This window comes from Bombus huntii, chromosome 3 (genome assembly GCF_024542735.1).
Source record: "Bombus huntii isolate Logan2020A chromosome 3, iyBomHunt1.1, whole genome shotgun sequence".
Classification (NCBI taxonomy): domain Eukaryota; kingdom Metazoa; phylum Arthropoda; class Insecta; order Hymenoptera; family Apidae; genus Bombus; species Bombus huntii.
In genome coordinates, this window is record NC_066240.1 from 19091294 (window position 1) to 19211058 (window position 119765).

Here is a 119765-nt window from a genome sequence, read left to right on the forward strand (position 1 = left end):
AGGGTACGCCGTACGGAAGAGCGGACATCCGGTGTCCGTCTGGCCCGCGGTGTGTGACCTGGGCCAGGCAGAGAGTCGCCCGGCGTAACAGAATCGAAGTGAAAGAGATAGCAAGTAAAATGGAGAAATATTTTCATTTCAAAAAGATCTAATTTATATAGATATGCGTATATGGATAATTCGTAATTTAAGATTCAATTTTTAAGATTCAAAAATTGCAAGATGGTAAAAATTGATTTCATGGAGATGTTACTGTGTTATTATAATAAGTCGCGTAAATTCTATAGAATTCCACAATTCTATGGAATTTGTTTCACCGAAATATTAAAAAATTTAATCCACCGTACGATCCGTACGAAATAAAACACGAAACTTCTTTTATAAATCGTATTAAAATCGTAAGAAAAAGCGATACGAAGAGAATAAACGAGCAGACTTGCCGGTGACGAGTTTTCAAAGTTTAAAAAGCACTTTTATCATTTGCAAGCATGTCATTAAGAAATACAAGCTGAGTAAATATGTAGCAGGCAAATACTGCAACGTCAGAACACCAATTTAATTTGTACCTTTTCTAATTAGCAGCTTGTTTGTAGAATTTACCCTCGTTTCTTGAGATTAAACGTTAAATTGTCATTTTGTCCCCATTGCGAACTGTGATTTAAACAAAGAACGAATTTGTTTCTTAACCGTGTCGTAAGGAACTTGAAAGATATGCCTCTGCCACGAACAAGTATCCCTTGATTTACTAAAACAAGAGAAAATTATGCATTTCAGTACGTTCGTCTTTTGTTCGTATCCTTTATCGTTCATTTATTTTTTAAATAATACAGAACGGAATTTTTATTATCGAAAAATAGCTTCGTTCGTGGCATTATTTCGAACGTTCTTCCAATCAATAAAAAGCGAAATATATTCCAAATATCCAAAGTTTTGCCTATCACAGTTTCAATACGATTCCATAAAAGAAACTCGAGGAAAGTAGAAACAGCGGATGTTTTGACATGATTTCCCAAATTTGTATTCTATTCACCTACAGTTTAGAAGATTCCAAGTTCCAACGTTAAAGTTTCAAGTGACCTTATCGTTGGTCACAACGCGTACATTCTTTTGGGACAACTTTCGCATAAACAAATAAAAATTTACAAAGCTTCTTCGTTTCATTTCCGTAATGCAAAAAGATGCTTGAATCGATACTTTTAAAAATAACGAAAGTATAATTCTCTTAGAATGATCGATAATCAAATGATCATGCGGAAATATTTTTATGCTTTTTAGCATAATTATTCTCATCCAGCGATGAATGAAATAACTCTGCAAAATTTCTTCGTCGCTTAGTAGCTCCGTTACGACAATGTTCTTTTTTTTTATACGTGGGGAAATCCTCATCGACACCCCTCGCTCTTCTGGCAAGCGGCGGGATAGTGTTGTCACATCCCGCGCTGCACACGCGCCGTAACGTAGACTAAAACTACCAAAAGCGCGAGTGAGCGTTCCAATTTGAAATTTAAATAAATTTTAACAATTTGTATAGAAAGCAAATTCGAGCCTGACAACCCCCACGGAATAACCCGTCACACGACGATCCCTCCACGGAAGACCTAAATATAAATAAGCGTAGCGACATAGAAGAAAGAAGAAATAATTCCTTAGTTCGGAGTAGTTAATTCCTCAGTTTTGTGTGATTAGTTCGTCAGTTCTTGGTGATTAATTCCTTGGTTCTTGGCGATCAGTTCTCCAATTCTTAGCAAGTAATTTCCTTGTTCATAGCGATTAATTCTCAATTCCTTTAGCTCTTAATTTCTCAATTCCTTTGCCTTTCGATTCTTTCGTTCCTTATCTTTTCAGCTCTTAGTTCCTTTAGCTCTTAGTTTTTGCTCTCAGTTCTTAAGTTCTTCAGTCCTTTAGTTCTTTAGCTTTTAGTTTTTTGTTTCATTAGTTTCCAGTTCTTGTTAGTCTTATTAATCGACGTGTTTGTATTTGTCAATTTGTAAATTATTTGTGAAATTTGAAAATCTATCAAATTAATTTATGAGACGGAAAACGTATTACGAACGATTGTAACTTCGAGTATTCGAAATTTCAACGACAATTCTGTCAATATCCAATTAGAATACGAATAAACATTTTTTTTTTGTGAAGAATATTTGTCTAATAATATAATAGGATTAAGCGAACATTTATTTTCACCAACTTTAATCCTCTCCCGTGCCAGTACTCCTGCGCGTAGCAGGCGCGTAGCAGAGTTCAATTGCCAATCGCATTAAACAACAGACAACGCTACAATTTAACCTGAATTCAAAAATTAACGGCAACACAACCAAAACGAGCCAAACAAAACGTAACAGTGTCAGACTTTACCGACTAAAACCCCACGGTGGACCGCCTGATGCTCGGCTGAGATGCCCCGGCACCTCTTTCGAATTACTGCCGGAGCACTCCTGCGTCTTCTCCTGTCCGAGGGGGCATTCCTTGGATAGCGCAGGGTCGTCCTTGCGAGGAACCCTGCAAGGGTAAGACGCTCTCACGCTCTCGCGCTCTGTTCGTTCCTTTACGAGCATTACGTCTTCGCGATATAAACGGACTGCGAGCAACTCTTGTTGCCCCCTCAACATCGCTTTCGCAACTGACGAGGGGTCTAATCCGTTGCCAATCGCTAGCCGTAGAATACGACGTGGGGCCTCCCACGCTGGACAAAATCGCAACGTGTGCTGGGCCGTGTCCTTGCCCTCACCGCAGTGGTGACATGTGTTCGTCGCCTCTCTTCCGATTTTCTGCAGGTATTCCGTGTCCTGCGAGCACCGCGTCATCCGGAAGGACAGCGGAAGCCCTCCGCGGTCCCTCCAAGGCTCCCAATTATTACGACATTATACTCGCGCGTTGATTAATCGAGTGGTTGTTCCATTGTTCGTGGTAAATTTGCAACTGTTTCCGTTCGCTCGATTCGTTACGACACATCCAGGACATTTACGCGTTTAAATATGAATATTATCTAAGCTGCTTTGCGATATCGAGCGTTATCGATCGAAATACAATTGGAATTGTCAAAAGTCATAAATATATCTTTTTCGACAAAACGTTATCGAAGGAATTACAGCAAAAATCAATAAAGAAAATTTCCTCCGTGTATCTTTTGCTAAAAAGTGCTGTTGATAAAATAAAATTACAAAAGCAGAATTTACGATAGATCGTATAAAAGAATCGTATTTATTATTATTATTATACGTATTATCTCATCGTTGAAGAAATAAAGGGGGAATGAAGAAAATTAACTGGCATCAAAAGAACCATCTTTTTTTTGCCTTTATTATCGAAATTCTTTATTTTCTGTGTCTTGTAGCTCTATGTGTAGGTGTGCATGTGTATGGAGTAGGAGGAGGAGAGAGAAAGAGACAAAGTATAATCTTCGTTTATGCTAGAAATATCGAAATATTCGCTTAACGAGATATACATTACGTGACGGCTAATCTTTACTTTTCTTTTGTTCCTAAGACGCGTAAGACCACCTTAAGATCATAGATAGCGAGCCGATTTCACTTTGTTTTATTCATCGATTAACTCATTAATTGAATAGGCAGATACAGTGGATAGGGAAAGTCGTGTGTAATGATTGTTCTTTGTCTTTTTTCTTCATTTATTCTACGTATTCTATCTTTGTCGGTTTTTGTAAAAAGACACTGTTTGGCTAGACAGAAATTTGGCTGAAAATGATAGTCTGCTCCCCGTCCCTAATGGGGAAAAAAGACGAGTAAAAGAATTAAACCATCAAGAACCGGGCAGTGAAACAATGTGCAAGATTGGAGAAAGTAACTTGCAACGTTGATTTGTCCTTTGTCAGGCTAAATATATATCGGAACACTACGCATATTGGCAACGCCGGTGTTCAATGCAAAATTCTTTATAGCGCCACGAATAATTAAATTTGAATTTTATAAAGTTGTAGGATCTAAATGGAAAAAGAAATAGCGAGCAAAAAAATATTACATAAATGCTTACAAATCCTTTTTATAATCATAATGTTAAAAGACAGAATTCAAATACAAGTAAACCGACCGCAAATAAATTGCAAATGGAATGTTGGCCTTTAATGGATTAAGAAAAGCTACTTTTTAGAAAAATTTCTAGAAAAGCACGGTGTCGGGAAAGCAAGGGAGAACTTGAGACCCTCTAATAACAAATTCACTATTTTTGCCACAAATACATTCGAAAACTAGGCACATTTATATTCGCAAATCTTTCTTCCGATCTGTTTAACCGGAAACACCAGTATCGTCCTATATTTTACACGAAATCAAATACATAAAAAATAGAGCTTTCATTACGATACAGGCCGATCGTTTAGCGTTCGGTTACTCGCCCATAGCAATTAGAGAATAGAACGTCGTGATAACGCACAAATCTTAAGAGTGGAAAAAGGAACGCAAGAAGTGTTTTCATTTCTTTTTTAAACCAGTCTTCAAATCGACAGTTCATTGTAAAATCATCGTGAAAAATTCAAAGTTTCGTTCAAGCATATCGCAAATATACAAACTACTCTCGTTATTTAAGAAGCGAATCCGTAAAAAATCATTTACTTTTACTTACTACGCTTTTGTTTCAACGCGCTATTCTTCACCGTTTTCTTTGTAATTACAACCAAAGGGAAATTCGATCTACTTTGATCAAAGAAACACAGTATATTTCCTTTTTGTAAATTATATTATAATTTCGATGCAAAAGTAAGGAGAAATTTTGCTTGATATCTTTTTCCATCCATTTCCATCGTTGGTAAACTCGTCGTAAGATATCTTTTTAATAAATTGTAACAAATAACAAAAGAGCCAGGACTTCGATTTGCAAATTCGTGCATATTCGAATTTGTATTCGTGTATTTCATCGAATATTAGTAACGATCAAATAAAAAATACACGCTTCGTGTGCTTTTTTTTTTTTTTACAAAACTTCTCATTACTTCTGCATCTGCGAAGGAGTTCGTCTCGTTTAACAGCTAAGAAAAATGAGCATGGATTTACGGATAATTGATATAAACCATTAAATATAATTCGCTTTTAATCGATCTTATTACGTCAGTATTTCATCAGCTCTTTTAGTTTCTCTAAGAACTTCGAATGAGTTATATGAAAGAAAAAAGAGAGAGATAATAGTAATTACTTTTATAATAATAAGAAGAAACGTAAGAACGTTTAATTTTTAAAAACGGGTACTACCAACGATATTTGTAGCAAAAATATACAGGCCACGTGGCTGCTTACAATATACGCTCCGCAAATTCTTAAAAGGAAAGAAAAACTTAACAAACGCGAAAGAAATGAAAAGTTATTTTTCTTCTTTTTTGTTTTTTTTTTTTTTCTTCTTTTGACAAAGAACATAACGGTTAACGACGTCAAAACAACCATCACTCAGTGTCAGTCAGGTGCGGCTGTACAAATCATTGATACCCACTGACAATGAGCTCATCGATTGTACACCTATACTTAAGAATCTAGATTTTATTACGAAACTGCTCGCACGAATTTCACAAACGATTTCTTATTTTCTTTTTGCTTTACTTTTTTCTTCTTTTTCCTTTAATTACACCACGAAAAAGAAACTATTGACCCATGCTACTTCGCTCGATTATTCCAATAATTATATTTACGGATGCATCGTACATGCGTTATTGCCAATAACATATGTACCGCTTCATCTTCGTACCGTTGTTTGTTGAACAACCTCACAGACATAAACTGAGATACGTATTATATTTTCCCGTGCAATTCGGTGTGTCGAACATTCAAAAAAATTAGTTACAATTATTTAAATTACACGATGAAAATATTATATTATTCGTTGAAATTCACGTACCTATCAAATCCATATTTTTTTTCCAATTTATAAATACAATAGCGCAGTGATCGTCGACTAATTGATACAAATTTGCATATGTACAACGTACGAAGATGAAACACAAGGAACGGAATATGTATATTTATATACACGAATCGGAGCATGTGTTATGAATGCATAATATGCACGCATGTAAATGTATATCTCTGTATAATATGACGTGTGTAGAGTGTGTGTGTGTGTGTGTGTATGTGTTTGCGCGCGCGCTCATGTGCGTGCGTGCGTGCATGCGTGCGTGCGTGCATGTGTGTCTGTATGTGTATGTATCCTTGTAAAATGTACGTCGCGTTTCATGTACGTATGTATGTATGTACGAAACATTTCGCATAGACGTTCTGGGAGTGGAATCAAGATATATCGAGTATATGAAAAGCAATCGTTTTTAAAAATGTAGAAATTCGCTTGTTAATAAACGTATACGCAATAGTTTGGCCATCGGTCTTTGCCATACAAGGATAATAATTTTTATCGACTACTATCGTTAACTAGGGATGAAGTCATCGTGAAAAAAGAACCGGAAGTCCATAATTGTTTGTTTCTTTTATAGACAAGGGAACGATACCCGTTCAGTTAGAAGAAAATGTTTTCACGAAGAAAAACGCACGAGGATAGCATAGTCTCGTAAATTTCAAATACATGTGCAATAATACATGTGTATATAATTTTTTTTTTTTTCTTAAGAAGCGGTAATTCGTTTTTCGCGATCCTAATGGTGCCTTTAATGTACGCGTGTTCGCTTGTTATGCCTTATCGTTTCCTTTAACTGGCCAGTGTAAACTCTACTGTGGCACAAAGAAATTTCGACAATTACTCGCGTAATTTCACGTTCGATACGTCGTGTAAATAGAGCTTCAATTGCAAATAAATTGTCACGATATATATTTATGTGTATATATATGTATATAGAATACCACTAAAAATTCGCTTGAGCGTACGCCCAACATACAGACCAAACCTTCATATCAATCTCAAGCACACATCAACCGCTTTGTAAACGATATAACAAAAGTAGCTTGACAAACGAAGCACACAACCAAATGGTGAATCCTACATTGTTTTGCATACTTTTAGTTTTAGATTCAAGAAAAAATAATATGGACTTCGAAGAACATTAGTTTCGAGAAATTAACACACGAACGTGTATCTGTACATCTATACAACCCTTAACTATATAGTAGTCAATTATGTTAAGGAAATACATACTACCTAGTATTGCTATACGATTTCTTTATTTATAAGAATGTTTGACAATTAAAACGTAAATTATAAAATATTTTGCAGAATGCAACCTCAAATAAAGATTAGTTAAAGATTAAATATGAATAATTAGAAAGCTGACAACGTAAAGCATTAGAAATATATACGTTTATTATTTTAATATCTAACAAAATAAAAATGTAAAAAGTTTCTACTTGATAAAAGAAAATATATAATTTCATTAGTCTGTCAAATTGAATCATTCGTGAATTTTCATCTTTTGCATAATATGTAGAATTACAAGTAATACTATATCCTCTAAAGCCTCATTGTATGTGATGTTAATTTTCTTAAAATCATATACTATCTCGAAATACTCTAGAACTGTGATGATTTAGTTGTGTGCTCGTTCACATTATCGAATCATGTTGATCAATGAATGAAAGCATCGAGTAAATACAAAAGGTAATAGCAAAATTCGCTTTACCCCCAGAAACATCGCTATTCTCATATCAGATTCGTTTACTGTCTACTTTTAACAAATGTATATGTCCAAACAAACTTACTTATGAATTGCACGATGAAAAAATTAAGATATAATAAGATAGAATGGAACGAATGAAAGCTCACAATGATAAAAAAACACTTAGAAAAATTGTCAATATAACTATCTAAGTTGATAATCGTCGTGTTCCCTCTGTTGAAAGAAAGGAAGCACGGATTGCGCAAACGCATTTTCACAGAGAATGTTTACACTGTTTCGTACGTACGTACAACATGTGTACTCACGAAAAAAGAACTAAGATTAATGTTATTTGGAATAATTATGATCCTTAGTAATTCCAAACGTAAGAATCAATTCCAGATAAAAATGATTACATCTCACATTCACAAATGCGATTGGCGATTTAATCACTAATTACTGAAAAATCTATGCATACATAATCAAACACTTCACTGTTTGCGCGGCAGCCTTTTCAGCTATAAATGGAATTATGCATTAGATTAATTCAGTATCTTAAATTACCTAGTTAATGTTGTGTTTTGTGTATCAAATCATTATCGTAACAATTATTTGTTGGGCACACACCGAATTAAAGTCTCAGCCATAAGCACGCGTCAAACTTTTCTTTCTTCGTGATTCATGTTCATTAGCCATCCTCTTTTGGAGGGGTAAACCAACCTATAGGAATATATAACAACATAATACCATGTATATAGATATTTCAGAAACAAGTATTTCAGAAAGAGATGGAAAAACATACGTCAAAAGTAAAAGATTAAGAGCCATGTGATACAAAGACTTACTAACATAACAGAATCTTATAGGATTGCATCGTTAAACCTCAAGTTTGGAATGCAAATAGTAATATAACGTATAAATATCGACGTTATATTAAAAAAAAAAGGAAAGGAAAAAAAAGCAGCATATGTTTCTAAAATTATCCTTCCCAAATTATTTAAGTCAATATTGTTAAAGAAACGCGCATTAAAAAACATATTATATAATAACGATAATGAAAAATTCATCGTCTAAATAGCCCTAGACATTAAACTCATCATCTTCTCATCAGATATTCTTCGTATTGCAAAAATTTAACATACATGATGAAATGAGAAATAAAATGACCGTCTTACCATTTTTTTCATGTATTTGTACAAGAGACTTGAATGACTGTTGTGCACGGGCTAGACTATATTGACCCTGACCACACACTTTGCTAGCACTACCTGGTCCTTGAAATTGTATGCGTGCTTTTCCCTTCACTAGTGTTGCTGAAATCTGCATGATGACTGCTTCCACTGTATAGGCTGAACTCCAACCTTGTTTCGTTAAGAGTTCCATGCAAATTGCACCTCCTATAAGGACGTAACCACCAGAGATCATGGGATGCACAACTCTGACAAATGGGGGTTCGAATGGGTAAGTTTCCTGCAATCACAAGAATAAAGAATTTTTTCTTAATTTTACAAAATCAATAACTTAAATATCAATATCATGCGAATTAACAAAATTTCTAAAGTATTTACCAAACTACATTGATATCATACGTAATTAAAACATCAAGATATAATAAACAGATTCTTAAAAGTGATGATGTATTACTTATTATCTAAAACACAACTAGAATCAATAATTTTGATTTACACAAAATTCATACAATAAAAACACTTGCAAGTTAATGACATACCTTAAAAAGCATGTTGAGGAGAATACTGTCTTTGCCTTCCTTTTCTTTTAGAAGTATGAGATCGCTGTGTAAAGGTGAATCAGGATCAACACACATCAGCCTGACATTCCATTCATACAAACTGTCATTTACTAATTCTATGCTGTACATTCCTACAACAAATTTAAGTAAATACTTGAATATGTCAATAAATCTGCATTTTCCTTTTATAATATGATTATTAAGCTGTCTTAATACAACCATAGAATGAAAAACATGTGACTACCTTTTTTGAAACTGTCACTCCGATAAATGTCGCGCAATTCTTTCATAAGTCTGTCTGTGGCTTGCACACTGCCACAGACAGATCCTTTTAAGTAATCTTGTCTTTGATTTTGTCTCAACCTTTCTAACGTTGCAAGATGTTCCAATTCTATTTCTTCACCCTTAAAAATTCAATTTGTATCAGTATAAAACAGTACAAGTATAATCTACATATTAAAACAATTGTTTTATTTAATGTTACTTTATTTACCTTACTCTTTGCATTGGCATCCCCTTCGTCCATATCTAAATGTAGGTCTTCCTCCGCATCGCTTTCTTCATCATCATCAATATCTTCTACATCCTCAGCTTCCATCCTTTGTGCCGCTGCTTCGTTCGATCCTCCTAAACGTAATGGATCCAAAGCTGTCCTTAACCGTTCAACATCGGGTGGTTCGGGTAATGAGTGCAGTCTACATAATTCTTTCAAGAGAATCCCAACTTGATTAATGACATGGTTGTCACGGCCTGTAGTAGTACTTAAAATTTGTACCGCATTTGTAACACTTGTTTCCTCTGATTCCGCAAACCAAACTGGTGGTGTAGAAGGATAGGTTTCCTATGACATTCATTAGAGTTCATATAATCACTTTATAAAGCAAAACCGCAATAATCATAATTTAATTTTTATAATATGTAATATATGTAATGATATATTACTTTACATAATATTGAATAACAATAATGAATATTTATATAACATATTTCGATAAACTTGATAGTTCTCAATATTGCAATTAACTACTTTATTCAAAAAATGCTATAATTTCCCTCAACATAGTTCATTTGTTATTTCAACTAAGACAGAAAATTGTCTAAATATAAAATGAACTACTACCACTTTAAAGTATGTGTACAATAATAAAATCTTCTAACAAATTAAAAGATATGTTTACCAATTGTTATGCATATAAAAATTACTGATAAAAATTAGTTACCTAATTGGGTGTTTAAAGCTGACTCATAAAGTAGAAAATATTTTAAGATTCTAAAAAAAAAACTGTAGTAAAAAAGATAATGGACATGAAAATTCTTAAATTGTAAAATAGTTGTGTTCGACGATAATTCGTGAAATAAAAGATTACATTAAAAATCAACTATAATACACGGCGAATGTTTATCACGGTCGTATACAGGATATTTAAATATGGATTTATCGGCAATTGCAGTTAGCTCAGCGTCGGTGCACGTCCATGCATGTGCGTAACAGAAATCACATATTATTAATTAGCAATACCAGACCATATTTTCTCAATGAAACAAATGAACAAAAATTGTCAATTTTGTAACAAACGAATAGATAAAACGAGAACAATAATGCGTTTCACTAATATCTATTTGAATCAAATTTTTAAGTCCAACATTTGTTTTGATACACGCAAGATGAAAAGATAGTTTTGAATACGCTCGAATTGTTAAAACGCTAAATAATTTTATTCACAATTGACCTTTAATGAAAGAAAAGACAACTATTGTAAATTTCGAATTGCATTCGGAGCTCCATAACAAAAGAAACATAGAGCTTAAATTTTTTTTAAACGCACGCGATTATACGCGATGACTTATTGTTTACACACGCTGATAATAAACTTTCTGCATGGATCCGAATCTAAAATTAATCGCTACAAATTAATAAACTCAACTCTAAACAACATAAACAGCTATAAGAATAAACAATTATTTACTTTTAGCATTAATATGTTAACTATTATAATTTCGGAGTAGTCAAATGAAAATTGAAAGTAATTTCATAACAAAAAAGCGAACGATGATGGCAACGATGGTAAGAGGAACGTACATACATGGATATGCTCATTGTTATCTAATTTATCTATAAATATTATCTGGCGTACACAAAATTAGTAAGTAGTTTGGTAATCGTGATATAACTGTCTAAATGGCACCGATTCTAAACGAACTTGTTTGTTGCAAATTGCAAACACAAAAATGGACAGAGAGAACAGATACCATTACGAGGGGCTTACCCTCTATTTGTGACATACATTGACCTCTAGCGCAATATTAATTCGTCTGAAAATCTCCACGGAAACTAGCTGATTGAGGTGAGAAAGGATCGATCGTAACTACAACAAAACGTACAGAACAATAAGAAACTATGGAGAGGACAATGCGTACATAATAGACACGGTATACGTGCTCCAGAGCATGGCTCTTGTCAAAAGCCTCAAATAACAACACGACTGTTATTGTTTCTTTGTCCGATCGGTCGTAGACAGCGACGAAACTTAACACGCTATCCATATAAAAATGAAAATACTGTCGATTGTTCCGAATCGATTTACTGTCTCAAATCGCATCCATGCTTGGTACACTTACTGTAATATTGGCGTGTATTTCGTATTTCTTCCCATTTTTACCGACGAACCTGCAGCTGAGTTCGTCCACACTCGCAGACATTATCTGAAATCTCTCATGGCTCTTAGGGAAGACGGACTCAAGAGTTTTAATCTCCTGCTTAAGGGTGTTCAAACAAGCCATTTGGGGGAGCGAACGAACGTGCCGGACCCCAAATTTTTCGGCGGTGCTTGTTCCAAAAAGTACAGCAACCCGAAAGAAACACGACGTACCCGATGACTGCCCGACAAAATGGCGACCGCAACTGACCAATTCGGCTAGTCTCGTACAATTTCGTCCTCTTTCGTCACAGATGGCAGCACTGAAACATTCAAACACTCGTGACGTCTTTCCGGTACAGCTGAGTGCCGCTCAACGTGTTGTGGCATTTAAAACGAAATCCGGATAATATACAATTGCTCACGAAAGTATTCGTACGTTTATAAAAATGTGTTATCAATATTTATTTATTGAAATTTCGTTACAACGGTAATGAACACGACTATCAGAAATATATTAATAAAGTTCAAAATAAATCTAAAAATTTGTAAAAATATAATCACATATTCTTTATATTTAAAAACCAATGATTAAGTATCTTATTAGTTGTAGAGCTCCGAAAATAATATTGTATTTGTACTTGAGATTACTTAAAATATACTATACGTACTTAAAATATTAAAAATTCGATTGCTAATTAATCTCGATCTAAACACTTAAATATTGTATTAATAAACTCTACCGATTATACTATATTAATAAATACCAGTAAATCAGAAGTTAAAATAATCAACTTCACTTTTTATCAATTCCACAATTTCATTACATGAATACATGATTAACATTCAATTTTCAAGAAACAAATAATTTATTTCCGTAAGTTCATTCATTGCAAAGAAAATGACATAAACGATACTAAATTCTAAAATAAGTTTAAAAAATAGTATTTGTAACATCGTTACCTTCTTCTGTTTTTCATTTTATGGAGTAGATTAATGCAACTTCTGATTGACTCAAATGTAAATCTTCCTTTTAGTCAATATAATGTATTTAATTTTAACATAAAATAACCAACACTCGTTAATTATATCATGAATTTATTTGAAATGTCTAATATGTCTAGTTCTTATGATCTATATGTACAGATGATAGTGTGATAAAGTATAATACACGCATGTTAACATGTTAACAAATAAATGCTCTAATCTAATATACTAAAAATAATTAAGTTCTAATTTTTCGACTGGGCCCACAAATTTCTTCTTTTTTTTTCTTTTAATTTCAGGATATAGTGCATACATTCTATGTACTTCATGGGATAACATGAAGCAATTATTAAAATAATTCAAGAAATTCTTCCAACTTAGATATTTATTTACCAGTTTGTATTCGTATTCTCTTCAGTGGCATACATCTTTTTGTAATAATATTTTTGTTCTCACGTAGTTATATACATACATAAGAAATAATTAATATTTATTTATAACAGCGCTCAATATAACACGAACATATTAGTACAAGAAACATTGTTCATATTGTACTTAATTTATTAAATAAAGGATCCATGATGCATGCGCTTAAAATTAAAATGAGCTAAAATGATACTAATTGCAATTATATTTCCTTTTCTCTTTCTAACAATAAGTTTTTTTTTACGAAAATACAAAAATCAAAACCCGACATGTTATAAAACGTAAATAATAAATGTATTATTTTACATATTGTACAGACGTTTTTCACTGCATGCTTTTCGTGTATGAATTTCTTGGGTTATTTTTTTATCATCTTTCTCGTTAACATTGGAAAAGAGTAGACACCAGTCCGTGGTACATAGTCTTTTTAATGGCAATAGAATCTTTGAATTCGTGATATGACTAAGTGTAATTTATAAATAACAAAATATACCATTTCCACCGTAACAGGATGCCTAAGCCTTTTTTATTATATGAAAATCCATAGTGGTCAACATTAATTTATCACTAGAATTATTTTCATACATATACATATATATACACACGTTTCTTTCTTTGCATATACATAGCTTTTTCTGTTTCATGTAATAGTAAAAGCGAATGTGAAAGTTAATCAGTCAATAATATTAATTTAAGCCTCTATTTTTCAAAGTCAGGATCAGCAGAAATAGCGTACTTACACTCCAATTCATTTTTCTTAGTTACCTTCCATTTAATTAAACGAATTAAAAACATGCACGTAAACGGAAATTATATTACATAATTATTTCAAATAATTTTACTTCCGTACCTACATTATTTTTAAAGCGGAAGACCATCTCAGGTGGCTTTATACGTTTAACAATTTTTAAGTTTTCTAAACTTTTTTTCTGCGATACTTGTTTTCATATAAATAAATGTTTTATATACATATACATATATAAAATATATTATATATATAATTATTTATATATATATATATATATATAGTATTTAATTAATTTAATTAATATATATATACATATATATATATATATATTAATAATTTATGTTCGCTTTATGAAATATGTTTTAATAAATAATAATCATGAAATTTGCTAATACAAAAAATAAGACAATTTATGCTTTACGTAATATAAATTTGTATTTTTTTTACATAACTTTCTACATAATTAATAATTACTTTGTTCATTTTATAAAAAATAAAAGAAGCCAATTACATCCTTTAAATGATTGTATTCACATTTGAAATAGTTATGAAGCCTTCACAAACATTGGTAGTAGATATCTCACCAACTGTTAATATGTGTCATATTTTTAATGATATTCTAAATTGCATTTCTTTTTATTGACTTAGATATTTACACAGACAATACTTGAACAAAATTATTTGCATCACTGTGTACGGTGTCTCTGATAAGTGAACTTTAGAAAATAGAGTTTTCCAAGATTCAAAACTTAGAATACTTTTTCTCTAGTAAGATTCAGTAAACTTACGTCACAATTTATGTTAAACCATTGTTGTGAATTAGTAACAGTTTTAAATTATTTTTCAGCAATTATCATGATACATATTAGTAATAACTAGGAACTTGAAGAAGCATTACCTCCGTCTCTTTAAATATACAAATGCCAAATCTTTTTGATATCCGTTCAACGTGCAATATAAGCAAGTTCAAACAACCACCTTCTTGCATTTCGCATCTGTTAATGAGTTATCGCATGGCGGCACTTTCTTTCTCCGAATCACATTAATATTAAAACTTTCATTTTATTTATAAAGAAATACTATACGTAAGATACTTTATAGTAGAGGTAGAAAAATAAAATGAGGACAAACAAAGAAGAAAGGAATGGTCTTGTGTGTGTGTGATAGTCACAGTATTTATATTGTTCGTTCGACAACCTCCAGTTGTAAACGAAAAATCTTAAAGAAAAGTATTAATAATCTTAATATATAAAAGCATATCTAAACTGCCAACTGTGCAACACTAGTTTTATACATCTCAGTTTTATTTACAAGTATTCTTTCGTCGATAGATACACTTTGGAGAAAGAAGTAGCTCACAGTATGTCACAGATTCCTTGTATTATAAAAGGTAATCTTCATTTGCGTGCACTCTTTCTGGCACATGACGTCAATACAGAATAATCTGGTTTACGTTTTTTCAGGGCATATAATAATGCTGATTTGTTACATTAGAGTAAAGGAAACGGCTTTTTTTAAAATGCCGAATGATAGTAATCATAAGTAGGCCAGTAAGGCTGTAGCCAGTCCTAGCTGGTGCGTTGACGTTTTTTGGCAGGGTGTTCCTCAGAAGAATGTGCAGGTGCAGGCATTACCATCTCACCACCTCTATTAAACATATATTTCAATTGAGGCATGTATTTCATAATACTTTTTACTTGTATTAATGGTAGTTCTTCGTTTAAAGATGAACACTTCCCTGCTTCCATTAACATTTTCATTTGTAGCCTTTAAAAGAAAGTATCTTAAATTAAAAGTTATTTACATCAGTCATAATGTGAGGTAAATGTACATTCCTATAAAATATTTTAAGGTAAACAAAAAGGGATATACTTGCAAAATTCTTACTATTGACAAAGTTAAGAGCATTGTGTACAGACATATGCAAAAAATAATACTTTTTTACCTATTTCCTTGATATAAGTCTATATGCAAGACATCTGTTAGGACTTGCCGACAGCTATTAATGTCACAGATAGGAAAATACTGAGCGACGAAGTCAGGAAGCGTCATCAGTAATTCAGAATATATATATGGCTTGAAATTAATACAAGGTACCATTTTGTCTTCTACAAGCGCTTTCTGAATTTGATAAGGTTGAACTTGACAGGTTGATATATGTGTTTCTGATATTGGGATCAATGGCTTTCTGCCTCTTGAATCCCTAGAAATAAATACTTCAATACAATAATAAAGTATTTATTTATTCCTTTTAAAGTAGTTTAGTTTCTATTAAAAATTTAAATATAACAATATGATAATATAATAAAGCAAACAATGTCATACCTGGAACTATTATTACTACCATTAACTGGTATTAATGGTGGTGGATATTTCGCATGAGATGTGTTATGCACGGATGGTGTATGCCTTTGTGGGTGTAATAGCGTAGATACCTGAGTAGGTGACGGCATCAGAGCTTGTACTTGTTCGCTTAAACCTAGCATTTGAGGGTATGTACTTGCTGTAACAGCATTTGGGACACCTAAAGTAGGCGTAGTATATGTTGATGTAACCCTAAAATGGAAACATTCTATGATAAATCTTAAGGAACATACAAATTAGGAAATATATATGATCAACTATAATTATGTAATTTACACGAACTACAGTACTTAATAAAGTTACAAAATGTTTATGTAAGATACAATATTGTACAGAAAATCTACACATTGTTGAATAGTTTGGGAAACTTAAAAGTGTATACTAGTTTAAAAGAATATAAATAGAGAAATATGTACATGAGATATTAATCATTGTAATCAGATTCCCTACAAAATGTATATATTGATTTACTATATTTATGCTTAAATGTATAATAGCATCAAGAGTATTTTATGTATTATATAAATTTCAATATTTCATTAACTAACATTTTAAACAACAAATAAATAACTAAAATAAAAAATTAACATAGTTTATTATTTAAAATAATAAACAAAGAAAGTGTAGAAATCAGTCATATATGTATATAAATAATAATAATAACAAATACAAATTATTCACATTTTTCACATATATCAATATCTCATTTAATAGCATTTCTATGAAAAAAGGTCGATAATAATATGATCTACAAAAAAACGAAACTAAAAGTATATCTAGGAAATATAAAGTAGATATATGTGTATAGTAAATAAAAGAAATAAAAACATTAGAAAGAATATAAGTACTGTTTGAAGAGGCAACACAGGCAATATATAGTTATCGCAGATTTATATAAATCAAAAATTTGTTAATTATAATGTTCTTGTGCATGCTATCTTACTTTTGTGTAGTAATCATGACTATAGTACATTTTACAGGGACTCACCAGTCATCCTTCCCATAGGTTGGATAACTATACAAAAAAATCATACGTTGTATGTACAAATGCAAGAAGCTATAGTGCAGGTTTTCCAGATAATAAATAATAACATTTTTGCAAATAGTATAATTATATATTTCAAATAAATAAGTGGTTCCCTAAAATTCGACACTGCATGCTCATTTTATTCTAGTATACATCATATTAAGATCACTTTTCAAATAAAGCTATTATGAACTTTTAATATGCATTGATAAACTATATACAGTGTGAGTAATAAATATAATAAACATTTTTACACTAATGTAACTACTACACGAATGAAGTTGCGTTGAATTAATGATTAATTTCACCTTGAATTTGAGCAACACATCAAGAAAGATAAATTGTAATTAATTGTCAAAAGGGAAACGATATTTAACATGTGTATATGATTTGTTATTTAAATAGATTTGAGCAAAATATTCCATAACGTGCTTTTTAACAATAAAAACTCACATCTAATATATAATTTACTGTTTTCAATCACTAAATTGGAAGCAAGCATAAAATATTGATAATGCTGTGTAAGAAGAGAGAATGCTTAATATTAAAAATGAAAAGTTGCTCTGAATATTCTAAAGCTTCATTTTAAAAAAACATATACATAGATATTGTATATTAAGAAACAAAGAAGAATAAAGAAGACTTTTAAGAAAACTTTTCATTGCTTACCCGAGATTAGGTTGATTGGAGTGAACTGTTGCTCTGACAAGAGGGGGTGGTTGGGCCTGAACAACATTCTGCATAGTTGTAACTGGATAAACTCCAGGGTACTGAGCTGCTGCACTACCTCCACCCCCTCTACTCCTACTAGATTGTTGGGAATAATTTTTTGGTGCTGTAGATATTTGCTATAATAAAAGATCTTGAACTATTATCAATGAAAAACTCATTAGTATATTATTTCAATTTGTCTTTGTTTATTAAAATATAATTTTATATATATAAATATAATTATATTTTGATATTTATAATATATAATATATATGTCGGAGAAGAGTCAGGAACAGGGTTGTGGGCGTTTGATAGACCTCCCTTGGAGTTGGCCATCGTTGTGTGATAACGAAGACACGGCCTGATGCTACGAGTATGGACACTACCGATTCGACAATCAGCAGCGGTGATTAGGCACTTGCGATGTTAGCGACGTTGGTCTTAGGTTCGATGACGAATCCACGGTCAACGGGATGAAAGAGATACTTGCTCTAACTCAATCTCACGGATCGTCAGGCGCTGCTCCCTTCGTCGGTGGGATCTCAAGAAAGAAGAATCTTCGTCCCAATGATGCCACAGAGGAAAACTATGATGGGGTGTATCTAAGGACACGAGATCATCGGATTCGTCGGATATAGCCCTCGTTCCGAAAGTAAGGGAAATTGGCGTCGCTGTCAATTGATCCGTTTGGGACAAAGACCGTCTGTCCGTTTGGAAGACCTTAATTGCCGGAAAAACCCAGGTTTTATAGCGGGTCCTCGGGCTAACTGGACTTGTGCTGTGTATGTGCCTCAACATCAGGTATTCATCGTCCGAAGGAACCGTTGGAATGTTTTACTGTCATGTACCCCTATTGGTATTTCTTTTAACGAGGGTCATACTATAATTCCACACCTTTGCTAGGCGAAGCGCCCGTCTCGTTGACCGCGGTTACGTTCGGCGACTGATGGTCGCTTTGAGCAAATTGTTTAATTACGACTGTAAACTTTAATTGCAATTTTACGGATTATCCCGAAGTTCCAGAGGGACGGCTCCGGTGTCCTTTCATCTCCGACATATAATATATATATATATATATATATTATACTAACACAACATTGACCCTTACTGGGGGTTCAACATCTTCAAAAAGAAATAGAAAAAATAGCTAATTATAATGATGTATTTAAAAAATATTCTTACATATTCTAACTTTAATAAAATTTTAATAATATTACAACAAAAATATATAATAATATAAATATATTTTTAAACAACTGGACACTTTTTATTGAATTACACAAAAGCGGAAATATAGTAGAGAGCGACTTACATTGTGCATGTTTAGGGACGAAGGCATTCGCACAATAGAACTAGGTTGAGAAACAAGCGCCGCCGTTTGAAAGGTGGGTTGACCACCGACGAGGCCTGTCCAGCCATTAACACTTTGCACTGTGTTCAACATCGGCTGTGTGACGATATTCGACCTGCCTGAGGATAGTGCTGTTGGCGAAGAATGTGCTGGATGGGTGGTCGCAACGGGTCTAGGTTGGCTGACTCGTTGCTGCACTTGCGATGTGTTTGCGACAGATCCACGTGGTAGCATGTTATGCATAGGGGCAGCACGTGCGTTAACAGTCGCTTTATTCGCACTATTTTGCACGGGAACTGGTTTGGTCGCTGGCGGTGTGGGTTGTTTGGTCCAGCCGCCACCGCTACCACCACCTTTGCTATTCACTAACAACTGAGAGTCCATCACTTTCGTCGGCCAATAATCTTCGAACCCCGTGCCCGGCGGGAAATAACTTTTAATGTCATTCAAACTAATCACTGAACATGTTTCACTGGCAAACAGTTCGTTACGAATACCCTGTACTTTGCAACAAAACTTTAAATACGATAAGTCCCAACCCTCGAGCTTTTCCGCTTTCAACTTGAGATTCTCGGTCTCGCCCTCGAAGTAAAAGAGAGGGACGTATTGAAGGCCGTCCTTCACCGTGTAAGGAACAACGGATTCCTTATTTATCCGAATGAATCCACATTTATCAGCTTTTTGCCCATTTGACACGTTTGGATTCGTCCCGGCCGTTAATTTCGTGTAACACACGTCCAAAAACGTATAAAACTCCTTTGCGTCCGAAAGTCGAACCACTAAGTCTTTACACGTGAATGGATCTCTTCCAAACTGATTCTCGCAGTGTTTAACGTTTATATCGGTGAACAGCTTACTCTCCGCTTCCGTTATATAGTAACTCCTTATACACGTACAACTGTAGATATCCGAGTGCAGGTAACTCAGGTACTTGTTCAGCAACTTAGATTCTAAAATTCGTACAGCACAATACTTTTCGCCAGAGCGAAATATATAAGGTATGTGACAATCGTCGAAACTGGTCCATCCGAATCGGCCTCTTTGGCTTTCATCGTCAGGCGGTACTTTGCCTTCCGTCGTAGGAGGCTTCGTTGATACGGCAGTTGACGAATCCGCTGGTCGTTTATTCAAGTATCCCAGGATACCAGGAAGATTTGATTGTGGAAGGAGACATTGTGGGGGCCTTTGTTGTGGTGGGGCCCCTGGTACTCCTGTAACCATTTTCGCCTTGTTTGCTTCCACCATTTTGGCAGCCAGTTCTCGGATCTCCGCCTCATCGGGAAGTTCTTGCTTAACTACTACTTTATCAAAAGCTGGAAAATATACAATATACTTCTATTATTTTTGATAATTACAAAATAGAGAATATGATATATACATTTATGTGGTATAAATTTTTTAAGGAATATTGAACTCTAGATAAAATTATTTTGCTTAAATTGTTTGTTATTTAACGGTTAAATGGTACCCATAGGTAACCATAGTAGTCTAAGTTAGATTACTTAATTCCAATATTTAATTTGTATGTGTATTCTACATTTATTAATAATTTTCATCACGAAAAATGCTTACAGAATACAAACTAAAATGAAATACTTTAAAATTAAACAGCTTAATCCAAATTACTGAACAATACCAATCGAGAATTAATTAAAATTATATTTTAACCTTATATGTATAATTCTTTTCTTTAACACATTATTTACAATAACAAAGCCCATTTAATTATTACAATAACTTATATTCGTTATAAATACTAGACTATAACTGAAATACATAATGTCAGTATATTATCAACTTTTAGTGAATTAAATAACAATAAATAACCATTATGAATTCTATTTATTTCTCAACAAAATTAAAACATATTAACAAAATCTATAGAAATCAAAATAATGAAAAAATTAATTATTTTTTATTGTTTTAGATGATTGTGTATAAAAATTACAGACGACGATCGATGGAGAAGAGCGCGGGAAAATACATTTATCGTATGCCACACATGAATTCAAGCAATTATCTTTGATTATTCTGCGAAACGAACTCCCACAAAAATAATAACCCACTAAATTGTCAATTTTATCCATCTTAAACAAGACTTATAAAGTTCGTTTCTACATAAAAAAATATTTCGTATTATACGAAATTTGGCGCTGTTAATTTGTACGAAAGCATACACGTGTTCAAGACCTATGCGCAAGACACGCACTATCCAATCGAAGTTATTTTTGCACTGTAATCATCGATATTTAATTTAAGTTTATGAATATGAATGACAACTATTCATTTTTCTTATACAAATTTTAATTATTTTTCCTTTCATACAAAACATAGACAAAGAAAATAAGCATCGAAACATTTTCGTAATAGTTCATTTTCAATTAAACATTACAATTCAACTAAATTGCAAAAGACGAATATAATAACACAACACAAGATTGGTACCGGCAATTTGCATGATATATATACATATCTAAGATTTGTAATGTACACAGGACTGCAAAATTGTCTAATGTCGGATTAGGAACCATATTTTCCGAGAATTCACAAATTCGAAACTGTAGTTGCGCACTCGCAGTTTTGTAAAACGTCAGACACTTCAAAACACTGTACACTGTACACGTGACATGTGTTAATTGATTATTCATTGTTTAATCGATTTGAATCCCCTGTCATCTACATCGACATTTAAATAAAACAACCATAAATTACGTTCTGTAAAAAATTAAAACGTTCCTTTTCTTTGAAATCGATGGAAAAAATACTCTCGCGCTCTTTTCAACCGACATCGATTATCAAACGAAAACAAGGGGCTAATCAAGAGTACGCGCACGTGTACATTAAGATACGAGAAAAATTCACCACACTAGGATTTACAAAGACACAACGCATCTTTCATTAATGATAGAAAGATGCATTTGAAAACGTACTGAGTGACACTTGATCGGGTGCCGTCTGCAACGGACTCCTTTTCTCGAGCCATATGGCGTCCGTGCTGCTATCAGCGTTCACCGTATGCATGTCTGTAATATCGTTCCTCATCCTTGACGATCAACGATGCTTTCTAGCCGAGTCGAAATCACATATCGGTTGGATGAGTTGTAAACCAGCGAAGAGGTTATACGCGGTGCGTCTACTGATGTGCACTGTCGATGGGACGACACACGACCATGTTACACGACGAGACGAGAAACAGGCTCAGACAGAGGAAAAGTTCTATCCTCCTCCTCTGTTTCGACTCTCTCGGCTTCGAAGTTTTCACGCTTTCCCTCGACGACGTTTTCACTTTGCCTCTGTCGATTGCAATTATTATAGCAGGTGGCGCGAAAGAGTTTCCGACTCGACTCTCGAGGGATACATTTCGAGGGTAGATAAACGTACGTAGACGGTGGTATCGTTCACACTGACTATGTACATGCTGTTCGTAACACGGGCGTACCTCTGGACCCCGGCGAAGCTTTGCCGTTGATTAAGGAGCTCTCGATCGAGGGTAGCGCCATTTTACGCGGACTTCGCCTCTGTAAAACTGCGATTTCAGGCCGCCCAGTAGGCCATGCCGTAGCATCGAGCTGTCTGCCTGCAGTTGCACGGGACACTAGGCATTCCGCGGTCTAGCCGACCGCCAATCCTTACGGACTAGAGAGGCACGCTTAGTTTTCCACGCTGACTGTACTCCGTTAGGTATGTGCCAGTATCGTCCTCCGCGACGTATCACCACCCGTTGGCTTTAACTTTCCATTTTTAGGAATCTGACGTTACTGTTGCACTCCCTAATGTCCATCGATAATTCTTTCAGATACCCCAATTTTATATCACTGCGGGGTATTTTTAAACGACAACTTCGTAAATCTGTATTGCATTTTACTGCGCGAAATGTGCAAGTACAAAATACAATGAATGTTATCGAGTATTCGATAAAACACTGAGTTGTATATGTACATTACTTGAAAAAATGTATACAAAAATATATAACATACTTGAAAGTATATGTATTACTTGAAAAACAAATGACAATAATTTCTTTAAAAAGGTTCTTAAAACAAAAACACAATTCAGATTATTAACCTATTATAATATAATTTGTCTATATTTTGTATTTAATAAATTGACAATTTGAATTAAAATTGTATACAGTATACAAAGATTTCTATTGCTCTGGGTAAAAGGGGATCGGTAGTCTTCCCAATAACTGTCGCCATCTATCCGTCGCGCTCAATATTATTAATTATGTTGAATTTTATTTCCAGACATAAAATACATACATGTTGCGCATGCGCCGATAATTTAAATAAACATAACGGTAAATATAAATAACTTAAAAATTAATAATATTGCAACAAAATCCTTAAATTACATTTAATTCTAATAATAATTCATTCGTTACGAAGAAATGTCCATTAACTTACAAGAAATGAATGCTTTATAAGATGGAAGGTAGGTTCTGTTTATATACTAATTACTATACTTTGGTGTTCGATACGAGAGCTATATAAGACCGTTGCCTGGCAGCAGTCTTTAGTCGAAGCCGATCAGTGACAAGTGAAGGATGTACTCAACTTTCTCTCCCAAAGATAATAAAATTTCGAAGACGGTAGAAATTATTCCAGTATTTACGGTTTTTTAAATCGTGATTATACAATTTACACATAAGGTATAATTTTGTGCTATATAAATAAGAAGCATAAATAAAATGCGCAAGATCATTTCAGTTTTCAAATTTCGTAGTAAATAAGTATTTAAATACCGGAAATTGGAAAATAAAATTAAAAAATCTTTATACGCTGTGTTAATACGCATGCTTGTCACGTGTTACATTCATCACTCATACTTCCAACTAGGAAATATTTATTGTTCCCTCTATATTATCGCGTTTTATAAATTGAGATTTTAATTAAATTTCGGCAATAATACATATAACAAATATATATTATTAATATGTAAAACTGCACAACGGTTATAATGAAATATACATACAGCAAAATTGGATTTCTTAGATGTTTACAAACAAATAGGTCATTCAAACTTCTTATTTTCATTATAACCATAGCAATATCACGTAGTATTTAATTAAACTTTAGTCTATAAATCCATATGTATTTCGTTAATTCAAAATTCTTTTCTGCATAACTCTCAGAAATCATCGAAATCGTGATCAACATTTTCAACTGCTTTTAATCTCCAGTGTAATATCACGTACTTCTCACTTCACTTATTTCAAGAGATTCAGGAAATTATGAAATTTTATGCTAGATACGTCACTGAATCTTATAAATAGGTGAACCATATCCTCAATCGGATTTCGCATCGTGTGTCAGGGATCGGCTGCAGCAGCTAGGTACATACCGCTCAAAGAGTGGCCAGGGCCAGCGCGTAAGATCGCGCAGACGATGTGACAACGTTGCACGGTCGATATGCTCTTTCAGGCAAAGTGCCAAGATTGGTAAACGCACGCGGCGGTATATAGTCGTGGTTTCAGGTGCCCTTCCCTCCTCTAACGCCCGCGTTTCACCCCCACCGCCATTCCTGGAACTTACCCGTGGGATTCTGCGTGATGGTGGGGGTTAAATAACAAAGGTGGGGGAATTGAAGCTGCGCAGAACGTTGCCAGACATACGTCGCTGTTTGTGCCTCTGCGCAGCCTTACATACATATACTCGACAGCCTCCTATATACTACATATGTATTATACTTATTATTTTAATCATGATTTACGGCTGCAACGTTGCCGGTTCTCGCTGCAGGCACGCCCACTCGGTCTCCCTTTTTTCACTTTTCAGTCGTACATACTAATACATAGATGTATGCGGGGAAAAGCAACGTCGCTTGATCGATACTTAAAGAAACATATAAAAACAAAAAGATGTACAAAGTTGTATTTATCAGCATCGTATGAGCATGTTTACGAATAAAGATACGTCTTTATTAAGATACAAAATAAAAAATCGCTAGCTTTCGTGCATAGATTGAGCAACTAGAACTAAAATAAAGAATATTTAAAAAATCGTAACTATATACGTTGTAATTAAAATGTTTATATGTTTGTTACTCTTTTATTTCGATTGTGTTTTTCTATAAATAATTATATATATAACAGGAATAACAAAGATGTTAATCTATATGACCGTGCAACGTTGCCATTACAAAATGGCCGTCGCGGCCTTGATTGGCCCGATTTCTTCTATGGCATACGCTGGGCCAGTCGTTTTGGCAACACTGGAAGGTCATAACAATCTATTTATAGCAGCCCTCTATTGCTGCTGTTGCTATGCCAAGTGAAGGCACAGTTCGCGGGGAGGGGAGGCAGTGGAAATGGAGGGGGAAGAGATTACTGAAGAACAATATGGCGTTGAACAGGATGTGCCCTGTACCGATCTACCCATTCTCTTTGCCATAACTACATTGTCCTTTCTTTCTAACGTTCACAATCTTTCTCTTACAATTTCCTTCTTCTTCCTAATATCAACGTATATCATTCATTTCGTTCAATTATGAAATCAAAAGAGCAAACATTACATAACGCGATGAAATATAGTACAGAGAGACACAATTAAATACGATAGCCTTAATCGTGATAAGACGTATGGGACGAGGTTACCATCGCTTTAGTGTTCTGTGACGAGAAAAACAAGGATGATTCGAAGAGTGGGGAGAACGAATATTCGGTATATTCAGAATAATGAAAGAGGACCATCTAAATATGCTCTATCATTTTTCTAAATGTAATTTTTTGCGCAACTCAGTAGAATTGCATATGGCGGCGTGCACTTGCAGCAGCTGACAAGCATCGTGGTGTGCGTTTTCATGGTACACAAGCACGCATGCGACTTGCACGAAGTCGCGCCGCTTCGGGAATGCTCGGCAAACTTCGTGAAACTGCCTCTTTGTTACATCATTCTTTAGCTCTTATGTAGTACATAGAGGCGGATACATTATATACTGCGTCTGCACATATTTCCCTCCCAGCTCTCGCTCTCGTATGTACAGTGTATATAGCTGCCTTTGCATATATGTGCCGGCGAAGCAAACGGGCGGACGGTCGGAGGAGTGAGATCAGCTCCATGTTACACGAGGCGCACAAATGTAAATCAACTAGAACGGACACTAGAGTATGTAATATGTATATGCGTTTTATCATCTATAATTTTACCAATTATAATAAAGAAAATTCTTAATAATCTTATTCCATATTAAACTATTACAACTTCACTAGATCTAAATAAATCGTAACTTTAAATAAATTATTATTTGTTTTCACTGTAATATACAATAGTGCTTTCTGCATTTTAAAATTTTTGATTATTCCATTACTCAGAAAATATATATATATAAAACTTTTCGCATACATATTAAACTTTTATTAAAAAAATATATTTTGCCAAAGTACTCAAAATTACGGAATAAAGATGAACCAAAATTACTTTGAAAGAACAAAATCCAGGGGCCTCTTGCATAATATAATATAACGTAATATATAGTAATATAATAGTAATATTACTAATATAGTAATATAAAGTAATAGTAAGTAATATAAACGTCTCCTTTACGATTTCACAATTTCTTATCAAATAGGATAATCATATAACGCGATTTTTTCTTAATTTAATTGTGAAATTTGTTACTATTATGCAAGGACATTTATTAATATTGATAATTTGTAAAATTTCACTAATGACAGTAGTTCAATTGCAAAAGTGTAAATGGAAGTTTATATGTATCATTTTCAAAAACTAATGAAAAAGCATTATTGAAAAAATGTTTTTAGTGATAGATAGATCTATCTTGCAACTAATAACTGACATCAATAATGTTTATTTTTCATCACGCTTTGTGGCGCCAAAAAACTTTTGGAATACTTCACATATAAAAAGGACATAATCTATAATAATCTCAAAGACAATTCCCCATCTTTTTATTTCAGTTATTTCTTTACTTAATAATAACGGAATTACACATCGATACTGCTAGTAATATATATTATGTCATATTCATATGTAATATTATGGTACGGTAAACCTAACCATAAATCATTAAAAAGATTATAGTTACTTATAGGAAAATAGTTGTAAAACAGGAAGCACAAATTCTTATGAGCGTTTTCAATAATGAATGACTATACTTACTTTATCATTGTACTGATAGAAAACAGGCTATATATTATTTTTATATAATAAAATAACTATGCACATAATGTATGTCATACAATATAATAGTATGTTATTTTATTATCCTAACCTTAATTTATTCGCGATGCACACAAAACTCAAAAAATAAGCTATCTATGAATAAATGTAGACTTGTTATTATCTGACCGTAATTAAATTTTCATAATCTAAATATAATCTTTCATTAATATAAAAAAGTTTTTAATAAAAGATGACACGCTTTAAGCTTCTCGTAATATTTTTTGTTTATGGAAGTTATACGGTACTGTAATTTAAGTATTCATTACACACTTTCTTCCCAAAAAAATATCTACGATATTGCCAGGATCATCTTACCGTTTACTTTAAATAAACCGTGACGTCATCTTCTGCAAGCACACGCGGATAAAATGAAATGTGAATTAACATCCTTTTATTGATCATACATCGAAACGTATTGCAAATAATTCTTGTTATTAACGATTTATCGTTCGTGTAAATATTAAATAGTAATAATCAATACAATGTATGTATATTTAACAGGATATAGACATATTTTTGCAAACATTGAGCACCGTACATATGTCACTAATAATGTTTCCTATGTGTATTCTTTACTTTTATATGTACAGTCACATAACGTAAATACAATAATCGTTAAACATAAACAATCTTAATGAGTTCTTTCCCAGCATTTGCAATCGATGTTTGTATGTATGTCATTCAAATACAATAATACACGCTGATATTCAAACTCAATTAGGATTACGCTGGTATGTGTTTTAAAAGTCAATTTACAACAAACATGTATCCACGTGCACATAAACGAACCTTAGTATTATATTGAAATTAATAGACATTAGATGTTTTATATAACTGTGAATTTACATGTGCCCAAACAGAGTAACTATGGTACATATAATATTTATAAATGACTGAAGAAAAATCTTTAAAAAAGAAAGAAAAATGAAATAGTTTCAATCGTTGCGTTGTATGGAACAAGAAAAGGAATGCAATAGAAGGTAAAAAGTATACGTCAAATTTTAAGAGAACAAGACGTGTATTTAGATTCAATGTGTCGTTGTTGCAACGGTATATTGTCAACACGTGAGATGCAGATGTTGACAGGTAGTCGCATCGGGGAACCACGTTTCGCCGGGTCTGCACGAGGCGCAGCTCATAGAAAACAGAAAACACGACGTGTACCTTCTAGGCACTGGGCGCTGCTACAACCCGTGTAACAGAGCGAGAGGGTACCGAGGTTGGACGTGGTAGAAAATCAAGCGAGGAGTACACAGGAGTACCAAGAAAAGTAAAAAAGGATAGAAGATGAGAATCTAAACGAGAAAGGAATACAGATGTATAGGAAGAGAAAAAGAGATGGGGAATATCGGGAGAAAGAGAGGGGGAAACGATACGCGCGAGTCTGTTGTCGCCGCCACCGCGACCACCGCCGCCACCCATAACCTCAAAGCTTACCTCTGTTGATTCGGGCTTCGACGATTTGTACGTCTTCGTCGACGCTCCTGTCGTTCATCTTCTTCTTCTTCTCGTTAACCTGAATGTCCATGCACATAATTCCACAGAACAAAACAACACTTCCGCCACACGAATACGCAACCCTTACGTTCCCGTGACATTTACATGAAACTGTGTGTGCGCGCGCGCGAAATATAATATACCACAGTTACAGCGGGGAAAGCGAATGGGTCGTCGCACGAGGGCGCCGCGAAATGCGCCTCTGTGAGTTGCGAATCTATTTTGTGGTTGTTGTACTTGACAATGGAGGAGAGATAGACATAGAGACACGACCGATAAGCACGAGGAAGGAAAACGAGAAGAATCTTAAACAGTTTAGTCGGTTGCCTCGTTCGTTATACACGTACACGCAATTCTCTCGCGGCCCGCGTTTTCTGCTGTTTTGTGCGGAGGTGAACCGAGAGGCCGACCGGGTTCCGTCCAGATTTGAATGTGGTACACGTTGCCAGTTCTTTCTCATACCCCCCTTCGTCCCCCTCCCATTCGTCCTTATGTACTTAACGGTTGCGACGTTGCCGCACATCCGGTACCATTGGGTAAGTGGTGGGGGAAGAGAATTTTGCAAAAGAGTGGGGGATGTACATAAGTACCTGACAACGACATAGTGGGGACTGCGAAAGGGTGGGGGAGAGCAGGGGGTATGTACATAGGGAAGGGGAGAGGGTTGTTGCTCGGGAATAGGAATTTTCCATGACGCCTCGGGGCAACAGCGACCGTTAGCTAGATCACGTGGCTTCACCGGAAGTTGTAAGGGCGACGCGCCATGATGCGCGCGCCCTCCTTTTCCGCTTTCAAATCTTTTTTTCGAAATTTTTTTCCTTTAAAATATTTAATTATATTTTACGATACTTTTTTTCTTTTTCGTGCTTGTTATCATTTATTGTACGAGTCGTCCGAAAGTCACATTAGTCAATTTCATAAATTGAAAATAGAGGAAAATTTGTATGTTTGTGTGAATATACAGTATTATTATTATTATTATTGTTGAATCGCAAAAAGGTGATACTCTCAAATGTGCCTTTCCAATTTTGCCAAATAATACAAATAGTTTTAACATTTTTTTTTTTTTTTTTTTTTGTATATATACATATATTTGTGACAAGTAGTCTTATAGAAATAAATCATCTGTTTTTTGAAAATTGGATATTAAACAAAAGATGTCATTGTGAATATTTGACGAAAACTCTAGTTGATCAATTTTATCAGTGTTTGTAAGTAAATTTCAAAATTATGTTTTCTTCAAAATGTCAAGGACGAGTTAAGGTGACATCAAGTCTAAGTATGCATACTTCACATTAAAAGTAATGTAAGCAAAGTATAACAAAGATAGTATAAACAGTTTATGTAATTTTACTTCAGTTGAAACTACGTACAATATAGATAACTTATAAATAAAGCAGAAATTGTGTGTGTCTTAAATATTGGTGTTCCGAAAATAAATGTAAATAGGTTTGCAGCGCTCTAAGTGAATTTATGTAATTTGATAGAATGAAATAAATAAATAAAATGTCACACACATATGTGCACATATATTGTTATAAAAAATAAGTATGTATACGAGAATTAATTTATTAAAATTGAAAATTAATTAAGCATGATATGTTTCCCTTTCACTGCTCTTTCTTATCTTAATGGAAAACTAGTTACTCTATGCACTATCTTTTCGTGCGCCGTTTTAGAGGAGGAGGTTTTAATAAGTAAAGAAGCAATGACATATTGCTGCTTTTACGTGCTGTATGACGTTGCGGGTAACATATTACCGAGGTATACCATTTGCATTGAAAAATGAAATATAAAATTATTTATTTTTTTCCATAAATAAATGGAAACATTCTATATATATATAGATACATTATAATACAAGTGACACAGTAAGTACTCATATTTGTCTCGGAAAAAATTTCAGAACGTGCTACCAGTACAAATAATACTTTATATTAAATGGAAATTTTGAATTACTGCAGTATGCATTGCTCGTACGTATCAGAGGCATGTTGTGCGGACTCCTCGATATCTTTAGTAGCTAAAAGCCCTTTGGTACTTTCGGCTCCTTTCATCCAGTATTGTACCTGTCAATTAGCATAACATTATAAAATGAAAAAAAGAATTGTGCATTACACATATATGTATACATATTCATAAACGTAATTACTAAAAGCGCGCAATAAATGTTGCGGGTAATCATAAAATTTAATTACGACGTTGTATCGAATTATTTGTCTCACAATATTGAAATCGTTCGATCGTTAAAATCGTTAGTTATTGCACAAAATAACGTGAAAAATGGTATGGTAAATTTGCAATATAAAGAAAGAGTTTCAATACATATGTATGTATACATATTTTTTAATAGTTGTAAATTGTAGGAATTATCTATGTAACCAGATATCTATTAGAAACCAGAGGTACTGAAACGGACACCATAATTAATTACAATAGCCCATCTTGATATGTTATAAGATATTAAATCAATGGTCATCTGTCATTTAATAGATGTTATATATGGTCGTTGGAAATTATTTATTTGAATTGGTATACGTGAAACCTCAGAGATGATGCATAATATATGAATGGCATAATAATTAAGATAACCACATGTAATTTGCTTGTAACACCGTTATTAACATGCAGTTCTATGATTATAATATAACGTTCACTAAATAATGACGAAAGTACGTTTATAAATTATATTAATTGCAGCGAAAATTATTCTGATATTTATAAAAGGATCAAATAAATTAAATACAAACAATTAACAACGAAGGGTATCGAAGGAAGTTAAATGAAAATGATTTTTGTTCGAATAAATAAATACATGTTTAAATAGTCGCCGTGCAAACTGGTAATTAGAAAAGTACACAAATATTCCACGACTTTGTATTTAAAAAACTAAGTACAATAATTAAAAATTAAAAATTTATCACTGTTAACAATCTGTCCTACTTAAACATTGTAAACCAACGAAACAAATTTGTGTAAATATAAGTATAAAAAGATCGACCACATTATGTAAAAAAACGATGCAATAAATATTATAAAGAGGGTTCAATGGAATTTAGGATTTAGGATATCTTCTATGTTTTATATAAAAAGAATTTTTAAGTTAATCAATTTTTCCCGTTATTTTTATAATATACTCCAGACTCTGTAGAATTAAATTGAAAATGATTAAAAACATTTACCGAATTAATTAAAAAGTAGACGCCAATGGAAATTTCGTCCCAGTTGGCGTAATTAAATATTAAAATCAAATAATTTTAAAGGAGGACAGATTATTAGATAAATAAAAATTTTGATTCTACATCCGGTTAATCCGACTTCGAGTTGCCGCATTTATGGCTGAAACGTTAAAAACGCACTATTGTAAGTAAGCCATTAGAGTAGTCGAATTTTCCTCTATTTAGCTGTCCCACTTTCGAGCTATGTAGGTATATTTTATATCATAATTTTATACTCCGCAAAACAGACCATCAAATAAAAGAAATGCTTTTACATGCTTCCACTTATCCTCAATTTTTTATTCCAACAGCTAACGCGAAAACCAGATTAATACCAGAAAGTGGTAATGAGGTTAAAGGAGGTCGCAACGAAAACAACCCTTTTCCATGATAGAGTCTAGAACATTTAATGTATGTTCTACATATTTGTTACCTAAGTTCTATTTCTTGAATCGCGTTTAGAAAAATATGAAATTGCATAAACATCCACATTCACTATTAATTATGAGAATTAATCACCTGTTTATGTAACAAATCTCTTCTTCGACCTGGAGGTTCTTTTCGCAAAAGAGGTACCAATATTCCTAGACAAGATTGAAATTTTTCTAACGCAAGCGCATAATTTCCTTCCGCAAGATACAGTTCGGCGATTGCTCCTATTTCAAGCCCATCCGCCATACTGGTTGTACTTTTGCTAAGCGTTCCTATCGATAAATAACCACGATAATTATCCATAATATAATAAAATATACACACGTAATCTTGCAGTAAATAAGAAACAAATCTTTATTAATATACCTAAATTTTATAAATTTGCTAGTAAGAAAATATAAAAAATTAACGTTTAGTAAAAAATAATCATAAAATAATATCTCTTGGTGACGAGACCGATTGTTGAATCAGGAGTTGCTATCAATTGCAGGTTATTCTAGATGGATAAAAAAGTTTTCCGTTGAAACAAAGCACACACCCCGTTTCATCTCAACAGGTGTAATACTTTTAAAGCCATATTGCTTTTTCTTATTTTATTGGAATTTCATAAGGATATTTTATTACATTTTTTTAACGATGAATAACGAATCAATTGTAAACTAATAGAAACTTCCTCGTACCTAATTAGAATTATACAATGGCGTGCAACTACTTCGTATAGATATTTTTAATTTTAACGAACTTTATGTGTTATAGTACCTATATGAAACATTCTAATCATAAATTCAATTTAAACTGAATTAAAAATCTTATCTGTCTTTGTATTTTATATTTTATGATTCAATGTAATTATTAAATAATAACAAACTATCTCAATTAATGTAATGTAATTTCTGCAACAGAAGAAATATTATTCTATGAATTCTTCTATATAAATTAACAATTAATTTGAGTAAATTATATTATTTTCACATTTTATTGGAAAGGTCGTATTGTAAAAATTTTGATACAAACGTAGTTCGTGATACACAAATGACGCCTCATTTAAAGATGATATCCTCTGAATAGAATATTCTTTATGCTCCACAGGAACACATTTATCTGTATCATTACTATTATCTATACAGGATGCTTTCAATACCTCTGCTCTTTTAATATAATCATTTATGCGTGATCTTAAACTTTCTTTCCTCTTTAAATCAGTCTCACCTAATAAATTCATAATTTAGTTAAAATATGAATGTAATTAATTAACAGTGAACAACATCAAATTTGTGTCATTTGTATTACTCTTTCTTACTTGTTACAATAGGAATAAAATATCTAAGAGCTTCACAATATAAATGTAAAGCTTCTTTCGAATTCTTTTCTGCATCCATTTTCACAGCATTTTGAATTAACTCTACCGCCTTGTCGTAATTTTCCTTTGTTGGCGCATGAGCCAAATCCAGGAAATCATGGGCGAAAAATTCATCAAACGTTATCCTCTCGTCAGGGTTGTGTCTCAACAAGGACATCAATAAGTCCTTGCACTCCGATGAGACATGCGAGCCTTTCGGTAACTGTGATTTCATCACATCGACAAATACAGGAATAAATAATTTTCAACAATAAAGAACAAAAGAACAAAGAACAAATAATTTTCAAACGATAAAGAAATAAAAGAGATTCTTTATGTTCAGTAATATTCCGTATATTTTGTACAGATCTTGTACATTTTATGTTTCTTGAATTAAATTAAAAGATTTATAGAAACACACAGAAACGTCATATAAATTATTTGTAAATATTTGCATAAAAGATACTAAAGAAAAATATCTGAATATTTCTGATATTTTTAAAGGTAAACTAAAAGTTATGCAGATAATTTTTAAAAGCAGCAAGAATTTCATTAATGTTGTCGTTACTGTAAAAATCACTTTTTCAAAGATATTTAGTTTTCTGGTCTTTTGCTTTTAGTAGAGCATAATATCTTTTGATAGTTTATTTAAAGCTCTTCATATATCGTTTTATTTATATTTTCAAGCCATAATTCTTATCATGGAAAATTCTTTACAACTATTTATGTATTCTCAATTGAAAGAATGTTGTTTAAATAACTCAGATCGTTCTTTCCAAATGTCGGCAAACGTCAACAGTCGACTGCAATAGTTGTCTACCTAAAATCTCGGGTACTTGCCTTTATTAACTAAAGATGTCTCTTGAAATAAAATTGATTGATTACTTGATTGCAGGATTTTCTACGTTTATTTTCTAGATGTTATGGTTTCAAAATTAGAAACAGTACTGCTATTCATTTGCATTATCTTTATCCTTGTAATTACATAATAAGCGATTTAAATCACATTATCATTGCTTTTCTTAGCTGCATGTACATTGCATACATGCATTATAGTACATTGTAACAAAAAAGAAATATGTTATACAATACTAAAAAAAACTCATCATACTTTCAACGTATACAAACGTCCAAAGTCAACATTTTTCTTAAACACACAATTAAGAAATAACATATCACCGTTGCACTTAGAACAAGTTTATACTTATGCACATATTTACTTCAATTCACATGTTCAATTCACAATCACACACTGTTCGGACAATTATAATTTTCGAATAATCAAATAACTTTCTTTTCGCATAAGGAAAGACTATTTATTTTGAATCATTTCATACAAATATAATAACATAATATTTTAATGAGAACAAAAACTTTCCAGTAAAAAATTCCACGATGTTTTCTATTGTTATCCTCGCTTTACAATTTCTTATAAGAGACCGTTTCTTCGTTAATCAATGTCGCGTTACTGTAACACTTAATTTCCAATTTTCAAATGTTCAAATATTCGAATCTTCAGATTTTCAAATTCTCGAATTTATTGTTGTTAGACCGCGGATATTTAAGCATTTACAAGGAATTGAAAAATCTCAAAATGTATAGGATGCTCATAATATACGAGAATATATGAAATATCCAGAATAAAGTATTCACTATACTATTTAACGAGTAAAACAAATTTCTATCTATGTTAAGTCACGTTCCTAAAAATATGAAATTGCATAAAAATGCTCAACCTAGTTATCGTGCAATAATGTTGCAATTACGTATCTTTTATGCATTATTTATGCGTTATTTCGCAGCTTATTAATTCTCAATAAACTGATCGTTGCTCGAATAATCAAAGTTCTACTATCCTTAATATCTTCTTCATAAGATTTGCCTAATCTTGGAACTTCTTTGAGTACAAAATATACCAAATAATTTAAGCATGCAAGGAGATAGTTCGAGCCAAAACACATAATTTATTCAGAAACTAAAAGTGACGAAAAATACAAGACAAATAAGAATACAGAGACAAATACAGTAACGAAGCAGTGCATTTTAATTATTCGATAATACTAATTATTCATTATATGTACACATAAAACAGATTAACAACGTAATCACCTTAATAGGTCGGCAGTCCTTGATCTTCTCAGCTAGCTCCTGGAAGCTGTTGCTAGAATACGGAGCTTCGCCAAAAAGGCATTCGTACATGATCACACCGACGCTCCACAAATCAACACGAGCATCATACTTGTTCTTCAATAAAATTTCTGGCGCCATGTAAAGTGGAGAACCACAAATCGCAAATTTTGTTTGCGAATTCGAAAGAAATCGAGCGAAACCGAAATCTAAAACGAACGTAGACTAAATGTCGTCGAATTCGAATTGAAGAAATTGATATATAAAGAGGCAGCTCCACTTTACAGGAATTTGAGTATATAACTAAAAAATCAATTGAAAATCATCCGTCGGGTTAATCAAAAGGTTTCTAGCGTTTTTAATAGTCTATCTATTTTACTATACAGGGTGGTTGGTAACTGGTGGTACAAGCGGAAAGGGGGTGGTGATTCTACGCGAAAAAAGAAGTCGAAAATATAGAATAACAATTTTTCGTTTCAGGCTTTGTTTTCGAGAAAATCGACTATGAATTTTCGCTCGGTACGCGTGCACTTTATTTAGTCACGTTCAAACGGATCCCACTGTAGATCGTTGTCTGGATGGAAAAATTTTAAAAAAAAAGGAAAAAAGAAAAAATAAAAAAAAATTTGTATTCTATATTTTCGACTTCTTTTTTCGCGTAGAATCACCCCCTTTCCGCTTGTACCACCAGTTACCAACCACCCTGTATATTCGATGAAGCTAACAAAATTGTTTCACAATTTCCGAATTATATTTAAGAAATAATTTTCCTGATCTTTATTTAAGTAAATGATATCTAATATCAGGAAAATTCTATTATTGGATAATCTTTAAATTTTTTTTAATTTCGCTACAAATTTTTTATCAAACAATATTTTTCCAAATGTGCTGAAAATTCATAATCAATCAATATTCCTAGTAATAAACTTTTGTACCTTTAAACATAAAACCTACATCTTTCTTTCTCTTCCAAAAGATACAATTTGAATATTGGAGCTGTCTCCCTATTACTGGAAACTTCAATTGTATGAAACTAGAAAAAGAAGTAAGAATTCAGAATGTAGAACGGACCTCCAACTTTTAATGTTAATTGTGGCCTTCTGATTAGCAATAAATTTTGGGGTTTCAAATCCATATGACAAACATTATTATTACGTAGATATTTTAGAGCGAGTGCAAGTTGTTGCAAAAATCGACGACAAATTTGCTCGGGTAACTTGTGCCTCTTCTTTATAAAACTCGATAGATCGCCACCATCACAGTATTCCATTACGATGTATATGTGCCTGTATTATCCTGAACGATAGATATACTTTTCTGCGTTGTTCAGATTAATTAGAGGATTATACCGCTCTTGAAAACGCTTTACAAAAGTATTTCGTATATATAATTTAGATATTAATGATTTTACATTAATTAAAAATTAAATTAATGTCTTTATAAATATAAATCCCCTAATTATTCTAAATAATGATTTCGAATAAATTTTAAATATAAAATGACCAGTAATAAAAAAGAACTGTGTCGCCACCACTTGGAAATCTAATCCATCAATTAAGATCCTAAACAATAATATATATTAGAGTATAATAAATTATTAATACTTTAAACAATATTAATAGAATATTGATGACGTATTTCGTTTATTATCCTCCATTTCGGAAATAAAACTGTAAATAAATCTTAACTCCGTATATTGCATACACGTATGTTCATATACATATAAATATACATGTACATATGTATATATGTACGTGATATTTTTTATGGCGTTCATAGTCTTTTTTTACTCTGAATGTTGGATGTTCAACGAACTAACCCTTCGTCCCAAAAAAAATCCCTCATTTCGACGATATTCTCGTGGCGCAGTATTTTTAGGAGATAGATCTCCGTGACGATATTATCGATAGCCGACTTGGAGAGTGATGATTTGTCTACACACTTGATTGCGACTACCTCTCGGCATCCATCCTATAAAACGACCAACAATAGCATAGGGTTAGCCTCGCCTTGAGATAACGCTACTTTCAAACATCTTTTTCTGGCCGCCTCTCAATTCTGCGCTAACAATCGACACAGTTCAATGTTCAGTCAGAAATACATTAAAACAAGTTGAATTTGAATGGATGACCTGTTACATTTTCTTACTGTGTTTATCAATGCCGGGGAAAAAATAGTGTAAAGGTTAGTATAATCTCGTAAACGATCGACGACGGAAACATCGGAAATATGTGCAGTACGTTTTTAAAATTATTTACACGATACTAATGCTGTGGATTGTCATTCTTGCTTAAATCAGTTAATATTAATTTATTAATTTTTTTGATAATAAAAACGTACTTCCTTTAATAAAAATCTTACTTACTTAAACTTTTTATTAATATATTATAAAAAGTGTCAATTTGTTTATTGTATGCAAAGATATATTTCGTATTTTAAAATTACGACTAAACAATGATATTTTATTTTTCATAAGAGGACCATTAATTAAAAAGTTAAAACATGTGTACTATGTTTCTCCGTACTGTATGCCACAGTTTTAAGTGTATTATATGCAGCACGCTTAAAATTCACAATAGTCGTAGTGCGTACAAAATGCATTAATCTTTCATTAAATTCAAATTAATTCAAAACTGTCAGAATCAGAATTCTGTTAAAGTCATTTATTTACCGAATTATATGACATACATATATGCATATCTCATGAACCTCCATTATTGGAAACACAATACACAAATATTGCAAATACGTACATCCAAAAAGTAATAATATTAATACATATAATAATCTAGTAAGTTTTACTGTTATATAATAAAATCACTAGAAATATAACTAAACACATCATATAACGTTAAGCAACTTTTTATCTTAAAGCAATAATTTATTAACACAGTATTAATTTTCTGTCGTACAGTTCAGATATATCTAAACCTAAATAACATAAAAATTTACTATTATGATTTCATGCATATTAAAGGAAAGCTGTGAAATAGAAATTATACATATTTTATGTTACAATGAATCACATGTGCAATTGTGACGCCTGTTAACCTAGTTACAACAATGCCATCATATGATTTGTATATGTACGTATCAAATCTCAAAATATACATACCTTCTTAAAGGCTTTGTAAACAGTCGCGTAACTCCCCGCACCGATTTTTTCTAATAAAGAATAATCACTTACGCTGGGTAAACTCATTTTACCCTGTAACTCTTATTCAATTCACTTCGACATTTGTCCCGAATATTACTACACTATGAGGTTAACGTAACTTGACAGAACGCCGCGCCGTGAGCTTCTGCTTCTTCACTTATCGTTCGTACACACATTGGCGTAATATTCCGAAATTTCAAACGATTGTTTAAACTTTAATTTCTCACTCCTCTCGTATAATGTATATAACACATATACAGGGTGTATACCACGCAATCGTGTCTAGTTATAACTTCGTCACTAGCACAGTTAGAGAAAAATGTGAAAGGAGAAAGATGAATGGTTCAAAGAATACTATACCCATAGGGTCATGTTTGTTATAGAAGAGTAATGGTGTACGTGTAATCAACAATTCTATTACTTTTTTTAATGGAATTGGTTACTTCTTTTTTTACATAAAGACATCCTACGTAAAAGAGTATTGAAGTACAATGATAAAAGACTTATTAGTTATCGAGATATTTTTAAAAAATATCTTTTGTTCATTGCACACATGTACCATTGCACTCCTAAAAAGCACATGATCCTACGGATGTAGTTTTCTTTGAACCATTCATCTTTCGCCTTTCACATTTTTCTATAACTGTACTGGTAACGGAGTTATAACCTGAAACAATTGCATGGACCACCCTATATGCATATATTATATATAATTAATTGTATATAATCGTCCTTTATATACTCAATTTGGAAAATAAGAATTAACATATTTTTATGCCTCTATATAAAACTGAAGTTTGTATTATGAAATAACTTAAACATTCATAGTTTATGTAGAATGTGGAACAATATTATTACTTCTACAGATTATAAGAACTGCAACTTTATGGTTGTAATCATTAATTTATTAAGAAAATTGACATCTTGACATCTATTTCCCTATGCAAAATAAGTAAGAGAATTGAAGTTTGTACAACATTCGTAACTTAAAACCTCGATCGAAAGTTAAAAGGTTCGTAATTTATTTATAATTAGTAACTTATTTAGAAACTATTACTCTGAAAGGTTATAAAATTGCGACTTTATTGTAATAATTATTAATTTTCTAAAAAAAATCAACGTATTGTTATTATCATATTATAATAATAATTTGAAAATTATTTTCAAAACATTTTTGTGTAAAGACGCCCATGTGTGTCAGTTGTACGTCGCGTAAGAAGCTAACTTCAGATAGTTGACTAAAGTCAGTAAAAACGGTACTTGGTGACGAGACATTTCGTTGTCGCGTCCCTCTTAGATTCTCAATTCCTCGGATAGTATCACGTGAAATTTAGTGTCTATTGTCGTCCATCGATCAACTCAAATCTTACATTTTCGAGAGCGAGCGCAAAAAAAAATAACGTATTTGACTCGATAGAAGAAAAAAGTCATCGCACATACTGCTATGGACGTGACAGTAGTGTTCGAGCTATAAGCTCGTCTCTTTCTTCATGGCAAACGGTGCATTCTAGATTAATTTATGGTTTTACTCGATTAGCCTACTGATTTGGTGATTTGTCCAGTGCAATGGCTAAAAAGATTATCGTGCATGGTAATATATCTGTGATGTGTTTCAACATCGATATATATTTAGCATAAAGTGTATCTGGTGTTCATTAAAATCCTTAATCGAACTTCAATTTCATCTTACTAGTCTTCTTACACTCAGAACGATATCAAAGTGAATTTTTCTTAGTTATCTTTCTACTATTCGTGGAAAATTGTTGTGATTGTTATATTCGTCAAGTATATAATAATATTTATATATTCAGTTTATCGTTTTCATTAATTATACTGTACTCCATAAAATAACAAGATATTTTTATTTATTTATATATTTTCATAAACATTACCAATTACTTAAAATGATTGAAGCGTTTGGGAGCAAAAAATAGTTAAGCCTCAATTCAGTCTCAACACTAAAGGTGTTAGTATATTTTCTTTTCCCAATCTAATATATGCATAATGTTTCTTTCAATATAAGATATAGTTTAACAAATTATGTTAAACCAATTTTTTTACGTCGAGGTATAATTATCCGTAATTATGTAAATCAGTTGATCACAATATAAAATCTAAAATTGTGTAAAATGAATGGACTTTAAAGCAAAAAATTAATAGTAAGAAAAGGACAATATAAAATATCAATTCAATAAACAGAGGATGTCATTGGGTAGTATGTATACAGAGGTGTTCTGATTGGCTAACAACACGATGGCTCATTCATCCTTACTCCGTGAAAATAGCTTTCAGTGTATCAGCTGCCGGAGTTCAACTCGGATGTTTTGGCAGCTGATTTTATTCTTGCTTGCGTTGATGGCAAAAATATTTTGAAGTTTTAACTGTTCATATTATTTTGAGAATCGTTTAGTATCGTGATTGTAAATTTCGTTAGTTACTATCGACAGTAAGTTAAGGTAAACTCATGACGAAGTTTCTTGCTTTATTCGAGAAGTAGTGAACGATGACGTCATGTGTTGAACATAAGCTGTTTTCACCTTGTTCCGCTACAATAGTATTTCGCGGGTGCAGGTGTGATAGCTTTTCGAACCAAAATTGTGTCGAAATTCATCAAGTGTAATACCAAACCAGTTGCAAATACATTCATGTTCACACTATTATTTTTTGCATAATTTCGTGGCCATTTAAGTTGGGGTACAAATTGAAATAAAAATGTGTTAGTGTACTGTTTTTATTTAACTATCATATACGTACACCAGATAGTTTAATTGTTTTCAATTACAATGTAGTGGAACAAATGAGTCAAGTGAACGTTCACAAGATTTCGTTTATAGGTCAAAATACTGGATATAATATAAATTGTATTTATTTCTTTATACAGGTACAAAATATATAAAGTAAGTGGATATATTAGTATTTCAATTATTTAATAAATCAGAAGATTCACAATGGATTCTGAAGAAGAAACATACGATGATGTTGATTCTGGTAATGAGTCTAGTGGAGATGATGTTGATTTTGCAATGGAAATAGAGGCTGGAAATCTAAGAGAACGGGCTACGGATGTTGACGATTATCCATTTGAAGTCTTATCAACAGAGGAAATAGTGCAACACATGGTTGATTCTATTAAGGAAGTTAACACAGTTGTAGAAGTATGTTTTATTCACAAGATTAAAAAAAACTTTTAATTTTTGTTATTACAGTTGAAATATTTTATTGTTTGATTATAGATACCAGCCACAACTACACGTATATTATTAAATCATTTTAAATGGGATAAAGAAAAATTAATGGAGCGTTTTTATGATGGTGATCAGGAAAAGTTGTTTGCAGAAGCACGAGTCGTTAATCCATTTAGAAAGGGTCCATTAATAAATAGAACTCAATCTTCTCAAAGTTCACTAGTACATAAAATTCTATACTATTCACTATGTATAAAATCAAATGTGTGTGTGTATGTGTATGTGCGTATAATTGCATTAACAATATATTTAAAATTTTTAGGCCAGAAGAACTTCAACAAATGGTACAGAAGAATGTGGAATTTGTTTTACTGTTCAACCATCTGCAGTATGTATATGAATACCTACAAAATACTAATTTGTGTTAAAATCTGAAATCGATGCTTGTATGCATTAAATATATCCAAAACAAATTTAGATGATGACTGGACTCGAATGTGGACATCGCTTTTGTACTGGCTGTTGGGGAGAGTATCTCACAACCAAAATTATGGAAGAAGGAGTTGGCCAAACGATTGCATGTGCAGCACATGCTTGTGACATTTTAGTTGATGATGCCAGTGTTATGCGTCTTATAAAAGACTCTAAAGTGAAATTGAAATATCAACATTTAATAACAAATAGTTTTGTTGAAGTACATATTTTTTAATCTTTCATTTTATTGAAAAATTATGTGACAACAATACTATTTAATATTTTTTTTTTATAGTGCAATAGGTTATTAAGGTGGTGTCCATCTCCAGACTGTAATAATGCAATAAAAGTGCAGTATGTAGAAGCAAGACCAGTAACCTGTAAATGTGGACATACATTCTGTTTTCATTGTGGTGAAAATTGGCATGATCCAGTAAAATGCCATTTGTTGCGCAAATGGATAAAGAAGTGTGACGATGATTCTGAAACGTCAAATTGGATTGCAGCAAACACAAAAGAATGCCCAAAATGTAACGTCACTATCGAAAAAGATGGTGGCTGTAATCATATGGTGTGCAAAAATCAAAATTGTAAAACTGACTTTTGTTGGGTGTGTCTTGGACCATGGGAACCACATGGTTCAAGCTGGTATAATTGTAACCGTTATGATGAGGAAGAAGCTAAAGCAGCACGAGATGCTCAAGAAAAATCGCGATCTGCATTACAAAGATATCTATTCTATTGTAATAGATACATAAATCACATGCAATCATTGAAATTTGAAAGTAAACTATATGCAAGTGTAAAAGAAAAAATGGAAGAAATGCAGCAACATAACATGTCATGGATTGAGGTAAAATTACTTATAACTAAATCGAATGTAGTTTAATGAAACGAAAAGCAGCATTTTATAAAAGAGTCATTTTCAGGTACAATTTTTAAAGAAAGCAGTAGACATTTTGTGTTCCTGTAGACAGACTCTTATGTATACTTATGTTTTTGCTTATTATGTGCGAAAAAATAACCAATCTGTGATTTTTGAAGACAACCAAAAGGATCTAGAGGGCACTACAGAACGCCTCTCTGAATATCTTGAACGAGATATTACAAGTGAAAATCTTGCTGATATTAAACAAAAGGTTCAAGACAAATATAGGTAGGTCATTAATTAGTAAACATATTTTTTCCTTCTTTTATCATTATAACACAATTCTATTAAATCAAGAACTAAATTGTTTAAGATATAGAGCATATATACATGTGTGTATTATTTTTATTTTAAGATATTGCGATAGCCGGAGGAAAGTGCTTTTGGAACATGTACATGAAGGTTATGAAAAAGATTGGTGGGACTATGTCGAATAGAAACCTGAACCAACTTTGTTTTTTGGGCATACGAGACAAGATTTCACTGTTGACACTTTTGCCCCAGCTGTGATAAATCAAGAAAGCTGACAGAAAACAAAAATAGAGCATGTCATCAAGTGATTTACATGTTACATATACTTTAAACGTAATATGATCTGTGGCAACACATATATCGTTATGAATTTTTGAATTTATTAAAATTGAATCCTATTACCATCAGGCTAATTGTAAAATACTTTCGCATTAATTAACGATGCTAATTTGCGCTTGCTGTGTGCTGTTTATCGTTACATATTTCAATCCCTCATAAACATGCCTTGCAATAATATTTTCAAGTCTCAAATGAATTTTATATATTAAATATGTCGAATGATAAACGATGATATAAAAGAAATCGAAGTGTGTTGCTGTATTGAAAAAAAAAAGGATTATCGAAAAATTTGCTTAATATATTTTAATGCCATAGTATAATACATTGTGTATCCCTTTTCATACTACTATAAGATTCTCCGGAAAAGTGTTATTTGATCTATGGTTAAAAACTTTTCGAGAATGCTTTGAATAGTACATGAAAAGGCTAATATAGAACTAGACTACATTGATCTGTCTTTTATTGTCAATCCTGTGCACTCGATTTATAAAGGGATAATTGGATATAACAGGATACTGGTGCAGATAAGATTCATAAAATGTCTTACCATTTTTGCTCTGTTTTGGACAGTAATACGTCCAGGCTATAACTGCCAATCTTTATGAGAAACTGAACTAAAGTGATCATGTCGTCAGTATTGTGTGCAATCTCTAGATAAAATTATATTTCTTTACCTTTTATTCTGTTTTTGTTTACATAATCTCCACGAAATTATACTCTTAAAACGAATATTTTTTGTATTTGTAAAAATAAAAGATTGAAAATTGTTTCATAAGTAAAAAATAAAGATACTTAAATTATTAGTAAACTATAATATTTTCTTGCTTTAAGCAAATTATTAAAACAGGGTCCAACATTCGTAGGGATTAATAATTCACATTATTCAGCATTAATATTCCGAATAGGAAATTGAATATTATTTATACCCAAACCACTCAGTTTTAAAGGTATGGAAATATCAAATATTTTCGTTTATTTTTTTATTTAAAATCAAGAAGAAATTAAACATTTTCCTTTTACTTAATATATGATCGTTGCTTCTTTAAAATTTATTTCATGTTTGGTGAGAGATATTCTTAATACTGACGATATGTTTCATATATCATTAATCAAGTAATTGATGGTTAATGATTGTGGTACGTTGGTCACTTATTGTTATATAAGTGGGGAACGAAATGAGTTCCGTTTGTATAGTTATATAGTTATATATTCACACGTAAATGCATAATACATACTTATACATAGTTGTAATATCGATATTAGCAACCTTAAAGTAGAAACATTTGAAGGTTTATTAAAAAGAATTGTTGATTCTTACTATTATCCTCGTTAGGATATAACAATTAAAAGAAAATAAAAAAAGCAATTGTGTTCTGTACAGTCACAAGATCTGAGTAGAAATAAGAAAAACTGTTAGATATATTCACAGCAAATTATTCTCAAGTTTATGATTTTGTATTGTATGTTCATGTAATGCATAAAGTTATAAACTATAATCAAGGAATTATTTCTTTTTTTATATTCAAACGTTAAAAAGTATTTAAAGAAATTTAACAAATTTTGTGTAATTTATACATACATCGATCATTCGATTATTATTATTAAGACCTGTGCGATAAATTTCAGTAGTTGGTTTTAGATTTGAATTGTTAAACATATCTCGAAAAACATAATACATTCAAACAATGCTGAGATTTTTGGATAGCAACAAGAATTTCATAAAAGTAATGGTATTATTCGAAGAAACAAATACCCGGTTTACAAATTTTTTAATAGTTTTCAATAACTGGTGATATGTGTACAGAAATCGCGTAAAGTATTTTATTAGTAAAGTATGTCATTAGTAAAAGTATGTGTTTAATTTTCCAATAATCTAAAAGATTATCTTAATCTAAAGATTAAACACATCGATACTTTACGCTGGTACCGTATTAAACGGAAGGTAAAAGGATACAGGACATATTATAGATACTCTCATTACTAATTATTCTGTATTTTAGAAATTTTTGTGGTTTGAAATCTTTGCATTCTGGTATCAAATAATAAATCAATATATTTTGAGTAGTACGTAGATTGTATTTACGTTTGAATAAGTATGCTATTTTAAATAAAACTATATCAATATCTACTAAATATATTTTTAATAATTCTACCGCGAAAACATTAATTCTTTTTTAAGATAATACCTTTTTTAAAATTGAATTTTTTTGGTAATAATACGACTTTCATACAAATCAGTTTCTGCAAAGTATTATAATACATATAAGCAAGTATATTTAAGAGTAATCGTTTTTGAAATTAACAGTGACCTTATTTAATACATAATTATTTTTCATTCTTTTTAAATGTATTAAGGTTTTATATTTTTCGTGATATATTTTATATATGACATCGATAACATTTAGAATGTATTATCAAGTAATACTATAGTCAATAGTCGTTAAGTGTACAATAAGACATTAAAATCTTCGATTAGATCCAATGAATGAACATTTGTTATAAAAATCAGCTACTTGGATTTAATTATCTAGCCTCCTTTGCATTTGCTAAAGTTTTATATTTTAAAAGTTGGAAATATATCACCTAAATATTTCATTCATGCAAAATATAGTACCAAGTATGTATATATACTTATATATATAATATATAATATTATATATATAATATGTAATATATATATATAATATTAAGCCTATCACATTATTTTGTAAATGATTTTTCTTGTTACAGGTTTAAAAATAACTGATACAACTAACAGAACTGAGGTTTTGTGGAAATATTTATTCCGAATACTCGTATAAAAATTTTTGCAATATCATTAGAAACTATCACGTATAATATTCATTGCTGTTTAAGAGAATGTTGCTGTATATTCAGTGAGCATTGTTATTTTAACTGCTTTTTTTATAAGTTCCAAGCATTTATTATGATGGTCTTTGATTGACAAGGAAATTTATTAATATATTTTCTACCTAGAATAAATTATAAATAAATACATTTAGATTGATTCTACCTAAATTCGACAGAATTTTGAGATTCCTGTTTGGTATAAATACCTAAAACGTCAATTTTGAGTATTATATGAAATTACTTTGATAAAATATCTAGATTAATATTAAATAAAATTTGTTTTCTCGCTAATTTAACTAGTCCATCGAGCTGCAGTTGTTATAAAATATGAATATAATAGGAAACTTGTATCGTTATCGTTCACTTATGTTACATATTTGTTGGAGTTATATAAAATGTAGGATGATTCTAAGTTGAGTGACATTGATACGATAATTGTGCAGGCTGCAAGGTTGAAACTTAATTTATATCCTGTACTTATTCTTTAAGATACCTTTTGGATCACACAATTTCACTTTCTGTGCCAATATAGAAACTTATGTAAGCTTCCAGAAATCATTTCTCGACATATTTTGGTAAAAAATAAGTACACTGGAAGATCTCACACGAAACGTACCCTGTAGACATTAATTTCTAAGAGTATATCAGGAGGTCACTGTTAAGATCGTTGCAACCAAACCAAGTGTAGCACCTGTCATTATAAGACTTCTCCAAATTGCTCCACTTATTTCTTCTGCCACAGGGTATTCTATACAAAGTTGCTCCTAAGGAAATACAATATGTGCATATGTCAATGTAACAAAAACTTGTATGTCCAAACTACAACAATTTCTATGTATTTGTATCCTAATTTTGGAAACACAGCACTTACCCATCCACCGTATCCTTTGATGAAATGTGCAACTTTCTCACCAATAAATCTGGAGACGTAAAGAGGTAATTTTTTCTTTAGAGTGTGCATTCGTCTATCCCGTGCCCACAGAGCGAGTCTACCCATGAATGCATATAGACAAACGATTCTCGCCCATGTAACTCCACCGTGTAAGAACAATTCGTCCGCAACTCCCATGAACGCTTCGTATGCCGTATCTGGCACAACGTTTAGACGATTTACCATACTTGCGAAGAGAATACTATGTTTATTCAACATTTGATACACGTTGTGTCTCATACTACGGGAAACTGGGTCTTGAGATATCAGATATATATCTTCCTTCAGTAAATACCGTATCACATCGTTGGCTAAACACTCTGCTGTTCGCTCTATGGAATCTTCGCAGAGAGTATACCGCGAAGACGAAATCAGCTGCGGAAAAAAGTTTTGCAATCGGATCTGAAAGAGATCATTGCTTCGTTATTTTAACAAATTAGTCACACTCAATTTTTTGAAGTAAATACACATATGTGTGAGAAAGCGGAATAGTAACTAGACGATTAACGGTGCTTCGCTCTCATTACTTAGAACATCGAATAGTTTAGTGTTTTCGTATATTAAATCTTAACATATCATCAGGGAGTCAACAATCTAGGATTAGATTATTTAATTTGGGAATTTTTAATCTGTATTACGGCGAATGTAAAATACGAAATAGAATTAAATATCCTAAATTTCAGCAATTTGACGAAAATCATCAAAGTCAGTTATTAAGAAGACAGTTATTAGTAAATAAGTTACAAAAATAAACAACAGAGCGAGAGGTTTAATTTTGAAATCCGACTTTATTGACCTTCCCCGAAAACGCGGCAAGAGCTACGCGCGAGTTAGAAGAAGAAAGAAACAGGCGCGAAAGAGAGGAAATTCGAGGATATAGCTTATTGACAACGGAGTCGAGTTAAATGAAAGTTTAGTTCGGTGACTTAATACCTAAGTTAACTAAAGCGAAAGTATCGATATGTGTGTGGTTACCTGACAAACTTCGATAAAAGACATAGCGGTATGTGCAGTGCCGATAGCATATCGGCACAGAGCGCCGTTATCACCGGCAATCGGTGTTCCACCGCCTCCGTTACGATCCTGTGGAATCACAGTATCAGCGCTTCCGCCGGCGTAGTCGTTGTCGTTAGAGACTCGCTGGCTCGACGAATTCTTGTTACCGGGGGGATCGCATTCCAGGATGCCGCCCACTCTGGAATGCGGTTCCCCCCGCACTGACGCACCCTGCCCCTCTCCATCCGTGAGGATCTCATTGTCCGGTGGTGCACCGTCGTCGCCGGCCATCCTCGTGTACGCACTCTCTGATCTCTTTGAGACACCGGTGTGTGTGTCAGAAGTTGGAACCACTCTCACCACAGAGAGGGACCAGATTAGTCGTAGGCACTAATCGCGATTCTTAAAAATCGAACCTCCTTTCTCGGGATTTTAAAACATGGTTGTCTGTTGAAGAGTGAGCTGCTGAACTAACGCTCGAAGCGCCGGGTTAACGAGCGCTCTACACGAAAAACTTCGGCTCGCCTGCCAGACGACGTAACGCTCTCTACTTTCCCGCGGCCATTTCCGAAGCCGAACCTTTAACCGCTCCTCACTCCTCCGTCTGCTTATCCCCACTCCGAGTTTTACGTTTCCCACCAGACTCCACTACTAGTCCATTCCCTTCCATCTATACATCGCACGTTGTATAGGACGTTGCAAAATACAGTGGCTCGCGAAGGTGTTTGGATTCTTATCGTACAAAATTTTGACGAACATGTTATGTGTATTATGTGAAATTTTTGAAATTTCATTACCATTGCAGTTCTAACAATAATCGTGCAAAGTCGCTAATAATTCTGATATTTTACATAGTTCAAAGTTCTCTAACGATAAGAAAGTTGGAAAGTTCGACTATATGTAATTCGTGAAATACCTGATTATTAATAGTCCAAAACAATGCCAATTTTAAAATTTCGCGGCTCTAAAAAGGTTAATTCAAAGTCGAAAAGTCCAAATATTTCTTGTTTGATTCTGTACATTCTATATATAAGAATTTTATTACTTTTATTTTGCTCGTACATTGTTGTCACAATAATGAAGTTTCATACTTTCGTTATAAATCTTCTTAACATTGGACATCCGTGATATAAATTTCTTTTTCTTTGACACGCTTGATAATTAACGATAGGGCATGATTGAACGGATGGTATTGACACGCCATATTCAAATTTCGAAGAAACGATATTTCACATTTCTCACTCTGATATAGTGGTCAAAATTTTATCAGCATGGCTTCTGAGAGACTGAAATATGCGCTACATATTTTGTAACCCTCTGTATACTAACACAGGTTACTTGAATGGTGCACACAACGGTACAGGCTTCTATGGATCATTCACGATTTCTCCCCACCATTGACCATTGGTGTATTCCGGCACGCGGTTCACACTGTTATCCACTGCTCCATACAAACTCACTGTACATGTACGTTTGAATGTAACGTGCATGTTGTAAATGTGTAAGTGACTCAACTATCTCTTCTATATTTCCTCTCTCGTCCCTACCCTCTGTTCACCTTTCTCTCTTTACTCTCCTTCTCAGCGAGGCGCCGTCGATAACCTCCTTCCCCTCGAAAGAGTGCTCTCGCGCACGTGCACGGTCACAAGCGCGAATACCTGTGTGCGCCCTGGGAATCGAACGAACGGAATTTTCGATGGAACGCGGAGTTCGCCTGCTATCGGCCACCGTTCTTAGCCGTATTCTCGCCGCTGTATTATTCACGGAGAATGTTTCTTCAGAGATTAAGCCACTATAATCGGATATACGATACAGTGAGGTTTTGTTTGGAATTAATTTCTTATTGTTCGTTTATCGAATTCGCTTTGTATACATACGTGATAACAAGTATATTATTATAGTTGATACTAAGTATTGAAGGTTAATTGTTATAGTTGCTACAGTGGTTGGTGCAATCATGACAACGAGGTGTGACAATGTATCGATCTTGAAAATTTGATATAGTATTTATTCTTTTCTTTTTGCCAGCATTTGAATCATTGTAGCAATTCAAATTCCATAGAGAAGTAACGCAAAGGAACGATATCTATTACCATTTAACAAACTATTTGCCATAGAAGTTACCTTTAGATTTATCGATCCTGTTATGGGAGATATAGTGACCAACGCTAACGAAATTAATTAGAATACTTGAATAAAAAGGACAGTCACAAATATATTCTTTCCTCGTAAAAAATTTGTAATAATTTTAATATTGAAATAACAGTATAAAATTACTTAATGCACCAGGAAGTGCTCACAAAATGAAGCGTGTACTCAATTTAAAATTACCCGACAGTCAACGTGTTATGCAATAAATGATTTGCTACTATTTTTGTGAAATATAAAATATGTTAATTTGAGAGTAACGATAAAGATATAACTTTATCGAGCAATAAGATTATATTAATCAAAATTGTATATGGATTTCAAGAAATTGCAACACTTATTCCAATGCCGCTGGCGCGCTTGGTGAAAGCCAGCCACGTCACAGTTGCTAACCTAAAGGTGACGTAGAGATCGTTGGGGATGACGATAGTATTCCAGTCATTGGTAGTTTCCCATTTCATTGATGCCGTGCTCCCTGTTATTATAACTTCCTGCTGTGCAGTCGCATGGGTCCACCATTCATGTTGTTTGTCTTCCATTGAATTGTCGGTAGATAGCTTTCTTTTTAAGAGAAACTTCTTTTAATGAGAAACATATTTCAAAAGAATTATTTCAAATGATCCATGAATGTTAAGGAAGTTAATAAGTTTTAAAATTATTCACTAATTTTAAGTAAAGTTACCTATTAATTTTAAAGAACTAGAACTCTATTAATCTCTACCCAAATATATTTTTTTATATATTATATTTGCTTGTTAAAATGAAATCAGTAATACACTTGAATCTAATTACTTAGTATGTAAAGTTTACAATAAATAAAACGGTGTGCCAAATACTTTCTACAGTCGTTGTAAAGTTTTCTAGATTCTACGTCGTCATATTAGAATCTTTATTAGTAAGTAATTATAAATACGTTCACCCTCCATCGTTATACAATTAAGGTTCATAACCTTAAAATTTCCTACTCGTACTAAATCGTATCATTGAGAAATTCCTTATATTACCAAAAATATTATGTCCAATCTAAAAAAAGAAACATAATTTTGCTTTCGTATAAAATTTGTTTTTACCATAGTAGTAAGATTTCTACGGTTACATAACCACGTAATTGTTTGGACGATATTTCTCGATAGGACAAAAAGAGGGACAAAAACGTCTGGGAAGAAGACGATCGTCACAAAGTGTTGGCGCGTCGATTCACATATAACGAATACGATTGGTATTCGCGATGGTGCAGAATGTAGTGGTATTTGTATTGTAGTGGTGGTCACGGCGTATTTCCAAGAAGGAATTATTATGTTGAAACTGGTCGGCGCGGCGCGGCGTGCACGCCGACTGACTCTGATCGGCGGCGCGCGACCGTGCCCGCTCTTTTCTGCCTGTGCAACCTTCAAAGGCCACAGAATGCGTCGATGAATGAAGTAGGAAAGTTGCAGAGTACCGAGCCGACCGGATGTGTATACTAGGTGGTCAAGAAAATGAGAGCTACTACGTCATTCAGCAACTAGCTAGTTTTGCGCCCCCTCTCAGTGGTTAGAGTCACTGCTAGACGCTCTAACGACAATTATCAATCACTTTATTTTTACATTGTCTCGATATTAAACCATCTTTAATCGCTCTTTGTCTTTTACTTGTCACTTAGCGTATAGACTTCTTTTTTTTTAATTCTTCGCACGATATATTAAAGATGTAGAAAAGAAGTTTAAGGTAAAATAGTTAGTGCAAAATAGATTAAAAAGGATGGAATGTGTTAAAAGTTGAATAAAATAATGATATATGTTTATGTAATATGAATAGCGGAAGTTCAACTGCTTCTGATGAAGGTTGTTTAAGACTTATTTGCTCCATCTTCTCCAATGTACAGTGAACGCAAAAAGTAGGTTTATATTTTTCTCTTCCTGACACGAATACGGTGAAGCTTGGTTTATACATATAGATTTCTCAACGGACGATCGATAATTTTATCTCAGTGTGACGGTTTTGAAATAGGACGAAGTACGACAATTTTTTATAAGCTTCTTCATATTGCACATAACTTGGTACTACAAATATCTACGCTTATTATCAACAACAATCTTTCCAACTTCCGTCTTCGTCCTTGCCTCTTGCCTCTTTGGTTTTCTGCAACTAGTTTATTCTCCTTCCTAAATTATTCAAAGGATAAGTAGTTCATAGATTCTTCCTGCTATTTATGATTTCTCGTTTCTAGGATAGGAGTTTATTTCAGAATAATCGCGTACCAAATAAAGCTTCAAATAGCGTTCAAATAAATGAAATTCATGTAAACGGATTTCTATCGAGTATTTAATTTATTTCAAAAAGAAAATATTTGTTAAACTACCGACTTATTAAATACCACCGTTTTGTGTCCCTTATATACTTAAACACTATAAAAACATTTACTCAAACATTATACTGTAGTACTCAAACACAGATTCTTTTTAAAGACATGTATCTTTAAAGGATCAAGCTTGATCTATGAATTTCAGTCTTTCTCATCGCGAATGATAATTATCTATGAGATTAGAAATATTTGCTGATGGAAGGTCTTGTAAGCCGTACGATAAACGATTTCTCTTAACCAAAGCTCGCAGGTGTCTATCGACTTTGTCTATGCGTTATTCGAGGCGGTTTACCTTTCTATACCAAATGTGGATAATCACACACGTAAGGCATTAATGCTTGGCAGCCGGACATGGATAAATTGGCAATATGAGTCACGTATAAATGACATCTAATTGGGTCATTATCTCACAGTTGCTTCTTAAAGTGGCAAGAGACGCAATAAGAAGCTTTGTGGATTGGCAACGTTTCGCACGACGAATTCCTTAGGAAAAATTTAAATGTATCTCATTCTCGCACTTCGCATAAAATACTATTTAAATCCCACTTTTGATTTAACTGGCCAAAAATATAACGTACAGTGCAGTTATATTTTACATTCTTTAAAGTATTTGAACATTTATAATAGAATATTTTTATTAATCTAATCGAACTTTTCGAGAAGTTGTATTCAGACAATCTTTTTCCGTTTGTCAACGTAAAGAATCGTTTTTAGATGATGAGCTTCTTAACTTCCGCTACGAATTTTCCAAACATAACCTAATATTATTAGCGAATTACGAGTGTATTATTTGCCTTGTTGGGTACTATTTCTATATTGCTTTTCGAAAACCACTCTATTACTTCTCATGGTTTAGGGTGGCTTTCGTTAGTCTTTTATTGCATTTGCTGACAACGTTATTTTAATAAAGAATTAAATAAACCAAAATGTTTTGTCCATATTATATTATAAAATTTTTTTGTGTTTATAATTCGCAATGGTTAAGCTTCTACATACTGAAGTGCTTCTTATACTTGTTTCATTTCTTTGTTGTTTCGCGATAGGAGATTGCACGCGTATCGTTTGTCTCTCTCGATAACCCATCCGTTCTCGAATTACCTTAGATTGGTAACAATTGTGCTTTATCCTTCTCTGGCCCATTAAAATGTCAGCCAGTCGCTGACAAACATATCAACTACCGCGACATCCGTCAAGTCGGACCACGTGTCTTGATAGTGGTCTGCAGCTACGATTGAAAATATCGTTTCACTTTGTTTTCTCGCCGCGAAGTGGACCGTGGGAATACAAGTGAGTGAGCGGCACACAGTATTTCAGGGGAACTCGTGGCAACCGGCTCTCGGTAGCTTTTCTTACCATCATTCATGATACTATGGTACGGCAATAGGATGATTGCCTGACGGCCGATGCCTAAAGTGGATAAAGTCTTCTATAGTAATTTAACTCGAACAGGGCACAGGGGTGTGTTAGATAACCAGCCTTTTACATTTTACTATCACTGAGTTGGCCTAACGACCAGCCGTGTTTGACCTCTACGTCCAAAAGCATGTTGTTCGTCATTTGGATAGTTGTCCCTTTGAGGTTTCGATATTAGTCGAAGCTTGAATTTGCGATGTTATTGGCTAAGAATGAAGGTTATGTTTATTCATCTGGAACTCGGTAGTTTTGTAAGCGTCAAAAAATCTGGTCAACTTGTTATTCAATATTATATTGTATGTTTAAAACTATCCTGTATAATTTGTTAATAAACATTCATATTCATTGAATAATCTGACGTATCTATCGATCCACGTGGAATAATCTAAGTCAATAAATTTGTTATTTAGTCCTTTGGGCAGTTTCACAAAAATTGATATATTTGAATATAAATGACGAATGATAATAAATTATATCACATGTACTACTTTTCGAATATATGTATTAACCCTATTCCTGGCGGATGGCGAATCCATTCGGATCTAGACGTACGTCGCTCCTAAGTTGCAATTATTTTAATGTATATTCTATATTTGCAGAAACGTTGAAGGCAACACGAACTCTTTGCACGTTGCTAAGATCATCCGCTGTTCGAGGGTTAATCAAGATCCGTGAATTATTTCTCTAAATTAGATTTTAGGAGTGACAGATTTCTATTAGATTTCCGTAAATCTTCATAACTATATGGGAATTATGTCTGAAGAGTATCACTCGTGTCAAGTGAATGAAAGTAATTTTAAGTCAACTAAATAATCTATGGATTTTACTACAATGGAAAAATTATTTCATAAATCAGCTATTCAGATAGTTGGTTTATTATTTATTTTTAATTCGTTCTCATAGATTAGTATGACTTAACAAATTTTGGCTAAATACAAAATTCAAACAATGGTAATACCTTTTGAGAAGATTTGGTTTCCTGTTGGAATTATGATAAAAAATCTTTTTAAATCCAGACATATATCTACCATATCTCACTATTCACAGACAAGTGGTGCACTCGTGAGCTACCATTTAAGTAATAAAGGCTACCTTAAGCGCTATATTAAACCGAATCAAACAGGCTGGAGCCAGTATATACAATTTGAATATTTAGTTATGATAAGGAACCTTATTCGGCCATTTTTATTCAGTATCCTTCATACATCGCCAAAAATGTAGAAATATAAAAAACGTAGGCTAAAATAAACAGTTAGGTTTTAATTATTGATTGCATATTTTTAGTATTATAGTGTGCAATTTTAATTAATTGTTAATTTCATTAAATGCTAATGAGAATACTATGAATGCTAATAAATCCTATTAATAAATTTTCCATTTTTTATCTGTACATTTTACATTTTTCTATTACTATAGATAAGCTGTTCCAATGATAGGTCCTACTTGAAATCTATGTTAGTTAGAGATCGATGACTGTTTCGTCAAATTTGTGACATCCATTAATCACTAAATATATTATTTACTAGATTATTAGATTTACTAGATATAGTATTACTAGATTACTAGATAACAATCAAGTTCATTTTTTCTTATTTATACTGTTTACGAGATACTTCTATATCTTTATAGTATCATTTCGTAAAAATTTTGTTGCGATAAATATTCACTAAAAATTCATTAAAATGCATTGTATACGCGTCTATTGAAGTAATTGGTGCATGTTTGTAAACCTGATTGGAACAAGTGCATAGGTTGAGTCGTTCGGTGACCTCTTTCTTTCGCATAGTTACTTTTCTGTCGTGTATGCATACAACGTTGAATAATCACGACAATATAGCAGCCTCGAGTAATTAAGGAGTTATACGCTTAGGAAAATTGAATCAACGTTACGATCGTTTCGCGTAACGTTTCGCTAATTGGATCCTCGGATGTAATTTCATTCGTTTGTTTCATTGGACTCCATCAAGAAGACAATGTTCTATAAAAAGTTAAGGTAATTATTATTACCATGTGTGAAACGAATATTACACTCAACAAATCGATAAAATTATTAAGTTTATGTAAATTAAGGTAATGTTTACGCAAACTATTGCTACAAAATTCTAGAAGAATACTTTTAATAACTTACGAGAACGCCAAAGATATTTCAATATGGCAACTTAAATTGAATTTTAATAAAAATTAATCACGACTTCTCATTTTCAATTGCCAATGGTTACTTTACTAGTTGTTAATCTTCTATGTTACAGATAATGATAATATGCAACGAAGAGTTTGGAAGAAAAGTTGTGTTAGTAATAAAATCTTTTGTTTGAAAAATCTATGGACGAAATTAAATTCTAATGGAGGAAACATCGAAAAACATTACGTATGAGATATGTCGACACTTCGATGCGCGTTATATTCTTCATTTGCTGCCACATATAGAAATGTTACATATTAAAGAAATTGGTAATTAGATTTTGTACATAAATAATACGAATGTACATAACACAAATCTCATATCATTTTCTATACTTTTTCTTTTTCAAAAAAGAATTTACTTGTGCCACTTTCCCCCTAAAATCCTAGTATACAATCGAAATCAAAAAGTGATCGATTTAGAAGGTGCAAAGGAAGTTCTTCCGGTCCAGCATAAATTTATTTATCCAGCGACAAGTTCGCGCTTAGCTAGTTATCCTTAACCGTGAGTTTTATTACTTCCGTGAAGCTGTCAATGGTCGTCTATTATCCCCCTTCGCGTGAGGTATACCTTTTTTCTAGTGCTGTGCACAAAGGAAAGGAGGGGGAAGGGGCCGCCTGATTTCGCGGTCCCGTGCGACGTCCCTGAGTTGGCAGTTGTACTAACAGATTGACAGACGTACTCGCCGCGAACTGACCCCTTCGTAGTGATTTAGTTATCTCTCTATCGACGCCTCGCCAACTCCTATAACTTGGATCGTAATAAAAAGAAAGAGGAAAAAAAGTGTTACCGGAAGTGTTGTATCAAAAGGTAACGCGAATTCTACGCTGAATGAGCTCCTGCCGGTTTGAAATTGTCTCGAGACGAGATATTATGATTAGGTGAGTAACTAAATTAGGTTTGATCTTCTTTTGAGTGGTCGTCCCGTCGTTCCGCAATTCAGTGGTTGTTAGAGATTTTTCAGTGACTTTGGTCCTAGTGACAAGATATTTCTTTTAGATACAACGATATATGTGTGTTCTTCAACCCAAAGTAGTCGCTAAAAATCTCGTAATTGATGCGACTATAAATAAACGAATAAGAAGAAGAAGTTCTATGGTACAAGATCGTTTGAATAAAGCTTGTTAGGCAATTGTATTAGTATTAACGATACAAGTTAAATTAAGTAATATTAAGTAATATTTCAAGTATAATATATAGTTCTCTATAAGGAGATTTTAATATTAACGTGGAACTATTTATTCAGTTGGATAAAACGAGGATCATATCGCAACATCCAGTTTTCTTAATCCATATTTAATCTCGGTAATGTTTAAGCTATTAATTACGAGGTAATGTATGATTAGTAAGAACCACAGAATTACTAGTTATAAGATAGTAATATCCTTTAAATATTCTTTTTTCGATATTTCTTAGATAACTTTTTATATTCTTTTCTCTAATAAAATTAGATTAGAGTTAATTAATACAATATCGTGGTTGTACTAATTTGAAACTTTATTATCGTCTTTTAAACGTTTTTTAAACAAAATATAAATCGATTATTTTATAACATTTGCAGCAAAAAATTAGGTTGAAGTATAACTCAAATTAAAATAGAAAAAAAGCTCGATGGTTATATATCAGTGTGAAACTTTGTTATTGGCTTGATCTCTTTAAATCCATTACTTAATTCAAACTTCCTTATTGCTTTAAGTAAAGATTCGCTGCGTTTTCGTGAAGTGCATTCCATTCATGAGCGAGTAAATTAAATGAACTGATGTAAGTAGTAGTATTTCGTGTGCATCTTAGTATTTGCAAGTGTCTAATAGGGTGCTAGTAGATCAAATGAATTCGTGGTGAAATCAGCTTACAGTGCTCGATAATAAGTCTAGTGGATTTCGAGCGGAAATAGATCATACCGGTCATTTGTGACACGTATGAACACTCGGGATAGTTACAATGGTGTTTAAAGTAGCAAGATCTGATACGTTTTATACACAGAAAATTCGAATAATATTTTGCTTAAGTCTGCTGTTCTCGCTTTTTCTTCACATTGGTACGTATGTCTTTAAATATTTTCTATTCTTGAGATATTTTATTCATAAAAAGCACGGAATACGCAAAAGGTAAAATTACATCGAATATTAAAATTAAATATTTAAAGACACATTGATCCAATGAAAGCAGCAGGGTTTATGACGTTTACCATTCTTTTTAGTTTTTCGTAAACTTACCTAAATCAAATATCATTATGAAAATGTACGACGCCCATTTTGTTTAATAGTCACATTTCGTTTAGTAGTAACAAGGATCAGAAAATATTTCGTTTAATTTTTCCTATACAGATAAGAGGCCTATGAGAAATTTAGACCAGCTATATGCGTTATGTAACAACATTAACAAGTCAGAGTTAACGATTGAGTAATGCATTAGATAATTAAGGTTTGAAGCTCGGTGCTAGACACTTTTCCATTCGAAACGACGTAATTTTCCGACCTCTAAATTTGATTTACGCGATACAATAAATCAATGGAAAAGAAGTTTATCCAGCATTGAAATATTGCCTAACCTACAAAATGCCTATACCGTATTGGTAACATACGTAAGATTCAAGATCGTGTCTATATCGTAAATTTGAAAATTCTTCATCGTAAGTACAATTTGCAATAGATTGCGAAGTACACGATATATATGCCATAATGTGACGCAAATTGTTAATTTTATGGAAAGAATAAAGAAAGCAGAATATTATTAAATGATTGAATCCATCGAAAATTTATTACGTGGTGCTTTATTCTGACTTTTCGTTCATATAAGAGAATAATTTCTTTTTTAGAGCAGCTTAACTTCCCTACAATTTTATAATTATATTATAATTTAATAACCCCAACACAGGAAAATATAATTTTATTATTTTATAACCTTTTAATTTTATCATTTTCCTAAGACTTCTTTCGAGTAGCTTAATTCTGTGTCTCACTTTTTGAAAGCACAAATTTAATATTTTAGTAAACTGTAGTTGAGAAAACAAAATTACAATTGCGGATCTGGTTTCTTTAAAAGGAGCACGTTTTGCTTGCTAGTTTTCGAAACGGTTTGGTAAACACAGATAACAGCCCATTATTATCATATTTTGCACGGTGACATGAAAAGATGAGCACAATCAAATTGCAATTTTCTTTGAAAACTTAAGCAACGTTAAAAAAATTACGACACCCGGAAGAATAAATCTTTAAAAAAAATCGACAAAAAACAGATGTTGAACGATTCAACGTCTTACGATAATTAAATGATAATTGCGTAAAGTTACAGCTGTTCGCAATTACAGTAGATGCAAAAATTCTCAAAATTCTACAACTTTACATTATTTACTTAAAGATATATCTTCGATTTGAAAAATTTTAATATTGAAAAATCAGATAGACAAATGAAAAAAGAATTGAGAGTCGTAATAATAAAAACTGACAGAAGCACGTGCTTATTATACGTACTTGGTATGTATAGCGCAGAGTTGATTCTTTCAAAAAAAAAAATCACACGTCCAACGTCAGAAATTCAAATTTGTTCGCGTTGGAAAATGAGATAAATCGGTGAGACGAACAAATTGAAATCTTGCAACAGTAATAAAACCAGGTAAACGTAATAGCTCACCGTAGGTATGGCGGAAATCTAGCGCAGCAACAACTGGATTTCCAATCTGATTTCCATCGATCGGTTGATTCTGGCCTCATTGATCGACAGATTTATTATCAGAAGTATACAATCGATCTACTGCGATTCTATTGAACTCAGACAGGATGGTCGATGCGATATTTTTGTATCCTTCTGTTTATCCGTTTAAAATCAGCCAATGTTTGTATAATATCACAATCGTAAAATGTAATTTTTGTAAATAATACTTTGTTTAAAAAATACACACGTACATATATTTTCAAGACAAATATTTAAACGGCTGATAAAAATATTAAAATACGTATTCCACGATGCAAGTCACGGTAAAGCAAGAGTAACCAAAAGCGAGACGGATAAACATACGAAGAGTTAAATATTTTAAATATTTCATTATATCGCTATTGATCGAATCAAGTCATGCATGACAAACGCGCGTGGTTTAACACACGTAAACCTGATATAGCATCGTAATAGGCGAAAATATTGCTTTACCTTTAGCTTGAAATGCAAATGTCGCAATGAAACCGATTTTCTCACGTGGATCGCTATTTGAACCAGGATGTCATTGCCAACGAGTTACAGCGTGTACCTCCCCCGAGAGTCCTAGATCCTAGAAATTCTAGAATGGTTTCTTTCGCAGTACCTTTATCGAGAAAATTAGACTCCTTTGTGAGTTCATTCAATCAGAATGAAAGATAATCTTCTTGAACCGAACATAAGTAAACAAGATTAACGTACCTGGTTGATTAAATTCTGTAAATTAAAATCCATTTCTCTATTCGCTCTTTCAACGACCAATATAAGTATAATAAACGGATGGCGGATTTTTATGTATTTATGCGTAGTTCGAAGATCCAAGAATGCATAATATGCAAAAATATACGAAATGCTCGATGTATAGCGGTCGTTTTAATATTTGATAAGTATCGAGATACTTTTGTCGCTCACTGTATATACGAGAAGAGGTTATTGAGAAGAGAGCGCTGTATGACGCGAACTGCATCGAATTTCTTGGGTTCCGCCGAAACGACGCGCATTCAGCTCCCATTCAACTCGCAACATCCACCCACGCAATCACGCTGCAACCGTGCAGTACGTGACGCGTGATCCGCAAGATTTTTACGCTGCTTGCCGGTTGATTGCCCCCAGAGCACGTTGATGACGTCAGTACACTCGATGATTCACTACGAGCAACTCGTGTACACGACGCCGGACACACATGACCGTGCGTGTGCATAATTCGCATTACTTTCACGCGTCTGTGTACACTGTACACCTGAACGCATTTGCCGCGTTGATACATTCGGCCACGTTCGCGTTTCTTACCATGTTGGATTGCTTTTCACGTTACTACTTTATTCTATTTCTGTCGATTTAGAGCAATCCGCGCGCGATAAAATTCACCATCGTGCGAAGACCGCAGATGAAAAGCACAATTCATATTTCTCGTCTTTTATAGAGAAGGAATTTTAAAAGTTAACGCGTACGTTTTGGCGATCGATGCAACATCAAATCTGTCTCTGCGTTTGATTTTCATTCTGTAACGATTTGTTCAATTTGCTCCGCTCTTTGACCCATTTCCTACTCGCATTTTCTGTTCATTGTCAGTCGTATTTCTCTATTACCAAGAGATTTCTTAACCCTCGCATAGTGTCCTCGTAGATTGCAGACTACAATGATTTATGTTGGATCATTTAAGTTTACGACATTTAAATTTCGTATTTTTTATTCTCAGTGTTAAAAACTAGTAATAAGGTATTCTTCTATTCCTGTTTCTATCGCTAAGAGAAATTTCTTAAGTATGCGGATAACATGGGAGAATCATTTATTGACACGCGTTATTTTACATCCGAATTTTATTATATGTATATGATCAGATCTTCGGGAAATATCTGAAATGTTTGCCGAGACTGTATCATATATGTGTTAACTGAAAAGTATGTAGTATAATGGCCATTTTATTATGTAGACGACATCGTAGGCTTCATAGGACTGGATACTACCGATACATCGTCATGTGATCTCCCAAGTTCAACAAAGTTCGATAACATCATCGTTGATTAGAATGCCAAAGACCATAGTCTGGAAAATATTTATTACGTATCGTTTCGATCACGACGCCATTGTTTCGCTTTCTTAATCAGCCAGTAGCTAATGAAATCTATTTCTTACTAACCGATATTCCTAATTCTTTCTCTAATTTTTTACTTTTATTTCAAGATCGATATTTCTTATCTTACATTTTCATTTATTGAAATAAATATTTACGCGACATATATTTCGATAAAATAGTTTTAATGTGTTATTAGAGCCATTTTTTAATCAGAAGCCTCATCGGAATCGCAAAGTCAATTCTTCCTTAGAAAACCAATGAAGATCCAGCATTTGAACACTCACCATAGAAAAATTCTATATCCACGTTAAGCATTTATGTTATACAGGGTGGTTGGTAACTGGTGGCACCAGCGGAAAGGGGGTGATTCTACGCGAAAAAAGAAGTCGAAAATATAGAATAAAAATTTTTCTTTTTTTTTAATTTTTCCATCGAGACAACGATCTACAGTGAGATCCGTTATAACGAGACGCGATAAAGTGCACGCGTACCGAGCGAAAATTCAAAGTCGATTTTCTCGAAAACAAAGCCTCGAACGAAAAATTTTTATTCTATATTTTCGACTTCTTTTTTCGCGTAGAATCACCCTCTTTCCGCTTGTACCACCAGTTACCAACCACCCTGTATATGTAATGCGACACAATTTATATTGGTATATATCTGAAATTGTATTGGTCAAATTTGAGACTAATCTGAAAATGTATATAGAAATTAGAAGGTATTTGTTGCAAACATGTATTCAATAAAAAATTGATATAAAGCCTGATAGCCATCTTGAGTATATAATAAGTGTCAAACGTGGTCTTAGCGATTATCGAGCTTCGTTAAAATATAATGGATAATCGACCGTTTAAATAGATCTATGATCTTTGCGAAATAATTATACACATGCTTGTACTAAATATTTTCTAACTTCAATATACATCAAGAACCTAAATTCGCAGCACAAGGGAAGTCCTAGCCCGAAATAGGACGAAAATCAAGGATACCAAAATTGTGTTCGGGGCTTCGTTTTCGAGAACATCGAGCTTGAAAAGTTGCCATCGCGAAGGACACTGCAACGAGCGAAACAGAAACGAATAGAGACAATCATTGCGCGGCGAGACAATCGATTACATGATAGTCATATATCATTGCGTATATTAATGCCGAGTAAGATTGTAAGACAATGCAACCATGTTTCTGTCCGCGTATCACGCCTGGTATCTCGATGACTGTGAGTGCAACACACGTTTCATTTGTCCGTAAAAGTTTGCGACAATATCGCGAAGGTGGTGGAAGATACAAGATACGTACTAACAGTTATAGGTTGAGGGAAATTCAGGCGACCTCGGTTCTGGAAATATGGGCTAAACAGGGTGACTAAAATTCAGTAGAGTAGGATTCGATGAAATAGAATATGGCCGACTATACTAACGAACTATAACTATATTTCTAATAAATTCTTTCTTAATTCGAAATTATATATAAAATCGAACTTTCTTTATAATTCCTCTAATACACCATAGCCAGAATAAACATCAAGTAGTTTGAAATAAATATCGAATTTATCATCCGATTCTATTTTATAGGATCGTAAAAATTGGAAGCTGTAAAGCCGTGTTGGTTCGTACACGGTCAGTAGTTTAGTCAAGTAGCATGTAAAAGCGAATTTACACCGCTTTCATCCTCGTTTCATCCGCAATGATCATCGAAAGTTAAGAGTGTAGATTCGGCTTTACTTGCTATTTGATGGATACTGGCCGTGTCTGAATCAGCCTTTAAGTTAGTGGCGAGCTCGCAACGGTTTGTAGTTCGTGTGCATAAGACACGAAAAGCTGGTTCCACTTTGGCGCTTGTTAAGCCGCCGTAAGATTTACTACAAACAGTGTCTCCATTATCACGTTTCTTTCAACACGAGTTGACGTGTATCTTTTTAAAGTTGGTAAACCCACATGATTGACGACACGATTGCTGCGCAATTAGCGATACATTCTCGTTCAATTTCGACTCTGTTCTTACCGTTGATTGATTTTATGAGCCACCAATTTGTCTTCTGGAAAACGCACAATCGTCCATCCGCGATGTTTTGCTTTACCAAAAAAATTGAGATATATTCTTCGAAAATCAAGCAATGTAATTGTTAAACATTTCGTTTGCAAGCTTGCGTTAAAATTATCTTTCAATCTCTCCGTATGATATTTATTTTCAGATTATTTTTCGATACAACCAAAGGCTGAGTTCACTTTCCGATAAAAACTAAAACAGAAAACCTTAAACGTTTCCTAATATATTTTCCTAATTATCGTAATTTCCCGATGTATAATAACTACATGGTAGATGTTAACCTTAACTAGTTTAGTCGAGGCAAATAGGTTATATGCTTTGTGTCAGAAATGAATAGCAGATAGGTTAACCAATAAAATGGATATGGGATATAAACGAATGGGGATCAGGGTTTTCGAGATCGATGGCAAGAACGTGAAGACCCGTCGTTGATTTCGGCGAGTCGTTTCCGGAAATTTGTATCTCGCTACATCGTAAAGTACTTCCTTCATATTGTAAATAAATAATCACGGAAGACGACCAGCATCGATATATTGTCGTGATTCTTAGTTATTGAGAAAAAAAAACATATTTTAGTGTAACGTCTCTACAAGAGGAAAATCGGAAAAATACCGATATTTATTTCGATTTTCGATAATATATTGGTTTCGATATAGCTTCGATGGCATAATATCGGTATCAAAATCATACAGGATTTAAAGTAACAATGAAAAGGAACTAAGAAATCGTGTAAAAAGATTTCACGAGGAGTTGTTTTATTTTTTCGTCGGTAATACGATTAAGTAATATTGCGTAAGACGAAGAACAAAAAAATAAGACCGAGTATTACGGTGCTTTTTATTGTTCGCCAGATACATTTGTCGAATTAATTCAATTTATCATTTGTTTATTCGTTAAGCGACTCGTTAAATTTGCTCTTCTCGAACGGCGAGATTCTTTTTAAGGTGAAATTTTTTTCTTAGCTAATGACCAGCAAAATCGTTGGCAGGAGAGCAAGTTCAGAAAAGTATAATAAATCTGTCAAAATGCTCTTGTCTAAATTTATGATCGTACAACATGGAACAACGTGTAGATGGCGCGGAAGAATTCGAAACGTGTCCTTCGCTGTGCTTCGCGAATTAATTTATACGACGATACTAAATTAATCTGAAACCAATACCACAATTAGCTTTGTTTTCGAACCAACGCTGAATTCTACTAGCTGCTGGTCGAAATTCCCATTTCGATCAAACGTCGATAATCGATAACGCGAAACAACTAGAGAACTGATTTAAAGGAATTGAACGTCTCGATTGATCCTCGTTTCGAACCGACTGTTGGGCCACGTGTGCGATTAAGATTGCCGTTCTGACGAATCAACGCTCTGCTACTGCTCTATTCTTTGCATATTTTTTTGCATCTTGAAATTTTCCATATATTCCACAATTTACCGTAATGTACCGTATCTTGTGGAATATTACGCTTCTAAATTTCCCACGAATGTATAAAAATTCGCAGTCTACTAATAATTGACCTTCCAATAATATCCACTGTCTTTCTATATTCTTGCATATGACGAGTATTTTGTGCAATATCGCAGTTTCAAAATTCCCCATAAACGCAGAGGAATCCACCATCTTACTGGCAATCGATCTAGTAAATATTATACGAACGACATAATGTTCAGCAGGATAACCTATTAAACCGCAAGAAACGTGCAATGTCGAACGAAAGATCGCACTCGGCCGCTAGCCTCGTTACAATAAAACAATTAATATCAATATTAATCCACTGATAATGCATCATCGATTTTCCAACTATAGGTTAGTTATCGATAAACAATCAATTAAAGCGGAAAAAATGCTTTCTCGCGGGTGTCCAACGACCGACTCCTGCTATCGATGTCGCGGCGATATTCGCGGCAATCGTTTACACGAGGTTACGCAACTGATGGTCGCGTCGTCGCGAGTACCGCGAATTTCTTCAACGCCATGCGCTTTTATGTTTCTCTCAAAGAGCATTCGCAAGCTGACACTCGCACAACGCGAAGTGTGTCAGAACGAAACTTCGCTATAAACTCGTATAAAGTAATTTATTCATCAAAAGATGGATGTCGGTTTTCGTGATCTCGTTTGCTCTTTTTCCAACGACTCGTCGTTGACTCTCTGGATGCAGATACGTTTGTGTGTGGCTTCTACGAACGAAGAGTGGGGAATATTGGTGCCTCGTGGCCTCCCCTATATAAGGTTTGCGCTCTCCCATTGCCTCTCGGTTCCCCAATTCGGGCAACTTCTCCGAGACTTGGCAAACCGCACACTGTAAGTTTTACAATTCTTTTTTCTTCTATTTAACTACCGTTAAATGTAAAACTTCGTGTCGATTTTTGGCTCAGACATGCCCGTTAACATTTCAAAGAGAAACTTTTCTTAATATTCTGCGATAATAATACGAAATAGCGCAAAAAACCGTGGCCTATCGATGTCAATGTTAAATGTGAAATTTGTCTGAAACGCAAAGAAACGATCGTAGCAGTCGATTCATATTTATATTTAACGTATTTTCATCGAAATTGGTTATATCGATATCGGTCGATCAAGATGTATCGATATCACGATGTTCGAGTATAGTTGGAAGATATTTACGTTTGTTAATATCTCTTGAAATTGTTAATATCTTTGTGTTTTCTGTTTCGCACAAATGGCACAATTAGGTTCTTCGATTCTATTGCGTTATTTTGAGAGATGATGGCGAGAAGGAACGAACGTCTTCTTTCTTGTTTGCCAGATCGAGCTTAGAACGTTCGATAGAAGCAGAGGACGCAGTTGTTCATGATTGTCTATGCACCTGTTACTTATCAATGTAATTGAATCTTCAAGAATTAAAGATCTTATAGTGATGTTTACGTTTCGTCTATTTTATTACCCGATTTCCATAATTCGAGCTATGGAAACGTACCAGTTTGTCACGACTCTGCATTCGTATAAATATCGTCGGCCATTGAACTGTTTGAAAAATGTCAGTAAAAAGCCTACTTTCGCTCAATACGCTAAACACGTTATTCAAGATCAAAATTGACCAACAATTACGTCGACTGACATCACGTCGAATGAATCTTAATCTCAATCAATAAATTAAAACCGCACGCCGGCAGTTAGCCATCGAGATGGCGAACGTCTGCGAAGTAAACATACCGCGTTTCATGTAAACACATAATAATTCCAAATGCAGGATCGCGAAACGTGGACATTGAGACTAGAGCATCTTATTCTATTCGCGACGTAACCGGTTTTGAAAGGTTTTGGCATGGCTACACATGTTAAACAACGTTCTAACTTATTCTATGGATTGTCGATTCGCTGTAAGACGTGTCGCGATATCGACAAGATAACAACTAAAATAATATTTCGTTCATTTTGACGTTACTGCGGAGAATTATAGATTTTTTAACAAATTGGTCGTCCTATGGATACGATAAAGTTTAAAGGCGTTTATGAATAAATTACAGCAGTATTTTAGTAAATAACCTTTGATTTTATTCGCCAATGCCGGAATTACGTTCGCCTCAAATTCAATTAAAAATCGTTTCGACGTGCGAGTTTTGCAAATGATACGCGAAGATATAGTTATTTATTCTAGCATTTCTAGGAAGCGATTTCGAAAATTATGGTACTTTTAAATTTAAAACTCGGATTAATTTATCTGTAGTTCTCTGAATTTCTACACATTTCTTAAGAATTTCACAACACTTTTTGTCCGTATAATTAATCAATATCAATGGCAAAGGATTAAACTACGTTTTGTTATAAAACATAAAAAAATATAGCGTAAGAAATTACGATGATTCTTGGAGCGTAGACGGAATAAACCTTGCCCTAGTGACGACGAGGTCGACATATTTATTTCCATTTTTCATGTTACATTAGGCGAAAATTCGCTTTCCACCGCTGTTATCAGTTACGCTTGCCTTTTATCTCTCCCTTAATTAACAAGCTAACAAACGATTAATTCATCAGAGACGAATTTTCGTTAACGTTAGAACGCGTCATAATGATTTTGCAAAAATAAGCGCACTCTTTCTTGCGTAAAAACTAAAAGCATGGCTGCTTCAATAATAAACTTCATCAACTTCGTTTAGCTCGTTAAACTTAGATCAATCTTCAACATATATACTTACGTACGTTCATTTCGATTCTATTAATCCAATAATATTAGTTTGTTACTTCGGAGATATATATTTAGCGCAAGCATACATAAATGAGCTGCAATGGACGATGAAACGCTTATCGTAATTAATTAGTTGCCGGTATTTATGCAAATTCCTAGATATATTTGTAAATATAATTTTATAGAAAAAAATAGAATGTAAACACGCGCTTGTCTCGCTTCGAAAATATCTTTAATAATTCGACTGTGAATGTTTATGCGATTCATATGCGTCATGAACAACTGAAGAATTAGGATCCGAGTATAAACGTGTTTTAGCTATTAAATATCTATTTAGCCGTAATATTAATAATAATAATCGTTTTTTCGTTTTAATCGCATCATCCTAACTTACTACTAAGATCTGCTAAAGTTCCGCTGGTAAAATTCAGCTTAACTTATTAACACGTTCATCCGTCGATCAGAAACTTTTCTAACATAAGTAAAAGTTAACGAAGCCGCGTAAACGTTAAGTAGATCAGTTTCAATCCTTCCACGTACAAATATGATGCAATTTATTTTCAATAGAAATAAAATATCAAGTAACGTGATATTATTTACTATCGTTGGTGATTCTTGTCTTTTGGGCTTGAGATGGCTTCCGGTTTACGCTTCCTCTTACAGGAGATGTAATTTCCTATAGGATCAAGGATTGTAATTCGTCATAATTGAAATATAGGAAAATAACAAAATTATTATATCCAAGGAATTAACGGTCTACGTATAGCGTAAGTAACAGTTAACTGAATTTTCTCTCTTAACAAATTAATACGATATAACGCGATAACAAGAGCGTCAACGAGTCGATGAAACAACGTCGAAACGAAAGGATCGAAGGATCTGATATCCTTTGAAGCGAATCGGGCAAAGTAACGGGGGCATCTCCCTTCATGGCCACCATCGGCATGTCATTCGATAGACTAGGAAACGAACGGGAACGTTTGCAAACCGAGTGATAGGAGGTGGCAGTTTGCTTTTACTCTTCGATACTCTCTGACAGTCACTTCATTACCAAACGCCGCACCGTCTCTCGCGGATCCAATATTATTTTATTATACGTAGAAGCCGCGTGTAACACGATAAAACACGTTCTTATTCGTCAAATCGGTGCGTCGCAAATTTTTGTGCATTTTCATGTTCTTTGTTATTAGATCGTCGATTCGAAGCTTCTTTTCGAGACTTTTAAACAAGTGCATTCTACCTATCGCAAAGAGATTATTTTGGAAAATTCTTAACTTTTAACTCTGCTATTCCTCCTCATACTATTAGATACTATTTATTAAAAAAAAAAAAAAAAAAACAACTGTTTAAATACTTTGTTTCGTTCAAGTTTTGTTACCTTTTACAAACGCGAAGACCAAGTGGAACAGTAGCAGAGTTAATTATTTTGCAGGATTATTTGTCATTATTCGTAGACAGTAGAGCTAGACATTAAAGCTAGAAATTCATCGTTTGAATATTTTTCGAAAGAGGGACGATGTCCATAATCGCGAAGAACATATTTTATCAATTTATTTATTAATAGTAATAAGCATGTTTCGGACAATTAGTTTCGAAATTCAGAGTGCACGAAGTTCTTATCGATTTGCGCACTTTAATCGCTTTGTCTAATAAACCGGTGGTTCGCTATGATAATTACAGCTAATTAAACGATAACCTCGACGAAATGTTATATAATTTCGATAAATTTGAGGATTTACATACGCGATAGTTGTCATTTCTCAACGCACCTGACTTTTATCATTCTATTCACGGTATTTCCGCGTTTCCTAAATGCGACCACCCTCTAACTGGTATGCAGCATCAGTCGATCGATTAATTGATCCTTTCGTTTCGGACCACGGACCCCTGGATCGTGATTTCATGAAATTCCACGCCTCTTCCAGGAGTAAGTAATTTATTTTTTCGTTCTTAATCGCAACGATCGATTCTGACAATTAATTGTTACTAATTTTTCGATAAACGCTGTTTTTCGCGTGTCTCGTCAAAGATCTTCGGTCGACAAAATTTAATTATTAGAATATCAGATAAGACACGAGATATTTAACGTCAAATTACGCTGCGAGTGATTTAATCACTCGCCGAAACGTCCTTCTTACTTTATCATTCGCAAATCAAGTGAAATACCTTGTACCTTGTTAAATCAGATTCTAAGTAGGCTATGAAAGATTTAAAAGTATTCAACGTGTTGATACGAAGCGCAGTTTAAAAGTATTCCACGTGCAAAATAAATCTTTTCTCGAGTTCCACTTTTTTAATTGCGTTCATTTTCATACAAATCTGAAAAAAAAAAGATATTATTACTTCGATATCTCCAACGTTCTTCGTAAAATATTCAACGATTCAGAAATTTCTGTTCTTACTCGATCGAGCTGGTTTACATCGTGGCCTATCCCACCGAGACAAGGGAAATTATAAAACACGCAAGAAAACGGAAACGCAAAGGAGTCGAGAAATCCATTTATCGTACGTTTATTTCTGATTGAGAGCGATCATGAATCAACGATACGCTTATCGAAAACGTGCCAATTAGTTAGCAGTGGTAGCGTGGTGTGAACCAGTCTTAACGAGTATGATGACACCGCTTTTCAGCGACGGCATCGCTTCTCTGCCGCCGGTAAATTTGTCGACAACGAGACTGATTATTATGTCCTTGCGAGACTGACGATAATTATAAACCGCTTTACTTTCAGTGCCACACGCTTGACACGCCGATTAGAGCTTTCGAGAGCAGCTTGACCTCGTTTCCTTTTCGCACCGTTCGATCCGCAATCGCGGTCCACGTTTTTAATCAAACGCGATCCCCCGATTAACAGTCGCGTGACGGAGATGAACGCTCGACGTTCGCATTGATCGCGAATTTCGCCAATTTTTTCTATCTACAATGGCCTCTATCTATTTTACGAGTTTCTTTACCCATTTATCTTTGTTTCAATCGACGCTATGTTCGAGTCGAGCTAAGTAACTTGGTTACGAACGATTCTTAAACTACCTATATTTACAAGTAGATCGCGTATTTAACTTGGTATTTATTAGCGGCGTGATAAATAGCGAAATGTATCGTAGATATACATCGACAGTTGGGCGATCAAATTTCTCGTTTATTTATCATTCATAGTTCTTCGTTTTGCGGTTTCGACGAACTTTCCAATTTACATCACTTTATGTTGTTTGCTTTTTTCTTCAAATTTCCATTCGCTTTCGTGCAAAAGACCTTAGAATATAAAATATATATATCCTCGTTTTGCACGAGGATATAACTTGTACTCGTTAAAAGAAAATTTGTTCGACTCGTAATTTTCGTAAGTAAGTCACCGACGCGTGGAAATTATTCTTATTTAATAATTAATAGTTATTATAAATAAATGATACGATAGTTCGATAGAGTAATATTAACAAGCGACGAATCGAAAGAGAATGTAACTTGGAAGCCTCGAAACGGAATCCTATAAGAGGATTAATTTATGTTAATTCGATATCAATATCGTTTCAGTTCCATCACTTTTATGGGAAAATCGGCAAGGTCGAAGTAGTTTTACGATGGAAGAAGAACGAAGGTGTAGCAACTGTTCTCGTGTGACCGGATTGAAAAACGATAGGTGTAACAGCGAGAAAAATCGTTCGATGTAGAATGTAGGGGATTAGTACGTTTTTTTTTTTTATTTATTTATTTATTTATTTACATTTTACAATTTGTCCAGTAGGACATTTGGTAAAATATTATAGCTTAGTGGTATGATAATATAACATGTGGATGGCTACCCCCAGTGGGATACCATCTTCGAATTTGATTGATTTAAGGGAATTAGTACGTGTGTCGTATGTTACGAAGATGTCTTGTTTAAATAAAAAATATACGTATACAGTATTCCTACTGTCTCGCGGATTACTTCGTCTTATAGAAGAAAACGAGAATAGAAAATTACTAACAATCACGTGGAATCAAAGTTACAATTAATAAAAATGAGCTTTCTAGTTGAGATTACAGCAAGTTTTCGTATTTCCTCGTTTCTCGTAGCGCAGAAATCCCCTCTGTCTACGTTAAATAACTAGGAATCTCAGTAAAAACGCGAGGAGTGTTAAAAAATCATTCGCAACTCAAGTAATCTATAAATACACGTTTCACACGTGTAATATTACACGATTCTTCGCATTTTTCCATTCCGTCCTGCCGTTATTACTATTTCACTATCGACGAAGATTTTTCAAGAAACCATATTTTTCCCAATGATAACAGAAAATTATAAAAATACAGATGTCAATCGCTTATTTGCGAATTTGTTAAATAGTAAAAAATGGTTCGGAACATAGTTCGACGATGATAAAGTAAAGACTATGGCCTTTGCAGCCGTTTATAGTCATTGCAGGTACGAGAACACCGACCAATTCGAGACTGTGCTCTTGAAACTGTCGACCTTTTCGTTTCTATTTTCAGCATTTCCGTATCCAACTTGTTAAGTTACGAGATATTTAAAAAATAGTGTCATTCAAATCAGTGTTCTCTGAACATGTCAACGAATGCCTACTCATTCTTATTATCACAGTTTGTGATTCATCCTCGTGATAAACAACGTTGTCTTCTATTCTGTTACTCTGCTGATATTTGATAAAGCTGGAAGGAAAAGCTCTACGCGTGAAAATTTCTTCTTCGAGATTTCTTCTTTTTTTTTTTTTTTTTTTTCTGTACGGAGTTACAATTCGAGTTAAGATCTCCTTAATTGTCTTTTTGCCAGCAACCTTAGTTTTTATTGTAAATGTCGAAAAGTTCGTCGAAGAGCTCGTGATATTAGAACTGTGGCGAGTTATATAATAAATGCAAATAAGAGTAAGATTATTTTTGCATATTCTAAGAACCAGCGTTTTCCTGTATGAAAGGAAGTTTTCACACTCTGAAAGATATTGGTATAAACTATTCCAACTAAGTAAACTTTCAGGGCATACTGTACATGTAAAATTTATCGCACAACAGGCATAATTGACGTATATCTAAAAAAATTCGAATCGTAAATTATATGCGTAAACGTTTATACAGATGACAATTTATAAATATTGTTATCAGCTGAAACTGCTATTATGTCTCGTTTTATGTTTTATGTTCTGTAACGGGTCTCTATGTCGATAATGAATCACGTACGAAAAGTTACAATCGTTGTAATGACAAGTTCGACCGATGTAAAACGTGTAATTAACTGGAAAATATATCGTATCAAATTAGAGAGAAAGAAAGATAGTAAATTCTTTTCTAATACATATTCGTTGGATCTTGGGAAAAAAACAATCCTAGAACGATTTTTCCATTTTTTATCAACCTATGATACTTGATATTTTACCAAATTTAATAAAAATTCCGATAAATACAATTTGAACGTACAAAATATCTTGGAATTTCTCAACGAAAGATCAATTTTCTTTATGTTTGCAAGTAACGATATTTCGCAAAATTAATCGACGATCAAGTCGATAGAAAATCTTTCAAAAATTGTAAGATTTCTTATACCAAACGGGATTAAACAGAATTCGATTTTTAATTCTCTGGTCGGTGTTTGCGTTGATTAAATTTATTCCGGCGATACCATAGAAGACATCTATCGCTGTAACTAATGCTGTAACTAATTCTATCTAAATTCACTCGGTTTAAATTCCCAAGAAAGGAAATAAATAATCGACGTACTAGATTCTCTATAGATTCTCTGCTTAAAAGGTTTTCTGTATTAGTGCCAAGAGTGCACGTGGTGCACAGATCGCACCTGCAGCACGCATCATCGTAGATGGCAATTACATTACGACGGATCATTGAACTTAATTTCACAACGGATAATTGACAGTTTAACCGATGTAGTTAATTACGGTATGTCGTACAACGACCTGAATGCGATATCGCCTACCGTTTATTAAACCTTTTAAACGCACGATATTGTCGATATAAGTTACGATTAGATGGCTAATTTAACATCAAATTCATATTTTTATAAATATTGATTTACGTGTAAAATCAATGAAATAATACCGGAAACGAACGAAATAGAAAAACGTTTAAATATTAGATTTTACTGTTAGTTTCCACTCGTGAAGAGATCTTCAAACGCAGAATCACGAGTTAAAGGAATTCTTCCCTCGAGATAAAAGCATACTTATCTTGCATTATTGAAAAATAGCAGGCACGCGTCAGTCCACGTTTTAATTTAATCGATTCGAAGGAAACATTTGTCGAAAATTTGTTGGGACACATTTCGCGCAAGTAAAAGCATTCTTTGAAAGATTCGATATACAGGGTGGTTGGTAACTGGTGATACGAGCGGAAAGGGGTGATTTTACGCGAAAAAAGAAGTCGAAAATATAGAATAAAAATTTTTCGTTCGAGGCTTTGTTTTCGAGAAAATCGACTTTAAACTTTGGCTCGGTACGCGTGCACTTTATCGCGTCTCGTTACAACGGATCTCACTGTAGATCGTTGTCTCGATGGAAAAATTTAAAAAAGAAAAAAAAATTTTATTCTATATTTTCGACTTCTTTCTTCGCGTAGAATCACCCCTTTCCGCTTGTACCACCAGTTACCAACCACCCTGTATACTTCTTTACATACGCGAAATCGTCTTGTTGTCAAGGGAGAGCAATTAAACTTCCTAATGTCAGCTTTCAGTATTACATTTAAAGTACGTTTTACCACTACGATCATAATTACCAGAACGCTACACGTACATAGTTTGTACGTTTATTTCAATTCAATTGTTTGTTGTAACTTGAGCGAATTAGTATAGAGAAATTCTATGATAGAATCTTCGACGTAACTTTACAAGAAAATGCAATAATACAACGTACTCGGAAATTTAACTGTTATTAAATATATACCTTGCATTAACCTGATTAATATTAATCATCCGTATAATAATAACGTTACCATTAGGTATAGGATAGGTACACACGGAATACTTTAGACGAAGATATTAAATTATCGTACAATTTGCATTCACAATCGAACGAGTAACTAACGTGATTAATTACCTACTCAACTCAACGTTCATCATTTTGTCACGAGAATGATTAAAAGCCTGAAGATTTTGATCCTATAGAAACTTTATATTTATATACCAGCTGGTAAAACAACTTATCACGATAAGCATCAGAAAAGATGTTTAAATCTCGCCTTTTTCTATTCGGGACACTCTTGTCAGTTTTAAAATTACAAACGACAATTAAAAACGTTATAAGATATATCAAGAAACGTACGTACTTGTTAAAACGATGAAATATTTATTTCCGACTGTTAGAAATTATAAAACTAACAGATTACGGTGGAATAAACGTTCACGAGCAGAAAATGCGCACGTAGAACGAAACAAAAGAGGAAGTTAATATGTAAAATGGGTTCCGGATGATCGCGATTCACGAAGTCTGCGGAAGGTTTCGAAGAGACGCGCGTGATATCGTCTACTTAGCGAGTATTTGGTACAGGATGTCCGTCAATGTCTGCTAATATTCAGTCGTTTTCTAGAACGAGACGAAGACACGCCTCCCTCGCAATTATGTCGTTGAGCTTTTCAGGGTCTGTAATGGGATTTGCCAAGGTATTCGATTCAACATTTTCTCGAAATTCTTGTATTTTTTTCTATATCTCGTTGCGTTGGATATCGGTGTGATATCAATTACATGAAATTCCAAAGTAACATAACCGCGTGCGAACTTATAAATTCCAAACTTTTCGATTCAATTGCGAATCTAACCGCAAAATTACAAGATCTAATTTATATCTACTACGATACAAAAATTCCATCTTATAATTATGAAAAACAAACGATAAGCTACACTATTTATATAATATTCTATATAATTTAAATAAGTTTTCGAAATAGCCAAGTTACTCTACAATTATTATATAAATCATCGCTAAATTACCTATGTTCCGGTAAATGCAGATTTATAATCGTTTATGCGTTAGAGTAGCAACGTAGAGCGTTTATTTTTATCAAATAATATCGTATATCGGAAGCTGAAGTGTTTGCGCGATAACATTAATTCGTATCGAACGATAATAGGGGTGACATTCTCTTTAGCATTGAAATTTCAAATTCGGAAAACTACCCTTCAACGACCGTGTGGCCTAACGGATAAGGCGTCGGACTTCGGATCCGAAGATTGCAGGTTCGAGTCCTGTCACGGTCGATCCTTTCATTTTTCATTTTTTTTTCTTTCCATTTTGATCGGCCAAATTAATTTCTTTCTCCCTTCTCGTAAATGTAATTATTTTAGTTTACAACCCTGATCTAGTCGTATCACTTACTATAAAAAATATATCGGTTGAAATTGTACAGGGTGTCCCAAAATATAGACTCAATTTAAAAAAAAAAAAAAAAAAAGAGAGAGAGAAAGTTTATGTAGAGAAATTTGGTTCGAGGCTTGTCTTTCAAGTTGTAAACAGTGAACACTCCATAGATTGAGTTTGAAGCAAAGATATAATCGCCGGAGGCTTCAAAACCAGTCCTTTATTTTAAATAATAGCAGTTGTGTAAAACTCATCGGTCATAAGATATAAATTTGTCAACGTTGAACACTCTGTAAAAGAATAAACGAAGATTAATGTATTTATGCGACACACGTTTTTATCGATCCGCGTTAGAAACGTCGTCAGAGCTTTTACACTCCAACGTTGATCACACAAATAGTAAAAACACAAACGACATTAGCAAGAAGTTTCGCAAAAAATTAATAACTGATTTGAAATAGTTGCACTAGAAATAAAGATATTCTCGTTAGGGTAAACAAGAAACCCGGTTTCCTGGCATCCAGTTTCAGGAAAAATTCATTTCAGTTCGTTCCTTTTATTTGGATAAATATGCATCAGTCGAGTTTGTTTTCACGTTAGATTGTATCGAGGCTGTTATGATAATTCAAGAAATTATTCATAGCCTGATCTGTTCAGCCATGACGATATTCTCAGTGTGTAGTTTACGAGACTTTGTTCAGTCGAAAGATAGCGCGGAAAACCGACTGTTACGTATGCGATGGCTAGTTGCATCGAGCATAGAATTGTGGGAACACATAATAATTAAAGTGATCATAGTGTTTATATGTTAAACGAGTGCAGTCATCTGCGAATCAAGGTCAATCTTCGTAACCGTATAGATGATACGAATTTTTCGTTCTATTTTAATTGACGTTTCATCTCGCGTCTGAAAATTCAGTTCTTCGCCGATGAAAGAAGAAGTGTCTTAACTTAAAAAGAATGAAGATTTTCAAAGGGAAAAAAGGGTTCAAAGGGTCCTCGACAATCGTTATAAATTACACATTTACACGTAGCATTTTCCTCGATATTAAAGAGGGACTGAAACTTAAGTACCCTCGTGACATGCGAATCACGTCCCTCTCGCAACGTGCTTCGTGCAGACCCGATTATCGTTTCGTTGCCTCTGATTTCAAATCGTTGCCTTTCGGAATATTACGACCCACGCCCACTATTATCGTTGCAACTACGAATTGGCCCTACTTAAAGCCTCGATATCGTTTCCAATGGAAAGAGTAAATTCCTTCCGACTTGTCTATTCTTAATTCACCATCGAACATTGCGGTCTTCGTAAAATATAGTAGGAAATTAGTCGAGTGCGATCGATGATCGATATCGAGGATTTCAAATGTACATGTCAAATTATTAAAGCCAATTTTATTATGAATGTATCGTTTATGATAGCAACAACGGATCTATACATATATCTTGCCTGTACATGTTAATAAGACGATCGTTCGTCTAACGGAACAAGGCTTTATCACTTTCACTAGCTTTCGTATCTCTGTTTAGTGCTGTTAGTGAAAAGTAACGCGAAATACATACCCTTTTTCTGTTTATATAATGTGTCGTATACGTTATGTGTTTTTATATCGCGTTTCAGCTCACAAGTGAGCGTAGAACCTAGCCCCGCCGACGAGCAGCAGCAGATCAGCACAGATTCAGCAGAAAGACTTCGCCGAGATCCAGCAGCCCGCAAAAACAAGATCAATCTAATATCGAACGAAGCCCATCGTCGAGCACGAAGATTTCTCATCTAACTCTATTACAAAGCCAAATTCACCCAACTGCGCCGACATCGTAGAATGGTAGAGAGTGAACTTAATTCAAAGCACAATCATAGTACGTATCTTTCAAAATCTATTTCTCAAAGTATCTAATTTTTAAACCGATACGCATAGTATACTGTAACGAATTTTTTTGCTGGTACTTAAGTTTAGATTTTAAATGTTCGCATTGATTAGACGATTTACGAATATTTACGATTACCGTACATTGCGTACAAAACAGTTGAAATCCGAAGAATCGTAATGCAAAAGGATCATAGAATTGCTAAAATTCGTAAAGCAATACTTTTACAATGGGTTTTCACGTAATTAAGTAGTAAATATCTTATATTCACGTTTAACGCTGTGTTTGTAAACACAGCGGAGGTTAAAAGTACTACGGATGTTTAATGAATTCTTCTACAACTTCTAGAAAAAACTGTTCATTCTTTATTAGAAACAATAATACGATCGATTAAAGATCTATCTTAAACAGAACATCCCGAATGTATTGTAATGCGATGTATGAATTCATAGAAAATACTATAAATATTAAACATGATTATCATACTTCGCATTGATTTAAATAATATGCAATTCTTATTTCGAAATCATTAAGTGGTACAGTTATATAGGAATAAATTAAACACGAACCTGTTTTCTCATTTATTTCAGAGTGTGATGTAAAAGACGAGCGGCTAAACGGCTGTGGCTCTAAGGATCTCGAACTTGCCCGTAAGTATTATACAGAAATTCTGTCTATCTGTTAACAAAAATCGAAACGCCATATTATCTTGTGCATCGCTTAAATGTATTAAATATATTGAATATATTACAATGTTCTGTAACAGGTATTGGAACAACGGGCAAGACCCTAGACCCAGAGAAAGGATCCATCGTTAAAGCAGACTTTGAGAAGGCCATTGAACTTACCGGTAACTTCGTTATTTCTTTTCTTTCCCTTTATTTATTTATATTACGATACATATATACGAATTTACTCGATTCTTTTCAGACTATGGCAAATTTCACTACTTCCTCCTCACGGTGTGCGGCTTCGTCAGCACCAGCGAAGAGATGGACGTAATCTCTATGTCCTTCATTCTACCTAGTGCACAATGTGACCTAAAGCTCGATACCCAAGCCAAGGGATGGCTCAACTCGATCATCTTTATTGGTATGATGGCGGGTGCTTACGCCTGGGGCTCCGTAGCGGATGCCTTAGGTCGTCGAAAGGTTCTCATCGCCATCTCTTTCACGAATGCCCTTTGCATCGTCGCTTCCAGCTTCAGCCAGTCCTATGAACTTTTCATGTTCTTCCGTTTTTTAAATGGCGCTGCGTAAGTCAGTCCATTTACACTTTACATCTAAATTATTAACATCGTTCGTTTTTTTTTATTTTATATACTCTGGCCAATTTCATCGATGTACATTAAAATTACAATTTGAACGTTTGTAACAGCGATTTCAGCGACGATTTCGTCGATTACTTCGATATGCTACATACGGAGAAGCGTATAGAATAGGGCGGAACGAAATATGGGGGAGAAATTATTCTGCGTTATTCGTAACTTCTAATAATGAAACTTTACTCTTAATATTCTTTAACGATACACGCTTGAATCGAGTTAAAATACTATGTTAAAATGGGTCGTAGACTATTAAAAAATACTAAAGTTTTGTATTATATTATAGTTTAATAGCGATATTTTAAAGGATATAGCAAATTTTAGGAGAATTCACTGATTTTTAGACTTGGCGGCAGCGGACCTGTGATCTGGTCATATTTTGCTGAATTTCAACCGAAAGCAAAACGAGGCTCCATGCTGTCCTTCATGGCTGCATTCTGGACACTTGGAAACCTCTTTGTTGCTGGTAAATCTACGTAATCTTTTGATTAAATTTAATTATTATTAAATCAATATCGCGCTATACTCGCCTCATTGCCGTTTCTCGTTACAAAATAACATTGTTGTTTTAGTGTAAAAAGAAATTTGTGGTTTAATAAATGTATGCTTCTTTTTACTACCAGGTTTAGCATGGTCGATCATCCCTAACGACATCGGTATCGTAAGCTCATCGTTCACGTACAATTCTTGGCGAATCTTCCTGCTGATCTGCGCTGCTCCATCGTTTATCGTCGCGGGGCTACTCCTGCTGCTCCCTGAATCCCCCAAATACCTCTTGTCCTGCGGAAGATACGAAGAGGCACTCGATATTTTCCGTGGGATCTATGCCATTAACACTGGCAAACCGCGTGATAGTTACACGGTAAATACTATATATTCGTTGTTTTAATTAGCACTAAAAATTGTATATTTATATTTAGATACGTAATGATATAGACCATCTTATGTTTTCTGAATATAGAAATTCAGAAAATTCGAAAGAGTGTAATTTTAATTGTTATGATACGGATTTAGGTAAAGGAATTAATTTTGGACGACTTCCAAGAACCGGAACCGAAGAAGAATAACGTTGAAAAAAACAAATATAAAACAATGCTCGCTGACATCGTAGACAATAGCAAGCAACTGTTCGTCTCACCGATACTTCGTTTCACCGTAATATCGATCATCATCAATTTCACTTTTCACATCGGTTATTACGGTCTCATGATGTGGTTTCCGGAATTATTCAATCGTTTCGACGAATTCCATCGTGATCATCCTGATGAAGTTGCTTCGATATGTCAAGTAACCGAATATGTAGTTCAAAAAGGTTCTCAGAGTATCGAGAATTTTTGCTTGGATAAAATTGGCGCTTCCGTTTTTATGGAATCGTTGATTACCGTTGCATCCGCCATACCCGCAAATATCGTCGCTGTTTTAGGAATGGATCGTCTTGGTCGTAAATTCTTTTTAGGTAAGAATTATTTAATATTTGCATAAATACTTTATCACACGCTATTAAATTTTTAACGTATTTTTAACATTTTTTTTTTTTCGTAGATGGCCGATTTTTGAGAAAGGTAGAAGAGGAAAGACATTTATTATTTTTTACGTTCGATAGATTTTTTTAATACTATATATTTCATATACAACACGTTCAGTGTCAATTTTGATATAAAACTTCAATTTTCTATAGTTGTTGACAGATTTAATCTAATTTAGTAGTCTAAAGCAACAGAATTTTACTATTGTACTCAATAAATGTAGATAGCCTTCTAAAATGAGATCTTTGGATGTTAAAGTAAATCTTTGAACTCTATTGTAATGTATAACTAATAATTTAATATTTAAAAATTTTTTTGTTTATTCCGACAATTGTATTTTGTGTAAAAGATACTTTGTCCTCTTCTATTTTTTTTAACGAATCTACTATTTACAAGGATAACGCTGAGAATAACGTATAACTACTTAGCATTTATGCAAATGGCAATGTAAATAAAATACATTATTTGCAGTGTTCAGTACATTTTCATCAGGGCTCTGTTCAATCGGACTGTATTTCGTATACAACAAGCACCATAATCTGATCGTTTCGGCAATCTTTAGCGGTGTGATAAGCTGCGGAAACGCAGCCTTAGACTGTCTAATAACCGAAGTTTTCCCGACGCCACTTCGCGCTACAGGAATTGCTATTTCCATGGTTGCGGCCCGTCTCGGTGGAATTATTGGTAACATCGTAATAGCTCAACTCCTGGACATGTATTGTCCAGCACCAACTTTTATCGTTGCTGCTCTTCTAATAGGTAGATATTTTTAAGTTTTTTAAATGCTAATTAAAATGCTATTAACGTTAAAATTTACGTTACGTCGATTTGTATACGTCATGTAAATAGTTACATGGAAATCGATACATATTTTACAAGAAAAATGAGCAAAAATGTCATCATCTTTTATATATTGCTTAAACTCATTTTAGCAAATGAATTTGTTAAAATCTATTTATACATCCATATTATGCCATGGGCATAATTCTTCTATCTCTAATAGTTTCTAAGATAGTTCCCAAAAAATGTACTTCCAATTTTAAACTCAAAACAGAAAAAAATTACTTTTGACCACTTGTTAAGACAAGCTCGCTTACTACACATATAGATATGTTTATCGAACAAAAAAATACCTTTTTGAGATTTCTACATTTTGAAACAATTTGTACTTTTTTTTCATTTTTATCTTTTAATTAATAAATGAATTGAATTTTACTAAATAGTATAAATTATATTTCTCTTACAGGTGGAGGATTATTATGCTTATTCTTACCAAACACAACACGGGAACCACTTTCTTGACACCAGTGGAAAGTTACATCAGACCAACTAAATCGATGTACAATCATACACGTACCCTTCCAATTGCTAAACTTACCATATTTCAAAACAACACATTGTATGTTCATGCATTTGTTCGCATTTACTCATGAAACGATTCATTGTAAACAACGTATGTCGTGACGATTGAGCATCACATTCCTATTTTACATATCAATCTCGAATGACAATAAACAAAGTTGTATTAACAATTAGAATTCGTAGTAGATAGTAGAGGATATGTTTTTCAAGAATAAATGAAACACGAATACACAATTTCCTACAGTATCTTTCTTTGTAGAAAAACAAAGATATATTATTTCTATTATATGTTCAAATATTAGATATATCGTGACACTCCAATCGTGTGTGAATTTTGTGTATTATTCGCTAAACGTGAAATGTAGATACAGCATTTACGCTGATAATTCATGTGGTGTTTGTAAAATTTTTGTTATGTACTTTTGTATCTCTTGTCCATACTCCTGACACAACCATCATATTTATAAGATGTAACAATTACAAAATGTCTGAAATGTAAAACAACAATGTAACTATGAAAGAAAGTAAAGAAATTTAAGAAAATTGAGCTTTTTCCTCTATAGTGTACCCATAATCCTTTAGATTCTTATCTTAAATTTTATTATAGAAATATTATTAAATTTCAATAGAATTTGGCCCAAATTATTTATTCCTCTGTTAAGAAAAATGTACATACATGATAATGAAAAAGGATAGAAATGAAGTGAAAAAATTACGAGACCAATGTAATTTTCATTTTTTCCATTATACATTCAATATCGAGCTAATATTTAAAATTATTCTCTCATCATTTTCTCCTTTTGTCTGGCGAGTTTTTTCTTACTGAGCTTCTTTTTCGATGGCTCTTCTTCCGGACTTTTTACTACAAAATCTTCTTTCTCAGTCAAAATTACCTCGATGTGACACGGTGAACTCATGTAAGCTATGGAAACATACAAAATTTTACTCAACTATTGATTAAATTGTGAAATGCATATATTTTAAATGAATGTTCTAAATACGTACGGTTAATACGACCATGAGCTCTATATGTTCTTCTACGTAAACAAGGGGCATGATTCACTTGAATGTGGTTAATTACAAGACGGTCAAGATCTAGTCCACTGGCATCAGCATTACTCTCAGCATTTTTTAACAGCTGGAGTAAAAATTCTGCTGACTTTTTGGGCCAACGACCTGAATTTAAAGATAATAAAAGTAATTTTAAGTATTAGAGAGAATTAGTAAATTATTAATTATTTATTGTGATTTACCTTGTGTGGTACCGAACTGTTTTGCTTGAGCACACCTGCCAACACCACCATTAAATCTACGGAATGGTACACACTCCTTGTGTTCAATTACGTTTTTCAAGTATTTCTGCGCCCTTCGTAGGGGCATGTTCTTAATAGCACGTGCTGTTTCATGCGTATTCTAGAACATAGAATAGCAGTAAACAACTAGAAAATTTATTAAATAAAACAAACCATTCCAGTATAGCATTTTGTAAACACAACTTAGACTGTGAGGTTAAGTTTTTTTAAATATAGTTGTTGTTTTATTTACTTTGAAATGCACTCGCAGATTCGATCCACGTGCTTTGCACGATTTGCTTGCATTTACTGGTTCGTGAGAGTAACGTCCCATCGTGTTCTGAAATTACAGAAGTCGACGATAATTTTTCACATCGGCCTTTTGCAATAGCTGTCGCGACTTAACCCTGCCATCACTTATATTTGGTCCCCGATAATTATCGTTTACCAAATATTTTTGTTACACTTTTTCCACAATATTATTATGTGGTATCACGTCTTTAGAGATTTCAGGGTTTTAATGAACTTGTAAAAATGAAATCGAAGATGTAAGCAGATTCCAAAATTGCTATTATACAAGTCATACATACCTTTTAACAGCACGATTTTAAAGGAAAAAGCATCACGCGTGTAACTAGAAACTAGAAAGACATTTCCTGTGACGCACGTACTACCAACCTAAAATATGTCGAGTAAAAAACCATAAACAATACTATTTACTTTATTTTAATTAAATATGATGCAAGTACGCCTAGATTAGACCATAATTTCAATATATAATTTTATTTTGAATTATACTTGAAAGTTCTATACATTTTATATAATTTCATGTTTGAATAATTTAATTCTTGATTATGGAAATTAATCACATTTTAAATAATAATTTATAATTAATGGATGGTTATTTATATGTTTACATTGATATTAATGGTATTAGGGAGTATTGTATTCTAATTGAAGTCTTATTGTATTAGGTCAAATTATTACAGTTTTTAGATAATTTATTTCTAGGAACTTTTTAAACGAGTAATATACGTGTTTGTCGTTGTCCCGGGAAGATTCGTATAACCTCTTCTTATTTGCACAATATTTGTAAAAAATATGCATACTTGTGCTATTTCGTGATTGTTGTTATTAAATTAACAGTTTTTCTAAACAAAATATACATTTTTTCGTTGCTCGCCAAAAAATCTAATTAAACAAAGAATTTGACAGATCGGAGACTGACAGTTCAGCTTTAACAACATTTCGAGCTGGGGCTACTCCTTACAAAATTTTCGAATGAAATTCACAATGAGAACGTATATGATTGTATATGTATTATAATTTAAAGATACGATTAGGAGAACTTTCGATCGAATAAATTTTCGATTGACTAGATAGCTGTATTTAATCTACAATAACATTATTGACAAGTGTAATATTTGTAAGAATTGTTAAAGATAGTTATTCAACCTTGCAATCCAAATGTCAAAAAACAAGTTAAATTTGACATTGCCACCTGGTTCGATAGAACCAGTTCCAGTTGTGTCACCGTCACCACCAGTACCACCATTACCCATTTATTCTGAGCCACCAGTAATTCCAGAGTAATTAATTCTTTCATTAAAATTTTTATTATTAAAGACAAATATTGTATTTATTTATATGCAAATACTAATTTTCATTTATTTCAATTACAGCGGAGTTATGGGAAAGATGAGCATAGATGCCATTCAAGAAAGATTAAAGGAATTAGAAATGGATGAGGAACAAAAGAAGAGGCTAGAAAGCTTTTTAGGTCAAAAAGAAAAGGTCGGAGAATTATGTGATGAAGATTTTGAAAAGCTTGGAGAACTTGGTGCTGGTAATGGCGGTGTTGTCATGAAAGTGAGGCACAAAAAGTATGGACTTATAATGGCAAGAAAGGTGTGACTTATCTATGTTCAATGTGTTTATTTGCTTCAATTTGAAATTTATTGTATTATAATGATCATAATTTCAGCTAATACATTTAGAAGTCAAACCTGCCATTAAGAAACAAATAATTAGAGAACTGAAAGTTCTGCATGAGTGCAATTTTGCACACATAGTTGGCTTTTATGGTGCTTTCTATAGGTAATATAGTAATTTTATCTAATATAGTAATTACCTACAAAGTTAACATATTCAACACATTAACATATTTACATTAAATATAAAATATTTTGCCTACTATAGTGATGGAGAAATTAGTATATGTATGGAATATATGGATGGTGGTTCATTAGATTTAATACTGAAAAAAGCTGGAAGAATTCCAGAACCTATATTAAGCACAATTACTTCAGCAGTAAGTACACTCACTCTTCGTTATTCTACCCTATTTTGCTCAAGGATACAATTTTCGCTTTTATACTTATTGATAGCATTCCATAAACAAAACCATGATGACATCATTAATTGAAATACTTCAACATTAGTTATGAACTTTAGACAAATATTCAGTAGTAAGTTTCCTGTTCTATAATTCCACCAGGAATCTTCCGAATACATAGTCTTCTTAATTCGTCATATATCCAAAGAAATGCACCAAGTGGTAGACATGGCCAGTACCAATAAGAACTCAATGGCATGGTTTTAAATATCTTCTCAGTTCCTGGCACATATAGCAATATACCAGTTAAGATAATTTCGAAAATAAAGGCAAAATTTAAAAACCAATTATCCATTCCTTGCTGTAGAATCGAGTTAACTCTCGTTTTACACATTATCAAATCTATAAGTTGTGTTATAACGATAGTTAAGAAATATCCGGTACGAGCTTCATTTAATAAATCCATTCTAGTATCATAGGTCCAAGTTTGACCATAAGAATCTTGCAAGTCGTTAATTGACTTATTTTCCCAATCTAATCTTAATCCTACCAAACGATCAGGTAAAAATCCATTTAACATAAGAATTAAGAAAAAAGTGTAAAATGCAGCTAAAGATTGAGTCATTCCAATCTGACCATAGGCTACAGATATTAAACGTTTGTTTACAAGTTGATCATATTGAGGATTCCTCGGTGGCCGATACATGATATCGGATTCGGCTTTTTCATATGCTAATGCTATAGCAGGAAGTAAATCCGTTCCTATATCTATGCAGAGGATCATCTCAAGAATAAAGGGTAAAGGAATGACGAATAGAATACTGCTCAACATTGGCAACATTTCAGGCACACTAGACGTCAAAGTATAAACAATGGATTTCTTAAGATTGTCAAATATCAATCTACCTTCTTCGATACCAGTCACAATCGATGCAAAGTTATCGTCCATCAGGATCATATCGGCTGCATTTTTCGCTACATCAGAACCAGTAATACCCATAGCCACGCCAATATCTGCTTTTCTTAATGCTGGTGAATCATTTACGCCATCGCCAGTCACTGCGACAATTTCACCCAATCGCTGGCAACTTTCCACAATATATAGTTTTTGTTGCGGAGATGTTCTTGCGAAAACGATCTCTTGGTACTTCTTTATAAGGTCATCTAATTCTATAGTGTCCATATTCCGTAATTCGCAACCGGTAATGATAGTCGCGTGTTCGTCAGAATTGGTTATTTGAGAATACGATTTGCTCTGTATTAACTTACGCTCGTAACTAGTTTCGTGTTCTTCACTTATTATACCGACCTTCTTCGCTATAGCCATTGCAGTTACCGGATGGTCGCCCGTTACCATGATCACTTTGATACCAGCTGTGCGACATTTTCTCACAGCTTCAGGAACAGCTGGTCTTGGTGGATCTAAGAGACTTATTAATCCAACGAATCTGTAACCTTCATTAGGAAAATTGTATGAACTTGGAGAATCAGTGTTAAACTCATAGTTTAGACCATAAGTATAACTGGGCAGATGAAGATCACAGTATGCTAACACACGTTCACCCAGGTAGCCTAATTCTTCACAAGCTTGTCGACATGTTGAGTGGTCTAATGGTGTCATTTCTTTTGTTTCTCCTTCCGTAGTCAGTATGTGAGTGCACTTCTCCAAGATCACCTCTGGAGCACCTTTCAGGATTATAATATATCCATTGTTGTCTCTGTGTATCGACATGTGATACTTATTTATAGAGCTAAAAGGAATTTCTGCAACTTTTGGATACATATCTCGGAATGGCTCCGTTGGGTGGATGTGCTCGCAGAATTTGAGGATACCTGTTTCAGAAGCATCACCAATCACATTTCGTTCCTCGATTGGTTTCAGTAAGATAGATTCACTGGTGAATTCTGCCCGTAAACAAAGCGTAGCATTCTTGAGTATCACTTGGAAAGCTGGTTTCTCCATTAGTAAAGTTTTCTCAATACCTAACATCTGATCAGGGGGACAATTATATCTGGTGAAGCCAACCCATAAATTGGACACAGTCATCCTGTTTTGTGTAAGAGTGCCTGTCTTATCTGAACATATAATCGATGTGGATCCCAATGTTTCCACTGCTTCTAAATTCTTAACCAAACAATTCTTGTTAGCCATTTTCTGGGCTGTTAATGTCAAACTTGTAGTAACAGTTACCAATAAAACTTCTGGCACGTTGGCTATGATGATGCCAAGTAAATAAGTGGATGCTTTCACTATGTTGGGAGTAAGTAACAATGATAAGCCAAAGAATAATACCCCAAATAATACAGCAATAGTGATGATTATTTGAACAAAATGTTTGATCTCTTTGGCTATGGGAGTTTCGGATTTTTCAAGGTATGTTGTAAGTCCAGCAAGACGACCTATCATTGTTTGGTCACCAGTAGTCATTACAATTCCAACACCAGTGCCATCCACAGCAAAAGAGGAAAAGAAGGCAACATTAGAGGATTCTAAGGGATTCTCGTCGGTAGGATAGTCTGTACGAGGTACTGGTTCGCTTTCACCAGTGATACTCGAATTTTCAACTCGAAGTCCTTGACATTCGATAATCCTGATATCGCCTGGTATTTTATCGCCAGTTTTAATTTCCACTAAATCGCCTGGGACTATGTCTTCAGCTGGAATCCGCATTTTAACACCTTCCCGTATTACCATAGCAAAAGTTGGTACCATTTTTTGAAAAGATTCCATCACCTGTAAGATATTATAGAAAAAGATTCATTAATATCATACTTTGGATGTTTTTTAAGTTATATGCACTCTGTGCATTTTAACATGAAAACTTCCTGTAAATGCATAAACATCCACAGTATAACAATGAGTGATTTGTTTACCTTTATATTTTTGCTCTCTTGTATATACGAGCAAAAACCAGAAAATAGGCAGATTAGCATAATAATAAGTCCTAACCATTCTGTGCCACCACCCTCACCTTCTGTCGCCATGCTAATTCCATACAAAATATAGCATAATAATGAACAGACCCACAACAAACCAGCGAATCCATGAAACATACACTTTATAAATTTGATATATTCCGGAATTACTTTTGGTGGTGTCAAAGCATTTGGACCCACTTCAAGAAAAACTTTGGTTGCCTCTTCTTTAGTTAGACCAGTAACTACATTGGTATTTAATTTCTTACATAACTGTTCCAAAGGAATCATATGATCTTGTGTTGTCAATTCCTGTTGAAGTTCCCTGATTTCTTCATCAGTAAGCTTCTTCTTACTGATTTGACTGGGTGATTTTTTTAGAACCTTATTTGCTGCATGGAACATTTCGAAATATATAAAATTCACCACATTAAGTATAATGCTATTGTACTTCTGCAAAATCTGTTTTTTTTCTTTTTTTTTTCAGAATTCAGCTTTTTTAATGGCAGACATTTTCATGGCCTCCTTATTCTACTTGTAGATTACAATTTTGTTTTCTGTCACAGGTTTTAAAAGGTTTGAGCTATTTGCGAGATAAACATGCAATTATGCATCGGGACGTAAAACCAAGCAATATTTTGGTAAATAGTGCTGGAGAAATAAAAATTTGTGATTTTGGTGTCTCCGGGCAATTAATTGATTCCATGGCTAATTCATTTGTTGGAACGAGAAGTTATATGTCGGTAAGAATTTATGTAGTTATAATTGCATTATTATCTTTAATTTTAATAAATGTCATGCATATATAAGGAATATTAAAATATGTGAAACTGCAGACAAGCTATCTCATCTCTGATTTTAATGATTTTTGCATACGTTGTAAAACTCAACATTTTGAACAACTTTTTCCTATACGTATTATCGGCGATCTCGCTTACTTTTCGAGATATTTCGTAAAAATCTGTCAGTACTATTGCGTGAATTCTACCTATAGTTGTATGGCAGCATATGTGTCAGTAATGGTTGCCAGTTGCTGGCATCTTATCTTCTGTTTATAAACGAGAGTTGGGTGAGCTTAAAGCCTCATGCACAACTGCATATGCGACGCTGTAAGATATATCTATTATAATTTATAACTCAATTAAAAATGAATATCATCAATGTATTGGATTTGAGTTAGACTTCTCAACGTTGTAAAGAGATCGGCAATGCTTAGGTAAAATAATATCAATTGTTTATTCGTCTATTATTTTCATAACTAACTTGTTATTATTTCATGCTATTGAAAAACCTTAGAATCGCAGACTCACAATCTATAGGCAGGATTCAATGTAATGGTACCAAAAGTTTGTTGTGAATACCTTGGACAATAAGCAAGACCGTCAGTTATATGTATAGGAAAAGGTTGTTCAAAATGTTGATTTATGTGACATATCTCGAAATTATTGAAATTGGAGATGAGGTAGCTTTTCTGTAGTTCCACCTTAAAATGTTTGATATGAATATTTGCATTTTTAGCCAGAGAGATTACAAGGCACTCATTACTCTGTACAAAGTGATATTTGGTCCCTAGGATTATCACTTGTGGAAATGGCAATTGGAATGTATCCAATTCCACCTCCTGATGAAAAAACTTTAGCTGCGATATTCAGCTCTCCACCAGGTCAACCACCTGTGGAGAATGTTGCTACAAATAATGCTTCTACTCCAACAACGCAATCACCTGGACACAGTTAGTTTACTATTTTCTTTTTTTTTTGTATCTATTATATGGACTGTTTTATACATTGTATTTTTTTATATTTTTTATAGATACAGGTAGCCCAAGACCAATGGCTATATTTGAATTATTGGATTATATTGTAAATGAACCACCACCAAAATTGCCTGCTGGTATCTTCAGTGATGCTTTTACAGATTTTGTGGATCGTTGCTTGAAGAAAAATCCCGCCGAAAGAGCAGATTTAAAAACGTTAATGGTATGTGTTTTATTTCACACGACTGTCTATTTAAATGAAACAATTATTGTTCTTTTGTCTTTCCTAAATTGCTCTTCTTTTTTTATTCTTAGAACCACGAATGGATAAAAAAAGCTGAATCTGAAAATGTAGATATCGCTGGTTGGGTATGTCGTACAATGGATCTACAACCAACTACTCCAACCCGTTTGGCGAACGTACAATCCTGAATAAATGTCACTCTTACATACTTGACTACCTATATACGCGTTCAGTACTCTTAAGTAAATTTTCGTTTCTTTTCGTTAGATTAATATAAACAGTGACGTTCATAAATTTCATTTCTTTCTCTTTTTTAGCATCCTAATAATTCATGAAACGAAAATCTTTCGCGATTTTGAAAACAGACTTATTTACTAGAATTTATGATAGTTTTTTCTTTTACTATATTTTATATAATATTGCTCAAATATTCATAAACCGTTTGAGCGACAGCATTTATCGAGTAGAACTTAAGAGTATTAATATAGGTTTCGATATACGTATCACTGATTTATTCCTTTTTAAATAATCGTGTTTAGTGATTTAAATGTATAAGCTTTTAGTTATTAATTGTATCAGAATGTATTTTACGTAAAGTGCCGAATTTTTGTTTGATATTAAATTATTTTTCATCGTACGTTACAGTCTGATTTTGAAGTCGCGATAACAATCGTGTTAGAACGTGGTTGAATAATATGATCATTTTTAATGTATATACGATTATCGTGAAGTACAGAAATATTATATTGACATATTTGCATGCAACGCGTCACTGTGCTTGATCTTTATTTCGTTTTCCAGGTATTTCGTACCTTTATCTTATGATTCTGTTGAAAGTATGTAAGATAAACAATTATCCTTATAAGTTTAACGTTTATTGTACACTCATGGGCAAGTTATGTTTCCTATGATGATATTAGGATACATATGGGCATCGGATTTATGAAGACATAATTTGAAGAGAGAAGTGTTAACTAGAGAACAAGTTACTAGTATAACATTTGTACCTGACATTCGTAGAGCATTATTCACACCATTGAAAAAGAACTTTTATTTAGCCATTGCGAGAATGCTATGATATCTTTTATGAAACATCAGTCCGCGATTGAACAAAATTTCAAATTATAGTTAAATAAAATAGTATTTCAACAAATTGATACAAACTTTTGTATTTCTACTGTTTTGAAAAGTTCTAAATCTTTCACGATAATAATAATAATGATAATGTATTTAGAATATCGTTATATAAAAATTGTATCATCAACCATAATATTTATTATAATTGTTGTATAATATGGTTACAATAATTATGAAATACTATTTTATTAAACATCAACTAATGTGAGACTTTCAAATCATAAGGAAGACATATTAAAAAACGATAAACAATACCTTTTTAAACATTTTATCTCTTCTCTCAACAGTGCATGTTAGACCCATATCTTTTTAAAAATACGTACGTTTATCGTATTTTCTCACATATATCGCGGTCTGAGACGTTGCACTTCATAGGTGAAATTAACAACATAACTTTGATGCGCGTCCATGTGTTCACACGATAATGAATATACATGATTGTATGTACTGTATAGCTGTGAATCAAGTCTTTCCCGTGCAATTTTTGCGAACTGTGTTTGAAAGATTCGGAGCCACTGTCTGGCTACCTTCGTATTTACACATACTTCAACAATTATATGTAATTAAAAGATGTTAATAATTTTTATTGTATCTATGATTAAGGGAAACAATTTGAAAAAGGTTGAAATTTCTTGAACCTTTATTCAAACAAAGCGTTCAATCAAAATACTACAAACGTAGAAATCAATAATTCTTTTTTGTTACAAATAATCAGTTGTTTCTCTTAGTCGAACAATATTTGGTCCGTAATAATAGACAGATGTTTAATATTGTACAATCCAGTAGACATAGTTGCTTATCATTGTAATGTGCCGATAAAAAATGTCTATATGTACATAGTATAACAATATTATAAGCATTCTTATACTATTCTATGTAAACGTTATACGTTACGATTTCTGTTTCCTATCGAAAGTGTCGTAATGAAATTATTAATTGAGAATAATGAGAAAGATCCGTTATATATATGTATGGAGGTTCTAGTTATAGTATATCAACCCCATAGATATTCATGTTTGCTTAGCCATTACTTTTTTACATGTGCGATTGCCAGTTTAGGTGTTAGCCTTTTTCCGATTTGGCTTAAAAAAATATCGGAGTGTACTACGAGCGTATTGTGATGTTTGCAAGCACAGTGGGAATATCCACTTATGTGCCTAAGCGTAAGACGCTCAAGAACTGATCTTTCATATTATGTTTATATGTCCTATAACAATGTGCGTAATCCTATTTACTATATTTCGTGATATATCGTAAACAGAAAGAAACATTTTTCGATAAATCCTGTTAAGAAAATTATGTAAGATATTATTAACATACAACCATAAAATGATTCTGTTCACCAAACAGCGAATTTTAATTGTCAAAAGGATAATTACTTCTGGCACTTACTAAAAATATATGGATATTCCTTGTTGCAAATTTGTGCATAATAATTGTCGCTGTATCGATTCACTGTCTAAATGTTGTAATTATTCAAAGAATAAATTTATCCTACATTGAAGCATACTCTTTATGCATTGAAATCCGAATATTAGAAATAAAATATACACTACGTATATTTATGAAAATATTAATTTGTCTCACTAAATGCAAAGTAATAAATTTCGTTTTTATTAACATTAATTTGAGCATGTCGCTATAATACACAGTATTTTGATTTAGATTAAAGTAGAGTTCTCTACCTCTACTTAGAGTTCCCTATTAGATAGATCTATATTTACTATTTGCAGAAACGGTAATACCTTATCAAATGTACTAAGATCTACTGAAGTTCCGCCGACAAATATTTTCAAAATGGTGTTAGTTCGATTAACCGTAACCGTGGCAGCTTCTTTTAGCGTTTCATTCGTAATACCCCGACATCCTGATAGATCTAGTAATTCCAACTGTGGCGCGTATTCAAGAAAATTAATCATTGTTTTATCTGTAAATTTGCAAGCCCGACACTCTAGCTGTTTTAAGTTGCACGTATCTTGTAAATTTATATCGGTTACTAATTCTAAGTAGTTGATTATTAATACTTCTAATTTGGGTAAAGCTGTTACAGCAGCTATACTAATATCTGTAACGAACAAACATTCTGCAACAGATAAAAAATTATGTGTATTACACGTAAATTATTTTCAAATGATATTTGACTTACCAGAAATGTCTAGATATTTGAGTCGCAGGCATGTTGATGCCAAATTAGAACAAAATTCGTCTGTGATTAACGCATTCATACTGATTTTCAGCACTTCAAGATTAGTCAATTGCACAATATGTAACATGTCGTTCGGATGTAATAAAAACGAAATATAGGAAACCTCTAATGTTTTTAAATTTGTACAACTTTTACCGATAGACTGGATAACGTTACCAGATATGTCAATACATCTATTCGTCGTAAGTGATTTCAAGTTTTGTAATTTTGCAAATGCCTGAAAAGTAGACATTGTTTGTTAAAATCAACATTTTTAACCGTTTGAGTCCCAAGCAGCGCGATCGCGCTGTTTAGATTTTGTGTCGAAAAGTCCCAGTACATTTGAACGCTACGGACGACTGACGGTATTTTGTATTTCATTGTTATCTTCTCAATAATTTTTATTGAACAAAACTTGAAATACTTATAAACTAATAATACGCATATATAATAATATAGATGTATTTCATAAAGTAACAAATGTGACGAGTGCTATTGTGCCGCTTGTTTCTCTTCGCAATAGATTATGACAAGCGCTATCGCGCTATTCGGGATTTTTCGACTCTGTTTTTTCAAAGACCCCTTGGACTCAAACGGTTAAGAGGTAAATAAAACAAACTAAGAAGTTTACTTGTATTAACGGATGTTCTTGAAGACAGGTACAATATTCTAAGACAATTTCTTCCATTGTTTGTAATGGCAAATACAATAAACACCGCCCGCTTATTTTACTGCTATACGCTTTAAAATATCGTAACTTTGGATTCACTTTAAATAATTTTTGTAGATCTATATCACAAATGTAGGTGGTAGAACCAAGACTAAATTTTGTAATGTTGTGACAATTATCGATTAATGAATTGATACCAGATGCAGAAACAACAACACCAGTAATATCTATTTTTTGTAAGTTAGGGCACAGTTTCGCAACAATAGTTGCTGTACTCTGACGTAAAGGATATGGTACTATGGACAGATTGATTTCGTTTAAATATGGACCACATCGCAGTAATACTTTGCGAACGGTACATATACTAATTTCTCTTCCATTTAAGCCAGATAAGCTCCACATAGATAAATCCAGTCTTTTCACACTACTCCAGGACTCTTGACTTAATGCTTTCCATCTTTTGCACACTACAATTATTGAAAAAATGCTGTATTTACTTTGTGTATAATATATTTAACTACATATAAATAAAATTTAAATATTAAAATACAATTTAAAACAATAATAATACTATAACAAAATTTATGTGCTTACCTCTTTCTATTCTAATTCTATCTATAATTGGCAATTGAAGAAAAATGTGTATTAAACAATCATCATTTAATGTTTGAATATTAGTATCTGTAATGCCATCTTGTATGCAATCAAAGTTATGTGCAATGTCATTTGATATTTTGTTAGATTTTGATTTATCTTTTATGTTGTAACATTGATTTTCTATGCTATCTGGTTGATGCCACGAATCAGCTGCCAAGACTCTTAAATCTCTGTTGTGTAATCTTATTCCTTCATCATATCTAGCACTACGAATCACCGTATAACATCAAAACTATAGTCCTCTTACTTGTAATTTCATCTTCATGTTTATTGGAATTGAAGTTTACCTTGCGGCTGCTTCTACGCTGTTAAACGTAATGAATGCATAGTTACTGTTTCCTTGATTTCTTCGTAAGAAGCAACTTTCAACATTTCCATACTTGGAAAATAATTTTATAAGATCTTTAAACGATGTCTAAAAAAAGAAACACTTTGTTGTTAGATTTGAAATACACTGATTTGTATATTTCAAGAAAACATTATAATGTTAAAAAAATATATACAAACCCTCTCTGCTAAGTTGCTGATAAATAATTTTCTAATTGGTACGCCATCTTCAGTAACAAGTGAAAAAAGTGAAATATCTGTAATAAATGGATCAAATGTGAAAAAATAGCTATGTCAAAACGTATGAATTAACCAAACAATTTCATATTTCATTACTGGTTTCTTCCATGATGTGACTGTGATGTAAACTGTTAGCAAGATATTCCTCTATGTAATCGGTCATTTTTATGGCTGATAATTCCTTTTCTCCCCTATTCTTTTTTTATTGGTATGATCTTCGTTCATACTCTTGAAATCGATATAATTCAAGAATAAAGATACGCTCATTTGCTCACATATATTTATGTGTGGCTGACTCAAGTCAACGTCACGCCATATAACCTTTAAATCCTTAACATAAATATAGAAGAAAAAATAGAATATTTCAGGCATATTTCATTATTTTTTACTTACAACATAATAAATACTAAGAGACAAGAGAAAGAAAGAAAGAAAGAATATTAATTCAAAGTAAAATTGTTTACAGATATTACAATTCACTTAGTTTATTACCTTATGTGTAAAGTTACATTTTATTTATATCTTTTTGTCACTGATGTTCGTAAATATATGTAATAAATTATCTCGTTACGCACATCGTGAAATGGTTTATTAGAATGTATTCATTGTTTTGGATAAGATAAATTTCTCTCCATATATATATATATATATATATATATATATATATATATATATATATATAATACATACAAAGGAAGTACATATATGAAATAATAAATATACACATTTTTAGAAAATATGTTTATTTATTCATTTAAATTTTGCATATAATAGTCGATTTTCTTTTGCTTTTGTTTTATTTCTTCATAAACTTTATTCCACGATCCATAATTAAAATTGGTAATTTCTTCTAATTGATTTAAATAATTTTGAGTTTTCTGTAGTATCTTTCTGTAACAAAAAGCCACAAATATTATAACTTTGAAATATTTATAATTTATAGAGAACTGCAAAAATATTTACTTATATGTGTCTGTATTAGTATTTAGTTTCTTTTCTAGATATATAAGACATATATCTGTAAGATCATTTAATTGGTTAAGAAGTTCTATACTAGAGGAACCGAATTTTTCTCTCACTGTTGCAAGTGTGTTTTCAAAACATGTTATACTATCTATCCATTGTCCTAAAAATTAATTTTATCATTATTGTACTACTATATTATCCTTGAGCATACAAACCCATTGTTTTATATATTTCTCCCATAAGAATTAATGTATCTGTAATATCTTCATTATATTCATATAACACTGTTCTTCTAATATGTAAACATTTTTTTAATTTATTTAGTGCTTCTTTCGTTTTTCCTAAATCAACGGAAACTTGGGCTGCTTCAAAAATTTCTTTAGCTTGTATTATTTTATTTGGGGAATAAATTTGAGATTTGTCACCACAATCCAAACAATATATAGAATCTTTTATATTACATACTGGACCATTACATTTCAGGCATTTCGCAGCATTAAATCTTTCCTGTAATTATAATCCTATTATACAATTATAATGTGACCCAGTATATACATTATAACAAAACTGGATTCAAAAATCGAAAATAGTTTTCATACTCACTGTAAAATATTGTAATTTTGGTAGAGTGCATGCTTTACACTTACAAGTAAAACAGTAATGACTTTTTAAAATCTTTTGTCTATCTTCTGTTGTCATATGTCTATAATGTGGCCCTAATGACAATTTTATTATATTAGTAAGTTCCTTGCACAATTAAAACAAGATACAGTCTTAAATAATGTACCATAGCAGTTGAAAATTTCTTCACTTTGACCAATGTCTCTCGAAGCTCTGACAATAAGGTATTGACCCACAAAGCTAAAATTTAATAAGACAAATGTATTTGATATTGAAGTATATAAATATATATATATATATATATATATACACATATTAAATAAATTTTAGGATTACATGTTAATTATATTGGGATCACACGAATGGTTCATCATACTTGCAGAAGGATAAATTCCTGTAGCTATAATATCTTGTTGTTTCATGGAAGAGTCATTTTTTCTTAATAGTGTATTTGATTTTGTAATTGCATGTCCATTAATAATAAGTTGAAGAATATATCGTAAAAGTAAAGAACTTACATAAAGTTGCTTGTCATTGGTTGTTAAAATATTAAACGAAGTGTTCAATGAATTATTTGGGAATTTTTTCTTTAAACAGTCTTCAAGATTACTTGATTGAAAGAAGTTCGTATACTTCAATAAATATATGGTGAGCATAACAGCTGTCTGTAGAAGTTATGATTAGATAATTACACAAAACATTTTTTCTTTAATGTATTTTTCATCTTGAAATATACATACAATTCCATATACTGTTAACTCATCCATAGATAATTTATCGAAATTAGTAACTAAATTTTGTATTTCATTAAATTTGATTTCATCTGTCATAGTCGAACAAGTTAATAAAACTTTTAAGGCTAAATGCCCTATTCCTATTTCTTCCCAAAGTTTCATTTGATTTCCTGGACATTCCCAGCAATGATACAAAGACCATGCTTTAGTTGAACAGTATTCATTGCAATAAAAGGTATTTAAACATGTTGTACACCTGAAGTAATATAATACCATAAATCTTTTGTACTGTGGAGAAAATATTTAATATCAAAGTGAACGTCCTACTTACGGAACAGGAATGTCTGCGTTTTGGCAATTACAATGTGGACACCGATTATATGTATCATGACTTAGTACCACAAAACTTACAGGTTTTTCCAGAAAAAGAATATCACCTTTCTTAATAGATTTATTTGCTATTACGTGTCTTCCTAATTCCTGGTTGTATATTCTATCTATAGCTACAGATGCATTAGGGAAATTAGTATTTTCTTCAAACGTAATGTGGGATTTTAATTTTAACAAATCATCAATATCTTGTACAAAATTTTGTACAATATTTTGTTGAAATGACTCAGCAAATGTTATATTATTTATCTTTTTTTCAATACTACCTAGAAGTTAATGAAATATTTGATTATAAAGAAATTATCATAAATTTGTAATCATAGTCATTTACTATTTACCTTTCATAGAAGGTGCAATATAATCAGAATCATGAACCATTTTCTGTATCTTGGAAAGTGTTTCTTTAGCTAATTGCTGTTTGCCTAATTTCAAATAACACTGTGCTGCGCGTAAATACAATTTATACTGCAACTCTTTAGGATAATTTAATTTAGTTGCTAGTTCAATATCTTTTATGCAATCCTTCTTATCATCAAATTGTATTAACCATGCATAAAATGCACATAAAAAGAAAATTGTAACATAATATTAAAATATATTATATATTGATGCATATTTTTAAAGTATTATTTACTTTTTACTCACATGATATCTATTTAAATAAAATAATGAAGCAGATCTATTTGCGATTGCAACTGCCAATTCACAACTATTTACAGGAGCATACAATGCACATTTTGTGTATAATTCTATGCTTTTAATATAGTTTTTTTCCTGAAATTCTTTATTACCCATTTTCTTGAAAATTTGTGCTTTGGAAACAGATTTACATTCTTTCCTGTCATAATGATCTTCCAACCATAAATACACAAGTTTCCTAAACATCAAATAAAATAAAATTTTAGATAGTAAAATGTAATAATATAAATTTAACAATAATAATAAATAAAAAATAATAACAAGTAATATAGATTTATAAAAAATATTAATTATTCTTTATGATAAATTTTGTTACTTACTTCATATTTTGATCATTCCATAAAATTGACATAAGTTCATCTTCACGTTTTACCTTTTTCTTTAAAACAGGTTTTAATTGATGTGTAAGAATTTCTAATACTTCTTGCCATTCCATTTTAAATACATCGGACAAGATATTAAATCAGAATTTTAGGTTATTTTATTTTTCACAAATCTTTAAAATGCTAATATACTTCATACACTTTTATTATTTATGTTATATTAAACAATATATTATATCATTCATTTATAATTTATACATTGAAAAAACAACATATTTTTACGTTATATACATATAAATTTCTATTCTTTATATTAACTGCAATGTATATAAGGACAACATTGTAATCGCGAATATTGTCATTTGTATCAATTTTGACAGAATGTATATGCATATACATATTATATATTTATCGAATATTATATGGTGATTTATTATGAATAAAAATTTCAAAATTATTATGATACATACACGTAATTACTTTGCCAACTTATGTATAAACTTATATTACGAAAAATACTTTAGTACAAAAATATATGTACATATATTTAAGTTAACAAATGATTATACCTTTCTATAAATAAATAATTTATAAAATGTATATGTATATTTTGTTTTTGATAATCTATTTTGTTTTTAAATCTTACAAGAAACACAAATGTTCACCTACATAATTATCTAAGAACATAATTTTCAATTTATTTTTAAATTAAACAATTTTTAGGTACATAATTTTGTAATATTAGAAAACAAATAAAAGTAGCGATTTGTCTTTTCACTAAAACCTTAATATGTACAAAGAGCAGTTTAAATTACATATTTAATATAAGACGCCTTTTTACGCAAGGTTTCATTTTTTCATAATTATGCTGATAAATAAATAATAAATATAAATAATATAATATTATTTACAAATAATAATAAAATAATTACTGTTTGTCATAAGAAGTGTGATACAATAGATTTAGTCATAGATTCAGTTAGTAAAAATATTAAGAGAAATGTTGAATTAATTTTAAATTTAGAATAAATTAACCAAAATTTCTAATTCACTTTAACTAAATGTTCTAAAGATAGTCAAGTGTAATTATTTGAAGATAAGAATAAACAATATATCTTTATTTCTGCACATAAAAATATTAAGTTGTTCGAATCAGAAGTATTTTCATTACCAATAATAAAACAGAAGGTGATAGTAGAGACCGCTAATGATGTATCTTCGGTTATTGCATATTTCAAGTGTTGTATACGGAAAATATGACGAATAACGGTATAAAAACGCAAGTATATACATACACTTTGGTTGAGACTTTGTGCAGCAATTTTAGGACGAAACAGAATCAAATGCAAGATCATAATTCGAACCAATTGATGTTCACAATTGTATGTTCGAATTGCTCTTTAACGTGCACTATTATTAAAACAAATCTGATATGAAATCATCATCGGCATAGTCACTGTAATCATCTGCTCCAGGAGGTACGAAAATCCCTCCGAGCACACCGGACAAATTTTCACCGAGACCCATCGCCGATGCAACTCCAAACACAAGTCTCATCACGAGTAATCTCATGAAGTTCACTACGTTCGTTTCTTTGCTTTGTAGAGACAACTGTGTTGTCTTCTTTACTTTGCTCTCGACGCATTGAATCTGTCGAGCATTACAGAGAGAAATTATTACGAACTCGTAAAGGAAAGAATCATTATATTAAATTATAATTTCTTGAAAAAATATCTATACTTTTTACGTAAAATTGTACACTAATGTAAGATATCTGAATTTTTATTAGATGCTACTAATAAACATTTAATTGGAATTACAAATGTATAAAACAAGAAATAAATTCTTATGATTATACAAAATTATAATTTTGATTACTTCTGGGATTTATATTTTTTGTCTACACATTTAATAATTTTAAAGTGATTAAATAAATCTTTAACCAAATAAAAATGTCCGATCACGTTTTCCCGTGATCGATGACTAACAAATAGCGGGAACGTACATTCTGATGTCACAATTAATTTATCGATTATATGAAGATTAAGTATATTCAGGGATTACTTACGCTGATACAAACAATGAGGATTACAGCTAAGGCGAGCGTAACTCTCATCTTGCACTTCCGATGTATTAATCACTTCCTGCGAATATCAGTGAATGCCTTAACGATCGTTGATGTGTTTTCTTTGTATTTTATGTTTCGTTTCCCGCCGATTCGTTTGTAAGTATCGATGGGATCGTTTCAACTGACCACGCAGAGTGAGCAACGAGAACTGGACTGAACAACGTTTCCGCGGGAGAAACTCGTTCGGTTCCTATTCTCGTTAAACCTTGATGCTAATAGAGCACAGGTCGTAACATACAATCGAACAGGTGAACGATGGGGACAAAGTAAAATAAGTGGCATGATCGCAGAAGTTATTCTACGCTAACGGTACACGACGAAAAAAGGCATCCAGGCCATCTCTTCAGGTTACGCGATACGTGCTCGGCCACTGGCCCACTGTGTGTATAGTCACGGCTACGGCTGTTAGAGGATCTATTCGAATTGAGCGCGTGAAAGAAAAGATATACATATGTAAGTATTTATGAATATGTACAGTGGGAACAAAAAGTATTTGCACTTTCATAAAAACTAATAACTAGGATAGTGAAATCACTAAATGGCAGGCAGCAAGGTGCGTGAATGATCTTTTTATCAGGTTCTAAAGTACATGATACGACGTTTAATATATTTCGATCTAATTAATAGTATGTAAATACTGTAACAAATATGGTGGTGTGCAAAAACTTCTTGGAGCTATTGTATGAGCATTCTCTTAGTCTGTCAAAGTATGCATTTTACATATTGTCCTAAAGGCTAGTATATATGTAGCTGTTAGGAAACGATAGTCGTTTTATAAATTTCAAATTTCATTGATATTTGACATTAATATAGGGAAGAAAATATTTGTAATAATTTTCTTAGTAACTCTTGTTAAATTACCATCTAAAAAACGAATTGTTATATTGAATGTAATATAACTAATAAGAATAAGGAAATTAATACGAAGAATACCAAAAACGTCATACATTAATGAAAAACGGTTTTTGGTTGAAATGAACACAGACTCACCATTTACACATTGTAAGACCTATAATCTAAAATGTGTGTTTATGCTTCGTTTGATGCCAAGAATTGAACTGAACGTGAGGATATTACATATTAAAAACGATTCAAGAATTTGGCCTGAAGTATGGGTATTATTGCTGACACGAATTGTTGCTTTTCTATTACTGTTGTCTAACGTAAAAAGTGTTTTAATTTTTAATAATGAACTATTAAATATTCCATATATATTTATGTACATACATATATATACATATTAATATATATTTATGTATAGAAATCACAAGAGAAAAGCATGATAAGTACATGTTTATGATTTTACGGAAATGAAAGATATAAAGATATTACTAAGCAAGCAATATTTTACAATCTTCGATATTGTAACATTATGATGAGCAATATCTTGAAAATTTTGAAAAGGATGAAAAAATACACGCTTACCTCTAAAACCAAATATAAAGACAATTTTGCTAATATAGAATTAATTGATAACGTAATAAATTGTAAAATTGTTTTTTCTTGTAATTTTCATATGATCAGTATAGATTTATAATATATCATAAAAAATTATATATGAAAAAATGATGTATGAACTAAAATGTAAATATACGTGACAGACCATAAAATTATTTATAACTTTTTATTTTCATTCGATCGATATCTGTAAGCGTGGTCAATTTTATGGTTCACTGTCGTCACTATACCATTATTGATTGTGCTTAGAATGGTGGTTTCATTACCATTCAATCGTTTGCGATCGTTAAATTGTTCTTCAATCATTTGTCGTCATAATGAGTCTTACCTGTCTACCATGTAGGTTTGTCGGACAAAGAATAGAGTTAATGAATGTTAACAGATTATTTTTTGAAAATTTTTACTACGGGTTTATATATCAAATATCGATAAATTTATCGATATTTAAAATTTGTAAAATAATGGAAATAATAATAATAATGGTTTATTAGCACTAGTAACTTGTAACTTGTGACTTATAAAATATCTCTATACAATAATAATAATTCAATGGTGAAAGATGAATCAGCAGCGTGAATATAAAAAATATAAAACTTTCCTACTTTCACTTTTATCTATCCAGTACTTCTTCCATCTCAAGTTAATGCATCCTCTGGAACCATCAAGCATGTATCAATAGACAGAAATAGATGATCACCAACATAGTGGAGAATCGATTGGTTTAAAACGATTGAATGGAAATGAAAGTCGTTCAGAAGTAGCGGCTGTGACAATGGCCGAGGTACGATCACCTCGACGACGATGCTAATGACAAGGTTCGATTTGCGGTGAAAGACGAAGGACAGCCAGCAGGAGGATTCAGCTGGGGTTTCCTTTGGAATCGGCGATTGGGCGAACACGGGGAGCTTGTAATGAAAGGCAGGATGCGCTCGGGACCGGACGTGATGTTCTTCGCATACAGAAACAGTTCCAGAAACGAAGGAAACACCGTCGCATGGACTATGATGATTGGTACCCCTCCATCAAGATAACCGTGTCCTAAGTATGGCATGGTAAGAAGACGACACCGGATAGGTTTTTATGCCTTCTCAACTGTTTGTGCATTTATTTATGACGCGATACTAATTTCGTTCTGATCAAGCCGGAGATTGCTGGTCTTTTAAGATCTTCCTAGGGTTTTATATTTTATTGTCAGGGCACGTTGTTAAATGTATTTGCATGGAAACATAACCTAAGAACGTATCTTTTTGCTTGGAATTTTAATTTTCTTTTATTTGGAACTTTCTGAAATCGAATTTTGACGTTTCGTTTGATTTTGAATTTAAATAAGGGCTTGATCAAGGTCTTTTTGCACAATCAAACTGATATTAATAGTTTTACAAGTATTACAAATTACAAGTCATCTGATTATCCTATTTAGTGAAAAATTATAAAATCATAAGGAAGAAGTTTAAAATTTATTGCTTCTAACTTGTTAATTTTGTTTTAAATCTTATTAACAGTAAATTAAGACATAATTAATCAGGGCAGGGACTACAAAGTGGATAATAAATTATGTAAGAAAAGCAAATAGTAAATCGGTGATTGAAATGCTGCGTGCATTCAACCGTAAGGAAGATTTTTGCTGGGAAAAACGATAGAATAAAATGAAACGATCAATACCTATCAACGAGACTTTCTGTTGCAACCTATACAGGTGAACATAGAATGAAGTAAACGCGCGTTAAGAGTTCATAGACCCAGTCAGCCTATTATTTCAGTTTATGCATTTGAATTTGCGCGTGTCAATTGGACGACATGTAAATACTATGTGTTTTACATTTCTTGATGCTGTTTTACACATTCTCTTGAAAATGTTGTATCTCTTTTGTATGAATAATACGATTCTTTTTTTACGAATGCTGCAATTTTAATCGACTTTTAATCGAATAATACGATGTTTATTATAAAGTTAAGATTGTGAATGATTATATGAATTAAATGATAGAAGATTGCAGTACAAATTATATGAATGATATTTAATCGAGTAATACGATTATTATAGTAAACGGATATTTATGTAGAATTAAGATAATTCATGTAAATTACGAATGTACATTCACATATTTAGGCATTATGTTTTATACAAACATGATGAATTTCTTATGCTAATAAACGCAGAAAACTATTTTACATAAAAAATCAATGATCTAACTTACACCATTCGGATTTTCAGCCAATCATATATACGTATACGAAAAGAAACATATTTCCTTATCTTCACAGACTCTTATGATTCTTCTTGCATCCCATTCAGACTCCGGAAGTAGCGGCCACGTCACCGTGTTTCCCAGAAATACAAAATTCATATTACGTCAATTTAAAAATCGATTATTATTGACAGAAGATCGTTTTCTCGTGACGTGCGTGCGTTAATGGGATACGTGTCGCCAAGCGTAAAACAATAGCACGGGTTTCTGTCCTTCTCTGATTCAGCGCTAGGAATCGGTTCCTCGCTATCCTTCGAGAGAGAGGACCCCGTCTCTGTTAGTGCGTGCTTTACCCTCACCGATGACACTTTGTTCGGGCTCCGCGACAAGTTTCACTTGTTGCCACGAATTTCCATTTTGTCACTTCTCACAGCGACATGCGTTTATCAAACTTCTTTTAACTCTGTAAAATCTCATTCTTACACATATCTTTCTCTTCTTTACTCTCTTTTTCATTTCATTTCGTATTTTCGCGTTACAAATGGAGAAGTGGATCGTTCTTCGTGTAATAGGAATTTCAGTATTGATTTCTTCACTTGGTTGGACTATCATTGTTCATTTGTGAATTGTATGATAAATTGTGAATTTATTAAGACACTATTATTATTCAATTTTGTTCTGTGATTATCATCTCTCGTGATTTATATCCTGTGAAATACAGAATTGGTAAAGGATTGTTTGAAGAAATGAATGCGGAGGAAGTAAAGGTTGGATGCTTTCAAGTAGTCATCGTGCTGTTACTTGGCATCAATTATGTCATCGTTGCAATGAGCCACGCGCTCCCGGTGTTTCACAATTATACGCCTAAATTTTATTGTCAGGTAAGTTTCTTTTGTCTCAGTTATCTAGGTATTTCTTTTTTCATTAATTATATCTTATATACGTTTCATAGCTTATTAATTTGATCAATTATATGGCAGGTACATATGTATTATAATAGTGATTGTTATAATTCATTCTTTCTAACACTCTTTTGACCTAAATTCAAGTGACTCATTTATTTACAATCACAGAAATGTTTGACATTTACTATTATTTACGTATGTGTTCTGCTTTAGTTTACAAAGTTTTGAATAATATTTCTGCATAACTACTCTCTATCATTCTCTCACGTATATAAATTATTCCAAATAAAACAGTAAGATATTGAGTGTTCAACTGGTGAATGAGGAACATACATCTTGAGAAATGTCATGAATTATTAATTCGAATAATTCGCTAACTTTTGTCTTCTGCGAAGTTTGAGGCTCCTTTTGAATTTCAAATTATTCATTAACTTACTCAAAAACGCAAAATCAATTCATAAATTTACATAATTAATTATATAATTAATTACTCTTATTATTAGTTTTCTTATTGTTGTTTATGTAAGAAACTAATTTATGTAAATAGAAATTTGACTATTTTTTATCGTCCTGCATATGAAATTATATGTATTTATGTAATTAATCATTATTTTCGCAGTGTTATGTAAACGAAATTACTAAACAGAAGTTTCTCTAATTTTCATTTCTCAATGTTTTAATGTCTAACACAGTGTCGAACAAATATTGAATTATTTAGTTAGCATCAGCTACTTAGTTAAAATTTTACAAAACGATTCATTTGCATATTACAGCCAAAGAATGGAACGAAACGAATATATGGTTGCCAAGAGCTTGGCAACGTGACTGTTGCAGTTAACGAGACTTCCGGTCTTAAGGAATCTTCGAGTACAGACTTGTGCTTCAGCAAGTATCAATTTGCAACTGAATTCGGAGAAAATAGCGTAGTAACAGAATGGAGTTTAGTTTGTGAGAAACGGTATTTGACGTTTCTTGGACCGACAGTTTATTACGTCGGGGTTTTAATGGGCGCTTGTATCGCTGGACTTTTAGCAGATCGAATAGGAAGACTTCCGGTTCAAGCGATTTGCCTTTATACTCAGGGCACGATGGCTGTCGCACTATATGTTGTGCAGGTATAGACATTTTTCAATTTAAACGAAATAATTCAAAATTATGAAGAAAACGAACAAGTAAATTTTAACTTAATTCTTAATTTATGTCAAAAATGAAGTAAATTGGAGATTTTATCAAAATTTCTTTTTTAGATATTCTATCAAATTTTATAATTTATTGAAAATGATAACAGAAGATAAAAATTAACTGTATTCAAATAAAAAAAGGAAACTGATACGTTATTTCGCTCTTAATTTACATTAAAAATCTATTTGAATGCATATAAGTGGAATAATGAATCAAATAAATGTATTGTGTTAATTAAATCTTTTGTTCGATATGGAAAGTAAAACGAGAAAGAAATAAACAGTCGTTGAATACCAACTTGACGAGAACAATTTCCTTTTTCTTGCTGAATAAAGTGTCCATTTCAGAATTATCCCACGTTTCTGGCTCTTCGAGGACTACAAGGAGTTTTTGTTCAGGGTCTACAAAATTCGACGTACATCCTTTCTTTGGAACTGTTTCCTGTGAAAGCACGGACTTTCGTTGCATTAGTTATGCAAATTGCGTGGGCTATTGGTTTGATGCTCTTAGCCGCACTTAGTTACGTTATACCCGATTGGAGAATTTTACAATTAGCTGTCTCAGTTCCCACTGCTGTAACTGTGCTCTACATTTGGTAGATTATTATTGTTTTTAATAGAATGAAAAATAAGATTTTAGTATTGAAATACATCTTTTGGGAAACTATAATAGATATTGCTTTCAGGATAATACCAGAATCACCAAGGTGGCTACTAGCAAAGGGTAAAATCACGGAAGCAGATATGGCAGTGGAACGCATCACGAAATACAATCTCTGTTGCACTAGATCGCGAAGGGAAAATGTTAAAACGGAGACAAACATTTCCGAGAACGCGACGCCGGTTAAACCGGAACGAAAGTCACGTGTTTCGTGTGCAGACCTAAAGAAATCGAAAACCGATAGCGAAGTGAAAGAAGAAGCTGCGAATTTACTAAATAGCAACACGGATGCGGCTCAACAAAAAGTTCAAAGTAAAAGACAAAAATTGTTGAAAAATTCTATCTATTGTTTTCTTAGCATGTTATGTTATACAAGGTATAATGTATGATAGTACAATGTAATATATTGGGTTGTAACATATTCTGCCCATTTTCTCCATTTATATAATAAATATAAAAACAGGGTGAATTTATGTTACCACTCAATAATATAATATGGTATTAATATAAGTCTCCTTTTATAATTTCAAGTATGATAAAAAATTTATATTGGAAATATTCGCTAGATTGGAACCAATATCGTTTTGATGAAGGAAATATGAATCGTTATTATTAAAAATGTACATTATATTAATACGTATATACACTTTTTAGAAACGAGTTTGAGAGAAATATCTGAATACTTGGAAAGTAAGCTGCCTAAAACGGAATCGGAACCGGACTCTGCACAATGTGAGAATGGAGAAACAAATAAGAGGAATGGTCCATCGAAGTCGAAGAGCCATCGGAAGTCGAAATCGATATCACAGTCTGCTGGTAATCAACGACTTTCCATGAAAAATACTTACGACATCGTAGAGCTACGTACCCCAGCGAAAAAAGAAATGTCAAATAAGGATGACGAGAAGAAATTTAGCAAAGTCAAAGAAAAATCTAGTAACGCGCAAACGAAAGAAGAATTGTTAGAACTATTTAAATCCAAGCTGTTAAAAAAATATGGCATTGTGATCATTTATCAATGGTAAAAATTTTTCAAAATTTGACCACTTCAAAATTATATTCTTAATATAAATTCATATAATTAGACTGTGAATATTTATGCGAATTTGTTCTTATAAATACTACAGTTTTTTAAACTTGTAATTCATATTATCTGTCTTAGGTTCACGTCTTCTATAGCGTGTTATGTCTTCATGACGCTCGAGCCGAATCTTTGGGCGATCAATAGACACGTCACTTTTGCGCTAGGAGGAGCGTTAGAAATTGCATCTTACGTGTTTCTCTACTTCATATTGTCTAGATATGGCAGACGACTACCGATGTCAGCGTATCAATCAATTACTGGTGCAATTTGCATCTTTTTTGCAGCTATAATTATCTTTTCAAATTCCACCATTACATCCAGTACGTGATTGTAACGAGAAATATTTCGTATTAAAATACGTATATTAAAATTTCTGTAACATATAAAGCGTAGACACTATACATTGAAAAAATTGATTAATTTTCGATATAAGTACCTACTTTGTAGATTCTTACTAATTTTGTATATCATCTTTGTAGATCTCATGAAGACCATTATGTCCTTGCTCGGAAGAGTAGCAGTGATGAGTACCGTTTCCATAACATATTTGTATACGATTGAGATATTTCCAACTGTTGTGCGAGGAACCTGCTTAGGCTTGTGCACCGTTTTCGCGAAAATTGGCAGTTTGTGCACGCCACACATACTATCGGTAAGATTTGCATACTGTGTTTTTAGAATTAAAATGGAACGTATAAAATCACTACTATTAAATTAAATTCAATGCAATACGAATTTTTACTTCCTCTCTAAAATATTCTACTTCAACACGAGTATGTGAAATAAATTATTTAAAAAATTAAATAAAATGTTAAGCTAAATAAAAAATTATATTTAAAAAAATATAAATTCACATGGCATAAAACAACGAATACAATTTTCCTTTTTAGGGAGAGCATTTTCCAATAACCATTCCATTAATAATAATTGGAATGCTCTGCTTAGGATCTGGAGTAGTTGCTTTAATTTTACCAGAAACTTTAAGTCAAGTTTTACCTGACGCGATAGAGGATTCCGAATTGTTGACTGTAAAAAGGAGAGAAAAGAAGAATAATGAGAATTTAAATAATGAAGATGCATCTACTACTGAAGATGCTTCAGAACGGGAGATACTTAGAGCAAAATTATTCTCTGAAGATTGGGTGGACGCAGGAAATGGTATATTAGTGAATTTCTCGGAAAATAAAAATTCTGAATGAAATTTTTAAAGTTTTATATAGAAGAAATTAATGCCACATTTTTATATCGATGAATTATAACCGACAGTTTGACGATCATTATGATTATTGACGTTCCGTTGCAAAATGTGATTATTTTGTATTATTTATCGCAAAGATTTATTGTTAATGATATCTTTTATTGAGTTGGATTATGTGTAATTAAGGATTTAAAATAATGATTTAATTTATAATTAGAAAATATTTTATATATGAATTTAAATTGCAAGGGTGAAAAATAATATAATATTTTTTATAAATTTATAGCTGTTTTCATAATCATGTATCATTGTGTATTATATTCTTCACGTATATTAGAATTTTCTAATAGTTTATATTGACAAATATTTATTATATGTTAAGTTCAGTATTTAGAATTTTAGAAAAATTACAATACAATCAGTTGTCACTGCCTACCATAAAGTAAATTTATATAATGCTTAAAAGTTAAGACAATGAATTGTGAGTGATATAAATTTCTGAATATTTGCAGTTTAGAGGCTGAAATAACGGAGCGTAATAGTTTATTAGCTCTTTTAGATATATTACAATTCGTATATTAAATAAATATATTTGTATATACAATTATGAAACTAATTTTGAAAAATTTTATGGAAGTAATATCAAACTTCCTCTCTCTCTCTCTCTTTATTAATTAGAAATCAATATTATATTAATAATTGTATATATCTATATGTCTAATAGGTGCCAAAGTTTGCATTTACTTGTAATAACTTCAATATAAGAATTGAGTATTGTAAAGATAGATTAGTTTTACATAATAATTATTGAAACATACAGATATATACATACTTTACAGTACTCTGTCGTAAATATATTCTTTTATTGTCATCTTTTAGTAAAAAAAAGTTTTATTTATACAAAGCTTTATGTAAAAGATGTACAATGTTTCAAGATGAATTAAATTCTATAAATGAATACAGAGAATGGACTTACTAAAATCATTAAAATTCGCATCTTCTATCCTTGTCTTCGATAATTTCCCTTTTTTTCCAGTCTTGAAGCATAAAGAGTCATAAACATTTATGAACAGCTATTCATGTTTCAGCATCGTTCGTCCAAAATCAGATTCTACAAGTGGAGGGCCTTTATTTCAGTTTGTTTTCACAGAATGTTTACAATATTATACTTCTCTAAACTCGATACTTATTATTATTGGAATTATTATAATGTTCTTCGTTTATTTAAGAGAGATTGTTTCTTTATTTATAAAAATGTCTTTTTATAATTATTAGGTGCATGAATAAATTCTTTCAGATTTTTATGCAAAATGGAAGTTTTATTGTTGGATAGAATTTATTTCCACACCTATTATTTTAAGTATAGTATTAAATATTTTTAAGTTTCCTAATAAATGATATATGAATAAATGATATAGCAACAGATAGTAGGAAAGAGGGAGAAGTGTAATCACAGATATATTGAGAACATAGAAAAGTACTTTATTTATGACTTATCACAGCCAAAAAACATAACTAAAACAATTCTGATAAGGAACTACAGTTGTGGACAACATTATATAACGCTATTTTAATATTGTAGTTCTCATGGACCCATTTAATAGTGAGTTTCTCATATATTACTCAAGGAACTTTAGGTTGTACAATACCATTATTCTGAGGATTTGCATGTTGTGTTTGCTCTGCTGCAGTCTGTAACAGTCTTGTTCTACGTCTGGTATAATGTTGCCATAATAAAATTTGCTGATCATCTATAAACTTTGTACATTGAGAGTTTACTACTTCTCTTCTAAAGTGCTCATATTGTAATAAATCTAAGAAATACAAACACATAGGATATTTCAAATACTTTGCATATTCTGGTTCCTTCCAGTATAACAGATATTTAAGGTAATTTATAAATGTTGCATCCTTAAAATATCCACGTTGTGCTAAAACTGAAAAATAATAATTATTAGTATTATCATAACGATCACATTGGTTATTATAACAAATATACTGCTCATTGTCCAAAGTACAATTTAAGTAATTTGGATTTGCAAGACACTGAACAAACTCTAATTCAACTTGAAATCTTAAGCGTTGTTGATCGTCTGTTTCTGGGCCTCCTGAAAAACAAATTATGCATTTAATAAAAAGTATTGTACTCTACACCTAATATATAATAAATTACCTACGTTTAATTTCAGCATAAACTAACACTTAAATTAAAATTCAGACTAAATTACGATTTAATAACTAAACTTTATGTATAGTAATCTAACCTAAAAATTATTAAAGAACAAGTAAATTACGACTATTATATCTCCCAAAATTTAATTTTAAAGTATATAAATATGAAAGAAATTTTCTCTTCCAATTTAATAACTTAATAAAATAAAACTTGACTTAATAGAATGTCATTCATTCTACAATTATAATACATGCATTAATAGAAAGAAGGAAAAATAATAATACGATAAGTGTTTTTGAGAAGGAAAAACTTTATTAATTTTAAGAATGGTAAGAACGTAATGAAAAATACCGTTCATTCCAATGAAAGATGGTTTTCTGCCTTTCATGAGACCCGGAGGATCATCCAAACGGTTCATAGTACATTAATTCGTAACTGTCGATTATTTTCAACCACACTGGTTATGGAAACACTAATTTCTTTATGATAGAGAAAACGACGTATAATTAAATTTCTTTGAAACGTTTGTACAGATTTCCGGAGCAGTTTTTTTACAATTCTTTACGGTTCTTAAGATTTTCGTATACATATCGGAGCTTATTTCAAAATAGGTGAGTCGTATTGTATTGTAAGTTGTAACCACGACCGTGTTGTAAAAGAGACCAGTGGGAAGATGGCTGATACTTATGCGCGAAATTCAGCCAAATGTACGGTCCATGAAATACTGCCTCTAGCGATCAGATGGACGAACTATACACACGTTTCTTTCTCCGGCGCGTTTTGTGCACAATTTTGCCCATAAGCACCGGCGATCTGCCTAATCATCTCTAACTTTATCTGGTATCATAATCTTGTAATGAGTCGGTAATACAGGAAATGACAAGAAATCCTTGGTTTGGTTTTTGATTTAAAAAATTACTACGTGTTAAATCTATGCTACATCTTATTATTGCTCCTACGATAATATTTGGGTATATCAGAATTAAGTTTGAAAGCAAATAATGACATTATTGATAGAAAATTGATACAAAAAAAGAGAAATACGCAATATTAAGAAGAAATACTTTATTACTTAAATTTAATTACGCGTTAAATATTGCAACGACAAGAAATTGTTCATTTACACAAATGTACAACACAAGAAATTCTTAACTGTAAATATAATATATTCGTTACATCTTTCAAGACTTCGGTTCTGAGAAAATTATACTCATTCACACGTACATACATACTTACACATATATCTAGAGCCATTATTACGTAATTATGCCTTTTTTTTATCAGTTTTCGCAATAAGCAATATGTGTTACAATAGTAAGTACACCGGTAATGTTTTAAGAACACTGATCCATAATGAATATTTCAACGTTAAAATAAAAGTAGAGAACCGTTGGAATGTACCTTAATATAAGATAACAGTATTCTCTTGAGAATTATATAATATCTTGTAATTTTCAAATTGCGTGCCATGCCGCAATTTAGCACATCGTTGATTTTGAATAAATAAATTATTTGCAAGCTTCTGAATTCACATCCTAATCATTATATATACACAACATAATATTGGAAGGACAACCAACCGACAGCGGAGCTAGTCAATTTCAATATGAATGACAGTAATTATTCTGTCGGCAGTAACGTTTTAAAAAAAATGCTATGTTGAATATTCGCCAAATTTTACAATGCTGTTATATACTACGCTATTTGAGGTAAAAACAAGCCAATGCTTGTTTCATAGTATGTAATTTACATTTTTATACTTCGTGTTTTCCATCCTTATTATTGGACTAGAACGTTATTCTTGCTTTTCTCTTACAACAGTCCCATTTGTGTTCACAGATTCATCTTCCATTTCCCGGTTCCTTGCTTGTTGCCTCAATTGTGCTCTCTTCAAACTGGTCATTAATTGACTAGATTGATAAAGCCAGCTTGCCTACAGATGAGAATCGTGGAAACAATACATACTATTAAAAAAAATATATATAGGTTTTTTTAAACGTACTGGACATTTTTATCTACTTACAATCATAATCATGCAATTCATCAAGATAGGCACAGAGAACACTACAGATATAAAAAGCCCATTGGAATCAAAATATTGTTGCCTTGAGAACAGCCTATTAAAATCAAATAAATATATTATCTCAAATACTTATCAAAATAATATGATAATTCTTAGTAATTTAAAGATTCTTACATCCAGTTAGACGCAGCAACTTCATTGATGCTTTCAGAGAAATATACCAAAAGTACTGCAACATGAACACTTCATTGCGATAACTATGTACAGTAAATAAATTATTTTTAATACGAAATATACTTACACAGAGCAAGGAATAACATAATTTGAAAATTGGCATGGTTTCTTGTCATTAATGCAGTCATTGTGACAGCAATATGGAAAGTTAACAATAATGCAAGCCATGGATCCCGCCATTCAATCTGTTTAATTCAATTCTTCAATGAATTATAATTTAATGCAAATATGTAAATTGCTTGTTTATATGCTCTTTACAATGGTATATGTTATATAATGAAACAAAAATATCTAATAACAATCAAGTATACAAAATACCAGTAAGTTGTTAAGAAAATAAGACAAAAATACTTTCTACACAGTTACGATTTAACATACATATCAATAATTACACATTTATATAATGTCGCATTGTACATATATATTAAATAACGTGAGTCTGCTGTTCGTGTGTATTATACATACTGCCAAATCACGTTTAACGAATGAACGCGGGAACATGTCACTTTGATGATTGACATATAAAACTGGGCCTATAATTTATCCGCATCTAGAAATGAGACGGAAAAACGGCTTGTAAGCCGTGCATCGAATAAGCAAACTGTGATGCATGCACCAAAAATAAATTCTCGGCGAAAATATCGGTCAATAGTTAATATTTATTCTGTATTTCATAGCTGCTATTGCGAGCAAACCCAAGTCAAGCCATACAAACGAGACCGAATAACGAAATAAATTCTTGAAAAATGCAGGTATAATAATCAAATCACCGACCGAAATGGTTGACATTTGTGTCAGTATTTTTACATTGATACTTTTTTGCCAGCGGTACTGAAAATGAAAGTGATCGAGAACGAAAGGGAAATAAGGAACGTCCTTTCAAAAACTAGAACACGTTCAGAGAACAAAATAAATTAAGGGGCATCAATCGTAGACGAATAAAACGGAACTTACGTAGCAAAAATGAAAGTAAAATTTTCGTTACTTACGCTTTGTAAAAACGGAAGAATACCGTCGATCGGAGATTTGACTTGATCCTCCGACATGGTGTAGTTAGTAAAATTCGGGCCACAGCGCCCTACTACAACCTACTTTTGGTCGATTTGGACGCCAAAGGAAATAACGAACAATGTAAATGTAGATAAATGTCGCGAACACGGCAACACACGGAAAAAACAACGATCGTAGAGTCGTAGCAAGAACGATTTCCCGTCTTTCTCTTTCGTTGTTCTCGTCTTTCTCGTTTCGACGCATACACACGACTTTATGGAACTTAACAACGTTACACGTTTGAGACGTACATAGAGAATTCACCGTATGTGCATACAGCGCTATCTATGAGCATGGTGCAGATTTAAATACAGCATTCGCCGTCGTCGATATGATATCGACATTGCGGTGCATACCGGGTCCGATCGAATAACATGTAAAAGCGTGATTCCTCGTAGACAAATAAAAAAAATGTATAGAATGAATTCTTTTTCATTTTCGGTTTAATTTTCGAGAAAATCGAGTTCGGAAATTTATCAAGTATACTTGAGCATGGCTAATTCCGACTCGGACAGGATTAAATAATCGGCAGGAGGTCACTCTATCTGTGAAGATAATGTAGAATAAAATTTGTTCACCTAAGACTTCACTTTAACAATAAATTCACAAATTTATTTTCCTCGGAAACAAAGTGTCTTGTGAGCGAATTTTACCTTCATACGAAACAATCGATTTCTTTGATATTTTATCGGTAAATGTAAATTAATTCAGTAGTTGATAGAAAACTTGATCTTACGACTCCTTTAATAAAATTGATATTGTAATAATGTAATTATTTTTTTTTCTGTTTGTAGGTAAAGACATGAATTTAAGTAGTCAAAAGACAAAATTAATTCTGGATAATGGTATAAAAATGTGATACTCAGCTTACTTTAAAGTAAACAATCGATTTGATTGCATTACCAAACACTATGAAGAAAAAAGTTTCTTCGCACGTATTTGGTCACGTGCTGCGCAATGCAGATATGTATATATGTAAATGTGAATGCGGTAAATTTAATATAGTCTTTAACCCTTTGATCATCTACTTATTTTTGCAAGAACGAAGAACATAATTTATAATTTTTACTCGAAATGAAAATTTGAAAATCGCTCTACGTCAATCTGGCGTTTTAAAATACAAGAAAGGTATTTTCAAAAATCCTATATTATAGGAAAAATATAGAAATACAATTTTTTGCAATATAATTCTATTTATGAGAAGCATTTTCTTACTTACACGCTTTTTATTGGTAAGTTAATATATACAAACACGAAAAAGAAGGATGAAATATGTAAAATCTATTCGAGCCTGTTAATTCCATGTAGAATTTAGAATGAATGATATGCTTGCGTAATCTGAATAATGCAATGCAGTAATTCGTAATGATTATGATTCGTATTGATATGATTATTCTATGTCTGAGCTAGAAGTAAAAGAATCGGGGCGTCGATTTCGAAAACAGAAAAAAATGGAGAAACTTCTGCGATTAGGAAATTTTTTAATTAAATTAAGATTAATAACAAAGATAAGTTGATTTCGATTAGTCCTGGTAAATGTAAATGCAAACGTAAAAAGGTAAACGGTCTCTAAATAAAGAAATTATTTTTTGAACAACGAACCTCGTGTAAATTCATATTATTGTTAACGCAATTAAAGAATTACTATCTACGATGTTTAGGATATATGTTTCTGTATAATACGTACATTCAATGCATTTATATGGCTATCAGTTCTCCATAAATAAATAAATACGTGTGTCAAAATACGTAATATAACTGTAATGTACGCTTTTCTTCCATTCGATATCTTCTTCCATTATTTTTTTTTTTTTTTATTTAGTTGTTTACATTTACAATTTGTCCGATTTGGACATTTGGTAGAATTTTTTTTTTGGGGGGGGGACTACCCCCAGCGGGGTACCATCTTCGTGTTTGTTAGGTTATATCCTTTATGAGATCTGCTGGGTGTTTCCTTTCTAGTCTTCTTTCTATGCTTGATGTGTCGATCGTTTCCGCTACCAGCCGGTTCGGGCGCGTTGCTATTCTTTCTCTGTACCTTCTTGCACATCTGCTAATCTCCCCCTTGACCGTTGGTATTCTCAGGTCTTTCCGAATGTCCTCGTTTCTAACGTA

The 119765-nt window shown here is 32.7% G+C and overlaps 15 protein-coding genes, 1 long non-coding RNA gene and 1 other non-coding gene across 31 annotated transcripts; 6 read left to right on the top strand and 11 right to left on the bottom strand.

Annotated features, from left to right (window-relative positions):
• Window positions 1-4158: 4158 nt before the first annotated feature.
• LOC126864138 (ubiquitin-conjugating enzyme E2 Q2) lies at window positions 4159-12208 on the bottom strand. The gene is made up of 6 exons (XM_050615142.1): window positions 11913-12208; window positions 9787-10134; window positions 9538-9697; window positions 9273-9424; window positions 8719-9013; window positions 4159-8263 (listed from the first exon to the last, which is right to left on the bottom strand). The coding sequence occupies exons 1-6, from the start codon at window positions 12072-12074 to the stop codon at window positions 8232-8234; spliced, it is 1149 nt and encodes a 382-aa protein (XP_050471099.1). The 5' UTR covers window positions 12075-12208; the 3' UTR covers window positions 4159-8231.
• A 1075-nt stretch (window positions 12209-13283) lies between these two features.
• LOC126864134 (uncharacterized) lies at window positions 13284-23177 on the bottom strand. 4 transcript variants are annotated; one of them, XM_050615131.1, is made up of 7 exons: window positions 22983-23177; window positions 19505-20856; window positions 18151-18329; window positions 17443-17469; window positions 16416-16646; window positions 16036-16293; window positions 13284-15857 (listed from the first exon to the last, which is right to left on the bottom strand). In XM_050615131.1, the coding sequence occupies exons 1-7, from the start codon at window positions 23041-23043 to the stop codon at window positions 15659-15661; spliced, it is 2307 nt and encodes a 768-aa protein (XP_050471088.1). In that variant the 5' UTR covers window positions 23044-23177; the 3' UTR covers window positions 13284-15658. The 4 variants fall into 4 exon arrangements, with proteins under 4 accessions (XP_050471088.1, XP_050471089.1, XP_050471086.1 ...); XM_050615132.1 differs by having other exon boundaries at window positions 13284-15737; window positions 16188-16293; window positions 22474-23108; XM_050615129.1 differs by having other exon boundaries at window positions 22474-23108.
• Window positions 23178-23590: 413 nt separating this feature from the next.
• LOC126864140 (uncharacterized) lies at window positions 23591-27735 on the top strand. Its single transcript, XR_007689075.1, has 2 exons — window positions 23591-26205; window positions 26287-27735. It is a non-coding gene; the product is annotated as an uncharacterized LOC126864140 (long non-coding RNA).
• A 3266-nt stretch (window positions 27736-31001) lies between these two features.
• Window positions 31002-40148, bottom strand: LOC126864137 (serine/threonine-protein kinase ULK3). Of its 2 annotated transcripts, XM_050615140.1 has the most exons (8): window positions 39455-40148; window positions 38159-38310; window positions 37411-37625; window positions 36322-36548; window positions 34174-34435; window positions 33888-34082; window positions 32961-33145; window positions 31002-31292 (listed from the first exon to the last, which is right to left on the bottom strand). In XM_050615140.1, the coding sequence occupies exons 1-8, from the start codon at window positions 39539-39541 to the stop codon at window positions 31179-31181; spliced, it is 1437 nt and encodes a 478-aa protein (XP_050471097.1). In that variant the 5' UTR covers window positions 39542-40148; the 3' UTR covers window positions 31002-31178. The 2 variants fall into 2 exon arrangements, with proteins under 2 accessions (XP_050471097.1, XP_050471098.1); XM_050615141.1 differs by lacking the exon at window positions 39455-40148 and having other exon boundaries at window positions 37411-37635; window positions 38159-38307.
• A 563-nt stretch (window positions 40149-40711) lies between these two features.
• LOC126864136 (E3 ubiquitin-protein ligase ariadne-1) lies at window positions 40712-44742 on the top strand. 6 transcript variants are annotated; one of them, XM_050615135.1, is made up of 8 exons: window positions 40712-41087; window positions 42378-42651; window positions 42730-42945; window positions 43004-43069; window positions 43160-43375; window positions 43451-44008; window positions 44085-44311; window positions 44439-44742. In XM_050615135.1, exons 2-8 carry the CDS (start codon window positions 42445-42447, stop codon window positions 44518-44520), a joined length of 1572 nt encoding a protein of 523 aa, XP_050471092.1. In that variant the 5' UTR covers window positions 40712-41087; window positions 42378-42444; the 3' UTR covers window positions 44521-44742. The 6 variants fall into 6 exon arrangements, with proteins under 6 accessions (XP_050471092.1, XP_050471095.1, XP_050471093.1 ...); XM_050615138.1 differs by lacking the exon at window positions 40712-41087 and adding an exon at window positions 41139-41462; XM_050615136.1 differs by lacking the exon at window positions 40712-41087 and adding an exon at window positions 41776-41942.
• Window positions 44743-47435: 2693 nt separating this feature from the next.
• LOC126864139 (uncharacterized) lies at window positions 47436-50015 on the bottom strand. Its single transcript, XM_050615144.1, has 3 exons — window positions 49431-50015; window positions 48396-48857; window positions 47436-48288 (listed from the first exon to the last, which is right to left on the bottom strand). Exons 1-3 carry the CDS (start codon window positions 49740-49742, stop codon window positions 48169-48171), a joined length of 894 nt encoding a protein of 297 aa, XP_050471101.1. The 5' UTR covers window positions 49743-50015; the 3' UTR covers window positions 47436-48168.
• An 8170-nt stretch (window positions 50016-58185) lies between these two features.
• LOC126864173 (synaptic vesicle glycoprotein 2B) lies at window positions 58186-84417 on the top strand. Of its 2 annotated transcripts, none has more exons than XM_050615212.1 (10): window positions 58186-58419; window positions 79415-79653; window positions 80253-80312; window positions 80429-80512; window positions 80593-80917; window positions 81331-81452; window positions 81610-81848; window positions 82001-82442; window positions 82984-83271; window positions 83759-84417. In XM_050615212.1, exons 2-10 carry the CDS (start codon window positions 79617-79619, stop codon window positions 83812-83814), a joined length of 1653 nt encoding a protein of 550 aa, XP_050471169.1. In that variant the 5' UTR covers window positions 58186-58419; window positions 79415-79616; the 3' UTR covers window positions 83815-84417. The 2 variants fall into 2 exon arrangements, with proteins under 2 accessions (XP_050471169.1, XP_050471170.1); XM_050615213.1 differs by lacking the exon at window positions 58186-58419 and adding an exon at window positions 67378-67648.
• Trnar-ucg (transfer RNA arginine (anticodon UCG)) lies at window positions 77621-77693 on the top strand. Its single transcript has one exon. It is a non-coding gene; the product is annotated as a tRNA-Arg (tRNA).
• Window positions 84418-84586: 169 nt separating the features above from the next.
• Window positions 84587-85897, bottom strand: LOC126864175 (60S ribosomal protein L17). Its single transcript, XM_050615215.1, has 5 exons — window positions 85757-85897; window positions 85420-85506; window positions 85128-85287; window positions 84880-85050; window positions 84587-84796 (listed from the first exon to the last, which is right to left on the bottom strand). The coding sequence occupies exons 2-5, from the start codon at window positions 85498-85500 to the stop codon at window positions 84651-84653; spliced, it is 558 nt and encodes a 185-aa protein (XP_050471172.1). The 5' UTR covers window positions 85501-85506; window positions 85757-85897; the 3' UTR covers window positions 84587-84650.
• Window positions 85898-86173: 276 nt separating this feature from the next.
• On the top strand, window positions 86174-95058 carry LOC126864174 (dual specificity mitogen-activated protein kinase kinase dSOR1). Its single transcript, XM_050615214.1, has 8 exons — window positions 86174-86755; window positions 86849-87074; window positions 87151-87263; window positions 87366-87477; window positions 90984-91160; window positions 91936-92149; window positions 92230-92396; window positions 92489-95058. The coding sequence occupies exons 1-8, from the start codon at window positions 86634-86636 to the stop codon at window positions 92603-92605; spliced, it is 1248 nt and encodes a 415-aa protein (XP_050471171.1). The 5' UTR covers window positions 86174-86633; the 3' UTR covers window positions 92606-95058.
• On the bottom strand, window positions 87484-90977 carry LOC126864169 (sodium/potassium-transporting ATPase subunit alpha-like). The gene is made up of 2 exons (XM_050615204.1): window positions 90376-90977; window positions 87484-90235 (listed from the first exon to the last, which is right to left on the bottom strand). The coding sequence occupies exons 1-2, from the start codon at window positions 90820-90822 to the stop codon at window positions 87629-87631; spliced, it is 3054 nt and encodes a 1017-aa protein (XP_050471161.1). The 5' UTR covers window positions 90823-90977; the 3' UTR covers window positions 87484-87628.
• Window positions 94177-98263, bottom strand: LOC126864172 (uncharacterized). 2 transcript variants are annotated; one of them, XM_050615210.1, is made up of 9 exons: window positions 98126-98263; window positions 97730-97963; window positions 97574-97650; window positions 97354-97481; window positions 97004-97272; window positions 96371-96876; window positions 95701-95977; window positions 95300-95637; window positions 94177-95140 (listed from the first exon to the last, which is right to left on the bottom strand). In XM_050615210.1, exons 2-9 carry the CDS (start codon window positions 97794-97796, stop codon window positions 95138-95140), a joined length of 1665 nt encoding a protein of 554 aa, XP_050471167.1. In that variant the 5' UTR covers window positions 97797-97963; window positions 98126-98263; the 3' UTR covers window positions 94177-95137. The 2 variants fall into 2 exon arrangements, with proteins under 2 accessions (XP_050471167.1, XP_050471166.1); XM_050615209.1 differs by having other exon boundaries at window positions 94177-95637.
• On the bottom strand, window positions 98057-101759 carry LOC126864170 (SET and MYND domain-containing protein 4-like). 3 transcript variants are annotated; one of them, XM_050615205.1, is made up of 11 exons: window positions 101364-101759; window positions 100990-101221; window positions 100683-100869; window positions 100286-100610; window positions 99961-100210; window positions 99557-99885; window positions 99387-99460; window positions 99203-99315; window positions 98815-99106; window positions 98597-98759; window positions 98057-98524 (listed from the first exon to the last, which is right to left on the bottom strand). In XM_050615205.1, exons 1-11 carry the CDS (start codon window positions 101477-101479, stop codon window positions 98380-98382), a joined length of 2226 nt encoding a protein of 741 aa, XP_050471162.1. In that variant the 5' UTR covers window positions 101480-101759; the 3' UTR covers window positions 98057-98379. The 3 variants fall into 3 exon arrangements, with proteins under 3 accessions (XP_050471162.1, XP_050471163.1, XP_050471164.1); XM_050615206.1 differs by having other exon boundaries at window positions 98351-98524; window positions 100683-100866; window positions 101364-101753; XM_050615207.1 differs by lacking the exon at window positions 98597-98759 and having other exon boundaries at window positions 98365-98524; window positions 101364-101758.
• A 280-nt stretch (window positions 101760-102039) lies between these two features.
• LOC126864178 (uncharacterized) lies at window positions 102040-103583 on the bottom strand. The gene is made up of 2 exons (XM_050615220.1): window positions 103435-103583; window positions 102040-103016 (listed from the first exon to the last, which is right to left on the bottom strand). The coding sequence occupies exons 1-2, from the start codon at window positions 103480-103482 to the stop codon at window positions 102783-102785; spliced, it is 282 nt and encodes a 93-aa protein (XP_050471177.1). The 5' UTR covers window positions 103483-103583; the 3' UTR covers window positions 102040-102782.
• Window positions 103584-103812: 229 nt separating this feature from the next.
• LOC126864171 (solute carrier family 22 member 8-like) lies at window positions 103813-112453 on the top strand. The gene is made up of 9 exons (XM_050615208.1): window positions 103813-103947; window positions 105787-108022; window positions 108820-109161; window positions 109576-109823; window positions 109914-110200; window positions 110543-110909; window positions 111051-111292; window positions 111452-111624; window positions 111863-112453. The coding sequence occupies exons 2-9, from the start codon at window positions 107888-107890 to the stop codon at window positions 112169-112171; spliced, it is 2103 nt and encodes a 700-aa protein (XP_050471165.1). The 5' UTR covers window positions 103813-103947; window positions 105787-107887; the 3' UTR covers window positions 112172-112453.
• A 243-nt stretch (window positions 112454-112696) lies between these two features.
• Window positions 112697-115117, bottom strand: LOC126864176 (mediator of RNA polymerase II transcription subunit 31). Its single transcript, XM_050615216.1, has 4 exons — window positions 114695-115117; window positions 114189-114278; window positions 113820-114107; window positions 112697-113281 (listed from the first exon to the last, which is right to left on the bottom strand). The coding sequence occupies exons 1-4, from the start codon at window positions 114759-114761 to the stop codon at window positions 113244-113246; spliced, it is 483 nt and encodes a 160-aa protein (XP_050471173.1). The 5' UTR covers window positions 114762-115117; the 3' UTR covers window positions 112697-113243.
• Window positions 115118-115391: 274 nt separating this feature from the next.
• On the bottom strand, window positions 115392-117908 carry LOC126864177 (transmembrane protein 18). 2 transcript variants are annotated; one of them, XM_050615218.1, is made up of 6 exons: window positions 117590-117908; window positions 117066-117150; window positions 116668-116785; window positions 116541-116595; window positions 116367-116460; window positions 115392-116276 (listed from the first exon to the last, which is right to left on the bottom strand). In XM_050615218.1, exons 2-6 carry the CDS (start codon window positions 117099-117101, stop codon window positions 116139-116141), a joined length of 441 nt encoding a protein of 146 aa, XP_050471175.1. In that variant the 5' UTR covers window positions 117102-117150; window positions 117590-117908; the 3' UTR covers window positions 115392-116138. The 2 variants fall into 2 exon arrangements, with proteins under 2 accessions (XP_050471175.1, XP_050471174.1); XM_050615217.1 differs by lacking the exon at window positions 117066-117150 and having other exon boundaries at window positions 117590-117905.
• Between the last annotated feature and the right edge of the window lie 1857 nt (window positions 117909-119765).

Bases quoted from the DNA above. Each gene is read 5' to 3' on its own strand.
- LOC126864138 (XM_050615142.1), bottom strand. From the start codon at position 12,074: ATGGCTTGTTTGAACACCCTTAAGCAGGAGATTAAAACTCTTGAGTCC. The intron at 9,014-9,272 runs GTATGTCATTAA...TTGTGATTGCAG, and splicing joins TCCTCAACATGCTTTTTAAG to GAAACTTACCCATTCGAACC. The intron at 8,264-8,718 runs GTAAGACGGTCA...ATATTCCTATAG, and splicing joins ACAAATACATGAAAAAAATG to GTTGGTTTACCCCTCCAAAA.
- LOC126864134 (XM_050615129.1), bottom strand. From the start codon at position 22,585: ATGAGGAACGATATTACAGACATGCATACGGTGAACGCTGATAGCAGC. The intron at 18,330-19,504 runs GTAAGTCGCTCT...CTTTTATTATAG, and splicing joins CGTCCCTAAACATGCACAAT to CAAATATCTACAGCACCAAA. The intron at 15,858-16,035 runs GTAAAAAAGTAT...TTTCTTTTAAAG, and splicing joins GACTTATATCAAGGAAATAG to GCTACAAATGAAAATGTTAA.
- LOC126864137 (XM_050615140.1), bottom strand. From the start codon at position 39,541: ATGAGTTTACCCAGCGTAAGTGATTATTCTTTATTAGAAAAAATCGGT. The intron at 34,436-36,321 runs GTGATTACGTTG...ATGAAATCACAG, and splicing joins AGGACTGCCGACCTATTAAG to TTACCGAAAGGCTCGCATGT. The intron at 34,083-34,173 runs GTAAGAAAGAGT...TGAATTTATTAG, and splicing joins TTTTATTCCTATTGTAACAA to GTGAGACTGATTTAAAGAGG.
- LOC126864136 (XM_050615135.1), top strand. From the start codon at position 42,445: ATGGATTCTGAAGAAGAAACATACGATGATGTTGATTCTGGTAATGAG. The intron at 42,652-42,729 runs GTATGTTTTATT...GTTTGATTATAG, and splicing joins AAGTTAACACAGTTGTAGAA to ATACCAGCCACAACTACACG. The intron at 44,009-44,084 runs GTAAAATTACTT...AGTCATTTTCAG, and splicing joins ATAACATGTCATGGATTGAG to GTACAATTTTTAAAGAAAGC.
- LOC126864139 (XM_050615144.1), bottom strand. From the start codon at position 49,742: ATGGCCGGCGACGACGGTGCACCACCGGACAATGAGATCCTCACGGAT. The intron at 48,858-49,430 runs GTAACCACACAC...GATCTCTTTCAG, and splicing joins CTTTTATCGAAGTTTGTCAG to ATCCGATTGCAAAACTTTTT. The intron at 48,289-48,395 runs GTAAGTGCTGTG...GTATTTCCTTAG, and splicing joins TCAAAGGATACGGTGGATGG to GAGCAACTTTGTATAGAATA.
- LOC126864173 (XM_050615212.1), top strand. From the start codon at position 79,617: ATGGTAGAGAGTGAACTTAATTCAAAGCACAATCATA. The intron at 80,313-80,428 runs GTAAGTATTATA...GTTCTGTAACAG, and splicing joins TAAGGATCTCGAACTTGCCC to GTATTGGAACAACGGGCAAG. The intron at 81,453-81,609 runs GTAAATCTACGT...TTTTACTACCAG, and splicing joins TGGAAACCTCTTTGTTGCTG to GTTTAGCATGGTCGATCATC.
- LOC126864175 (XM_050615215.1), bottom strand. From the start codon at position 85,500: ATGGGACGTTACTCTCACGAACCAGTAAATGCAAGCAAATCGTGCAAA. The intron at 85,288-85,419 runs GTAAATAAAACA...TCTATGTTCTAG, and splicing joins ATCTGCGAGTGCATTTCAAA to AATACGCATGAAACAGCACG. The intron at 84,797-84,879 runs GTACGTATTTAG...ATGTTTCCATAG, and splicing joins AGCTCATGGTCGTATTAACC to CTTACATGAGTTCACCGTGT.
- LOC126864174 (XM_050615214.1), top strand. From the start codon at position 86,634: ATGTCAAAAAACAAGTTAAATTTGACATTGCCACCTGGTTCGATAGAA. The intron at 87,478-90,983 runs GTAAGTACACTC...TTTCTGTCACAG, and splicing joins TAAGCACAATTACTTCAGCA to GTTTTAAAAGGTTTGAGCTA. The intron at 91,161-91,935 runs GTAAGAATTTAT...TTGCATTTTTAG, and splicing joins GAACGAGAAGTTATATGTCG to CCAGAGAGATTACAAGGCAC.
- LOC126864169 (XM_050615204.1), bottom strand. From the start codon at position 90,822: ATGTTCCATGCAGCAAATAAGGTTCTAAAAAAATCACCCAGTCAAATC. The intron at 90,236-90,375 runs GTAAACAAATCA...AATATCTTACAG, and splicing joins AAGAGAGCAAAAATATAAAG to GTGATGGAATCTTTTCAAAA.
- LOC126864172 (XM_050615209.1), bottom strand. From the start codon at position 97,796: ATGACCGATTACATAGAGGAATATCTTGCTAACAGTTTACATCACAGT. The intron at 96,877-97,003 runs GTAAGCACATAA...CAATAATTGTAG, and splicing joins TAGAATTAGAATAGAAAGAG to TGTGCAAAAGATGGAAAGCA. The intron at 95,978-96,370 runs GTAAACTTCTTA...TCTACTTTTCAG, and splicing joins AAGAACATCCGTTAATACAA to GCATTTGCAAAATTACAAAA.
- LOC126864170 (XM_050615205.1), bottom strand. From the start codon at position 101,479: ATGGAATGGCAAGAAGTATTAGAAATTCTTACACATCAATTAAAACCT. The intron at 99,107-99,202 runs GTGAGTATGAAA...TTATAATTACAG, and splicing joins CAAAATTACAATATTTTACA to GAAAGATTTAATGCTGCGAA. The intron at 98,525-98,596 runs GTAAATATTTTT...TTTTTGTTACAG, and splicing joins ACTAATACAGACACATATAA to AAAGATACTACAGAAAACTC.
- LOC126864178 (XM_050615220.1), bottom strand. From the start codon at position 103,482: ATGAGAGTTACGCTCGCCTTAGCTGTAATCCTCATTGTTTGTATCAGC. The intron at 103,017-103,434 runs GTAAGTAATCCC...AATGCTCGACAG, and splicing joins TCCTCATTGTTTGTATCAGC to ATTCAATGCGTCGAGAGCAA.
- LOC126864171 (XM_050615208.1), top strand. From the start codon at position 107,888: ATGAATGCGGAGGAAGTAAAGGTTGGATGCTTTCAAGTAGTCATCGTG. The intron at 108,023-108,819 runs GTAAGTTTCTTT...TGCATATTACAG, and splicing joins CGCCTAAATTTTATTGTCAG to CCAAAGAATGGAACGAAACG. The intron at 110,201-110,542 runs GTAAAAGACAAA...TACACTTTTTAG, and splicing joins GGCTCAACAAAAAGTTCAAA to AAACGAGTTTGAGAGAAATA.
- LOC126864176 (XM_050615216.1), bottom strand. From the start codon at position 114,761: ATGAACCGTTTGGATGATCCTCCGGGTCTCATGAAAGGCAGAAAACCA. The intron at 114,108-114,188 runs GTACTTTGGACA...ATTATTTTTCAG, and splicing joins AAATCCAAATTACTTAAATT to TTTTAGCACAACGTGGATAT. The intron at 113,282-113,819 runs GTATTGTACAAC...CTCCACTTGTAG, and splicing joins TGCAAATCCTCAGAATAATG to AATCTGATTTTGGACGAACG.
- LOC126864177 (XM_050615217.1), bottom strand. From the start codon at position 117,646: ATGTCGGAGGATCAAGTCAAATCTCCGATCGACGGTATTCTTCCGTTT. The intron at 116,461-116,540 runs GTAAGAATCTTT...TGATTTTAATAG, and splicing joins GTTGCTGCGTCTAACTGGAT to GCTGTTCTCAAGGCAACAAT. The intron at 116,277-116,366 runs GTAAGTAGATAA...TCTCATCTGTAG, and splicing joins TGAATTGCATGATTATGATT to GCAAGCTGGCTTTATCAATC.